General features: G+C 38.4%; 1 protein-coding gene across 2 annotated transcripts; it reads right to left on the minus strand.

Annotated features, from left to right (window-relative positions):
* Positions 1–2,778: 2,778 nt before the first annotated feature.
* Positions 2,779–118,636, minus strand: COL12A1 (collagen type XII alpha 1 chain). 2 transcript variants are annotated; one of them, XM_030315852.1, is made up of 66 exons: positions 118,575–118,636; positions 115,427–115,534; positions 108,267–108,383; positions 106,109–106,252; positions 105,388–105,447; positions 102,895–103,158; positions 102,554–102,718; positions 101,691–101,864; positions 99,143–99,433; positions 98,097–98,699; positions 96,413–96,685; positions 92,903–93,175; positions 90,937–91,209; positions 82,275–82,547; positions 75,866–76,132; positions 75,233–75,425; positions 74,235–74,356; positions 72,349–72,498; positions 72,146–72,265; positions 71,882–72,046; positions 71,177–71,323; positions 69,490–69,629; positions 68,812–68,941; positions 61,461–61,603; positions 61,020–61,149; positions 58,978–59,114; positions 57,760–57,889; positions 54,293–54,432; positions 53,892–54,024; positions 53,732–53,758; positions 53,249–53,391; positions 50,440–50,569; positions 49,875–50,014; positions 49,313–49,442; positions 47,920–48,062; positions 46,469–46,598; positions 45,752–45,894; positions 43,926–44,055; positions 41,432–41,551; positions 39,992–40,138; positions 39,105–39,221; positions 38,767–38,913; positions 38,151–38,225; positions 36,099–36,238; positions 34,648–34,771; positions 34,330–34,473; positions 32,464–32,628; positions 31,100–31,138; positions 30,865–31,003; positions 28,632–28,774; positions 28,246–28,355; positions 24,454–24,603; positions 22,514–22,591; positions 21,117–21,203; positions 19,661–19,714; positions 18,473–18,568; positions 17,222–17,275; positions 16,811–16,864; positions 13,757–13,810; positions 12,271–12,342; positions 9,028–9,063; positions 8,852–8,918; positions 7,563–7,751; positions 6,525–6,593; positions 5,338–5,508; positions 2,779–3,140 (listed from the first exon to the last, which is right to left on the minus strand). In XM_030315852.1, exons 2-66 carry the CDS (start codon positions 115,497–115,499, stop codon positions 2,965–2,967), a joined length of 9,363 nt encoding a protein of 3,120 aa, XP_030171712.1. In that variant the 5' UTR covers positions 115,500–115,534; positions 118,575–118,636; the 3' UTR covers positions 2,779–2,964. The 2 variants fall into 2 exon arrangements, with proteins under 2 accessions (XP_030171712.1, XP_030171713.1); XM_030315853.1 differs by lacking the exon at positions 2,779–3,140 and adding an exon at positions 4,257–4,323.
* Positions 118,637–144,179: the final 25,543 nt, after the last annotated feature.

The following is a 144,179-nucleotide window of genomic DNA, read 5'->3' on the forward strand; positions in this document are numbered from 1 at the left end:
TTGGGCTCCACCCTGGGCATTGAGCCTGCTTAAGATTCTCTCCCTCCCTCTGCCTCTCCCTCAAGCACATGCTCTTTCTCTCTCTCAAAGAAAAAAATAAACGTAAGCGTAAGCAACTGCCTAGGTAGCATAATTCTTTACAAACTCAAAACAGACGCTCACAAATCCGAGAAAATATACATGCTGCCACCTGTTAAACTTACTAAAAACAATGTTAATCGCTTGTACAAAGTATTCGAATAAAAATAATCAGAAATTATTATCTATTTATGTGCTATTTTTAAAATTTTGAACAATTTCCCACTGTAGACCTCATTAGAAGCTATAATCCCTTCCCACTTTTCACGTGAGTTTCTTAAAAACAAGAGTCATAGCTTCACATATAAATTATAGAAAATGAAAAAAATAAATTTTAGAAAATGAATTTTTTTAATGTTTATTTGGGAGACAGAGAGAGAGAGAGAGAGAGAGAGAAACACAGTGCAAGCAAGGGAGGGAGGGCAGAGAGGCAGGGAGACAGAGAATCTGAAACAGGCCCCAGGCTCTGAGCTGTCAGCAGAACCCTATGTGGGGCTGGATCTCACAAACAGTGAGATCATGACCTGAGCCAAAGTCGGACGCTTAACTGAGTGAGCCACCCAGGCGTCCCCAGAAGATGAATTTCTTATAACACTTTAAAATTTAAAGAGGTAGAATAAGTGTTTCAGGATGTTCTGTGTTTCCCCCAAAGAAAGACTAAATAAATAAACTAGCACTCATGTGTTGGATTTTGTGGGGTTTTACCATTAGTTTTAAAACCCAGTCTACCTCTGGCATCTTCTCCCTATCGCTTGTCAGTATGCACTCAATCAGATATTAGAAAAATAATTTGAACATAAGATTGACCAAACTTGAGGAGAAATATACTATGAAAATAAAAATCAATACATACATCTCAGCTAGATATTAATTTGGTGCTTTTGCCCTGGTTAGAACTGCCTCGGCCCCTCAGCCCCTCTCCCAGCACAGACTAAAAAGGTAGTTAAATCAGTGCAGAGCCAACATCAAGAATCACACCCACATCTAGCCAGTGAGAAAAGATGGAATTCCTTTGTGCCTCAAATTCATGTGGTATTGGGACTCAGCTGAGTCCCAAGGTACTGAGCCTGTCTTCAATCTCCTGATACAGAGGCTCTTCATTAAGGAGCATCAGAAACCCAAATGAATCAAAAAATTAATCAAAATAAATTTGTAGGACTGGAAGGTTCGGAAGCTCCTGCTAAAGAGTAAGCGTTTCCAGGAGGGGAGGGAGAGAATCTGGTAATAAAACTAGCTTAAGAACCACAAGACCTAGAGTCTTAGTCTTATTCTGTTACTAATTAGCTGAGTCTGTTTCCTTCTACATAAAGTGAAGAGAATTAAACTGGATGATCTCAGTGGTCTCTTCTAACATTAAAAATGTAGGTACAGGGCATTACCGGCCAATGACATGGCTTGAAACCTCTTGAATGCAATACTTTCATTTATTGTCGTTTCTTTCTAATATTGGTCCCCAGGAAGTGTTTAACTCAGATGTTTGGCTCCGCAGAAAATTTTATTACTACCTCTCTCTTTCAATTGATGTTGGTTCTTTCAAACCTACATTTACATTGTTTTCTTTGCGATTTAGAATGATGTTACTGAATTCGTAAAAGTGCAAAAGGAAATTTTTACATTTAGGAAATTTTAAAAACTAAATGCAAAAATTTCCATTAAGGGATTTTCCTTTTTGCATTAAACATGTTATTGGGTAAAATATGGTATAGGAAAGTGATTAAATCAGAATCATGTGGGTTGTTAAAGATTATTTGGTTGTTTGGGGTCTCCTAGGATACCTAGTTGTTTTTCCACCAACCCACACATCCTCTACATTCCTAATAAAGCCTTTGGAATCTGCTGAGCTTTTTAAGGCTCTCAACATTCTCTATGACTTCACCATATCATTAAAAATCTAAAGTTATTTAGCATAATTTAATAGTATTAGCAAGATGTGTGTCCGTATCCAAGGATATAAACTTGTTTGTTGTGACAACCGCCTAAACACTCCAAATGGCCACTCAAAGAAAAAAACATACCAGGTCAAATTTTCAGTAGTTTTATTGAAAAATGCCTCTTTTGTTTCAGAAATAAATAATATAAGGCAGTGAAATTCACAATCTGCAGTTAAAATATAAAAGCAGCAATTCTATGTTCATAGTCTTGCAAACATTTTCCAACTGCTTTTGATAACTAAGAAACATTATGTTCTGAAAAAAAAAGTTCATACTAAATATACAACACAAACATGCAATTCCGTCTCGGCAGAATAATCTGCAATTTGGCATAAATGTTAGTGTGTCTAAAACAAGGAGGTTTAAGGCAATATGGAACTGTATCCAGTTGATACAATAATTTCAGCTACATGGCTTAAGGTTTGTGGTTGTTAAAGGAGATGTATAAGAGCATCCTATGCCCTAATGTAGAACAGAAGAGAGAAGAGGAAGATAAATAATTGCAATGGAGTTGTTTTTTCCCTCCGTTTTGGTTTGAGGAGGGGAATTACTTGAATCGTGGTGTAATTGAATTGCAAAAAAAAGTTTTGTAAAAGATGAACTGCCTTCTCGAAATATACAGTAGTCCTGGGGTTCCAGGACTTACTGCTTAACCTAAGAGTTTCACTGAGGCTGCCCTTTGTGCTAACTAAAGGCGCAAGGCACGTTCTCTCCTTGCACCTTTGGGGCAATTTTGCAAGCATTTCAAGGGCAAAGGCAAAAATGTCTACAAGACTGCGTGCAGCGAGCTAGGTTTCCTGCAGAAACAAGGTTCTCTACAATCAGAAAGCGTACTCTTGGATGAAGCAACGCCGGAAGACACATCGCAGATAAGACGTACACCTCTCTGTCTGACCTGTAAATGAAAATCCCAACACCTCCCCCCAGCGTGGCTGCGCTGCGCGCGGTTTCAGGTTCACTGCCCAGGGCCGCGGGGCAGGGCGCGCCGCCAGCGCGCGTGGGGAGGATCCTCGTCGCCAGGCTCGTCGGCGCCGTAGTCCTCGTACTCGTCCGCCGTCCGCTCGGGCTCCACCGGCACGATGAAGGGCTCCCGCTCGGGCAGGTAGGCCCCGCCCTCGGGCACGTACGGCTCTGTCCGATTCAACATTACAGTTATGGCATGATTTGGAAGGCACACACACAGCAAAAGCTAAATCATCACCCGAGGTGATGGCAATCCAGTCTTATCTCATAGCTATAAATAGAGAAGTTACAATGTCCTGATTACGTCCATTTGCTGAGAGAATTTGCTGATGATCAAATAATGAAATGGCACTTTTTTTTTAACCTTCAAGGATCCAGCGGTAAATACAATCATTGCACAAATACCTGGGAAGGGTCAGAGGCTGGGCCAAATAACTGTAAACGCAGAAACCTAGGTAGGATTTTCGCAACTGTGCAGGAGTTCAAACTCCTCAATTCAAAGAACAATTTGGAAAGATGAGGAGATAAGGGAAGGTTTTATTGGCTCCTAGAACCTGAACGCTGGAGGTGAGAATCAACTATCACCAGGTAATATACAGTACATGACATTTTCTGTGGCTGTCTCTCCCACAGACTGAGTTACAGTCGGTGGGTGAGGAACACCAGTGACGACAGTTAAACAGGAAGAAGAAAAAGTGGCTACAAAACTTTGGTTTGAAAATTGCAATTACAAGACCCAAATGAGAGTACATGTACAAAAAATAATAATAGTAAGACACATGCCCTGAATCAGACACATCGCTAACAAGCAAGAGATGAGGAGATTCCATTCGGTGTTATTCCGGCATAGAGCAAGCAGCAGGCTTGGATGCAGAAGCTTATTGTAGAATTGTTAAGTGATTTTAGTGGACAGGATCACATACAAATCATTTACAAGCCACAATTAGTTTATTATTTACATAAGACATTTCCCTTTAACCAGGTTAATCGTTTTTCTCCAAATGGCATAATCTCCGCTGGTTAGTAGTTTTATTATGCGCCTCTTTCACAACTGAGGCTCCTCATGGTTGTGTGTTTGAACTTTTTTTTTTAATAATACTTTTCTATATTATTACTGAAATGCATCAGGCTTATAAACTAACACCACTGCTTTTGTCTCATTCAAGTTAGTATAAAGAGTCTCCACCCTCCTTTATGATGTCCACCCGGTTCTTTAACCATATATCTGTGGTGAAATTTCCATACAGACTCATTTCCTAATAAGCACGTGCGCAAACATCTCAGAAACAGGATTTTCATGTATTCAAACTGTAAGCAGCACTGGCGACTTAGAAAATTTGTTAGCCGGAACCTGAAACAGGTCAAAGATGATAGTTTTTAAAAGTTGAATTACTATGCAAAAAATATATATACACATCCATCTAAGTATGTAATGGTTAAAAAATATATATATATATCCATATATTTCCAGTTATTCACACATACCATAAGGCAGAGGTAATTAAAATTTATTTTATAAGGAATTAAATTATAATTTTGTGAATGAGCTGCATGAGAAATTTATATTAAAATTACTACTTTTGGTCATATATAAGTATGCACATAAATATATAGATATATAGATATTTAGATATCAACTACTCATGCACTATTTGCTAGTAGCCAACCATATCAAACAGCAGTATCATTTTTAAAACTTGCAAGATGCTTGAGGGTGCGCTGATGAAAAGGTCACCTCTGACCACAGCATGAGTTTCTTATTCCCAGATCAGCATATCTCCCTTGTCTCCACACTCCCCAAAATCAGGCGTAAGACACCTGGCCTCTGTAATTGTCAGACACTAGATATGCACTACCAACTCTTTAAAAGAAAAAAATTAAGTCCCAGATTTTAGGAACATTAATTCTATGGACAGGATGAGACAGTGTATTATTTTCAGTTGTCTGCACCATGTCAGCAAAAAGTCTGCCTCAACATCAGATTCCCAAAACAATTTTTTAGTATGTATTCTTGATATTCTATAATTATATTCACAAATCTCTCTTCCCAATCTTTAGGTTTAAAAAAAAAAGTCATGTTATAGCATTCTTTGAACTCCCAGAAGAAATAAGGAGAGATTTATGATGTGATTGGGCAAATGTAGAAATATAGGAAGGAAGAGCAAATAACCATTTGACCCCTAACAGTGAAGTCATGTTTTATGCTTTGAGAGAGAACATTACTGCATAATCAAAACACACAACTGAAAGAGTTTATATCTTCAAAAAATCCTCAAATCAACCTTCCTTCAATCCTAGGGAACTTCATTTCCATAAAGGTTCTAAATTCAGGTGAATTTGGGTTCCTACAATGGCAACAACATACCTGGATAGCCTTGCCCATTGTATGGGATGCTGGCACACTGGGATGAATCACAGTATCCAGGAGGACCTGGGGGGCCTCGGATACCTGAGTTTCCAGGACGACCTGGGGGGCCAGGAGGACCTCTTGAACCTGTGGACCCTGGTGGACCCGTTCTGGATTCTCCTTGTGGACCTAGTATGGGGTTAAAACAGAGATTTCCCCTCTTGTCAAATACATCTCCTGAGGCAGTCCACAATTCTTCCACACCACCACTGCCTCAAGACGACATGATGCACTAGTATATGGTAAGAAAATATTTCCTTAAGAAATCACCAGTATGAACCAAAGTGTGAAACTTTCTTACCAGTGATCCATCAAGAATTAGTGACAGAAACACAACTACTTTAACGATTGTATCCAAAGAAAACTGACTTACCAAGAATTAAGCCAAACTAAAGATCCCAGTGAGTTCCCTGGATGGTTCCCACTCTTACAGAGATAAAACTATCTGAAGGAAATGGTTATATTAGCCGTGTTAGACTGGCAGGAGAACATGGGAGTGCCTGCCCCACACCTCCAGACTATGTAAAGTAATGTTATTTCTGGATCAAGTTATACGTATTTATGGTTAACACAAATGTAAAGATTTAACCACTAGGGCTGACCTTGGTTACAGGGTCTCATGGACCTTATAATGAAGAAAAACAAGAAGTCATTTTCAATCTAGTAAATGAAATGCATAAAACAACTGGACAACTATTCTTTCTTTCTAAAACATCAATAAAGAAACTGTGAATGAAATCTTGCAATGTGTCAGGATTTTTAGTGAGAATATATTTTCTCAGCCGCTAGCAACATCTTGAAGAATACTAGAAGAAACAGGAAATAACACCATCCTTAAAGGCTATGTGGCCAAACAAAACAAATGGGAATTCCATAAAAAAGAAAACAGTAACCCTCTGTGTCATTAAAACCCATACCCTCATATATTAAAGTTACAGTGAGTGCTTAATAGAACACATTCAAACATTTTTTTTGAACAAAGAGAACATAAAAATGAGCAGGTTTATACAGGTTGAACTTCTTGCTAAAATATATTCACAATGACAGGCCTGCCTGAAGCTAACAGGATGAGATTGTGAATCTCTTAGGGTTGTATACTCTCAGTATTTATGCTGTTTACTTATTTGATTTACTACCAAACGTACCTGGGGGGCCAGGCAGCCCTCGAGGTCCCGGAGATCCAATACCCCTTTCACCCTTCTCTCCCGGCAAACCTGAGGGAGGACAGAAAGAGAACAGGGAGAAAATTATCTGGAAACATGTAGTTTTCATCTTAACTGATAATACTTAATTCAAGTAATTCACTTCTTTTAGTGAAAGCAGAAACTAATTTTTCACAGAAGTTCACTCTTTAAGCCAAATTCTTTCTAGACATTTGGGTAATTCCAGATTCATGGCCAAGAAACAAATCTGGCTACAAGTCAGGGGGAAAATTATTTGAAGAAAACAAACATGTCTATTATATTTTTTTTAGAAATAGTAATTAAGAACAGGAATCTTGACTACATAGTTACAACTCATTCAGACACATCTTAAAGGTAGCTCTTTAATAGCTCTATTGCATAGCATCCAAACCGTTAGAATTATAGAAGTATCTAAATTTTCCCCAGAATATTAACTGCTGCTTTGACAAAAGGGAACACCCAGCATCCCGAAACATCTGGAATTAAATAATTCTATTTTTCTTCTTTTCCTTCAATGACACTTATCTACCATGAAATTAAAGCCAAACAAACACGTAAGACCAGTGCCAAGCCCTGAACAAAGGAACTAAAAGAATTTGGATCTAAAACTGTAAGGCTGCTTAAGTACATTCTAAGTACATTCAATGTACATTAAGCACATTGCTAGTCACAATAATTAATAATATTTTAGTGTCTGAGTGAGTTTGCCAAAATACAGTTTTTGCCATCAACAATAACAACAAACAATCAGAACATAGCATTATCTTTACTGAGATCTCCTGACAAAATCTTCCCATGTTCTAAGATACGGATCTCTATGGCCTGCGGCTGCCTAAAGAAAATAACGGGTTCATGGACACAGTTTTTCTGGGGCTGTCTAGACAAGAATAATGAAAGCAGTTTGCCAGGTTCAGCCTTCCACGTGCTTTTCAACCTGACCCAGATCCCCCACTTGCAAATTCCTTTCTTTAGCCCTGCACAGCGGCCAGAGATGCCCACCTCGTTCACCCGGGGGCCCCTGCATCCCTGGTGTGCCAGGGAAGCCTGGTCGCCCCCCAGGTCCCGGTTCTCCTCTGGCTCCCGCACTGCCAGGAGGGCCTGGGGGACCCGGTGGGCCTGGTTGGTTGCGATTGGAGTGATAATCATTTGGAATCTGATTCAGCATCTGATTGAATCTGCTCATCTGACCTACAAACAGAAATAAGACTTGTTAGTAAGAAACCCAGTAGGGAAGGGATGAGATGGTGAAACTCTTCTCTTAGTGTCTAGTGAAATCCATCTCTATTCCTCCCCCTCCAGGACACATTCTAATTAGAAGCCTAAAAATAAAATAAAACACTCCAGTCATCTAGGACAAAATGATTCCTGATAAACATGTGTCTCCACAAAAATACTGACCAGTAAGCCACAGCATTACTATAAACATAAAAGAACTGTAAAAGTTTGATATGGCTCTGATATAAAGCCCTGTGGTTTGCCAGATGATGTCATTCAAAAGAGAACCTTTCTTGAATTAAGCAATTTTTTGTGTGCATGTACCTAGAATGATAATCAGGCTTTAGTGTAAATTGAATCGTGTATAGGATACATTGAAAAATACAGATCTCTGGGCCTCATCTCCAAAGACAATAAGTCACTATGTTTAGGGTGTGGCCCAGGAACACTCATTGTTAACGAGCAATATAGGTGATTTATGCAAGTTTCCCTCAGGATCACACTTCAAGAAACACTGTTAAGACTTCTGAAATAGGAAACCCTGAGTTTAAAGCCATGCTGTTTGTAGGCACTGAGCTTTATTACTTAATAGGCTTCATAAAATAAGAAGAAAGAGTCTGTGAAAAATAAGGAGGCAATAAAAAGGTCACCACCAATATGTACTTTCTATGATCAAATTAATCTTGATGGGCCCCTTCCTTAAAGTCATAGAATAATTTAAAGTTTATAACTTTAAAAATCCAGTGTTTGCTGCTACTACATGTATCCTGGTGAAGATCAGTAAAAATCCTAACGAGGAAATTGAAAAGCCCTTTCAAAATATGATTCTGTATCAGATTAAGTATAGGATAACAGGCTATTATTTTACTTTGGGTTCTTGTTTTATCTTAATGACAGTCATTAACATATGACTAGTTTTATCCGACCAGATACAAAACCAAGAATGTATAAAAATAAGAGATCATCACAATGAAATAGGAACATATATCTTAGAAACTTTGTGACTCAAACTCTGCATTTTCCTGCAACAAATTTAAAAAGCATTCATACATTAAAAATAAAAGAAATTTTACCACTTATCAATTGTTCACAGACTTGTCTTGCAACTGCTCGCATCATGTTCTGGGAAGCAATGTCTCCCTTGTTGATCAAATCAATGAGAATCATTAGCATATTATTTCTATAGTTTCAGACTTCAATGTTTAACACACAAAATAAAAAAGTAAATCAGATTTTAAGAAATACATACTCTATCGCCCTTCTCTCCTTTCAATCCAGATGGACCCTGAAATACAGGAATTTCGTAGATTAGAAACTGACAAACATGATCTAAAATGATTCACGAACAGACATGATGATGAAAGAGAGCAAGGTCTGCTTTCTAACAGATTAGCAAAATGACACTTCATATTTATATCCATCTTACTTGCATTTTGCTTGTCTGTAAAAAGGAATCTTTCTGTCCTTGTCTCTCACAGAAGCACGTATCCTCCAAATTAGTGCTGAGATGTGAATTTTATGATTACGCATTTAGAAATTATGTAGTCTGCATGCATTTATGATGCCATTCGCAATATAAGCCTGGAACTAAAATAGAGATGAAAAATTGCCCTTGGTACCATTATTCTTTCCTTTACATCACCATGGCTGGGTAGCTCAGATTGTTTCTGTAGATTGTCCATGAGGTTAATCTTGGTTCAGTTCTAGTAAGAACCAGTGGGAATTGAGTCAATTTCCTAACTAAATATATATCTCTAACTTCTTGCAATTATTTTGTGTGTGTGTGTGCACTGAGTATAAAAGGAACCATGTGTCTCTCTTACTAAAGTGGTCCCACATCTAAACGCAGCCACAGAAATTTGTCCCTACTCTGTCAAGCCTCTCACTGGCCATGAGAGGATCTTGAAAAAAGTTTTCTATAGTGTCAGAAGGTTTTATTTTTCCATAATGTGTTTCTAGGCTGCCAATTGCTATCATGAAAGGAACATCTAAACCATTGACAAACCCACTGCTCACGTAATGTCCCAAACCGAACCACCTCTTACAGTCCCTAAGAATTTTGCCTAAAGAACTCCAATATCTTCCTCACTGCTCTTCCTGTTTTTCCATTCTTCCTCTCTAGAGTCTATTTTCCACACAGAAGCCAGAGTGATATCTTTAAAAGGAAAATAAGATTAGGTCACTCTTTTAGCTCTAAGCGCCCATCATACTTAGCATGAAATAAGAATTACATGTCATGGGCTAGATGGTCCACACAATCACCTTGTCCAGCTCTCTGGTCTTGCCTGCTACTCTTCTTCCCCTCAACTCCCTTCAGTTCAGGTACACAGGCCTCTCTGTGGTTCCTTTCATATTGCCAGACTCATTCTTCAATCATTCTTCACTTGAGGCTTTTGTTCATACCTGGATCTTCTTCCCACAGATTTTCAAACAGCTCTCCCTCCATCCACTCCAGTGTCACCTCCTACGACAGGCTCCCTGACAACTATATCTAAAATAGCCACCTTCTCACTATCACAATTACTCCCTTGGCCCTCACTCTGCTTCTTTTTCTTCACATCACTCAACACTGCTAGAAACTATATTGTTTACGTACACGTTTTGGTCTATATCCCCCACTAGAATCCCCATGAGGGCCAGGACTTTGTCTTGTTTACTGTTGTATCCCCAGACCCCAGAACACAAGAACATGTACTAGCACATTTAGTCACTAAACAAAAAGGTTTTGAGTCAATGATAAAAAATATTCCACAAGAAGTTCCTTGAAACATCCGCCCTACAACATCATGTGTTACAAGTTAGCGAGAAGATACCAACTGCTTACAAGAGCTAATGATATAAGCCAACAGCCAAGCTCTCTGCTAAGACCTTTCTATACTCATCTGCTAGTTTTAGTTTTAGAAATTAAAGGTAAGTTAGAAAAGAGAAGAAAAGGAGGAACAATTTTCTACTTTAGAAGGATGAGGAAAATAAAGGGGAAAAAGAAGGTAGGGAAGGTCCAAAAAATGTTACCAAATGATAAGAAGAAACTGGAGTTTGGTTCTCCCTTTGCCAAAATTCTAGACTCTTACAGAAACGCTACTGTTACTTAGTTTGGAGCCTTCTGTAAATTGCAAGGAATTTCTGTGTTGTTTTGTTTAACATTTACTGCTACTTTAAGATTGTTCCTGGTGTGTGTGTGTTTTTTTTAATTTACTGCCACTGTGAGATTGTTCTAGTATATATGATTTGTAGAAATCATCTTTATTGCCAGTATCTAGAGATCAAATTTCAAGTAAAGGAAGCAGAAATTTCTTTTAGGTTTCTAGTTCCAGCCATCAATTACATCTGGTATATTCTTATGTAAGACTCCATTTCAGTAATACTCAAATGAAATAGAATTGTGAATGGGTAGAAAAGTTCCATGTGCTTTTAACTGCTCTTGTGAAGTTCCTGCTATGATTCACTGAGGAAAAGAGAGTAATAAATTCATGTGCTAGGGTATACACAGATTGTAAAATATATCAGGGGTCCTTTCATCTTAATGCTGCTTGCTTAATTTTATGTAAACGTAGAAGGCAGGCCATGTCACATAAAGATTCTACCCTAAGTTTCTTTGACATTAGACAGTTTTTAAACTTGGGTTTATATAATTCGGACAATACTTAAAAAAAGAGTTCCGTCCCGAGAACAGCCCTGATAGATTAGTGTCATTGCTAACAGTTAGACTTACTTATCTTGGAGATAAATTTTTATGTTTTAAAATTCATTTCAGACAAATAAACTGCTTAAAATAAATTCACACTTCACACATACAAATAAGAAAAAGGTTGTAAAGAAGAATATGATGCTCAATGGTCATTATGAATACTTTTGGATTGGCAATTTTAGAACTTCAAATTCAGTTTTGGAGGTACCAACGTGGAAATGCCAGATATGCATAATGCCATTATTTTAACCAGGCCATCTGACCAAAAGGAAGTTAAACTGTATGTGAATTGCAACAGGACAGTATAAAAAAGTAAAATAGCGGATCAGAGAAATCCTTTTAATCCTAGGACTACCGTCTAGCAGCCTTGATGAAAGAGAAATGACTAAATGCATGGCTGGCTGACACTCACCAAGGGTTAACATCTATAAACTACGAATGAAGGCACCACGCACCATCATGTATTTTTTCTATCTTAAGCAGCATACCGCTCCTAAATAAAAGAATCGTTCTGCTGACCCAGCTTTGAGTGTTTATACAGTGCAGAAATATGTGTCTTGGCTCAAAATCCCATTCTCCTTTTAAAGAAACCCTATGACCACAATTTTCATCCCAGAATATTATAACTCAGAGAGAGAAACTTTAGAACTGGTACCAAGTTAAATCCATGGGTTTCGCATAGTTTCAACAAATGCTTCAAACACATTACAGCAGAGATAACATAAATACGCCAAAGCCTTGGCAACATCCTCATTATTTATGGCCGCAGAGAAATGACTCCAGACATGCAATCTGTCCACTTACTGGTCTGCCATGGTCTCCAGGTTTTCCTGGTTTCCCACTAGGTCCTGTGACTCCTGGAGAGCCTGGGCTTCCCTGAAATACACAGGCCGAGAAAGGGAATGATGCGATGAAAGAAAAAGCCCATCTAAAGTAAACTAACAAATGTGGCCAGCTCTAAAAGCCTGTAACAGAAACAGCATACAATAGAGAGAGTAAAACCAAATTTTAAGATAGCACGAAAGAAAAAATTTTGAAAATTCTCAATATTTATGGTGTGTATAGTTCTAAAATATATTTTAAGACCACTTGAAAAATATATAGATACATATAATCAGTTTCACAATTCATAGACTGTGATTCTCATAAATTGGTTACAAAATGAATTTGCAGAAAGCAATCCCTATTTTTTTAGTTCATTTCTATTACAAAACCGGAAAGCCCCTCAAAAGACAGTAGTGAAAACTTTGGTTGGGGAAGAAATTAAGAAAGTAGCTGTTTCTATGCTAAATCAGGTACCACTGTGGCACAGTCTTCCCTTGTTCCTGGGAGTCTTGGTCTCAGCCTAGAAATCCACTATTTCGTTGGTGCCTTCTCTAAACTTCCACTTTTTTCTATCATCTCAGCACCCTTCACCTCCTCCAAACCATAGCTCTTAACACAGTTTCAAAAATCTTAGCCATATTTTAGTAGAATATATATAATATCTACTAACCAATACTTTATGTTCTAAAGCCTAAAATTTCCTTAAAATTGATCATCAAATTCTGTAAAACAAATAATCCTTTACTTCATCAATTATGCAAATATTAAGCTCTGTAGTAAATATTTAAAATGCAAGTTTACTATACATTTAAACTCTCCTTTACCTGAGAACATATATAATGTTGAATGTTCATTAAACATCAATAATTAACATTTTTTAACATATGCCCTCATGTCTTCATATCCTGACATAAGACATGAAGATCATCCATCACTTCAGACAAGTTAATTATGATGTCACCTGGATGCAGGCATCTAGATGCCACTCTCAAAATCACTGGCTTTGGTGTTTTCCCCAAAAGATCTTAATTAGAATATCTAGGGTAAATTTACTTCCTTAGAATGACTGATAGTGTTCAATAATAAATGCCCTTAAAACTGAAATGTCACACACCACAGCTTATCAAAGTTTTAGAATAGTAAGTAACCAGTAAGGTCTTAAAACCCCACCACTCGATGTGGGGCTGGAAGGAACTGGGGCACTAGCCAACTAGTGGTCAAGTCACTTAGGAGTATTTTTCTATTCTTCAAATGTAACTTGATTAAACAGACTCTATATTTTAACACATCTGTTTTCTCCAGCCCATTTTGATTTAGGAAAATAAAACAAACAGCTCCCTTGACAGTGCACCCCATAGTACAGATAGAATGTGCCTCAAAAGCCAGGTTACTGGGCTTTTCCCTAGCAAATGGGGGTAGGGATTTTGGGGTGGGGAGACAACAATGTAACCCATTCAGTTCTTACCGGTGGCCCAGGGGGTCCCCTGGGTCCCATTGCACCATCTTTTCCAGTAAAGCCCTATTGTAAACATAAAATTAATTATGAATTAGTGAAATAACGACCAAGTGAAAAGGAAAGATGCTAAAGAGACTGTAAGAGTGAAGGGTGAAGTATTTAACCCAGCTGCAAGTAATCTTTCAGTACAAAAACAAATACACCCCCAAAATGCTTCCCAATTTAAGCTATGCCTTTGCTGATCATTTTAAGAGTCAAACTAGTCTTCTCCAAAGAAGGAGACTCCTTTCATAAAGATGCTAACTTTTGCTTTTGTGAGACTGTAAGGAAGCCAAAAGGAAGACTAACCTCTCTACTGAAAAAGTCAGTGTCCACAAACTGGTCCAGAAAGAATCAAAGTGGGATGAAAAGAAATGTTGCTGAGAAGAGCAACATAAAAGCTGAAGGAGAGGCCAACCACCTGATTCAAAACTGTCCCGTTTCCTAAGCAATGGCCAGCCAGTCAGGGAAGGACTTCCCATGTCCCCACTGCTGGTGAACTTCTCTCCCCCACCCCAGAAAAGAGTGAAGTTGTCTTGACTGCCTTCCACGTGAAAGAAAGGAAATCCTCAGTCTTCAGCTAATTTTTTAGTGGTTTGCTGCTCCTCATCTTGCATGAAAGACCAGATCCGCAAAAGTGTCAGGGTGACTGGGAAGAGAGATGTGCCCCAGGAGCACCGCGCGTTGCTGCGCAGGCTTGCTCGTTGGCTCTCACGACCTGCCTCCATGCGGTGCCAAATGACCTCTGCCTCGCATGAGTCACTCTGCTACCCAGTTAGCATTCATCCCAACAGAGAGATCCCTGAAATTCAGCAGAGGATTTCTGAGTCAGGTCTTTTTTATAGCTCTTGCATTCCTCTGTCAAAGGAGATTTTTGTCTCATTTTCTGCAGGGAGTAAGAGTGATAATTTCATCCATATTCTTGGATTCTAACAAAAATCAAGAGCCTTTGGATAACTGCCTGGTCTAAGTATCCATGCCTCCATTGGTTTTATAACAGAGGAAGTTTAAATTATTTCCTTAAAATTGTGTTAAAAATATTCCACCACCACTACTCTCCGATTTTTTTCTCCAGAAACTTACACAGATAAAGATTTCAGAATGTTTTCTGGGAGCCCCAGGTCTGCTTCACAAAAAACAGACTCCAAGTTCACCTGATGTAACATCAACATTGCTTCTGAGAGCCACTTAAGAAACAAAAATGCTCTGGTGGTATTGCTTAGACAGTTTGAATTGCACGTCTTCCATCTAAATTTCTCCAGCGTCTAAGACACTCTTTTGTTTATTTGTTTAGGTGAGTATTATATTTCTGAATAATTCTCCTTCCTAAGAACTTCCTGATCAACCATTTTCTCTTTTTTCCCCCAGCTTTACTGAAGTATAATTGACAAATAAAAGTTGTACATATTTACGATGTACCTGTTTTGATATGCATGTACATGGTGAAATGATTACTGCAACCAAGATAATTGACATACACATCACCTCACATAGTTCTCATTTTTTGAGTGTGGTGAGAACATTTAAAGATCTACTCTATTTGCAAATTTCAGGTACGCTATATACTATTATGAACTATAGTCACCATGCTGTACATTAGATCTCCAAAGATCATTCATCCTGCATAACAACTCCAACATAGCCTTTTTGTAGCCTTTTTGTACCCTTTTTCCAACATCTCTCCTTATCCCCCTCACCCCTTACCCTTGGCAACCACCATTCTACTAGTTGCCTCCATGAGTTCAACTTTTTTTTAGATCCCATACATAAGTGAGATCATGCAGTATTTACCTTTCTGTGTTTGGCTTATTTCACTTACACTAAGGTCCCCCAGGTTCAAGTTTCATTCATGTTGTTGCAAATGACAGGATTTCCTTCTTTCTTAAGGCTGAGCATTTTATACATATAAAGCGTCCATCCATGAACACTTAGATCTGATCAACCATTTTCTTTTAGAAGAGACATATATCTAAGTTGGGGTGAAGAAGAGCTTATCCTAATGTCCTCAGGTCTAACTGAGCCATCTGCATAACTTTGTGATAAATTTTATTTTTTTTCTCCATTCTCAAAGTGGCAGTGACTTTCAAAGCTGCTTCCCTCTAGGTGAGGTTGGATGAGAAGACCTATGGTTGTTTTCATAGGTGCACATGTATTAGATACCTATTCATGTGGTTCTTCTGTTTCTCTCTATTGGTCCCCAAAGCTGTGCCTCATTTTGAAAATCATCTATGCTGAAGACAACCCATGTATCCAATTCCTACCAACTCCATCTTGGTAACAAGTCTTCCTTTCTCACTGTGGTCCTTGGGCTTGCTCTTCTGACCTTTCCTCTCTTCCAACACAGAATTCAGGTTTCTTTCCCTTCCTTCCTTTCCTTCCTTCCTTCCTTCCTTCCTTCCTTCCTTCCTTCCTTCTCTTTCTTTCCAGCCCAGATGCCTATACCAAAGTCTATCTAACTTTACAAAGTTTATGTTCTATCAGCTGTGCACCCTGTTTTCAGCGTTAGTGGTAGGGAACTAGGGAGTAGGTAGGTGAACAAGGCTGAGCGTAAAGAGGGGAATGATTTCCTGAGAAGCTTCCTCACTCTCAAGCTGGGAGATCTGGGTGGCCTCACCACAAAGTTGGAATCACAGATTAGAGTTTGAAAGTGAAAAAGCAAAAAAAGCATAGAATCTTCCCACTCCCTCGTTTTTCTTGAAATAGTGATGGTGTCAATGGCTACCTGTCCCCGGTTCAGGAAGAGCCTTTTGATGGGACATCCCTGGCAACCCACCATGTCTGCATGAAGCCCACACTGGGTGGCCATGATGGGCCCAACAAGGCTTTCGTAACAACAGCACCAAGTGAGTCAGTCCATCATCACTTCTTGATTGCAGTGTCTTTGGTTTTGCTTTCTAATTGAATACACTGACTTGTCACCTCTGCAATCTCACTATTGTCCTTTATTGTAAAATAATTCTTCATTAATAGGCAACAATGTGATATCATTTCCAACATCATCATAGCCTGCCTGAGAAAACTTACTCTATCTCCTGGAGGTCCCATTGGTCCCGGTGGGCCAGGTAATCCTGGGGTTCCCTACACAAAAGAAAGCAAACAAGTGAAATGCTATAATATACTTCCTATATGGGAAAACATACTTTTTGTCCTTCAAAATGCTTGAAAAAAATTCAGGGGGCTCTGAAAAGAAGCAGAAAACCAGAACCAAGCCCAGTGCCAGCCATATAGTGGATGATCATCAGGATGCCCACACTTGAACTGAACAGCACAAATTTGACAACTAAGACTAGGGTATGAAATGGAAATAATGCGATGCACATAGCCTGGCTTCTGCTTTGCTGCCTCCTCTGGGTTCACCTTTTGAGGCACTACAAGGGCAACTTTTCAAACAGCACCTGACAAGTAAAAAAAGAGGTAGCTTCAAGAACAACTCACGGTCCGGCCGGGAAGTCCTGGCTCTCCAGCATCACCTTTCATCCCTTGGCGACCCTACAGCAGCAATGGGAAAACAGTTCTCAGGCATTTTACAGAGATGAAGTGAAAAGGGGAGACAGGAGTCACTTCTGAAATCTCCATCACTTCATAAATACAATGTAAACACATTTGGAAGGTAGACAAATAAATCATTTTTCGGATTGATGCTCACTTTTTAAGCTATAAATGCTGTGTTCTGATTTCCATTTGTAATATTAAAGGATAATTTTATATAATTATGGGATGATATACCTACTTTAAAAGAACATAGTTTAACATAAGGTATTTTCATAGGAAGAAAATTTGAAGAGAGAAAAACTATTTTTTATTTAATATATTTAATTAGTTGCTAATTTTAATAGATATTCAACGAAGTGTTATAATTTTGGTCTTTATAACTACATGCTAGAAAACACTTGTCATAAAGGCAAAGTAGAATTAATTAAAACTGAAATATTTAATTTAATAATAGTAGTAAGAAAGGTAAAAGCCCCAAAAGTCCCTTTTGGACACAAGAAGCTAAAAGTAGATTCAGGCAACCCTTTTGAGTGAGAAAGCCCTATCCCTCCACATGTCTCATTTCCAGCTTTATCTGGTATCAATTGTTTTTCCTCTAAGTGCCAAGAAAATGTATCTGTCCTATATTAAGGCATCTTAAAAGGGAGTTTAGACTTGAATTTAAAACTATGCAGTTATCATATTCTTATTCATATGCTGTATTCTTTTGTTTATTTTAAGGTATAGAAAAAAATGTTAGCAGCTAAATAAAATATGAGTCTTAAAAGGTAAAAACACCTTTTGTAACTTCAGATGAGCTTCTGGAACAAAAGGTAAACATTTCATTAAAAAGTTTTTTAAAGAAGTAGCGACCTAGATAGATAATGCAAGCTTGCCTTGAGGTCATAAATATTAGCAAAGGGTTGCCACACGCTGAAAGTAATTTCAAAGCCTTCAGGATGTTGAAGTATATATGCATTACTTATTCATTTTTAAAGGTCAAATTAGTAGCAATAATTTTATCTACACATTTAAATATTATTACATGCACTATTTGCATATCTGAAATCATAATCATAGGAAGTTATCTCAATGGCCGACCTTGTTGAGTTCTCAGGAAACATTTGAGTTTGGCAAAATACAGTAAAAAATATTCTAGTTCACTTAATGTTAATCTACCATCCTCACTGAAATACAGAAAGCCTTTGTGCTTACTTGTTCTCCCGGAATGGAGAGTCCGTTGGGTCCCTGGGGGCCTGGGGGACCCTGGGGGCCTGGAGGACCTGTATCTCCACGAGGGCCAGGGGGCCCCTAAAGCATACAAGAGAGAAACAACCACAAAGTCACATAATGACCTTCCAGTGCTAACATCCAATCAGAAGTCTGTCGGTGTGTCTTAAGACATCAGTCATATAATGTTTGCAAACATTTTAGAAATCTACACACCTATAAAAGCATTTATTAATGCCATTCCTTTCTTCCCTTTACTATTCATTAAAGAACAATTCAAGTGCAATAAATTCATAAGAGCACTTATATTTCCAAAAGTCCCATTAGAAGCAGATTTTTAAAAGAGGTAAAACACACTGGATATGATATATTCATAAATTTACACTCAAGAATTCATATGAGATCAAACCTTGAATTTCAGTGGATTTTCTTAGTTTAGGCTGGTCCTGATTTCTCTTAGACTTGGCCTTATTTCTGGAACTAATGTGTATATAAAACAAGCAAGGAAAGAACAGATATCCACTAAGAAGATGCTCTATGCTGGAGCTTCTTTGCAACATGCCCAGGTAGAAAAGGTACAAACTCGGAGTCAGGGAACTGGGTTATCATCCCAGCCTCACCCTTTCCTAACTGGGTTAGCTTATCATTAGTAATATCATGACTAAAAGCACACATCATCTTCATAATATATTGCCCTAATAAGCTTGAGTTATCTTATGGAAGACAAGTATGGACCTGGTAGAAAAGGGCCGGTGACCCCCCACTGAACATATACATGGCTGCTCAGCTCTTTCTCTGAGACAGGGTGAAAAAAAGAGCCGCAGAACTGCTCCCAACTCCCTCCAGCTTTCTGGTGGGGCTCTGCTCCCTGTGGGTCTCCCAATGATTGGATTACCTGCTCTATTTCTCCATGTTGTAGCAGAACCCTTAGGTTCTTCTGCAGATTTCCTATGTGTAATTCCTATAGCAGTGAGATGCCTTGGACATTTCTTTCTCTGGCTAGTCTAATCCATCATCTTGACATCCAGAGACAAGACTGAGGTAATTATATTACCTAAGGCACACTAAACTTGAACTAACTTGCTCAAGGTCACATATCCCCTTAGTGGAAATTTTAACAATCAGACTTCAACATATACACGAAAACTTAAATGCACCATAAAATATACTTACAACTGCCCCACTGATACCTCTTTCACCTCTGGGACCTTTAGCACCAGGTCCTCCCTAAAATACATAGTAAGAACACATTTTAGGGTAAATATAAGGAAAGGAGGGAGAAGCCGATATACAGAAATTACATCAAGAAGCAGCATTCTCCAGGCAATTGATACTTCTATGGTTACTTACAAATATTGAAGAGAATTTTACATATCATACAAATACGTGGGGAAAGAGAATTTCATAACTTTGTACATTTTAAGTGTCTCACTTTTACATTCTGAACTTTTCTTAATCGTTAGCAAATTTTGAAATTTATTTGAAAATTTGAAGCTTACTAGAAAAAACAAGCATTACTTAAATACAGCAAGGAGAAGATTCTGTTTGGAGTTATATGAGTGCACATTCTTCAGTGAAAATAATATGCAAAGAGAAGAATATCTTGAATCTTTCAGAATCTCAGAACATGTAGTTTAGTAACTGGAAATCAGAGTTCACTGAATAAAGAGGAAATAAATATGATAATGACATCCAATAATGTTACCTTATTAAAAAATCCTTACTTCTCAAAAACATCTACGTTACATCAGGATATAGTTTTATGATTACAGATATAAATCAGGTAAGTCACTGCTAATAAAAAAATAAATCAATAAATGGTCAATACTTCCAGTGACATTTTATTCTGTATGAGAGAAGCTGGTTTGTAATTAACCTAAAATCAATCTACACTATTTGCTCTGACCTAAGTACAATAAAATTTGTTGTTCTGAGAATCTCTGAGTGATTCCTACGTTAATTAACCATTTTCTTAAAAGAGACCACTAGGGCTTAGAGGTATCACTTCCATTCCACAAAACCAGCCCAGATCACATGCTGGATTAACTGAAGCAAGGGGTTCCACATTGATTAGTGAAATCTATCACTGTAATCTTCAGTGTTGTGCCCCTCCCCCACAAATAGACCTGGTCATAGACTTTCTTACCCAAGTTATTCCAAACCCCAATACTTTCACCCAGAGTTTATGGTATCATCACATATGTAAATTTCCCTACTTATTGTCATGATGTATCTGCTACATAAGGTATACATATCCTAGGTTCCAAACAAGGTGTTCAGCCTCTCATCCATGGCTCCATAGCATGAATACAAGAAGCTTTCGGGAAATGTTTAGAAATTTTCAAAATCATGGGATTACAGATGGAAACCCAGATTCACATCTCTAAGGGGATAGCTCTTGAATACTAGCCAATCATTCATTCCTGCATGACTAGACAAAATGTGTTCAATGTGTTCAAACTTTCTTCTTGATTTATTCCATTTCAGATCTCAAAACATACCACAAAAAAATGGCCTGTCCCAGAAAAGACAGATGGCTGGAAGCATTTTATGCACTACATACTGGCAAAAAGATGATCACTCCAAAGATTTAAGAGGAAGGCTAGAAGGACTATTGCAGTTTCCTTACCGCAGGGCCTGGTGGACCTGGAGGTCCAACACTGTCCTGTGTACATGTACAAGCATTGGGAAGAGCAGGGCATTTTGCTTCATCTCTCTGAAATTTTGAAAAAGAATATTCACCTATGAATTGAGAGTGAAATGTCTTCCAATCCTCCACCCCCATCTGTCTTACATACACAAGGAAATTCGGTTCTCAAGTTGAAGAAATAATTTGTATTTATCAGTAAAAATAGTCTTATGTTGAATCTTGCTTTGGTCTTTTATGTCTTTACGTTTTACTTTAGGAAACCTTATGTAACGAAGAAATGCTTATAAAACCACCACATAGTCCACTGGTAATTTAATGTGGTTTTCTCTAATCCAGTATTAGAGAAATGCTGAGTATCTCAGATATCAATGCCCATTTTGTTCAGAGTAAGATCTAAAATCCTTTCCATGGCCTAGAAGGCCTTACACATTCTGCAAACCAGCGTCACCTTGCCCATCTCATTGCCTACCACTGCCCTTCCCGTTCACTTTACTCCAGCCCCACTGATCTACTTAATATTTCTCAGATATTTAGGGCACTTTGTGGTCTTAGGACCTTTGCATATGCAGTCTCCCCTGATTGGAATGCAGTCCCCGTCATCCACATTGTACATTCCCTTACTTCACCAGGTCTCTGCTTAAACCCCACCTCATCACTGAGGGCTGATAGTGCTCGCCTGACTCTCTATCCCTTCACCATGATTTGTTTTTTCATCATAAGACTTTCTACTTTGTAATGTAGCATGTATCTACTTGTTAATTCTTTCTCTGTCCTTTCCTTCCACTAGAATATTCACTTTCACTGCTGTAATCCACGCACATAAAATTGTGCCTGGCTTATAATAAATAGGTGCTCAATAAGCATTTGTGGAATAAATAACACATGTTGATCCTGTGGTATCAACTGCTTGCCAAAAGCATCCACTCCATCATCACATTCAACTTTGTAGCCACAATGAGGGAAAACCATCATCTCATAAAGTAATATGGTTATGTCTACCCTAAGCCTTAGATGTCCACAAAGGTGATGTTTTTTATTCTGTAAAATGCTAATATTTTACAAGCAATAGGAGGGCTTTGTAATTAATAGATATATCAAACGCCCTGATCCAGCGGACTTTTCTAACTACGCATAACCACCCTGGCTGTTAGGGAGAATTTCAGATGTGGTCTTGTGTATTCCTGGATTTTAAAGGAGGAGGTCACTGGCCTCAGCTGTGGTAGCTGATGAGCATGCACATCGTGCACATCCCTTGGCTCCGTCTTGGAGATTCAGTTGCTGAGTGCTACTTCCTCTCCCAGACCATCTGCATCCGCATCCCTTATTCCAGGAGGGCTTTTAAGACCACGACAACGGTTCCATTCCATCTTACTTACCCTAGAGGGAATATCACAGCATCTGTCTCTACTGGTCCACACCGGACTGCATACAATATCAAAACTCTGGATTTGGAACTGCAAACAACCAACAGAAACATCAGCTAAAGATGCATGAAAAACATTTCATATTAACAACTCCACATTTTAACCTTTGCCAATTTCTCACAAAGACTCTCTCAAGAGTGCAAACCCTTGAGGGCAATGTGATCCTTACTTCATACAGGAAGAACATAAAAACCTGTGCCTAAGAGAAGGAGATGTTAAAACAAAATGCATATGTGAAATTCCCACATCTGATTCACTTCCCCGGCTAAAATAAAATGCTTGATTGAGTTTTGTTTTTTTTAAGAAAACATTAATTTCTTTAATTAAGAATTAGGAATGTACTTAAGAATTGGAAGACTACATCCATTTAAATCAACTTTTAAAAGTCCACTCTTGTAGAAAAATAACATTAAAAATAACATTCTTCATTTATTCTAAAATTGATGTTTTCTTTTCATAAATTCTTACCTGGGACTGACTAATAACTTTGATGATTCAGTTTAATTATTTCAACATAGCATATACTTTCTATCTTTCCACATTTAAAAAATAAAGTTATTTTGATAAAAAGGAAAAGGCTGCTTAGATGTAGCCATCCTTTTATAAACCTGTTATAATTGTTCTATTTAAAGAAAAAGACAATATTCACTAAAAAGTCTACGTACAAACTTGTTGAATCACTGTTGTACATCTGAAAGTAATATAACATTATGTGTCGCCTATATTTTAATTAAAAAAAATAAAAAGGTACAAGCTAAGTGCTTGATAAATCTTAGTTATCATTATTACCATCGTTATTGATTTATAAGATTAGGCATATTAAGTATTCTATTAATCCTAAAAAATGTTTAAATTTAATTAAATTAAAAGTCCAGATGTTTATCACAATATATTAAGTTTGCACTAATGGTTTCTACATTTCAGAATAAAAATTTCACTTGTGAATCTAAGAGAACAAAATCCTGTGTGTGGAAGAAAGCTAAATTAATAAATTTAATATTTATAAGTAAATTTTTTTAAAAAGCCAAAAATGTTAACCTTTCTTTTATTTATTTTTTTAGACCAGAGAGGGGCAGAGAGAGGGAGAGAGAATCTTAAGCAGGTTCCACGCTCAGCACAGAGCCTGACTCAGGGCTTGATCCCATGACCCTGAGATCATGACCCGAGCCAAAATCAAGAGTTGGACACTTAACCAACTGAGCCACCCAGGTGCCCCTAACCTTGCTTATGGATCAATATTATTATTGATTGACATTTAATATAAACTTAATTGGCCTGATACAGTGAAAACTCTAGATTTAAATTTTTACTAATAAACAGCATTATAAATATGGTTGGCATGCTCCCGCCTCAAACTTGAGCCAGTGCAAATTGTGAGTAATGCAGTCAGCTGGCCGCCCTCCTACACTGATCTTCCTTCTGAGACAGACAGATGATGACTCTTCTCAGAGAGAGCACAGGCTCTATGACAGTCACTGTTTGTGTCTGTGTTATCAAGCTACAAATGCTTAATGTCTTGATTGCAGAAATTTGTATTAACAATTGCTACCTTTGAAGAACAAAAAATGAGTTATTTTAGATTTCGCTGATTATCCTGGCAACTATTTGTGTTCTACTCTCCAATTTGGTACTGTTTCAAGATGACTACATGATGTTCTCTGGTGTCTTGACATCTTATTTTGTTTCTAGCAGTAAACCACATTATTATGTTCTGTCAGCAGTATATTTCCTCAATGTAACTTTTTCGATGTTTCAGTCTGACCAAGGAATTTGACAATTTAAAACCCACTGAGAAAACAAAAACAAAAACAAAAACAACCCACTGATTATTTTTAAAATGTTATTTCAATCTTAATGAAAAGTACCTAGAAAAATAAAAATGTGTGACTTACTGTAGCTGATTTCCTCTCCCCTTTAAGAAGTTTTCCAAGAATTTCATAACCATCAGTTGTGATATTTCCAGCTTCCTTGATGTCTTTTTCTATAATTTCATAGCAGTCGATGTAAATCTTAACACTTTTTGAGGTCACTACAATATGAACCTAAAAAGATCATTTGTTTCCATTATAAAGTTTCTACCCCAAAAAACTTGGGTGATTTCTGCATATTTCAGATCACAGGTTGACAAATATGTTCTTTATATTATTGTTATCCCAAATCAAGTCTTGGACTAAAATCCCAACAGTCAGATTACAATGTCAATGTCATTTATTAAAAACATCAAATTAAATGAGCCTTCATCCACACATACATGCATAATTGCCCATTTTCCCATATGTACTCCTTCTGAGATGACCAGAGATAATGTAGTAGATGAGATGATCCCATTAACTATAAAGAACTATTCAAATACAAGTTAATAAATTATTAATGTATTGTTATACTCAGTAAACAGGATCCTCAAATGTCTTCCATTGATTTTGCTAAACTCAATTTTTAACTTGTTATTCCCTAATCTCAGCCAAAAAGAATTTGCATACCATATAGACATTTAACATAGTAAAGAATTAGCCCACGTCTTCTACAGAGATTCGGTTCTGGAAATTGATAGATAGAAGATTCAATTTCCTTTTAAGGAAAGAATCTTATGTTGATTTACTTCTTATCTGATATTCAGGACACTCAGAATTTAAATCTATTAGTGCAGATAATTAATAAAACATTTGTATTTCAACAGTGTAAAGAATGGCTGCAGGTAATCTTTGAGTTTATAGTTATACTCATAGTTTCCACTTATCACAGCACAAAAACTCAAGTAAGCACTCGATAATTACTTTGAAAAGTTGGCTCCAAGTTAAAAGGAAAAGAAATTCCCTTAAGTTCTTTGAGTCAGTAAGCATAAGGACAATCTCTGGCAATGTTTTTAAATAGTGAATATTTTTCCCACACAGAATCACCACCAAAACATTAATTTAGTGCATCTGTTAAGTTCTAAGTGTGAACTGCATATTGATTGCTTTTATATAAAAGTGATACATAGCTTACTAAAAATTAACTTTAAATGTCCCCAGAACAATCATCTAATATTGAATTCAAGAAGAATACCATATAAGCATTCCCAAGATATTTATTATCTAATAAGAACTAAAACTTATTTTTGGTTCTTATATGAACAATCTCAGAGGCAAAAAATCACAAAATATTTTGAAAAAACCATAGTACCCCCAAAATTATTTCAAAATCAAAACTTTTAATTTGTAACAAAATTATTCCAATTGCCAGTCAATACTAGCCATTAAGAAACTTATAATAAAAACATATTTTCCTACAATCTCTTCAATGCTTTTCATCACATTTTAAATACAGGCATAATAACATTTCAGAGTGGGTTCTTCATCTGTAGACCACTGTCCCAAGTATTTAGGGACTATTTCCCAGCTGTGAATCCTTTTTGGTCACAGTAAAGTAGGAAGAAATAGGAACACTCTTATCAATTCATCTCCCTTCCCAAGTTCTACTGGTCCCTAAATCTTTTATTTTTCATCTATTCCACTGTTTTTCTTATGACAAACTTCTCACTTGGAACAGAGACACAAAACGTGTCAAGAGAATCCTTAAAAAGCAATAGCTGTCTGCCATTCCTTACTTAAGCTCTTTTACCCTATGCTCCTTTTCTCCCAAGAGTCCCCTGCATGTCATTTTCATTAATTTCCTACTATCAGAGTACCACTCATTCACATCCTAAAGACTGAAGAACTTCAATTCCCAAATTAAATGGAAAATGAGAGAAAAGTGTTTGAATCTTTGAATGAGTAAAGAATGTAAACAGACAATAGTGACTGAACTTAGTACTTGAATTGATGAGATAAATGAGAATAGGTTAAAAGAATGGGGTGGAGGAGTAGAGGAGGAAAAAGAGTATAGTGAAAACATAGAGGAGAAACTAAAAAAAAGAAAAGTCTGATGAGAAAAAAAGGTAGAGATTTGAGGAGACAAGAGAGCTTGTCAGAAGGAAAAAGAAGAGGCATTACATAAAACCTAAGAACACAAATGCCTCTCCATAAAAGCAAGCAAAGAAAGAAATGTCAAAAAAAATTATCTTGATTTGTAATTAATGACTGTCATTATAGACCTCTGCACAAAATACTGCTTTTTTTTTAAGTAGAATGAAGTATTTGATGAGGGTTGGAAATTTAAACATAATAGTGTTTAAGTGGTTATCAGTTGGTTCATAAATTTCTAATATCTTCAGTGGTATGGAAGGAAAAATAAAATAGTTCTTTTTAGCAACTACTGAAATGTGAGTTTAATAGGTGTATTAATGAGCCAAAAAAGTTCATAAGAACTTGGCCAAATTCAACATCTATTATCAGATAAGGAGCAGTTGAAGCTAATAATATTTGTCAAGCTAGAATTTTCTTTCCCAGTGAGGCATTTATTTTACTGTACTTCATCATGGCAGTAGATATGCCATTATACTCAGAGATCTTTGTTTTTCCTTCATTGTTGTTTTGCTTCTCACCAATGTGTACATTGAAGTGACTTTGAGCTTCATGAGGAGAGTCCCTTGCTATCCTTTGCAAGAATGATTCATCAATAAGAAAAAAACATTCTGGAAAGAAACGAAGACTCTCAGGAAGGGAATTTTCAAAAAATCTAGCTAAACTACTCAAGTACAGGAAAGTTCAATTTTTACTTGAGAATCAGACTGAACTGGAAATATTTGTCTCCTATGCACAGGGACTAATTTTCCGAGTGCCTTGCTGTTGCACAAGTGCTATTCCTCCTGTTAACTCAATCCAATGAATGACGGAATACCATTAAAAAGCCCACTCTAACCTAGATGGCTCTTTTCATTTCTAATGCTCCCAACTGTAGTACTTATTTGTCAATTAATCGTCCTTTAGAAATTTGATAGAACTTGTGTATTATCCTCTAATGTTGACATACAAAAAATTTTAATGAAGATCAACAAGAATAGACAATCCCCTAAGAATGCATCTTAGAACTTTTAATAATATTTTTTAGAGAATTCATAATGTGTTCATGTAAGATAAATATTTCTCATAAATATTTTAATTACTTTAGTAAATAATCATAACTTTTGGACTAGCATGCTTGTAACTCTTTGGTAAACAAGCAGAAGCAGCTTACTGTGCTCTATGAAAGAATTATTTTTATCAATTAAAATACTATCCACAAAAATTAAGCTTTTGAAATGAAATGACATAAAGGTTCACAATAAAATGGTAGGTAGAAAAAATAGGCATACAGAACTATACCTACTACATGATTCAAATTTTGAAGATGTTAGCATTGAAAACATATCAGCATGTTAGTAATAATTATCTCCTTGTTAGTAGAATTACTGTTTTATTTAAAATTTTTAAAATATTTATTCATTTTTGAGAGACAGAGAGACAGAGTGTGAGCAGGGGAGGGGCAGAGAGGGAAACACAGCATCTGAAGCAGTCTCCAGGCTCTGAGCTGTCAGCACAGAGCCCGATGAGATCATGACCTGAGCCAAAGTCGGGCGCTTAACTGACTGAGCCACCCAGGCGCCCCTTACTGTTTTATTTTAAATATTCTCAAATTAATCAAATTCTTTAAAAGAAGATTTTGGTTTTAAAAGACATAGCTATGTTTCTACCAATTTAACATGACCTTTTAATAAATAATAAATTAGTTTGAATTTTTAAATCATATCCTTTTTCTATACATAATCAGATATTTTATGTTTTTACCTTGTGAAAACTGCCATAAAATAATGTCTTCACTTCATCTGTGTCAAATGTAACAGTTTGCACTTCACCTCTTGTATCCTTGTTAAAGAACGATAATGTCTTGCTAGAAGCTGTAACCAACACATAATTGTTATTAAATCACATGCATGGTATACTTTATGTGGAAAATATTAACTAATGATTCTTGTTGGAGAGATTTCTAAAATATTCAATAATTTCAGTTGAGATTAAATAAAATTAGAATATTTACCAATACGTTGTATTTTTAAACATAAAATCATATATCAAGTAATTATATATATTCAGTAGGTTTTTAAAGAAAAGGAAAGAGGATTCATAATCAAAAGTAGTATGCATGTGCCTTAAAATAAGATAAAAATCCTTACGATCTGCAATTACTCCAACTTGTGGTTTATAGTCTCTATCTGTGATTTGCCAAATTGCAAAAGGATCACTGGGAGTTTCTGGGAGAAGTCTGAACAATAATATAATTGTATATGAAGAAGGAAGTCCATTTGGGTGTAGATCTCTGTTGGATAAAACATAACTGATTAGTTAATTAACAAAGATTTCTCACCAGAAATAGAGAATATTTTAAATCTTTGTACAATAAACTCATTACCAGCAGTATTAGAAGCTAGTCATAATAATCTGGCGACATATTAGAAAAGGAAAAATTTAGGAAACACATCAAAAGAGCAAACACTAAAGATCTATTATGTAAGTAGTGAATAGATTATTTACAATTGGCTAAATTTGCAAAAGTCTGGGAAATTGCCCAATGGTCTTTTATCCTACCGTTAATAACTGTTAATATCCTACTGTTGATTGTTTCTAGACACAAATATGATTATAAAATTACATAATGATTTTAGAGTGATAGACACTGTATCTATGGATGTAATTTTAAGAAAATGAATCTTACTAAATATGCTTAATTTCCAATGTCAGGGGAATGAGATCATGAGTAATACAGCTTAAGGTTTTAATTTCTCCTTGCCTATCTCTAATAGTTTTTACACTTCCAAATTCCTCCCTTGAAATCAAATAAATCACATAATCTCCAGAAGCTCACATGTTCCCAAAAATAAAACCAGTAATAAACGTTAAGCCCATGTACATGTGCAAACGTTTAGTGAAGATAAAGGATGTGATTCAATTAAAAGGAAATGCTTCTTGGCTCTAAAGCCATTAGACAAAAAATGTGGTCCCATGTGCTCTTCCAGAGTTGAGTCAGTCATTGTTCCGGGGGAATCTCTGAAGCAGGATTGATGGTTTTCTGTGTGAGACCATTTAATAATGCTTTCTTCCTGAAGGTAGCGAAAAGGCTTTAATTATCAACTCTTGGACAGAAAAGAAGCTGTTCCTCCACAAATTTTGACGGAGGGCACAGAATGTCTCTGAAGGTTTCATGTCCTAGTACCACACCACTGGTACTTCTGGAACACAATGCCGCCCTGCTTCTTAAAACGTATGTTCTCAGCATGCTGACATGATGCCTTTCATATATGCAAAAACCTGCTATCTCCATAATATTCCATGTTAAAAATAATATCTTCTCCATATTAATTCATCTCTCACCCAGTGCATGTTTCTCCATTAGTTAATGAGTGCTTATGAAAAAAGTGTAATTGCATTCATGCTTCTGTCTTTCAGCCACAGTTCTGACTCTTGAGAACACAGTAGACTGTCACAAATTAAATGTAGGAATCATACCTTGTGGTGACTGAAGTTAAACACCGGGTATTAAGATTCACTGACAAACCTAAAACTGTGAACCATCATGGTTAACCATAAAAGAGTTAGGAACTTACAGTGTGGTCAAACTACAACAATATGATCTGTGCTTTCTTAAAAGAAATTAGCTTTGGTTTTATTCTGAACTTTCCATCAGCTTTCCCAGAGCATTTCAAATTTCAGACATCATTTTCTGACCCTGTCCTAAGTTTCTAAAGGCTTTATTTCTTCTTGTTCTTTTCTTCCCATAAGCTGCCAAACACATATTAAAGTGTTTTAATTCTAATGAATAAAAAATACATATTTTAGTTATGATTCCCAGGTGCCAACTTTCATGAAGTAAAATAACAACAGCTAGCGCTACCCAACAGATTGCCAGAGCATTGGCCAATAAAAACTAACCGCTGCCTGTCTGATCTTGGACAAGCAAAAGTGCCACAATACTTCATCTTCTGCAGATCTGAAACATTAAAAAGAATGCTGGCTCTCATTCGGCATTTATTCCATTCAGTCCCTCTGCACCACAGGAAGAAATGTTCAAAATAATTAGTTGCCTTCCTGCTTAAACAGCCTCCCTTAGAAGAAGCCTTAAATCTACAATCCTAGCCTTAAATCCTAAAAGGTCCATTATCCATAATATTTCAGAACCAGGATGAGATTCTTGGGTCTGAGAATAGTAAGGCTGGAGTCTTAGTCTCCTGTGTGACCCGATGGGGAAGACACTTAAACCGACTGTATTTAAGGAAACTAAGCTAAGTCATCCATGAGGAGACTTCTGACAATTCTAAAGTTTCTAGATTTTAAGAAGTCAGCAAAAATTCTAAGAGCTGCAAAAAAGTGTCAGGCCCATGATAAGAGAAAGAAACTCCTCGTCACACTTACTCTGTAGGCTGATTCACAAACGCATTCTTCTGAAGTTTGTATGCTGAGTAGCTGGGGAAAGACCCAGACTCCAAAGAGACTCCTGGTACGGAAGCAAAATTCTTTTCTGTCAGGTTGTATGCTTCAAGCATCTTAAAACCTTTACACCAGAAAAGAAAAGATCAAAATTAGGTCCTTTTAATTATTTTGTTGCTTAAATCTGGAAATAAGTTAGTCCAAGGGTATAAATGCTTACCGGGTGAGGTGTAGCCGTCCAAATAAATGAGAGGACAACCTGCAACATACAATGTTCTCTGAGTTCGATTCAGCCACATGATACACAAACATTACACATGCACACGAAGCAGCTATGTACATATACCAAGTCATGGGAGTGTACGTTCATTTACAAAAATAACATCCATCTAACCCTTTATAAGTGATTTCTTGTAGACTTCCTTTGTGTAGGAGAAATTATAGTGCTAACTGGTATAATCAATGTTTTCTGAAAATCCTCCAGTCCCAATGGGAATTTTACAGTATTCTTACAAATAGCAAAAACAGAATTGAAGGGGGAAATTTTCAGATGTTTTTCAATAGATTAAAGAACTCTTCTCCCCGTGGATTTTAGATTTAAGCAAAGGCAGAAGCTTGTCCCTATTCAGCTGTCTGCCAACCCCTCCCACCCCCCAAGCCCCATGTCAGCTATTGGACGTCACACAGCGGTGACAAGCGTGTGACAGTTTTCACCCTGGGCCCCCAGACCCAGGGATCCTAGAGGGTGGCTTTCAGGACCCCAGAACCGCAAGGGAGGCAATGGTACCTCCAGACCCACTACCTCCCTCCCCTGCGCAATTCCATTCTGAGCTTTGGCATGAGTTCTGAGAGTAAACCCCAGATTATTGTTCACTGCTGCCACCTCTAAGCACATCTCTGAGATTTTAGTAATGTGTGAGAAGGCAAGATATAACACCTGTGAAGCGTAGCCCTCCCTAGGACCAGGGGTCTAATACTAGCCACATAAGTGTCTCCATAACACCCCAAGAATCAGTGCTTACAGGTGGGAAAGAGGATAAATTGACTTAAATAATTGATCTTTGGTCCTTCGCTGTATTTGAAAAGCTTGGCATTGAAGTCTTGGCAAAAACAAGAAAAATCTACACCCAAAAAACCAAAAGGGGACCAAGTGAATTTCTATGGAGTGCACACGCAAAAGTCAGTGTTTTCCTTGCTCCCTTGAAGCACGGATGTTGACAGAACAAATACCAATTGATTACTAATAGGGAAAACCTTCATCTCACAGAAATGTTTCTATAAATGCATTTCTAAGCTGAAGATTAATTTACTCAAACGTCACAGCATTGGGACGGTGGGAAAAGGATATGTTAAAACACTTCATTTCCATACAAGGAATATTACATCCTCAAGGCTAAAAGCGGACCTCTGACAAACACACATTTAGCATGATCTCAATAGGAACAATGATTCATCAGGTTCCCAAGTGATTTCCCCGAATCTATTTACTCACGGACCTGATCCCATACAGGACAGGCCATTGTCTACTAAGTCGTTTTCTTCCAAAACAGGTGAGATTGTGGATCCATCTGGACCATGACTTACTTGAAGTGGCAGTCTCACAGACAAACGTGATAAGGTTGTCCTCAATCTTCTCAAAAGATTCAAAGTCATCCACAATGAACACGTGCCGTTCACTCGGTTTGCTGGCAATGTTAGCGAGCTCATTGTAGTCAACGTCAGCCACACCGACTACAAAGACACTGAACCCTGCAGAGCAGTGTTTATAGAGTGAATTACATGTCCCCTTTTCCATACTTTACTCAGCAGTTCAAAATAAAACCTTTTCAGAAATGACACTGCATTTTTCTCAGTATAGGCAGTAAGTCCTTTTAATGGACATAAACTCTCTTGGACTTTTCCAGGTCTTCCTGTTTTCTGGCTTAGAAAACTCAATTATTTGGGTTTCCTAAAATAAAATCCTAACAAAAGGCGCACATCTTAACAGCAGAAAGACTTGATGTGGTGCACATTTCCTTCCAGAGATCCATAGTCCTAACAGACCCATCCATTCGACAGCTCTCTTAGGCACCATTAACACTTTAAGCTTACGTAATTCAGAAACCAAGAATGGGCTCATTTTAAACTTTGAGTTCTTGAAACTGATTTTCTCAACAACTCAGGCTCAAAGGCAGCACTTTGGCCACTCTTGAAATGGAATCTATAATTCCCAGTGGAAATAAACTTTCATTTATTTAGGCTAACACAAATAAACAAAGACTTCACTCCAAAAGCTTAGTCTGAAAGTAGAAAAAAGTAGACTATATAAGAAATTAGTTCTCTAATGAGATATAAATAAGGTAACTTGAGCAAGCATGCATCACCCCAAACTTAAATCAACCAAAAGCCCAAAATATGTAGATATCTGTTCTAAGTGCATGACATTGCACTCATGCAATGAGTGGGTGGCTCAGTCAGTTAAGCGTTCGACTCTTTATTTAGGCTCAGGTCATAATCTCACAGTTGTAGGTTTGAGTCCCATGTCAGGCTCTGCACTGACAGTGTGGAACCTGCTTGGGATTCTGTCTCTCCCTCTCTCTCTGCTCCTCCCCACGCTCGCTTGCTCTCTCTCAAATAAATAAACTTAAAAAAATAAAGGCAATAACTTATTTAAAAAGAAAAGTCAGTACAAAGAACAATCTGTATTGAAAGAAGACAGTATGACTTAGCACTAATCATGACTCATGCTTTTAGCCAAAGAATTATGTATGTGCCGATGAAAAATTCCATATAACAAAGTACTTTCTAAATTTACTACAGTCAATCATGCACAAAATAGAATTCTCTCTAAAATATGTTAACCTTGGACTCTACCCGGGAGTTGGGATTTGGGGGTGTGGAGGGCATTAACGCAAGTGCTGGTGAGACCTAATTTCATCTCTAGTAATCCTAAATAATGAATCCAAATCCGTGTTGCCAGGAGGCTCTCAGGATATTTGATTGTCAAGGTCCACTTCAAAGATATCTTCCTCCTCCTCCTTTCAGCAATCTGCATTGGGACTGTATCTGCAAGGATGTGCTAAAGCTAAAGGCTTCCCTATGTTTCTCCTGGCACAGGGAACCAGCATCAAAATTCACTTCTGCTATGGTAGGAAGTCTGCTCTGGGACCATCCCATTACTGCATTCTGTAGCCTTCTAGCCATGATGGGGAAATTAGGTTTGCTCTTTTACATACCCCAAGTCACATCTTACACACATATATATATATACACACCATGTCATTTCTCAGCACTTACTAAACCATCCACAAATTAAATATAAACTAACATTTCAAGGGTATGGACTCCAGAGTAAAACAGGAAAAATAAAGTAAAATCAGCAGTTTCATCTTTCGCAATCATTCCTGAACATGTAAAACTGTTAAGATAATGAGTGCGCTCACTAGACATCAAATTCATGCCTGTGCTTACCCGACTGCTGGATGACCAAAGCTGCCTTCTTGACCTCATCCTGTGACCGACCATCTGTGACCACAACCAGCACCTTGGGGACATTCTTCCTCATGCCGCTCTCCCAGGTCAAGACCTTCTCCTTGATAAACGTGAGAGCTTTGCCTATAGAGTGTTGCAGGGAACATTGTACTGTCACCTCAGTGAAAACTATCCAAATGCCAATAGACACACTCAACTGAGAAGAATATGAATATCAGAATGTGGTAGTACACTCAGTTCTACCACTCCAAATGCTTTGGAGAGTGAAGGTCTACATTCACAGTTGATTAACTGTACCTGTTCTTGTGTTTCCTCCTCTGTACCTAATATTCTGGAGGGCCCCAAGGGCTTGGGCCTTGTCATTGTACGTGTTCAACTTGAACTCAGACTTGACCTCGTCACTGTACTGCACAAATGAGACCTGAAAGGGAATGTAGTTGGTGGTGAGGTTAAGACACCTCTTTCTATAGTTCAATTTTCCAGTGGCTCCTCCTGCTGTTGAATGGGGAAAATAAATATCCTAGATTTGACAGACTATTATAAGCTCTTTATAGCTAATACTATAACACTGACTACTATTGTCTCATTAAATTTACTAATTTCTAATCTTCAATGAAACCACCAATAATTGATATTAACATTGTAAATATGCTGTATTCATATAGTATTCACATCTTTTCTCTAGGATGTAGGAAGAGATGGGCAAGGCTAGGGAAGAGTGAGGTCCCAGGATTAGAAATGAGAACACACCATCTTGAACTCAAATGTTGGCTAAGCAATTTGGTCCTTAGCCAACTGCTTCTTCTCACTAACTGCATTCATTCTTCATCGTAAGATTAAAATGTTATATGTGTGCTAATAATCAGCACTCACCACAAACTTAGTGTAATTTACTAGACAGAGTACAGGCTTTGTAGTCAGAATTCAATGGGCTCAAATCCTAGCTCTGCCTCTTAGTAGCTGTGTGACATAGGGGAAGTTCTGCACCTCTCTGGGCTTTCATTTCCATATCAGTAAAATGGAGATAACTATCCTTACTTTCCAGAGTCATGTTAAGGACTGACAATCACATATATAAAGTAGATGACACAGTAGTTATTTTTTACTCTTTATTAGAAATCTCAGTGTCTGAATGGATGAAAAAAATGGCTTAATTGCTAAAACATTAATTTAAGACTATAACTAGCTTGAATTTTTTACTCTTCTTGGGTTGGAAAAATGTTCACAGGATTATTTGGGGATTTTAAATGTAGTATATTCCATAAAAGGATACATGATTTGTTTATGAACTTACGTGTGGCTTATGTCAAAATCTCTTATTTTTATAATCAAAGATGCCACAGTGATGAAGTATGAAACGCCACACACCCACGCCAGTCACTGCTCATCACTGTGTCCTCTATCTTAATAGGGATTGACAATCACAATGCATTTAATTTCCAGAACATTAGATGACCTTTTATGGAAATGTATCATTGTCGGAAGTCTTAGGCAGGAAGTCAGAGTCAGAATGCCCTAAATTCTCCAAAAGCAGTATCATCTAGCCAAGAGAATATCTACGGAAGGATTTCTTTTTCTATTTGTCATTTATATCCAACTCCTTCCCAAAAATACATGTGTAAAGAAAAATAGTAAATAACAAAAGTCAAAACATAGTTTATACAGAAAAGCCTTTCTACTTAAAAAGAGAAATTCAAAGGAAATAGCAAGACCTTACAAATGAATAGCCACTATGAAACAGCACCCACCTGAATTCCAGCAGGACTGATTTCATCAAAGGCTCCCACAGTATTGAAGATGAATTTTACAACTTTGTTAAAATTGTCATCCCCGATACTCCAGGAGGCATCAGTCAAGAATACAATATCTGCCTTGGCCCCTTTGCATACTGGGGGGAAAAAACAGAGAAACCCCAATTCTCATGAATTCTTTTACTCAAATGAAGTTACAAAGCTGAGAAGTGTAGCCCAACACCCCCTACCCCAATTCTCATGAATTCTTTTACTCAAATGAAGTCACAAAGCTGAGAAGTGTAGCCCAACACCCCCTACCCAAAGTAGTCTTCAGCAGCAGCAGCAATTCCAGGGAGCTTCTTAGAAATGCAGAATCTGGGCCCTACCCAAGACCTCCTGAATCAGATTAGCAATGACAAGGTATCCTGACGATTCACATGCACAATAAAGTTTGAGAAGCACTAGTCTAATTGTCCCTTAATTTCTGGTCTGGAATTACTCCACCTGCTTAGATCCATTATGCAAATATATGCTCTTTCCTTGTGGAACTTCTCAAGTGGTTTCAAACAATAGATGAGGAGGAAATAAAATGAAAAGCAACAATGTCTAGAATTTAAGAATACCCATCAGTGGGTCTGGAGGTTTTGTACATAATTGTCAAAGATTTGGTGCAAATTAGGTGTCTTTTCATTTTAAATTAGGCCACTAGAATCATACAGAGTAAGGGAAGGGAAGGAATAAATTATCTTTGATTTGAATTTTCAGACCTGGAGGGTTAAAAAAATTAAAATTTTAGTATATAAAAACATGTAGAATATACAGCACCAAGAATGAACCTCACATAAACTGTGGACTATGGATGAAAATGATGTGTCAGTGTAGGCCCATGGTAACAAATGCACCACTGTGGTGTTCAGTGTTGATACTGAGGGAGGCTATGTGTGAGAGGGGCAGGTTGTATGTGGGAACTCTATGTACTTTCAGCTCAATTTTGCTAAGACTGCTTTAAAAAGTAAAGTCTAGGGCACCTGAGTGGCTCAGTCCATCGAGCCTCCAACTCTTGATTTCGGCTCAGGTCATGATCTCACAGTCATAGGATCTGGCCCTGTGTTGGGCTCCATGCTTAGCATGGAGCCTTTCTGGGATTCTCTCTCCCTCTCCTTCTGCCCCTTCCCTGCTCATACTCTCTCTCAAAAAAAAAAAAAAAAAAAAAAGTCTATTAAGAAAAATTTAATATATTTTAGGACAAGGTTTTTTACTGAATTTCTTTCAACAGTCTAAAGAAACCCATTATTATTTTACCCTATAATACAATTTACCCTATATAGTATTATTTTATCATATAAGAATACATTTTTAATTTTTTTATTTTATTTATTTAGTAGGTTTAATAAAGTTGTAGCATTCTAGAGCCCTCTAAGACAAAAGAAAAATACTTATAAAATCTGAAATTCTTTCAGTTGAGTGCCAGAAACAGAAACTTGGGGAAAGAATAAAGCAGTAGTTAATTAGCTTAAACTTGATCTGATAAAACACTGAGAAGTGCCCCAAAGTACTGAGAGACCAGTTCTGTTAGCTCACTATGTCTTTTTGCCAGTTCCCTGCAAGTGACAATTATGTCTCAAAACTGCATTGAATGAACATTTTTTAACTTTGTGCAATCCAGGGCAGAAGCCAGGAATTCCAAAGCCGAAGGCCCCAGGTGTAGGTTGAAGATACAGCCAAAAAGGTTCACAATGCCTATTGATGTCAGCATCCAGGAAAAAGAAATGCCCACCATGGGGCTATGGACAATGCAAAGTATCACTAGACATTAATCTGCAAAATTGAGGAAAGAGAGTTCCAACTGAAGAGCTATAGCTTATGACTGAGTTCATTCACACTCCCGCCTGAGCGGGAGAAAAACAATTACTGGTAATCTTTTTATTTTTTTAATCTAAAAACTCTTCAGCAAAGATGATAAATCAGAAATAGCCTATATCAGTCGGAAGTAGCGTCTAGGCTACATAAATAAGAAGGCTATAAATCCCTATCAGCTGAATGTACTGCCTAACATGCTGTACTTACCTTCCCGGGCTGGTGGAATTGTGGGAGGGGGAGGAGGTGTGGGAGGCTCCGTAGGGGCTTCTGTTGGCTTCACAGCTGGAATTAAAAAATAATAATTAGAAGAATATAACCTGTGCAAATTTCATATCACAGGAAGCGCATGTTAAGAGCAATTTAAGTCCTAGATAACAAATCAAGTCTCATTGGCACTGATATACTGGAAATTCTATTGTATCCAAATATGATATCATTGGTAGTCTTTCAAACATTGACAACAGCTGCAGAAAGCAAAACGACAATTCAAAGGGTGGATGAAAGGCCTTCAAATAGGGTCAAATGAGTAAAGGTCACTAATACGAGTGCATATTCACCTTCTCACTGCCAGCAAAAGCCGTATCTCCCTCCTGTAGCCCTTCCCTTAAAATAACACCAACTCTGTAACAGGGACAACATGGATTTGCTGTAGATAAAAGTCCTGAACCAGCCACAGGTTCCTTCTTCATGAATCTGCCATCATTCCAATCATTACTATTGCCCAAAGGGAGAAGTGTCTACACCGGAGCCACTAAAGTCTCCCACACGTAGAACATTCTATTCTGACACCTTACAGAGACTTTCAGATTACTCAAAAACTTACTGGTGTGTTCTTTGACAGAGACTCCAGGTCCCTCAAGATTTGGTGTCTGCACAAAAACAGTGACACCATAATCAGTTTCTGGTGACAGACCAGTGAAGCAGTGACTGGTTTCCGATCCACGCACTGTAATTTCTTGTCCTCTGGTTCCTGATTATGACAACAAAGGAAAATGCCAGTGTCACCATCAAATATATGTAAAGACATTTTTATACATAATTTTGTAGACAAAATAGCATCTCCATTACTGAAGTTTAAAATGTTGCTACTCTGTGCCCAGTCCTTTTTTTTTTTTTTAATTTTTTTGTTTGTTTGTTTGTTTGTTGTTGTTACACACATACCATCTGCAGGGCTTAGTTTTAGCCTGTAGGAGGTGGCTGCCCGGTGAGGTGACCATCTAACACAGAACGTATCCCACCCGACCTGGTAAGTTTTCAGATCTGTCACATTTAAATACACTACGAGAAAAAAAAAAAAGAAAGAAACAAAGAAAGAAAGGAGAAACAGATTTACTTCACGAATAAAGACAAAAATGCATACTTTTAATCAAAACACAATTTTAAAACTTCCACTGTAGCTGAAAAACAAATGCCTATGTTCTTAGTATGTTTCCTTGTAAGAAGCATACAAGAAACATACAGGAAAATGTGGTACAGCTAAAACAGACCTCCTGTTCTATCACTAGTTCTCAAGGGAAAGAAATTCTACATACTCCCTCTGGACACTACAAAGAACCAAGACATCTCATGTAAAATAATAATAAGAAATTTTTCTAAAAGGCTATCTTCTAAGTCCTTAAATAGTTATTAACTACTTGGTGACCACAAAATCTATCTTTGGGCCAAGTCATTAATCATGGCATTTCTGTGAAAATTTTCAATTGAATCAATCATTTAAGTAATACATGTTTTAACATCACATATGTCAAAAAAAAACTACATGGCATTCCAAATCTAATTTTACAGATAATTCATGGATAAAATCATAATTTCTATACTTTTTATCTTTCAAAATTCAAAACATATTTTACAAGAAATAAAAAAATATCACATACATTTTTGTATACTCAATTATATTACTTATATATTTGTGTGGCTAGACAACAAAGGGCCAACTCCTTAATGCCGAGGAAACATGCATATGTTAAGAAGAAATGAAATTAGAACAGGCTGACCTGGCAATCTGCACCACACTCTTTCTTACAACCATGAGAAGATATGTCACTCACATGTAGTGCCTTGATCCGTCAGGGGGACACTGAGTCCAGAATCATACTGAGCATAAACATCCACATCATAGGTGGTGCTGGGATTGAGATTGTGTAACGTGTATGATGTCATTTCTCCAACAAAAACTTCCATGGGCTCATTGGAACCTTTAAGAACAATCACAAAAATACATAGAAATATGCCACCACTAGTCTCAAATTTTCCTTAAAATCAAATAACTTATACTCAAATGATGGTAGGAACACCATTAATTCCACAGCCCCTTCTGCACCTGCTCACTGTAGCACATGTTTCATTATATGGTGAATACAAAACTATAAGCAGAGACTGAATTCTTCACCCTCTTATAATCAAAGCATACATAGCACAGTACCTAGAATGTAGTAGGTTTGTAATCAATGCTCCTTTAATGATAGTAACTACCCTAGACCCCTCAAGCCTCTTCTCTAAGCCCCAATTTGGCAGCATAGTGCTTTGTGCATAGTAGGTGCTCAGTTAACATTTTTCCAATTTGTTATAGAGATGATTTAAGAAATTCTATCTTGGGGTGTGCCTGGTTGTCTCAGGTAGCCGAGCGTCCGACTTTTGCTCAGGTCACGACCTCACAGCTTGTGAGTTTGAGCCCCATCTATATAGGGGTCTCTGCTGTTAGCACAGAGTCCACTTTGGATCTTCTGTCCCCCTCTCTCTCTGCACCTCCCCTGCTCACTCTCTTTCTCTCAAAAATAAACATTAAAAAAAAAGAAAAGAAATTCTATTTTGGTTCTTATTCCATGAGTTTGGTTCCTGAAGGTCCTCAATTAGCAACACCTTCTCCTCCTTTAAGCTCTCTCTCTCGAAGCTCACATTTCCTTTCTCTTGCCCTCTCTCCTTTATTTTTCATAGCTCACACCCTTTCTGGGTGCATAAACGATACCCTCGCAAATTTGGTGCAAAGAGCACTTTTCTTCCATTTTGCTAAGCATACAGGCAGAACATAGAAACAGAGATAGCAGATCACTTAATCAAGGTGATATCCACTTAGGTGTAAATGTTAATGGGAAGTTGAAAGCAAGCCTGTCAGGAATAAACTAAAATGCATATGCCCTTGACATAATGGGAAAACACAGAAGTTTATATTGATTAAATATGCATTATTTCACAATCATAATAACATATAGAATATCTGAACACAGATTCCATTTGTGTCATTTTATGAACCAGACCAAACTTTATAATCATGCAATATAAGGAGAGTCTCATCTACACCCATAGTAACAATGACACTTCAGACCATAGGCTTAGAACATTATTTCCAAAAATATTGCCTCTAGTGGGAGAGGGCTTGATGTGACAACCAAACTCTCAAGAGAATCTAATCACCGAGGATGCGGTAAAGACTCCCTCATAAACAATAAACTCTTTAATGCATTTGTATGGCAATAAAGGTATTTCCTTACCCACTGGCTTATACACAATTTTATATCCAAGAACCGGAGAGGGTGAAGGGTCCCAGGATACTCTGAATCTCGTATACCATTCATCAGATATGTGTATGTTTTGAGGTGGAAGCAGTCCCACTGCAAACAAATATTGGCACACATTACTGACCTCTCATTGACAAGCAAGGATGGAACTGGAGAGTGTTATGCTAAGTGAAATAAGCCATACAGAGAGCATAGGACATTATGAGTATTGACTGCGCAGTCCCATGACAATAATTTAATAAGATGCCCTCATCCAGAAAACAATTTCAAAGCTGTGAAACGTTCAACGGGAAACTTAGTAGTTTTCCAAATTCAAACAGTAACTCAAATGGCCCCAGCAACTGATGATTCCCAGAGCTATTAGGCTATATAATGCAGATTAACAGAAAATACAAGAGATCTCATACTATTTGTAGCATGTTATACATTACAGATTGTTAGAGCCAAAAAGCAATTTAGAAACTGTCTAGTCCAACCACCTTATCACATAAATAAGATTTGATTTGCCCAAGACCACACAGCTCGCTGGTGACCAAAATGACGTTCTTTCCCAGCACCCTTCTATCCTCCCCCATCATAACCTAGAGCAAATCAAGTCTCCAGGGGTACTGCCTCCAACTCCACACCCTGTAAAACCAATGCTGTTAGGTAGCATGCTGAGTAGTTACTGCATTATTATTTTTATTTATATTATTAGATACATAACATATATTATAAAGGATTCAACTTAAACACTTTTTTTTTTTTTTGCAAGAGAAACTGGAAATGGCTTTGGCACTTCCTTGAAAATTTAAGTCTGGTAAAGATTTTTTTTTTATATTTTGATAAGCACAAAATTCTAAAATATGCCATTTCCCAAGAAAAGTACCAGAGAGTATTCTAAAACCTAAGGGAAAGTGAAAAGTGAAAAGTTGTTCAATTTAAATCGTCAAGTCGCTGAACTGAGACTCCATTGACTCAGTCCTGCAGACAATAAGTATCAATAAATATATAAATTCTTGGCCTTGAGAGGCTGAGATAAAACAACTCTATAGGTATTTATTTTTCTCTTGGGAGCTTTCAAATGTCACCTCCCCCAAATTTTGTAATGTCAAGATTGTTTAAGCACTGAAAGTGTTTGGGCAACTGAGTGTAGCAAGGAACCTGAAATCATTTACTTTAGTGGGTTTTTGTGGAATGAAGTGGAAAGAGGAACACTGATATTTACCGGTAACAGAACTCAGACCTATATAGCCCAGCCTGCCTTTATGCTAAACCAATGACTTTCAATCTCGGCTGTGCGCTAGAACATAAGCGGATCCAGGTTACAGTTCAAACCAGTTCCAGTAGTATCTCTGGGGGTTTTAAGGCTCTTCAGGTAATTTCAGGGAGCAACCAACTTGGAGGACCTTTGCTCTAAACAATAAGAAATTGACACCAGTGTAAGCTGTAAAAGGGGCCCACCGTGGAGCCCAGGTGGCTCAGTTGGTTAAGCTTCAGATTCTTGATTTCGGCTCAGGTCAGGAGCCCCGCATCAGCTATGCACTAACAGTGAGGAGGCTGCTTGGAATTCTCTCTCTCTGCCCCTCCCCTGCATGCTCTCTCTCTTTCTCTCTCTCTCAAAACAAATAAACTTTATTTTTAAAAAAGAAAAAAATAAAGAAAAGGGATCCGAGCAATGAGAAAGAATGAAATATGGCCCTTTGTAGCAACATGGATGGAACTGGAGAGTTCACTTATGCTAAGTGAAATAAGCCATACAGAGAAAGACAGATACCATATGTGTTCTCTTATGTGGATCCTGAGAAACTTAACAGAAACCCATGGGGGAGGGCAAAGAAAAAAAAAAAAAAGAGGTTAGAGTGGGAGAGAGCCAAAGCATAACAGACTCTTAAAAACTGAGAACAAACTGAGGGTTGATGGGGGGTGGGAGGGAAGGGAGGGTGGGTGATGGGCATTGAAGAGGGCATCTTTTGGGATGAGCACTGGGTGTTGTATGGACACCATTTTAACAATAAATTTCATATATTAAAAAAAGGGGGATCCGAACACTAATAATTTTCTGTAAATTACTTGGTACAACAGAAAAAAAAGCTAAATTTGCAAAGACAGAGATGAGTACCAATCATCTTGCTTCTTTATTTGAGACTTAACATTTTATCATGATAGAGTGTTTTTTGCTGATACTAAATTGACTGAGTTAACAGCTACATCCTTTACTGATACCACACAAACTAAACCATTATTCGGAGAAACAATGGTTTTCCAAAGGAGAAACAAAACTATCTCAAGCAAAGCAAAATATGCAGATTTTGTCTCTTTTTCTTCTTTTAGGGGACTTTTAAAAAGTTAAAATACAAATTCTATTTCCATATCATTTTGACAAAATTCAATGTTTAATATAAATGTTAATGCAGTATTAATGTAATATCTGGGATGTACTGGTAAAGGAAAAACTTAAAGATTATAAAAGGATGAAGACAGTTACCAGTTCTTCCATTTCCTGTTAGATGGCCACCGTCTCCATCTTCATAAACAGCAATAACAGTAATTTTATATGGAGTATCAGACTGCAGGGGCTGCAACATTACATTATTTCTTCTGCCTGGGACTGTGGTCTATAAGAAGTTAAATGACAAATTATCAGCTAGAGAGCTTCCAGATCAAAAGGCAACATTGTTTTATGTATTTCTATAAACAGTAACAGTTTCTTCATCCTTTGTTTTTGTTGCACAATGCTCAATCAAGGTCTACACTGCCTCTGTGCAGCGGCAGGAGAGTGGTTCTAGAGTCAGAGAGATCTGGGCTCAAATCCCAGATCAGCCATTTATCAGCCTTGTGACTAAGCAGAAAAATCGTGGAGGAAATGGTGAGGATGAAAGGTAAGAACACATACAACACCTCGGTGCACATTACTGGGTACTGCGGCAGTCAGCAGCATGCAGCAAGGTTTGTCTCCACCTCTCATCCATGTGTGTTACATTTTCATGTACTCCCACAGCAAATTCCCACCACGCAGCCACTGTGGGAATGGCAATAGCTGCTGGGAATGCTTTGGTGAACAAAAATGGACTCCTTGTCTGCCCTCAGGGATATCAGTTTGGCTGATACTAATTAGGCGGAAAAGACGAAAAACAGGAAATGGAAAATACATTCAACTACCCCCGTGAAGAGGAAATGAACCAGATATATCTATCTCTCTTCCAACCCTATGCTTTACCTCTACAAACAATGTGCACTGCTTATGCCAGTGGTTCCCAGCATGGAGTCCCCTGAATTGTGAATTGGGTGAAGAAATTATATTTTCAGAAAGTAGGGGGGAAGTTGACCATTTGTCCAATGCAAGGCTGAATAAATGCTAAAGCATGAGCTTCTCTGCTTTGGCAAACTAAGTGTGGTAATACTGCGTATCTCATTTTGATCGGAAACTCTAAATGACAATTGCATGTGTTTCTGATAAATAAAAATGGGTGTCTGAATTAAAGCTTAAGATATCAAGTTCAAAAGATGAAATAGAACATGACGATAACCAAGGGCGGGGGGGGTGATCAAAGAAGGTCTATGGCAGAATGATTGCAAACCACAGACCTAGCTGCTTTATAATCAACATTTTGTGTAATCTTCAATTGACCTATCACTTCAATTAACCACTAAACTTTTTAAAAAGTGGTAAGTTTTTCCATCCATAGCTAATGGATATGCCTGGTGAGGGCTGTGAGGAAGTTACAAGAAACCTAAATCTGGTTCAAGAGAGACACTGTGACACATAAAAAGTTTTCAGGTAATCTGACAGCATATTATATTCCAAAACCAGTGCAACAAAAAATGTTAAATTTAAAGAAAAGAGGCATCAGTTAGCACTGGAATACTGAAGGGGCATCTTATAGAGAAATCAGATTTAAAGAAAGGATAGGCTTTGCAGGGTCGTATCATTTGGACATTAATTTAGGTAGCTCAGAATAGTAGGTATCATGTTTCACTAGACTCAGTTCTGAACAAAATTAGGTGGCTAGAAATATGTATTTCATGCAATAAGACAATTTTTCAGTCTGTCTTTAGAACAAAATGAGCCCAAAGGCATTGACTCTCCCTAACGTGGGAGACACATTAGACGTATTTGGGTCAGAGAAAGTATTGTGTCAGTATTGTGTCAGAGAAACTCATAACAAATGTGACTGTCACCCAAGAGTCAAGGACTCAGCTGTAATCACAGTACACTCTCAAAGGAAAAAAAAAAAAAAAAACCAACTTAATTTCACGCCCCTGCCAGGTGAGAGATTATAAAATGCTCAAATAAATGAGAACTGAACTTACATATTCATCAATTGGATCTCCAACAGTGGGAGAATAAATGATCCTGTATTGCTGAACCGGCCCATCAGCATGATCCCAGGCTACAGAGAGGCTATTGGTTGTCTCCCCAAAGACTCTCATATTTCTTGGTCCACTTCGTGGTACTAAATAAATAAAAATAGAATACAGTTAGTTGCCCACTTGTGAGCATGGCAGACATGGGGGTGGCAGAAGGGGCATAGGATAATTTTACAAAGGTATAAAGGAGTTACTTGGGGAAGCCTCACATTCGTTAGGATATTTACTCCCTTATGTTTGAAACTAAATATACAGACTGGGAGAGAAAGGGATTATTTCAACTACTAGAAACCACCTCCTGTTTAATGAAACATAGAAGCCAAGCCCTCACATCTCTCAAGTGCCCACTTGGTGAGAAGATCCACTGCAAGGCAGAAGAAGAGAAAAACTCCTCTTTAACTTAGGTCCCAGATGAGAAAATGGCAGAATGAAGTTCCCTCAGCACAGACAGCAGTCATGGGCCCAGAGCTTTAGCCTGGAATTTGAACGTGAGGATGCCCAGGCAGAACCACATACCCAGGCCTACTCTCGTCTGTGCAAAGGTGGAGACAGTGCTCACCACTTCTCACTCAGCACCCACCTCCCACTTCTCACTCACTCGGAGAAGCCCCGCCAACCTAGTTAGAAGGGAAGGGGGTGGAGAAAGGATTTCTGCCTCACGCGTTCGGCCCTGGCCAGGGCTGGGATTTCCCTCTCCATCGGAGTAGAGAGCTACAATGTTCACAGAATAGGGTGTGTCCGGAATCAGCCGCTCCAGGTGCACCGTGTGGGTATTCCCTGGCACCACCATCTGGAGGGGAGGAAATGCCAAATTCTGCTTGACAACAGCTCAAATGCTTATCGAGTTTTTTATTAGTCAACACAATAACATTTACAATTAAAAGCTGAGCCCAGGCACGTCAGAAGCCAACCACTATGCTTCCTCATGAGATCTGGCAAAGCCACACTATCAGATACAATTTATCCTCAGAAATTCCCCCTCCAAAAAAAAAAAAAAAAAAATTTAGTTCATACTAAACTACTGAATATGCTAAACTACCCTTAGTAGCTTCAGTTGTCTGTCATTTATGTTTACTATAAAGATTCTCAAATCCAGGGCTCATGCTAGTTACCCACAGAGCATCCTGATTGTTAGACACACATAAGAGAAGGGACCCCCCCCCACACACACACACTAGTAGGGGAGAGATTTTGCATTAAAATCGAGAGCTACTCCATAAAATGGACAAGGACAATGTTGCCTGAGTAAGTCCCACCATACACAGAGACATGCAAATCATTTGTCTATCTTTGTTCACCGCCATTGTCCATTTTTATAAAGACGTAAATTAGTCCATAAATTTACTTTTCCCTAGGTGTTCTGATACTATTTCTATTCAAATTACTAATTTCAGATTTCCACATCATCAATCTACTTATAAAACTGAATAGGGGACACCTAGGTGGCTCAGTCAGTTAAGCATCTGATTCTTGAATTTGGGTCAGGTCATGATCTCACAGTCGTGAGATCAAGCCCTGAGTCAGGCTCTGTGCTGAGCGTGGAGTTTGCTTAAGATTCTCTCTGTCCTGCCCCTTCCCCATTTGTGCGTGTATGTGCACATCCACTCCCTCTCATCTCTCTCTCAAAAACAAAAACAAAAAAAAACTAAATAGCATTGTGAATTGAAACAGACTGGGCAACTTGTAAGAGCCAGTGAAGGCAAACTTTAAGATATTTTCATAACACAGACATTTCTACGTTACAACAAAAGCCCATACTGACAAGGTCTGTTAATGATTTGCATTTATTACTGGGGTACTTAACTCATATAGCTGACTTGTATTTTCCCAAAATCCATCTTTGCTAAGTAACCCTAAATTTAGTACACCGCCTTAAATCGTTAGGTGCAATCATTTAAGCATTATTCATGGTCATGTTTGTGGTTGGCATTCACACAGGCTACCAAACAAGACACAAACACAAGACTAAGCTCATCAGGAAATGAAGTTTGCATGAGACTCGCTGCCACTCCAGTAACTGGCTTATCCGTCTGGCCCAGCAGCCACAGCAGGAGGTGCAGTAGAGTCCACACAGCTCTTTTACTGAGCTCGAAGAGGACCAGATTGCTTACAGACTCGGACGGTCTTGTGCCAGCCACAGGAGAATACACGATGCGATACTGCTGCACGGGCCCCGGCGCAGGGTCCCAGCGGACGTCTAGGCTGTTTGGCGTGGGATTGTACACTTGGACATTCCTTGCCAGCCCTCTCACCACTGAGGAAAGAAAAGCCAACACATATTTCGTAAGTCTGTTTATGTAGGTCAAGCTTTTGTTATCGCTTCTTCGGGAGTTATACTCTGTAACAGGATAAAATACTGTCCTCCTTAAATTTCTAATTATCTACCCACAAAAGCAGATTAAAACCCTCCAAATCCAAATTGAGTCTAAGTTAGCCAATTATGGCCTTTTTCTATATGGAAGCAAAACTGTTGCCAATAAAAACAAGCTAGTACAAGTAGTAGTACTGGGCTGGCCATAAAAGGACAAGGGACAAGGGAGGCAAAACTGGAAAAGAAACTTTGGTTTTCCAACATAGATAATGGAGATACAGAAAAGGAATTTTGTAGTGTCTGCCTTCTCAGTACAAACTGACAACAGCTATGAAGCCTATCTAATTCAGCTGGCTGGTTTCAATCATTCATTCTTTCATCCAACCCTTCTTCATTCAAGAAATAGCTACTGAGGTGCTCTGTGATTAAGAGAAGAGTCAAAAAGAGGGAGAAATAGAAGATACACTCAGTTCTCAATTAACTTCCCCAACAGGGCCTTAGAAAAACATACAAATTAAATCCATGTATTAACCCCAAACTCTACTTTAGCTAATCACATCATCTTTCCAGAGCACAAATCTCTCACCGTAAGAAGCCATCTATACTTGCTTCCTTTTAGCCATCAGCAAGTATATTTTTAAGGCCAAAGAAATTATTTATTAGTATACGCAAAAGCCTGTAAGCAATACTACAAAGCACAGTAAAACCACTTTAAACTGGTTTCACAAGATGTTAACAGCAAATGAAAGCACACAGATTTCTGACGACCAAAAGCACTTCATCAGCAAACCAGAGAAGCATGCAATCAAGTAATGTGATAAACACATTTCAACAATTCACACTATGAAAGCCAATTACAAAACACTGTTTCATACAGATTTATAAAGCACAAAGCAAAGCAAAATCAATTTTTGTCGGTGAAAGAGAATGACGAAAATAGCATACTAATGATCATATTCACATTTATAAGTCCTGAAATTACCATCCCAGAAGAATGCCATTATAAATTTGTTATTTCATATGCAAAAATGTTAGCAGTTGCTGGTGTTTGGAAGACAAATAGCAGGTACCTGTTATGTAGTTATTCTATCATTCTGAATTTTCCAAAAATTTTAACAGGCCTATGCGGCCTTTATAATGAAAAGCAAAATTTATAATGAAAAACCTAGAATTTTCCTTCCTTCTCAACTTACATGTCCTTCCGGTGTCTGATGTGCGTCCTCCATCTCCTTCAGTATAAACAGGAACTACTGTAACAGTATATGGGGTATCTGGCTGCAGATTCCTAAGAATGGCATAATTCGTATTCCCAGGGATTGGTACCTAAAGATTTTAATAAAACGTAAAGCACTTGACTTGAAAAACTTATAAAAGAAACAATGCCTCAAACAATATAATACTCAAAATACTAACTCAAGATCAAGTCAAGAAGCAAGTTCTGTAATATCGGAATATAAAGATGTGCCCATATGAACTGTTACAAGAGGTTATAAAGACTTTTTTAGACCCTGACACTCACCCTAGGATCCCCCTTTAGAACTTCCTGGAATAATTATTTCCCCCAGCTCAACCTCCCAGAATCCTCCTATCACCCTGGCACTAAGGCAGCAATCTATTACCCTCTACTGAATTCTATTAAATGAATATGAACTTCCTCAGCCCTAAAGCAAACTGGTTAACATTTTTAGCTTGACTTTGAATTCATTCAGCTACAGTTTAAATAAACATGCATTTTTCGCTACAGGATGTAATTACCAGTTCCTCTGGACCACCTGCTGTTGGTGCGTAGAAGAGCTTGTACTGACGAGGGTTTCCCTCTGCGTGGTCCCAGCGAACATTCAAGGTGCTGGTAGAAGGGTCATACACTCTGAGGTTCCTCACGGTATTCAGAGGTTCTGCAATGCACAGAAATCACATGACAGTATGATCCCAACTACGAAGCACACTCAAAATGCACATTCGTTGATATTTCCCAGGCACCTTGAATACAGCAGAGACCCCATAATGGGCACCCCACAAATATCTGTTGAAGTAGTGAATAAATAAAAGAATTTCTTTGGTAATCCGGTACACATGTCTCCTCTCCACAAAATATTTTGGCCCCAAAGTGGTTTCTTTTTCAGTCCTAGAAAGTAATAAATGTCTTTCTCCATAAACAGAGACAGATAACTCCAAGCAAGGATAAGCAATTAATATCATTTTGTCAATGCATTTTAAAATTTGATTAGCAAAACTGTGTCACTCGCTGTTTCCAGATAAAGATGTGATTCTGTTCCGGTGGTAGCTACTAAAGAAAATACAGGAGTCTGGATTTACTTACTGGTCTTGCCTCTTCCTGTCATCCGACCTCCTTCACCGTCAGGATACAGGGAGGACACAGTGATCGTGTAAGGAGTGTCAGGCTTCAGTTTCTGCAGGACCACACTGTTCTGCCGTCCCCCTATTGTGGTCTTAAGCAAAACAGGGATAAGTGTTAGTCACGTCCTCTCCATCTCACTGATCTGTCAGAGAAAGCTCTTTCTACAGGGGAGCTATTTGAGACCCTTGCCAAGATCTGGAAACACATACCACAGTGAAGGTTTAAAATATATCTTATGGCGTAATTTGAAGTGTAAACGATGCACCTTAAATCATAACGAACATTCTAAGCCTTAAACTGGTGACCTCAAAAAGATATTTCAACTTGCCGCCAGCACAGCAAAATTTCGTCCAAGGCACATTTCATAGCTCTTTCCCCAAAAAGGCTTTGATCATAAGTGAGCTACAAAGGAATTTTCAGATAGAAAGAACTGCCTAATATTAGAAGCTCCACACCATTCACTAGTATTTTTACTTTTTTACAGATGTTTTTTATTTGCTTTAGAAAACACATTAAAATGATTCAGCAAAAGATCTAAAGCACTGGAATTTCTCCTCCCCGCCCTCCCCCTACCCCCCGCCCCAAAAGTGCCATTCTAACAGCATTAGCTGTGTAAACTACGTGACTGGACCCTTTGCCAGGTCACTCTCAGGCCAGGGTTCCCAGCCAGCTCTGTGATACCAGGCTTGAGGTATGAAGCTTTCCCAATTTCCTCCAATTACAGAGTTTGAAGTTTTTTACTCATTGCTTAAGGCCATCTAGCTATCTTGTTGAAAGAAAATTTGTATGATTTGTTAACAGTCTACCGAATTCAAATACTTATGTGATACTAATTAAAATCACATGAAAATGGCATGCTGCCCACAAAGAGTGTACATCTGGATGGCTGGATGCTCTAGTATGGTCCAGATGTTTCCCACTTAACCACCCACCAACTCTTTGAATTCCAGAAAAAACCTCAATGAAACACGAGTCATCCTCAATATGAGCAAATTGAATGAGGTGGCTAATTTTAGTAAATTGGATATTTGAGGTTATGAGAAAAGAAGTATCAATATCCATACAGACCATCTGATATTGAACAAGTATGAAGGCATTCACTTAGTAGAACAAGCCTGATGGGTAAGCAGAGGCATGACCTACTTCTCCCGTCCAACTCTACAAAATATTTCCAGTATCAGTGATTCATTACTTTATTTCATGGACTAGCAGTGAAATGCAAATATTCCTAAGAATAACAAACCTTGAGGGATTATCATTTAATACTTTCCAGAGGGTGAGTTTATGAGACTCCTTCAAGTTGTATCAAACCTCTGAGACACAGTAGAAATGGGGAGGGAAATGCTGAAGACAAGCTTCACCTGCTTTTAAGTTTTACCTAAATCTGGCCTGACATAGACAAAAGAAGTTCTGGCGTTTTTTTAAGTTTATTTATTTTGAGAGAGACAGCACAAGTGGGAGACGGATACAGAGAGAAAGAGAGAGAGAGGGAGGGAGACAGCGAGAATTCCAAGCAGCCTTCATGATGCCAGAACACAGTCCGATGCTCAATGTGGGGCTTGAACCCATGAAGCCATAACCAAAACCAACTGAGCCACTCAAGCACCCCAAGAAGTCCTGTTTCAGACATCAAATTATCAGTTCATCAAATGTGTCTTTTCTTATTTTCTATAAAAGCCAGTTGATTACAGTTGGTATTTAGTTTATTATTGAAAACTTATTTAATGAAAGTAGACAAAATTTCTATCCAAAAATACTGCCTAAGACTAGTTGTATGGAAACCTCAAAAGACTGACTCAAAAGTCACGCCAGGGATGGGAAGAGTTCCAGTTCAGATAAACCCACTTAATATGCAGTATCAGAAAACTTTACCCATACACCTTTAACCACTGCCAGCATCCACCTCTGGCATCTATCTAACATCTCTACTGGTAAGGGGTAAGACCCATTTGCTGGATCTCGGCAAGTCAGGTGACTTACTGTTAATAACTCCTATCTCTCTATAGGGCTATGTGAGGAAACGTTATAGCCAAAATTATGTCAACAAAATGCTGGACCATATACAGCAAAAGAGACATTTGAAATAAATCAGAAAGCATCTCCCTGCTGGTATAAAAAATCATGGTGCCTTCTGACCTACGTGCAGTTCTAGTCACATATTTCACAAAGCAAAGGTGGAGAAGGTTCAAAAAAAGACAAAGTGAATGGACAAGGACTTTGTTAAATCAAGGAAGACCAGAAAGATAAAGAAGATGAAGGTTGTTTACAGTAATATCATCTTTCTCAGAAACCTCTATTTGGATAAATATAAAAATAATAAATAATATGAATTAGGTGAACAGAAGCCTAGATCTGGAAACTCCAGATATAGGAAATATCTATCACATGCAAAAACAAGAAAATTACAATAACAGAAATTTGGCAAACTTTCAGTATTTGATTAAGTTGGAGAAATATGGATTAAAAATCTAAATAGACTTTAAAAATCTATAAATCTTCATAGATAACCCAGCGCTAAGAGTTTTTAAGGGAAATGTGCATGCATGAGGCACATGTCTGATGCTGTGAGGCTGCCTACCATGAAAAGCAACTTTCGCTTCTCATGAGAATGTCCAGAGTTCCCATCGCAAATGGAGTCAAATAAGTCCATTCAATACAATAAATTTTGCATCCCTCAAAGTAGTAAGTATGACTAAACACTGGAGGCGAAAAGAGTTTGAGGAGAAAAGGTAGAATTTTCCCAGTTATATTTTTTTTTCAAAAATATTACCGTTTGCTCATTGCCTTCTCCTGTTGAAGGCTGGTAAGTAATTCTGTATTTCTGCACACGACCACTAGCGGGATCCCACTTAACAGTCAAGCTGTTAGATGTTGCATTGTACACTTGAAGGTTTCGTGGGCCACTTTTTGGAGCTGAAAAAAGATTGTTGAGAGACAGAGTAAGCTCACAGAACGAGGCCTCCTCCCCAAATAATCACTATTCACAAGGAAATCAGTATACTTTTAACTTTAGGACTAAATTTGACCCCAGTAAAGGATGGCCATTGAATCTTAAATGACTTCTTAACAAATGGCAATAAAGCAGTTTTTTAAGAAACGTTTAAAAATAGGTCTCAATCGATGCCTTGCAATTTAAAAGCAGAAAATCTCTTTGCAGTGGATTTTATGGTATTTTTCATTCATTCATTTGTTCATCATTTATTCATTCATTCATTATTTGTCATTCATATGGCTCAGCAAATTAAACTCTTACCTTGTGTTGTTAAGGGTATCAAACGTGCTGAAATTAAAAAAAAAAAAAAACAAAAAAAAAACAAAACAGAATTTGGGGAAATATTACTAATATAGCCATAGCTCTATTTTTTAAATTAACTTTAAAATAACAAGGTCCTATTTCAAAGCTGAACACCTACGTGTGCGCTCACTGCCAGTCAGGTCATCGCTTTCTGACTCATCAGGATATATGGCAGTAACAGAAACTTCATAAAGAGTGTTCGGGTTCAGGTTTTCAAACACCAAAGTATTTTCATCTCCATTTAAGATGGTCTTAGTGAAAGAGGAAAAAAAAAAAACAAACCCACACAAAATTAAGTCACCATGTACATCATACACTCAATGGAAGTTGGTTGACATTATTTAGCCACTACAAAGCCATTCTGGCTTTGTTGCATCCCAAGAGTTCAAATGTCACTAATAAGAAAGGATGCTTTTCTGGCAATAGAGGTAATACATGCTTCAAACAAGATTCCTTATAATGAAATAAGATGTTTTTCAAAAACGGAAGGGAGAAAGGAAGGAAGAGAGCTAACACTACCTCCATCTTGTCTGAGCTTCCAAAAGGTGCCCAGGTTATTCTGTACAGGGACACATCTGAAGCTCCATGATCCCAAGTCCCTCGGAAACTCTCCGGTGTTACTTCAGTAATCTTTAGGTTTGTTGGTGCTGGCACAGTACCTATCATGAGATAAAGCAGGACCAAGTCTATGAATGTGATCCACAAACAATATAATAAAACTGCTTTGTTTTACCTTCATGGACATGGGGACACTGGCTGAAAGCATTGTTTAGAACCAAGTATCTTACCAGTTCAGTTCATTTGAAAGATAGTGTAAGAGAAAGCTCTGAAAACTGCAAACACTACATGGATGTAATAGGTTACTATTTGTATTCTGTTAAAATGGTGATATTTTTTAAAGTACCTTTTAGTAATACTCTTCTAATTCACTGGTTCTCGATCATTCTGCATCTCAAGTATTTTTTTTCAATGTCCTATTTGAAAGCTGAACATCTACATGTGAAAACCATGGACCTGTTCACACAGCAATACACATTAACCTAAACTTTGGTAGATAATTATCTGAGAGCGCATGGGCCATCATGGCCTATGAAATGTAATGATCTAAGTAATCCATGCGTGAGGTTTTCTGATAAACACTCGTCTATCTTAAGGATAAGTGAAGCAGACTGTACTCACTCTGTCCAGAGACAGGAATAACCCCAGAGTGCTAATGACTGCTGAAACCCCAATTAAAAGCCTCTCCATTGACCAGGCACAAGGAATCTGGAATGTCTGCCTCCAGTTACGAGCTTTCATTTTCAATTATTTCTCTACCCCCTACTAACCAAAGCCAACTACACAAAATCCAGACCCATCAAAAATTTATTTCTAATAATTACAGTGAAAAGGCCCAATAAGATACTGAGTGGCACCACTTTCATAAGCACATCTGCAAAGCAAACCACATGTTAAGGATGTACTTTCAATATATCTAAAAGGTATTAGGAAGTCTTAAGGATTAAAAACACATTGAAAGTATTGATTTAGTAATTACTAAATTACCTCCTTCCACTAGTCTTTTTTTCCTGACTTTTTTCTTTACTACACCTGTTATGTTTATGCAGAGCTGTCTGTCTACTCGCATGCACTGATATTCCCATCCAGGCACTACCCTTTCCAGGTAAGAAGCATGCCAAGAAGACAGCTGAGATTGCTAGCAGCAATCACATGATAAGAAAAGCAGAAGTCGATACTGTCTGATGTTAAGGAGTAGGCTGTAACATTTGACCAGACTCCCTGATCCTATATAGACAGTTAGGTATGAAAGGAGAAGCTTTGGGGCCTCTAGTGAGGGAGTTACAGGGCAGGAAGCAAATGTTCCAGATTTGTATTGATCCCAGCAGTACCTTGCTGGATGAGGTGGGGCAAGTCATTTAAATTCTCTAGACCTGCGGTGTCTCCTGTCAAAGCTACTAGCCATACAGTAGTAGCTACTGAGTACTTGAAATATGTCTAGTCCCAATTGAGAAATACTGTAAGTATAAAGTTAATATGTACTGGATTTCAAATAATTATTATAGGAAAAAATTATGAGAAGTATTAATATAATTATTTTACTGATACATATTAAAATGACAACACTTTTTATATATTGGGTTAAATAGAACACATTGAAATTAGTTTCCTCTGTCTCCTTTTACTTTTTCAATTTTTTTTTTAAACGTTTATTTATTTTTGAGACAGAGAGAGACAGAGCATGAACGGGGGAGGGTCAGAGAGAGGGAGACACAGAATCTGAAACAGGCTCCAGGCTCCGAGCTGTCAGCAGAGAGCCCGACGCGGGGCTCGAACTCACGGACTGCGAGATCATGACCTGAGCCAAAGTCAGCCGCTCAACCGACTGAGCCACCCAGGCACCCCTCCTTTTACTTTTTCAAATGTGGCTACTAGAAAACTTTGAATTTCATAAGTAGCTCCCATTATATTTCTTTGGAACTAGACCGGCTCTAGACCTCAACTTTTTTTTTAAATTTTGTTTAGTGTTTATTTATTTTTGAGAGAGAGAGAGAGAAAGAGAAAGAGTGGGGTAGGGGCAGAGAGGGAGGGAGACACAGAATCCAAAGCAGGCTCCAGGATCCAGGCTGTCAGCACAGAGCCTGAAATGGGGCTCAAACTCACAAACCATGAGATCATGACCTGAGAAGAAGCTGAATGCTCAACCAATCCACACGCCCCCCCTAGACCTCAACTTTTTAAGCGCTATTTGATTAGGAAATTATGTGCTAAGCACGGTGCCAGGCACTGGAGATGCAAAGTTGTATAAAGTAAGTATGTCTCTGCCTTCACTGGTGGGGAGGAGGGGTAAGCAGAATAGATAGAAAAAGATTAACGAGCAACAATAATTGGGTTAAATACTATGCAAGTACCATGACAGAGGAAGAAACGGACATCCCTGGAAGCAGCAACAAAATGGAGCAGGTGAGACGGGACCAGGGCAGGTTGCCCTGCGTCTCCCCTGCCTTTCCACTGTGCAAGCCTCCCCTTCCTCTGAAACCTGACAGTGCGCAACCTGAGTCCCGCTTACCTCACCTTCCTTATGTGAGCCCCTACATTGTCAATTACTTTTTCTTATCTCCACAATGAAATCATGAACTACTGAAGGCAAAGATTTTATATTTTGTTACTGCTGATAGCACTTTATATATAGTAAGATTTCAAAAAATATTTGATAACTAACACAACTTTCCCAGAGAAAATGGCCAACTTACATCAAGAATATACTTCCTCCCCACCCCCCCACACACACATGCACACACGCACGCACACACACACACACACACACACGTACACACACCAGTTGAGTATCTGGAAGATGAATTAATGACAGTGGCTGATAGAAGAATAGTAAGATAAACGTATCATAGAAGGAATGGACATGTTAAATCACTATATTGCACACCTGAAACATAACACTGTATGTTAACTATACTAGAATTAAAATTTAAAACTTAGATAATAAATAAAAACATTTTTAAAATTTTTAAATAGAGTGCCTGGGTGGCTCAATTGGTTAAGCGTCCAACTCTTGATTTCAGCTCAGGTCATGATCTCAAGGTCTGTGACTTAGAGCCCCACGTAGGCCTCTGTGCTACCACATGGAGACTGCTTAGGATTCTCTCCCTCTCTCTCTCTGCCCCTTCCCTGTTCTTCCTCTTTCTCTCTCTCTGTCTCTCTCTCTCTCAAAATAAATAAAAACATTAATTTTTTTTTAATTTTTCAAAAATTAAAAACTTAATGGAAAAAATAAAATAACACAATAAATTTGAAAATAAAAGGAATGGACATGAAGGTTGAAGATGGGCAGAAAATAAATAAAAAGCAATCTGGAAATCCACAAATATTCAAAAAAAATTGTACTAAGAAACAAAATGAGCCAATAAGTTCAGTTACACAGTCATGTAATGCTGTTTCTCAATTATCAAGGAAGCATGATCACAACTTACGGGTAGTTTCTTGAGCGGTCACCGGGGGAGACTCCCCTTCATCATATACTGCAGAAACCCCTACTGTGTACAGGGTTTGTGAGAGCAGGTCTTTGAGAGGGGTGCTGGTCCTTGACCTGTCTACTTCTACCTGTAATAGAGCAGTGGAACTATTTTTACGAAGAGTATAGTTTTAACATCTCTGTTGTTTACTGTACCTCTTAGCAAAAGAGCATAAGAATTGTGCTACAAAAAATAGCAATGGTTTCTAATATGCAAAAGAGTCCAGGAACCAGGGACAGTTTAAATGCTTCCAATGTGGAAAAATATATTGACACTAGGGTTTGGTAAATAATGACTCTCTACAGGTTCAAGCAACCTAACCATTTTGCAACGACAGTTTCTCTGTTTCCTTTTGTATCACTGCCTTACTTCTTTCAGAAATGTTCTCCTGTGCATTACCTCATTTGTTATGCACAAGAATCCTGTGAGGCCCACTGGTCATTGTGCCTCTTTTGAAATTGAAACCTAGAATGAAATGAATGTGTGCACATGTATAAATTAGCTTTAGTATAATCCAAATGACCAGCACAGTCAACAAGTGAGTGCTTACGGAAACTATTTCTATCTACCAAAAATGTCATTAATGTGCCCCCAAGCACACATAAGTTTTAAGCCCATTCTCTAGTGAAGGCCCTCAGTTTGCTCCCACCTTGAGTCAGGTTGTCATCGAAACAGATCTCTGCCCCAACATCATTTCAAAAACACTCACCACCAAAGGGACCCTCCTCTAAGAATACATTTACCCTTTCTCTCAGTCCTGCTGCATTGCCCTATCTTCCTACTATCTGATGAACTCCCCTCTTCTTTCCTGCATCCTTTGCTAGCTTTTATTTTTAGAAACATTATTATGATATTTTTAGTAATTTATAGAATGCAGAGTACCATAAAAGGCATCTTAATGAGAAGGAAGTACCATCTACATTCTACGACTCTATCCATTAAGGGATAATGATTTTGAGATCAATATCACACAACAAAACATTTCCAAACTAAATGCAACACAGTCCAATATATCATCAAGTATTCAAAAAATGCCTTATTAATATAACAAATTTTCAATACTGTATTAATAAGGTTACAAGTATTCAAACATGCTATTCTCTATACTAATTTGGGTTCTTTTATTAAACCTACAGAAAACAAATATTTCCAAATCCATTCCAGTCTTCAACTTACCTCTTTGACATCCTCTTCTGGTGTTTTGTAGCGAACGATATATTTACGCACTTTTCCAGGCACGGGTTCCCAAAACACATTCATGGTGCTGTGAGTCACATCTCTGAGTCTCAGATCTCGAGGTTTGGGTAAAGGCACTGGAGACGCATGAGAAATGAGGTTTTGATGTGGCTCTCACCACAGAGTTCTAATGCATTTACACATGTTTTCAAGTTGTTTGCAGAAAACTTAACAGTGTGCAGCAAAATAACTTTAAAAAATAGCTATGCGGACAAACATACTATGATTCTACTAGGTAGAGCTCAATTTTTCTTAGTAAGGATCTTTAAAAATATGATAAATTTAAATTTTTATTATAATTATAATTTCTCTTTTATATGCAGACTTCCTTCCATACTATTTTAATAAGATCTTACTTGCTATTCAGCTATAATATATCATAATTCAGCATAAATGTGCAGCTTGTGTTTATCAGATATTTAAATCAGTTAGGATAGAAAACAAAATCGAAAGAGTTATGGTCCCTTAAAAGAAAATGATAGAAAAACAAATGGTTATGAGAATGAAGAATGAAGATGGGCCAAAATTAAGCACCCGGTAAGCTGGTAAGAAAATCCACAGAAGCATAAATGGTTATAAGAAAATCCAAATGACAAACTTTTTGCCAAGTCAAACAAAACCTTACCTTAAAAAGAACATGGCTAAGGATAACCAACAAAGAATATATTAGACAGATCTCACTTTCTAGCTGCCCGTTGACCAATTTCCTTTGTCTCTCATTTCAACTCTGTACATCCTTCCTCCTGAACATCACCCTCCACTTCCATGTTTCTGCACCTTTTTCCCTTCAATGTTTTTGTCTCTCTGCATCTCTGTGTCCTCCCTTCCTCCACTGTTGTATTCCAGCTTCATATCAAATCTATGACCACACTCGCCTTTCATGCCATTATGACTCTTGCATCTTCTCTCCAGACACTCTGAGAACACCTATCTCCCTATCTGGCTTCCCACTAGCTGGCTTCCCTAGCTGGCTTCCCACTCTTTCCATCTGCCACTACCTCATTTCTACAAAACCACCACCAGCTCTAAACAGGGTCTAATATATAAAAAATGATTATTTGTTGTCAATGAATTTATACTGTCACACCCTTCAAGGGCTCTTTCTCTTTTCTGCCTTATCATGCTTCTGTACCACTTCCCCTCCCCCTTGAAGTTTCCTTCTAACTTCTTAATTTCCTTAGAAATGTGGGCTGAGACTCAAATTTAAACCTAGTCATCTATTCCAACATGACCACCTCAACAAGCATGAAACAAAAGTTCTAGCCAGGAAAAGCAAGGGTCCTAAGTGCAATCATTGTCCTTTTCAAGAAAAAGCACCTGAATGCCAATGAAACAAACCAAAAACACAAAAGGGACTGATCAATTACTCAAGAAAAGTGCAAACCACAAAGGAGTCCACATGCTTTACACTACCTTGTATTATCTATTGGTGCATTCCCAATACCCAGCAAAGTGACTGAAGTACAACAGATGATCAATAATAGGTTTTTGGATTGAGTAAACTGATTAGCTCACTTAATTGAAACAGACTTATCTACATGTGCCATAAAGTTTCTACTTCAGCAAGAACTTGGAACATCTTAATCTTAAGTCTAGAATCTTCCTCCAAAATTACACTCACCCGACATTCCCTTCTCACCAGTGCTATATATCATACTTAAATATACCATTATTTTATATTCTATGCCCTCATTGACACTTGGCCAAAAGTACTTGTAAGACACCCACCACTGATTGTTAAGAAACATCCTCAGTATCAACTACGTTAAATGTGAAAAAAAAGTACATCCTAGAATCAATTTAAGATGCTGCCATAAGTCTAGAATTAACTTTAATTCTCAATTGTGATTCCCATAGGGAATAACCCTGTAATTTATGCACAAATTATTCAAGTATTGATAGTATCACTGGGTGGAAGAAAAATCCTAATGAACATTACATCAACAGCAATAAAGAAAGAATAAAAACTGGTAATATCTTACAGGTGACTTCCCGAGCAGTGACAGGTTCGCTAGTGAGGTCGTGCAAGGCAGCCTGCACTGTGACTGCATACTCAGTGTTGGGAAAAAGATCAGTCAGCTGCACGTCGTTCACTGTTGGCCCCACACGCATCTGCATATGGACATGCCAAAGGGAAATAAGACATTCAAATCAAACATTTCCATTTACTGGGTGTAGCCAATTATGGCCTATTTGTAACCACTAGATTATATAACACAACGTTTATTTTTCATTTCTCTGAACAGAATTTCCTTTCATGCCAATGTTTTTTAAAAATGTGTCAAAGGTCACAAATCTAATTTTCTATTTTTCCATTTTGCATGTAGTTATAAATGAGTTCATAAGCAACTGCAGTTTAATGCAGTCTCTAAAACTAGAAAGTCTCAAGAAGACCCAATGATAAAGAAACAAATGTCTCCCACCTCTTTTGGCTTTGCTGGTTCTGTGGCATTGGTGGGTTCGTATGTCACGGTGTAGCCAGTAGCCCCTCCCACTGGCTGCCACTGCACATGCATGCTGGTAGGGCTAATATCATAAATATTCATGCTGACCACGGGGACTGGTACTGTTGGAATGTAAAGGCAGACATCAGTCTAATTCCTGTCAATCTACTCATTTTTAATTGTTGACTCCTATTTAATAATTGGTATTATATATGCTAAATAGAGAATGGGTTGCTGCAAGAAGTCAATGAGAGTCAGTATAATTCTTTCCTCTCTCCTGAAAAACCTAATCTCATTGTTCATTGCCACCTCACACTCAGGACAGCAAGTTACAACTATTTTATAAAAAAAGAAAGTTTAAATTTCAACTGGCATTCCAATGAGTCCATATGGAAGTGAAAATAGATACCAACTTCCTGAAATGTCAATCTCTTTTTCTGAAATATCTTTAAGTTGTCTCTTTTCAGACTTCAATCATAAAATTTCATACATAAGTAACAAGTACAGTATTTTATTTCATCATTAATTAAAGAAAAATTAAGTGAGAGTGCCATACATTAATAACTGAAACTTAGGGGATTCGTGGACTTCTGGAAACCAGGCCCATGAGGCACAATAAAAGATTTTCAGTTTCCTCTTCATTTAATACCCATATAGCTTTCTATATACTGTCCAAAGATTGAGTTTAAAGTTTCAAGAAAATATCAGATTAATCCTGCCCATTATGAAATACATTATTTCCCAGTTCCTATGATCTAATATGAAGGATAGTAAGAGAAGAGATGGAGGACAGGTTCAAGATGGTAACAAAAGAAGACTCTGAAATCACCTCTTCCCATGGATGCGAAAAATTTATAGCCACATATGAAATAATTTCCTCTGAAACAGAAAGACCTGAGAACTAGAGGAATAGTACCTTCCACAACAAAGAGAAAAGAGCCATATCAGGGCAGGTAGGAGAGGTGGGAGAAATATGAAAGTAATAATTTCACTGGAAAAAGTAAATATATAGCAAAGATAGTAGATCAATCACCAATAAGGCAAGTATGAAGGTCAAAAGACAAAAGTAGTAAAGTTAACTAGAATTATAATAATTAGCTAAAGGATGCATAAAATAAAAGATGTAAAATGTATCATCAAAAATATAAAACGTGGAGTGCCAGGGTGGCTCAGCATCCGACTTCAGGTCATGATCTCATGGTTTGTGAATTCAAGCCCCACATCCAGCTCTCTGCTGTCAGCACAAAGCCCACTTTGGATCCTCTGTCCCCCTGTCTCTCTCTCTCTACCCCTCCTCCACCCACACTCTCTCTTTGTCTCTCTCAAAAATAAATATTTAAAAAAATCTTCTTACATAAAACATCATTTCTTTAAAAATATGAAAAATGGGGGATAAAAATGTAAAATTTGGGAATGTGTTCAAATTTAAGTTGCTATCAACTTAAGAGACTCTCATATGCATAGGATGCTACATATGAATCTCACAGTAATCACAAAGAAAAACTAATACTAAATATATAAAAGAAAATAGGAAAGAAATCTAAACATAACACTAAAGAAAGCCAGAAAACCACAAGAGGAGAGAAAAAGAGAAGAAAAAGGACAAAGAAGAACTTCAAAAACAACGAGAAAACAACAAAATGGAAATAAGTACATACCTATTGATTATTTCTTCAAATATAAATGGACTAAATTTACCAATCAAAAGACAGAGTGGATAAATAAATTTAAAAAAAAAAAAAGAACTGTCTATATGCTACCTACAAAAGACTCATTTCAGAAATAAGGACACATGCAGACTGAATGTGAAGGGATGCCAAACAATATTCTATGCAAATGGAAATGAAAAGAAAGCTGATGTAGCTATACTCATATCAGACAAAACAGACTTTAAAATAAATACTGTACTAAAAGACAAAGGGGGCACCACATAATGATAAAAAGATCAACCCAGCCAGAAGATACAACATTAAAAATAAAAGTTTATTTATAAATACCCAACACAGGAGCACCAAAGTATATAAAACAAATATTTAAAAACCTAAAAGGGGAGATTGAAACCAAAAAAATAATAGTAGGAGACTTTAAAACCCTACTTACAGCAATGAATAGGTCATGAGACAGAACATCAATAAGGCAATATTGGTCTTAAATGACACATTAGGTCACATGGCCATAATAGATATATGCAGAACATTCTATCCAAAAGCAGTAGAATGCATATGCTTCTAAAGTGCACATGGAACATTCTCCAAGATAGATCACATGTTGGGTCACAAAATAAGTCTCAATAAATTTAAGAAGACTAAAATTGTATCAAGCATCTTCTCTGACAAAAATGGTAAGAAACTAAAATCAATTACAATGACAAAACTGGAAAAAACACAAAAACATGAAAACAAATAACATGTAACTGAACAACCATGAGGTCATCAAAGAAAGCAAAGGAGATATCAGAAAATACTTAGAAAAAAATAAAACAGAAATAGCATACCAAAAGCTATGAGATTCAGCAAAAGCAGTTCTCAGAGGGAAGTTCATAGCAATATAGGTTTATGTCAAGAAACAAGAAAAATCTCAAATAAACAATCTAACTTTACACCTAAAGAAACTAGAAAAAGAAAAATAAATTGAGCCCAAAGTTAGAAGGAAGGAAGTAATAAACATCAGAGACAGAAATAAATTAAATAGAGACTAAGGAAATAGAAAAGATCAATGAAACTAAGAGCTGGTTCTTTGAAAAAGATAAACAAAATAAAAAAAAACCCTTAGTTAAACAAACAAAGAAAAAAAAGGACTCAAATAAAATCAGAAATGAAAGAAAAGTTACAACTGATGTCATGGTGGGGAGGGGGGGAAGATCATAAGACACTACATAGGAGTGCCTGGGTGGCTCAGTCAGTTAAGTGTCTGACCCTTGATTTCAGCTCAGGTCATGATCTCACGGTTGTGAAATCAAGCCCCATGAATGGCTCTGTACTCAGCATGGAGTCTACTTGGGATTCTCTTTCTCTCCCCCTCTCTCTCTCCCTCTCTCTCTCTCTCTCTGTCGGCCCCTCCCCCACTTGTTTTCTCCCTCTCTCTCTCTCAAAATAAATAAACATTTTTTTAAAAGACCTACTACAAAAAACAATATGCCAACAAACTAGACAGCCTAGAAGAAAAGGATAAATTCTTAGAAACATACAATCTCCCAAGACTGAATCAGGAAGAAATAGAAAACCTGAGTAAAGTGATTACTAGCAAGAAGATTGAATCAGAAATCAAAAACTCCCAGCAAACAAAAGTTCAAGACCAAACAGCTTCACTGGGGAAATCTTCCAAACAGTCAAGGAGATTTAATACGTAACCTTGTCAAACTCTTCCAAAAATTAAAGAGGAGGGAATGCTTCCAAACACATTTTATGAGGCCAACATTACCCTGACATAAAAACCAGACAAGGATGCCACACAAAAAGAGATAAAATTATGGGTCAATATCCTTGACAAACATAGATGTAAAAATCCTCAACAACATATTAGCAAACCAGATTCAACAATACATTAAAAGCATTATACATTATGATCAAGTGGGATTTATTCCAGGGATGAAGAATGGTTCAAATTCACAAACCAATCAATGTTATATACAACATTAACAAAATGAAGGATAAAAATCATATGATCATCTCAACAGATGCAGAAAAAGCATTCAATAAAATTGAACACCCATTTATGATTTAAAAAAAACTCTCAACAAAGTGGCAATAGAGGAAATTTACCTCAATATAATAAAGTCCGTATATGACAAACCCACAGCCAACATCACATTCAATGGGAAAAAGCTGAAAGCTTTTCCTCCAAGTTCAAGAACAAGACAAGCATGCCCACTCTCACCACTAATTCGACATAGTATTGGAAGTCCTAAATATAGCAACTAGGCAAGGAGGAAAAAAGGTATTCAAATCAGAAAGGAAGAAGTAAAACTATCACTATTTGCAAATGACATGTTACTATATATAGAAAACCCTAAAGATGCCACCAAAAACTGTTAGACCTAATAAATGAATTCACAGGACATAAAATCAATATACAGATATCCATGGTATTTCCATACACTAATAACAAACTATCAAAAAGACAAATTAAGAAAATAACCTCATTTGTAATTGCATAAAAAAGAATAAAATATCTAGTAATAAATTTAACCAAAGAGGTGAAAGACCTATTCACTGAAAACTAATAAAACCTAATAAAAGAAACTGAAGATACACAAAGACATGGAAAGACATACTGTGCTCATAGATTGGAAGAATTTATACTGTCAAAATGTCCAGACTATCCATAAAAATCTACAGATTCAATGCAATCCCTATCAAAGTTACAATGGCATATTTCACAAAACTAGAACAAGTAATTCTAAAATGTATGTGAAACCGCAAAAGGTGCTGAATAGCCAAAGGAATCACAGGGAAAGAAGAACAAAGTTGTGGGGTGCCTGGGTGGCTCAGTCGGTTAAGCGTCCGACTTCAGCTCAAGTCACGATCTCGCGACTTGTGTGTTCAGGCCCCGTATCGGGCTCTGTGCTGACAGCTCGGAGCCTGGAGCCTGCTTCAGATTCTGTGTCTCTCCATCTCTCGGCCCCTCCCCCACTCATGCTCTGTGTCTCTCTGTCTCTCAGTAATAAATAAATGTTAAAAAATTTAAAAAAAAAGAACAAAGTTGAAAGTATCACAGTCCCTGATTTCAAACTATATTACAAAGTTATAGTAATTAAAACAGTATGGTATGGGCAAAAAAACCCACACATATCAATAGAACAGAATTGACAGTCCAGAAATTAACCTGCACATATATGGACAATTAATTTATGACAGAGGAACCATTGTATGTACAATGGAATAAAAACAGTATCTTCAATAAATGGTGCTGGGAAACTGGTCAGCCATATACAAAAGAATGAAACTTAGACCACTCTCATACACCATACACAAAAGTTAGCTCAAAATTGATTAAAGACTTGAATGTAAAACCTGAAACTATAAAAATCCTAGAACCAAAACATAGATGGTAAGCTCCTTGACATCAGTCTTGTTAATGTTCTTTTTATTTTAATTTTTTTAACGTTTATTTATTTTTTTTTTAAATTTTTTTTTTCAATGTTTATTTATTTTTGGGACAGAGAGAGACAGAGCATGAACGGGGGAGGGGCAGAGAGAGAGGGAGACACAGAATCGGAAACAGGCTCCAGGCTCTGAGCCATCAGCCCAGAGCCCGACGCGGGGCTCGAACTCACGGAGCGCAAGATCGTGACCTGGCTGAAGTCGGACGCTTAACCGACTGCGCCACCCAGGCGCCCCTAACGTTTATTTATTTTTGAGAAAGAGACAGAGTGTGAGCAGGGGAGGGGCAGAGAGAGAGGGAGACATAGAATCTGAAGCAGGCTCCAGGCTCTGAGCTGTCAGCACAGAGCCCAATGTGGGGCTCAAACTCATGAACTGTGAAATCATGACCTGAGCTGAAGTCAGACACTTAACCAACTGAGCCACGCAGCTGCCCCAGTCATGGTAATGCTTTTGTGGCTGAGACTCCAAAGGCAAGGGAAACAAAAATAAAAATAGACAAATGAGACCACATCAAACTAAAAAGCTTCTGCACAGCAAAGGAAAATGTCATCAAAACAAAAAGCAACCCACTGGATAGAAGAAGATATTTGCAAATCAAAACTCCAATAAGGAGTTAATATCCAAAATGTATAAAAAACTCATACAACACAACAACAACAAGAACAACAAAACAAAGAACCCAATTAAAAAATGAGCAGAGGATGTGAATAGACATTTTTCCAAAGAAGACATACAGATGGCTAACAGGCACATGCAAAGATGTTCAACATCACTGATTATTAGAAAAACACAATTCAAAACTACAATGAGAGGTATCACTTCATATGTGTTAGAATCATTATTATCAAAAAGATATGAAATAACAAGTGCTGGCAAGGATGTGGAGTAAAGGGAACCCTGATACACTATTGGTGGGATTGCAAATTGGTGTGGTCACTATGGAGAACAGTATGGAGATTCTGCAAAAAAATTAAGAATAGATACCATAAGATTCAGCTATTCCACTACTGGCTATTTATTCAAAGAGTACAAACCACTAATTCAAAAGATATATGCAACTTTATGTTCACTGAAGCATTATATAATGCTTATATTATATAATGTCATATTATAATGACCAAGATATAGAAACAACCTCTCTGTGTGCTGGTGGATAAATGGGTAAAGAAGAAGTGATATATAATGAAATATATAGAAGTATATATAAAGTGGAATACTGCTCAGCCATAAAAAAGAATTAAATCTTGCCATTAGTGACAACAAGAATGGGCCTTGAGGGTATTATGCTAAGTGAAATAGGTTAAGAGAAAGAGAAATACCACATGACTTCACTCATACGTGGAGTCTAAAAACAAACAAAATCCAAACAAACAAAACCAAATCCATATACGGAGAACATATCACTAGTTACCAGAGGGGAACAGGGTTGGAGGGTAGGTGAAAGGGATAAAGAGGATCAAGTGTAGAGTGATGGATGGTAATAGACTTTTGAGGGTGATCACTTTGTAGTGTATACAGATGTCAGCTTACAATGTTGTACACCTAAACCTTATACAATAAAGAGAGGGGGAAGAGATAAAGACTTAAGGAACTGAACAGTAAGTAGAGTCAATTCTTGTCTTAGAGAGAGTGATGCCCACTCCTTCATCTTATTACTGGCCTCCCTTCCCCTGGAGTCCAGCCAAGAAGGTGGGAAAAGGAAAGAGTTCTTTCATATGGCCTCAGAAACCTTACCAGGAATAGGAGCAAGGAACAACTCTGCCAGAAGCTCTACTCAAAGTCAAAGCCATTAGAACTTCTCTAATAAAGGCCAGGATGAAAAGGCCAGGAAAAAGGGGTTGATGTCATTGACAGCAGGAAGATCTGGCTACATGCAAAACTGAAATAGGTCATCTCTGCACAGCTCCTCTTCCTAATCTTTGTCCCACTCCCCACATGACACCTTTCTTAAGTGAATAACTATATGAAAGGTAAGTGAACCCTCTCCGTTATCTATGGCCACGACTACCCATTCTACCAGTGGAGTCCCATGATTGCAAGAACAGCCAGTAAGCACAGATGAGTATTTATTGAGCACCAGTACAAAGAACACACTTAGTAAATATTTGTTGAATGGATATTGAACAATGGAATGATATGTAAGGCTGCCAAAAATCCCACATAGACTGCCACCTATTCATCTTAAAAAACAAAATAATGAGAAGATTTTTTTTAATCTGACTTACAAGTTTTTTCTGTGCCCTTCAGAGGCTCACTATATTCATCTTCTACCACAGAATACACATTAACAACATACTCCGTTTCAGGCTTCAGATCTTTCAGTACTGTGCTACTTTCCAGTCGGCTCACATAAAACTAGGGGAAAAAATTTAAAAAATAATAGCAACTTATGCTGTAATCACTTCCTTCTTTTCTACGACCATTACAAAGTAAGTTAACTGCAATGAGCTTAGAAATTATATTTCGATGAAACCATTGTCTTTTGCTTTTGGAAATTACCAGATTACAATGAGATCTTAGACAATTCATATCATTTATTCTCCCAGCTGTTGTTTCCTTATTTATTTGTAAAATGAGTGGGTAAAACTAGATCATCTTTAGTGTTTCCTTCCACCTCAAGGATTCTACTATAAACTCACAAATAAATCAAGCATCCTTTGATTAAAAATCATATTGATATTCTGCAATTCTTAGAAACCATGAGAATTTAAGCAAAGCTCTTTTCCTTTAATTAAGCCCAAATGGAAGTGTTTGCCTAGCAAGGAATAGAAAGCACCACTGTTGATTCAGTTCTGCCGCTCTCTACATCTTTCTTGCTCCACACCCAACATTTTTTGAACCTTAATGTGAAGGACTCAATCTCAATATCAGGAAGGAGTGGGCTGTAGATGTTGTCTACTCACTTCTTGACGTTTCCCTCCAGAAACGGGATAGTATTCCACCTTATACCTGTCCACGCTGTCAGCAGGAGGTGTCCAGCTCACTCTAAGAGAACGATGGGTTCGCTCAGAAATAACTAGGTTAGAAGGTGCTTCCAGGTCACCTACACATGGAAGTAAAATGCATACGCTTTTATCATTTTTATAGCAAGGTGATGAAATCTGAAATTAGATCGAAACAGTATTACTCCCGGTATTTCAAATTTGTACACACATCCTGATATAAAGTAAATCAGTCTAGAGTCTCATTGCCCGTAAGACCTCCCTGGGTGGGCAAAGGACTTTTCAGTCCCTGAAGATTCAAGCCTGGGTTCATCTTTCATTAAAACCTGATCCCACTCTTTCTTGTGGCGCTACCTGTTTACCAATCACCTAGACTCTAAAACCTCTGAATCGTCCTTGAATACTTCCTCCTTTCCCTAACCTTATACATATAACTGACGAATAAGGATTTGGGTCCTGACAATTCCACTGTCTCTATCATTGTTGGACCACCCACATTCACCACCCTCATTATCATTTGATTATTTATATTCATGTCTTAATCTCCTTAACAATAAGTTATACTCTGTGTGGACAGAATTGGTTTCTCATTTATGTTTAGTTCTCCTATAGGACCTAGTTCAGTGGCAAGAGAAGCTACCCACTTTTTTTCTCAAGAGAGAAGAAAAACAACCAAGTCTTTTAAAATTTGGGAATATCCTACTGCCTGTGATTGTGCTCTCTCTGGTTAAGGAAAGTGAAATGACCAATGAACAACAGAATGACTACAGACCAATATCTAGACGTAACATCAATGAAAATAGAAATACTAAGTTCACAGTGATCATTAGAAAGATGTCCCAAATAATAATTTAAGGAGAATTAATTCAATGACTTCATTAGCATAGCAATCATTCTCCTATAAACTCTTTCAACTTTCTTTGTAAAGCTGGGGAAAGCATTTCCATTCTTAGTACTCTAACCTTTATTATAGTTGGGTCATAATCAAGCCTACAAAATTATCAAGCAATTTTACAGTCTGGGAAACTAGAATGAATGCAACTATTACACAGCTGATAAAAAATGAATAAAGGAAAACTGATAAAAGATGTTTTCATCCCCACTCAAAGTTCTCTCCAACTAAATAAAACTACAACTCCCTCAGCTAACCCAGAGCCAGAAGCCTAAAAATTCTGGCTTCCTGGCTGGTCTATTTCTCCAGGGAAAAGGTCAGTCTGTTGTTCAAAATCCAAAAGGAAAATCTGCAAATGTTTGGAGAGAGAAACTCAAGGAAAAAAGTCAAATACATGTATTCTCAATACCCAAAGCATATGAACCATTTCTACCATATTAGTTGCTTATCTTCAAATAAGCTAGAAGTCATTTCTAATTCGTTGCCATCAGAAACAAATCCGAGAAAAAAATCACAGACTAAACTAATGATTCTCAACTGAGGGCATTATTCTTCCCATCAGATATTTGGCAACATTCAAAGATATTTTTAGTTGTCACAACTCAGGGAATGCTACTGACATCCAGTAGGCAGAGCCAAGGGACGCTGCTAAACATTTCACAATACACAAAAGAGTCCCCTTTCCCCATCCAAAAAATAATTATCTCTCCCAAATATCAACAGTGCTGAGGGCGAGAAGCCCTAGGCTAATCTTACCTGGACCTTTGACACTGTTACACAAGTTAATGGTGAGGTCATCTACAATCCTAGAGAGTGACTCAAAATCAGCCACGTTGTATGCATGAATATCATCAGGATCTGTCGCAATCATCTTTAACTCATCTTCATCAGCATTTTTAATACCTTGCAAAAAAAAAAAGGATACATCAAATTAAAAGCATTTGGATTTTCAATGTTAACTAGAACATACATATGATTTTCCTCAATAATAAAATGACTATCTCTGTCACAAAATAGAAACAAATAAAAAAATAATGTGAACTAAAGGCTGTTCTGAATTGGCTTCTTCTAAATGCTTCTAGCACCAATTTCCCACCAAAAAGTGTCTCTTGAGTGTTTTCTCTGGAAAATAAAATAATGGATATCAAAAATAAACATGGTGCCACAGAAAACCAAACAGGGATTTTCCTGCATCCTACTAATAGTACATTTGTCCTCCTGACCCATTACTTTCTTCCAAGAAGCCATGTAGTTGCATCCCATTACAAGGGGAAAAGAAGAAAATGAGTTGACTTCTTGGCATATCTTTTTGATAAATTATGTGATAGGGAAAATATGTTTAATAAATTATGTGATAGGGAAAATATGTTTATGTGTTTATGCTTCAAAAATATTTTAACTACAAAAATATCCTCAGCTTTTGTAACCCCAGGGGCACTGCTAAGCCTTTCGAGTGCTTACCAATAGCAAACAACTCCACGCCTTCATCCTTGAGTTTCTTTGAAGGTGCCTCAACATCATCTTGTGATTTTCCGTCAGTGATGAGAACACCAATTTTTCGAGCTCGAGGCCTCATGCCAGCTTGGGTCTTGAAGCTCTGTTGACGAATGAAATTCAAAGCCATGCCTAGTGGGATTTTTAAAAGAGAATCAGTCGCATCATTACTCAGCCACAAGTTCTGACCAAAAGCAAGACCTAAAAGTGCACCAGGCTGTCCTTACTCACCTGTGAGAGTATTGCCTCCTTTGTATGGTAAGTTTGCCACTGCTTGCAACAAGCTCTTCTTGTCTCTGTGAGCATTTAACTGCCACTCTGTTCTGGGATCCCCACTGTACTGAGCAAGGGCTAAAATAACACCACTGGCATTAGCATATATAAAAAAAGAAAGACAAAAATGTTTAAAGGTCTTCAATATTGCCAGACCTTACCAATTTGTACTCTTTTGGGACCAATTTCAAAGACTTCCACAATGCGAGAAATGAAACTCCTCACGGTTCTAAAATTTGCCCGGCCAATGCTCCATGATCCATCCACCAGCAACACAATGTCTGCTTCCGCTCTGGTGAGACACTCCATTCCTGACATGGCAATCATGAGACAGGACAGAGTAAGGAGCAAATTCTTAGTAGAATGACTTCCTAGCCATGCCTCTGCCATCCCTGGATGCTCAGTGTTGCCTAGCTGCTTCAGTTCTGTAGCTTAGCTTGGTGATTTGGAGGTCAGGACTCCAAAAATATGTCAATATGATTCATTAACCTCAAATAACATTCATAAGGATCACCAATTCCTCCAATGATATTTCAATGGCAAATCTTTCCTTCATCTTTGACTCTTTCCTGGCTACAGTCATAGATGCTGGAGACTTAAGTTAAACCATCATTGTATTTGAAAGGGCTTACAAACCCAAGAGCTGAAATAATTGAATGAGAATGTATAGCCATCTGGCGACAAGGCATTAATAATTTTAATAAAATTTTAATGTGATCTAAAAATTAGATGCAGCATTTTTTGGTAATATGTAATGGTCATTGGCAGACAAATACGAAATGAACTGATAAAATGTGTGAGCTAAAAAAGGTTTTAGTGAGCTTAAAACATCTTCTAAAATAATTAAGCTTTGGGTAATTATTACATATATTATGAAGGATTAGACACATGAATCTTTATTAGACCTTTTGGAAGTAAAGATACCTTGTTCTAAAACCTGATAGCTACTATATTATTGAGTTGCTAGCTGTTTAACTTTATCATGTACTATGTAAAACAATCAGGTAAATACAGATGGTGAAGTCTGCACATTTAAAAAATCAAGAAAGAAGGAAGACAATTTAGAAAAGTATGCAAACAAATATACAAATTGAGAGCTTTAGAGACAACAAGCACAAACACTGATACAAAGCTAGGGTGCTTTGGAAAGAGAAAAATCCCAATATCCTCAGTGCACAAGCTACAAAATAAAAATATAAGTCAGTTAATATCATCATAACAGAAACAACAGAACATTCATACAAAACAGGATTTGACACTTTGACTTATTTTGTCCACATCCACATTTTTTTAAATCCCCTCTTTTCTGGAAGCTTACATTACCAGCTATGACTTTTCCAACTTCTTGCCGTGGTAGCATCCGAGAAAATTAAATGATGCTCATCACACTACAACGGCATCCTTTGCATATAGTACCTCCCATCAGGACTGAAGACTCCCAAATACCACTCCAAACACCTAAGCCTTTGCAAGCCTGCCCCTACTCTGCCCAGGTCTACTCCTTTTTATCAAATGATGGAAAACATTTAGAGGTAAATTCTATCCACTACTTCCACCTCTAAGGACGTTCAAAGCTAGCTTCATGCACATCAAAGCAATAACTGTGGCAGGAGCAGAAAAATCCAGAGAGCTTATGCTTCCATGTTGCTTACCAAGCCATGGCTGTCCACCTATTTATGTAACCGAACTCTGCTTGCTCAGCCCAAATAAATCATTTCTGCAACTACTTTAACAAAATAACATTGCATTTTAGTTATTAAAAAGAGAGAAAGTGTATGTAACCTACCCATTGCAAAACCTCAGCTTTAAATAATACAGTACTATGTAACCAATGCAAATGCTGACAAGATAGGCCTTAAAAAATACTGTCAAAGGTATGTTTAGCTAGCTGTTTGAAGATATGTTTTTAAGTGTGCAAATTATTTAAGCATATTGTAGTATAAAGTGTTTATATTTGCTTTTCACTGTGTGACTAACCTAACAGTTCACATTTGAAATAGCATCATAATATTAAGTTTTCCTGGGGAAATGTAACTCAGTTTCTTACCAGAGGATAAAATTGGCATGACAGTTGTATCAGAAAGGGTTGTCATTTCTTGTCCAACAAGGGGTGAACTCTCTCCTCCATCGAACATTCCAAAAACATTTACTTTATACGTGGTACCTGCCCTGAAATGTTAAAATATATAGTTCGTATGTAGAACTGGCTCAAGGGGTAGCACATTTTGCTTTGTTAAACACGTTCATCTTGATTTTACAAACGTTCACTTACAGCATGTTAAAAGGTACTGCTTCTAAGCAATGGGCTTTAAGAAAATAATTTAAATGCTGTATATTGCAAGGTAACATAAAGTACCTAGCACAATGCCTGGCACATAGCAACCTCAATAAATTTCATCCTCTCTAATCTGCTAAAAGTAAACAATGAGTATTTATATAGATTTCAATACCGTTGAATGAATGATTGAGACAAACAAACTTTCCAAAAGGCAATGCACAGTAGTCCATTCTTCCTACTGTGATGAATGTAGGGTGCTGTTCAAACTCAGACTTCCTTGTTTTCCACTGCACAGCCTGAAGCGAGACCTTTAATCAGCCCACCCTTTCCCGTTCCTGCCAGCTGGCACCAAGCACAAAGTCCTGCTTCTCTCTCCCATGGCCCACCCTGGAAGAGGATTCATATTCAGCATCTCAGTGTGAGTCACCTGGGCCTTTCCAGAAGGCACAAGAACCCCCACATTTCAACAGGCCTGGCTAGGGACAAGCTGCTTTTGGTGACATCGTGAAATATGAAAGTTAATTTTTAAAAACGCAGGATGTTATTGAAAAGATGCCATTCCGAACCATTAAAATGTCACAAAAAACTCAGCTTGGCCTCTGAATCCTAACCTCATCTTCCGTAAGAACAAGACTAAGAAAGCAACTTCAGCTGATTTTAAGCACTCTGCTGGCAATCAGACACATAAGTGATTATCTGTGTAAGTCCTACTAATTTACATAAACTATTCGATCTTTTAACCATAACTGAATATAGTTCATTCCTACCTAAGTTCCTCCAAAACAACTGTATTGTCATATGGTCCAACCACTAACTCCCCCAGTCTTCTGTCATCCCCCGTAGGGTGGAAAGTGACTTTATAACCCTTTACTTCCCCAGGGGCAGGCTCCCAAGTCACTCGGAAGCTTGACATGGTTGGGTCAGATGTTTTGAGGTTTCTGGGTGATTTAAACCGAGAAGCTGTAAAGATAAAAATGTTTTAAAATATTATCCATAAGACTAGGTTTGGGGTTTTTTATTACCCCCTGCAATAAGAAATCAGATTAGCGATATCTAAGTGATGTACATGGGAATCATCGCAAACACAACACTTCAAATTGTATATTTATAAAATGTGGTAGCACCAGACATAACATCCAATAAAAATCCTGATAACGAAGTGCTACCCAAATGGATATATAAATAATTCTCACCATTCATAAGATCATATTAGCATTAGAACATTAATATGAAGAATCATTTTACCAGGATTAGTATGCTAATCAGGATCCCATCTGATTATTATAATCTAATTTACTATGGAATTAATTTTAGGCACTAACAAATAAAGTAGATGTATTAAAGTCTTCCTTTAATATATTATACTCTTGCCCCCCCTCCAAAAAAAAATTATTTTATACCTGTCGTTCCTGATCCTTGCCTAAGCTTTCCTTCTCCAGTCTTGTATATTGGGAGAACTGTAATGTCATATGTGGTCTGGGGCTGAAGTCGTTTTAACACTGTTGAGGTGACTGTGGGTGGCACTTTAGCAACCATTTGTCTCCCTCCCCCACGGGGGCGATACACAACACGGTAGTTGATGACTTTCCCAGGTGCTGCTTTCCAGGTAACTCTCATTGTGTTTTCTGTTTCTTCATCCACTTTCAAGGTTTTTGAATCTGGGGATACTGTGGGATAAAAGGAGATTACGATGTATACCGTGTTGAAAGAAAATATACATGTCTTCTTTCCCATTTATGTGAAAAGAAACTGTGGTTTCTTAAATATGTACAGTACTCTTTTGCTTAGCAATGTGATCTCTCATAAATTCATGATGGCGTGTGAGCCTAATCTCAGTGAGATCACGGTAAGATGTTTTCTCTTTATCTAGCTAATAACTGAAAAATGGAAATTCATATTGCACGGATTTCCTTTTGCATTCTAGAGACTTTAGTAAAGAAAACATCCATTTCCGGAGATAAGCTTTAGAATTTTTATTATATTTCCATCCGTAAAGAATTCCAGTAGCAATCATGCTGTGGAGAATACTAAAAATCATAAATGCAGGGTCAGAAATATTATTTGGGTCTTTTCAGTAAAAAGTATGGTCCATAAATGATTAGCCAGAGTTGACTATAGTTAACCCCATTTTTGTGACTGCCACTGACATGAACACAAAAAGAATAGGAAACTCTAACACATAAAAATATCTCCAGGTTCTAAAAACAAACTGGTATACACTGAGTGTTTTAGGGAACACTATGTAAAAAGTGTTTGATAAATATATAATCAATGTTTTTTATTAAATTATCTTTTACTAATATTTCACAATTATTAATAACTATATCAGTATCAGAAACAGATCACTAAACATCCACAAAAAGCCAACACACATCCCTTTTCTTTTACAAAGTTAAAGCATATAAGCAAGATCATTTCACTCAGTTCAATAATCTTAGCATTCAAAGATCATAAGCAACTTCTACACGAAGACACTAAACTGAAGGAAACAGTGCAAAGAATCTTTCTTGATCCTAAGAGAAATTTTCATGTAAAGAATCTTTCTTGATCCTATGAGAAATTTTTGTGTTCAAACAGGCAAGGGCCACTTGTAACAACTAAAAAATCTAAATAAACTAAATATGTATATTGAACAAAATTTTTCAAACACTGGATATCAGGCAAGGTAGGACAGTGATCCCTGAGAGATAAAAACAAACAGGAGTGAGCTTTATGATTATCCTGGCTTATTGCTTAGACAGAATTTCCAGCCCCAGCTCAGGAAGAGGGAAAGCAGATGGAGCCTGATGATCTCACTTAGATCTCACTTAGAGGAGATGGTTTTGTGCGTTAGGGGAGGCCAAGGCATCTAGAATTGCAGAGCAGAGTACTGAAGAGGAGATGGTGTAACAGAGGGAAAAGCTCCAGAAATCTGCAAGCGGTCCTCCTGGAATCTTCAGCCCAGTGCTAATCAGTGCATATGTATGAGGAAACCACCCAAAGCTAGGGAAAGAACTACTCAAAAGCAGCAGAAGGAACAATTATTTCCTAGAGTTCATGCAGTTCCCCAGTGATGCCCCATTAATGGGGCAAAATTATCCCTAAACTAAGGGATTCTCTGGTCTGGTTGTAACAGAACTTAAATGGAAGCTTGAGAAAGATTAAACTACTCCAAATAACTTAACTGAATCCCAGAGCAAAGCTTAAAGATATTTATAAGAATGTAAAAATATCTGGCACCCAACAAAGTAAAATTCACAAAGTCTGGCATCTCATAAAAATTACCAGACATGCAAAGAAGGAAAAAATATGACTTATGTTATAGACTGAGTGACTGTGTCTCCTTAAAATTCATTTGTTAAAGCCTTCACCTCTAATGTGATGGTATTTGGAGTTGGGACCTTGGAGAGGTAATCAGGATTAAATAAAGTAGTAAGATTAGGGTCCTAATCTGATGGGACTGAAATCCTTATAAGAGGAAGAGGAGACATCAGAGCATGATCTCTCTCTCTCTCTCTCTCTCTCTCCCCCCACCTCCATGCGGAGACTGGGGAAAGGCCACGTGAGGACATAGTGAGAAGATGGCCATCTGTGAGTCATGAACTGACTTCTCAATAGAAATCAAATCGTGCCAGAATTTTGATCTTGGACTTCTAGCCTCTAGAAGTATGAGAAAATAAATTTCTGTTGTTTAAGCCACCATTTAATGGTATTTTGTTGTGGCAGTTAGAGCTAAGACAACCCATAAGAAGAAGAAAAATCAACCAATAGAAACAGCATCAGAAATGACATATATGACATAATTATTCAAAAGGGACAGTAAAACAGCTATTACAACTATATCCCACATGTTAATAATGTGAGAAAAAGTATTAGGCATGTTAAGTAAAGATATAGAACATATAAAAGAGACTCAAACCAAACTTCGAGATGAAAACTACAATGTCTAAGATTAAACATTTGGATATTGTGGAAAGAAAATTAGTGAACCTGTTGACATGGTAATAGAAACTATCTGAAATCAAACACAAGGGGAAAAAAGATTGAAAGGCTGAACAGCACAATACTAAGATGTGTGATAACCTCAAACAAATTAATACATGTATAATTGGAGTACCTAAAGAGAATGGGGTGTAATAAAGTATTTTTAAAAAATAATGGTCTAAATATTTTCAAATTTTGTAAAAGTATAAACTCGCAGATCCAAGAAACTCAATAAGCCCCAAGCACAAGTATGAAAAAAACTTCAAGGCCCATCAGAAACAAATTGCTTCAAATCGGTGATAAAAAGAAAATTTTTAAAGCAGCTATGTAAGCAAAAGATACATTACATAGAAAGGACAAATAATGACAAAATAGCTAAAGAAATTCAATATATGGTGGGGCGCCTGGTGGGTGGGTCAGTCGTTGAGTGTCCGACTTCAGCTCAGGCCATGATCTCGGGATTCGTGGGTTCAAGCTCTGCATCGGGCTTTGTGCTGACAGCTCAGAGCCTGCAGCCTGCTTTGGTTTCTGTTGTCTCTCTCTTTGGATTCTCTCTCTCTCTCTCTCTCTCTCTCTGTGCCCCTCCCCCGCTCACACTCTGTCTCTCTGTTTCTCTCTCAAAAGTAAATAAACATTAAAAAAAAAGAAATTCAATATATGGTTATGGATTGTTTCTGGGAGATGCAAAAGTATACATTAAACTTAGAGTAAACTGGTTGCAATTTTTTATTTTAGGGTTTAAAGACACTAGGAATTCTCAGCGAAGCCCATTACTTTCTATAAATACTAACATTTATTCAGATTAATCCTCAATTCTCTATTACTATTCTCTAGGTAAGTAAACTATTATTTATATATACATATGATATTTATATTTATTATATTTTTTTCAAAGGAAAAAATGTAAAGTCCTTACAAAAACTTTTGGAAATAGTATAGGAAAGAGCACTATATAGAATAACAATCTATTTGGATTAGTATCATTTCCAATTGTCACAAATATTGAGTAAGTTGATGTGTGTCTAACACTTTTCTAGAAAAGATTGTGCTAATGTTTCTGACCTCTTGTTTCTATGCCTAAATTTTTATTCAGTGGAACAAAGTGTATCTCTCTTGCACAAAATTTCTAGACCAACTTCTCACAACTCAGAATTGAGAAAAATTAACAGTTAATTCTTACAAGTGTTGGTCTTGTAAGACACCTATATCCCCCAAAATATGAGATCCCAAACCTCAAAACAGTCCCAAATTTAAATGTTAGTAACAGTCAAATTTTTTAAATCATACTTTGAAATGCTTCAAGGAACGCAATTATATTCCTGCCTTTTAATTAATTCTTTAAAATAAAAGAATCGAGGTGAAATAAGGTACAACATATCTTACCCTAGTCTTCATGGAAAACTTTGAAGTTTAGGGCAAAAAAAAAAAAAAAAAAAAAGCCTCGCTGGCTTCCCATGAGCAAGAAGCAAAAATTTTCACTTCATTGATAGGTATGCCACGTGCTATAAAAGGGTGCAACATTCACATCTGTAAGTGCTTTTCATGTTTTAGAAGCTCTCACAAGATGCTTTCCAACACCCACTGTACTTCTGCTAACCCAGCTGCCATAAACTCGAGCGCCAATAGAAAGGTTCCCATCTGCTGGCTTTCTAGCCACAATCCATGGTTTTCATTGTGTCAGCAGTTTGCACACCATGTTGCCGAGTTTCAGGTGAAAGCACTCCCGAAAATATTTCCACAATGTCCCCTTGGAAGTTTATGAGAAACTCTGAGAGCATGACCTAGTGACTCTGCCCATTTATCCATACTTTAGGATTCATCCACCACCCAAGTACCACATCTGACTCCGATTTCTCAAGTACTTTCTAAACTGCTTTACTTTCCACAGAGAGGGCAAAATAAAATACAACAACAAAACAGAAGTAGAACAAAGAAAGTTTCTTGTCTTCTCTATCATTTGCTTAGATGTTTGAGCAGTTTGTGTACAAATGAAACTCTGAAAACTGTACGTTTCATTCCTGCCTACTCTGCTCCTAGTTCAAAAGAGGCCTTTCTGTTCACTTACCTTTAACTCAATCAATTAGTCAAAAAAATATTGAAAATTTCTTAGAGGCTCAGCTTCTTAGAGATGAAGGTTTATTTAGGGTTTCTGTTAACATATTTGCTTTTGGCTAAAACATATCCCCTGTGGAGATTTTCAGTCCCAAATAAATATTTGAAGACTTAGTCTTTTTGGAAGAAGACACAAATGAGAAGATTTTTGAAAAAGCTCCCCTCTAAATACAGATACTTTTGTAACTGCTCAATCACATGAATTGTATCTTCACTCCTACAAATAAAGTTGGCTATATGTGTAATATCTGGCCTGGTTTATGAAATGATTTCTCTTTACAACAAATAAAGTTCTGCCAGATGAACTTCTGCCAAATTTTTAAACTACATCAGCCAATATATTCAGACACAAGAGTTCATTTACTACCATGGAAACCAATCATGTGAATATCTGAGCAATGTGCCTTTTCACATATTTAAATTTCCAATAGGGAGTTTGTTTTAAATCTGGTTAATTTTGCACAAATTTGAACTTGGACACATTCTTCTGAGTTTTCCAGTGATTAAAAAAAGAGAGAGATGAGTTCTTCAGACAACTCTGACCAAAAGACTTCAAGACAACTTAAAATCAGGATATAGGACTTATCTAAAATTGCTCATGACACTTCCCTCTCTTCTCTTTTACCCAAAAAAATTCCCCACTTCTTCCACTTCTTTCTAATGAAAGGAAATTCAAGAAGGTCCCATTCTTTTCCCTTTTCCTCAAATCTTCCCAAAACAAAAGGAATAAAATCTTCTCCTACAAATTCTTAGAAATGCCTATACTTGGTGGTGCCTGGGTGGCTCAGCTGGTTAAGTGTCCAACTCCTGATTTCGGTTCAGGCCATGATCTCATGGTTCCTGGGATCAAGCACCACATCAGGCTCTGTGCTGACAGCAGCAAGCCCGCTTGAGATTCTTTCTCTCCCTCTCTCTCGGTCCCTCCCAGGCTCGTGCTTGCACTTGCTCTATCTCTCTCTTAAAATAAATAAATAAAGTTAAAAAAAAATTCCTATTGTTAACAAGGTTTTTTAGGAAAGAGAATTATGAAATGCTGGCACATCTTTCACCAACCAGCTGATAATAAATGATGATAGGTCATTCAAAACTATTCACAGGAAGGAATATTAATGATATTAAGGTAAACCTAAGCCATCAAAAAACACTGAGTGGACTTTTGATTTAACCTTACCAAATAAAAAAGGAATAAAATAAAGACTCTAGGAATCTAGCATTAGTCTTGGGTATATAATAATCATAGCTTCAATAGCCACTATCATTTATCAATCAACTCTAAGCGGCTCGGCACTATGCTTAGCACTTTGCACACTGTCATTTCATTTAATCTCAAGTCAACTCTTAGAGGCTTCAATCTACAGATAAGCAAACTGAAACTCAAGGGAAATTAAGTAATTTGCCCAAAGTCACATAGCTATAAACATGCCTGCATTCTCTTTGTCTCCATAGCTCCTGATCTAACTAGCTGACCACTCTATCAGGAAAAAAGACAAAGAGACAAATATAGGTAGTTGGATAGGATTCAATATTTCAAAATTTGATATAATTTTTATACTAAATGAACCAAGCAAACTTGAATTTAAACCACATTCTTTAAAAGATGCTAATTTTTCAGACCCCATTTGTCACATAAAAAGAAAGAAATAAAGGCAAGTGGTTAAACTGTCACTTGAGCTGATAGCTATTAGGTAGCACCAACACAAACACAAACACAAACACCCTCGTGCTGTTACCTACATTCAGTCGTGGCTTCTCCATTCAAAGGTTCTCCTTCACCACTGCTGTAAACTGCAAATACTGAAACTTTGTATTTGGTCTCTGGCTGCAGATTTTCTATCACAGTATGAATTGCATCTCTGGGAAGACTTTTCTCTCCAGTCTCAATATCGTCATAAAGCGATTTCCATGAAACCCTGTAACCTCGCACCATTCCTGGAGCAGATGTCCAATAAGCCCCAATTGATGTGTCGGTGATATCTTTAGTAACTAAATCCTTAGGTGAACCACGTTCTAGAATAGAAATGAAAGGGAAATCATTTTTCTGTTATCTACTAGATACGTAAATATTCCTTCGTCCTAGTGCACATCCTAACTTGCTGAATTCAGACTCAGTTTGTCTAAGGTTGCCCACTCCTTCTTTCTGAGCCACCTGTCCTTTCCTGTCAGTGCAGCAGACTGATGCACTCAAACTTTAGAATCGTATCTGATTCCTACCTATCACCCTGGTCCCTGTACGTCCAGTCAGATAGTAAAGCCCTTGAGGACAAGGATGACATCCATACATGAAGGGGTACGTGCCTAAAAACGTTTTCTCTTCAAAGGGAAAATTGCATCTAAATCCCAAAATTTTACATTTCATTCCGGTTTACAACATAGTCAGCCATCGTTCACGAAGATCTTTACATCTTTAGCATCACCTTTTTCTCTCTGATGTAACTTAAATAAGCTCATTTCAATGGATGACTTATAATAACTTCAACGACTTCATATCACTTGCAAATATTAATTCCAGCAATCGTTTTTTCATGAAAACTCTACTTGTTCATGCTATTTAAAAGTATAAGTGCAACCTTCCAATAGAGCTGAACTCTAATGAAACTAAAAACCGCCAATTCCTCTGGAAAACTTAAAAGCCATCAGTCATCAAAATAAAACACACCACTTGTTCTAGCTGATCGAAAATGTCTGCTACTAAATTTTGGCTCTTTCAATTCAAAAAAAAAAAATACAACCCAAATGGAAAAATATGGAAACCTCAACTTAATAGGAGGCACAGATGTCTTCCAATAAAACCCTCACTTTCCATAATTTAAATGTAAAATAAATATACAGGTCACTTTATATTGGCTACCTTTACTAGGGTTTATGCCACAGCATGACATAAATATAAAACTATCTGTCTCTACAGCATACATTTCATCAGTAATTGTTTTATATTCAAGCAAATGATATATAATGTTGTTACAAGAATTTTGAAGACTATTATTTTACTTGAAGAGTAAAAATGAGTATCTTAAAAAATACTCATGACGAAACAACTACATTTCAGCTCAAAAAGTAAAGGTAAGAATAAATTTAAAAAAAAAAAGAAATCTGGTATAGACAGAAACCTATCATACTGTAGAATTTAGAGGGAAAAATAAATAAAACAGGAGCTGGGCATCTTACCAGAGCCCAAGCACAAATGGAAAATTCTAACTCCATTAAAAATAACTTTAACTGCTGACAGGACATCTCATCTCTGGAGGGAAATTAGTTACATATTTCACTGAAACCCAGAATACTTATTTTCAAGAACACATTGACTTTTTTTCCCCCACAGTGCTTGAGGCTAATACTCATTTGAAGGCCTTCTTGAACTCTATTTCCTACTTAAATGGCCACATATTTTTATATTTTCTCTACTTGGGGGAATATAAACAAACTGTTTCTGATTCGGTTTGGTTGTTGCTTTTTAAGTTTTATTTTGTTTTGATCATTGACACCCCAGCAACTGGTCTCTAGATTTTCAATGTGCAGCACATGTTTCCTTTGCTTGATACACACCTTGTTTTCATATGTGCCTCTGAATTTCATAAACTGCAGCTAGGCATAGCCATTGTAAAATAGTTGTACTTGAAAGTGACTGAACTTAAATGAGCCAAAAGCTGCATTAATGGCACTCCAAAAAAAAAGTATAAGATAAATAGATAGAATAAGGGAATATCTTCCAAATTAATACTGAAGTAACTTACAAATAATAGTTTCAGCATCTTTTCCATTCCAAGGTTGTGTTTCTCAGCCTGTTTTCCTCCCTACTTTGTACAGCACTGAGTTTGTGACACTATTTATTTCCATGACAACAGACACCAATCTCACAAACACAGGCTGATGATTTCTTTGTGAGAAAATAATAGTTAGACAATTATGGCTGAAGCAATCATACATTCACAAAGATATTTCTGGGCTACAAACAAAAGGAGCCTAGTTCACTAGACAAGCATTCCCATAGACTTTAATCAACTGTTTTAACACTCTCAGGACCTGGAAAGTTGGAACAAAATACTAGTAAAATTTCAGTAAATATCTTTGCAAGGTTTATCAATGTCCAGAAAAGAGTCTATAAAAGCACTTTTTGAAATACAAATGAAGCATTAACTAAAAAACATTCTTAAGTTATAATTAATGACATGACAACACTAAATCCAATGAGCACTGAGTAAATTCTCAATTACAGAAAACAATCCTCAAAAAATTATATTATCTGCCAGCGACACCCAAAGGCATTATATACAGGCAGTGGCATTGCAACATTCCTTATTAGTAACAAAGAAAATGAAATCCAAAGAAGGAAGAAAGGCACCTCAATCCAAAAGCCAAGACTGACAAGACAAACTGCTTCAACAGGCTTCAGTCGGTGTGATAAGAATATTCTTAAATATTAAGCTTATGCTCTTGTCAAACACATTGGTAAACTTTTTTTTCTCCCAAAAAAACGGGAGGGTTGAGTATTCTAGCTGCTGCATTACACCCAAGAATTTTGAGAATATGATGTCCTTATGACAAGTAAATTTTATCAGACCTATAACCCTTTAAAAATATTATTTAAATGGAATCTTAGCTTGGACAAATATTGGTTTGCAAAAAAAAAAAAAAAAATGAAGCAATTGAATTGTATCCTGTGATACAATTAGCAGACTCTCAAGTGGCCAAGCTGGTCTTAAGACCTGGTGTGCAACCAGATGAGCAAGCCACCAGCAGGCTATGTCGCCCCCTGGGGCCCTGGGAAAAAATAAATGGACTGGACTTGATAAGATACATAGAATCACCTGGGGTGCCAAAGAGTAGGCCATGCCCAAATCAATTAAATTGAAATATGTGGAGATATGCCTAAGCACTGATACTTCCTAAAAAAATCTTTTAAATCTCTATTATTCTCATTCCCCTACAATTCTTTATTCTTTTCTCATTTCTTTCTTTTTCCTTATGCTCCTCTCTAAGGCCATTATTTGTTAGATGTGCTTGGTCAGTACAGGAAGAAACCCTCACACTTGCTTTCACTCTGAAGACAGGTATGGGATGCCTGGGTGGCTCAATTGGTAAAGTGTTCAACTTTGGCCCAGGTCATGATCTCACAGTCCATGGGTTCAAGCCCTGTGTCAGGCTCTGTGCTGACAGCTCAGAGCCTGGAGCCTGCTTCGGATTCTGTGTCTCCCTATCTGCCCCTCCCCCGCTCACCCTCTGTCTCTTTCTCTCTATCTCATGGCTGACCCTCAGAGAACTGAGAAGTGTGTTGGATCTTCTCATCACATCCTTTCTCCCCCATAACACACGTGTGATGTTCACTGCTCTCTCCTCCCCTTCATCCTGTTTCAAAAGGAAGTGGCTCTCAACCCATGCTTCTTATTCAAGAGTTGATCACATTTTCTTGTGAATGAGGTTCAACTGAAGTGTTACCTAGCTAGGCATTTGCTTTGGTTTAAAATACGAATTGCACATTTTGTCCTTGACCTGAGGAACTTCAGACATCAATAACTACAGAAAGAGCATTTGGCTTGGTTTGGTTAGATTGGGTTTGGGAGTCTCTTTTTAGAAAACCTGGGAAGGAAAAGGAAAGGAAGAGGAATAAGAAAGGAAAGATGTCAGAAGACCAGCGTGTAGCCTTTCTTTCGGCAGGAGAGATTACTGTTTCTTAAAAGGGGAAGCTATAGAAATGGTCCAGTGAACAGGAACCAATGCCAGTAGTCTTTTTGCCCCTTTGTCACTATGCTTCCCAGAACCTGGACCCACTTCCACTTTAGCAAAGGCTTCCTACCTCCTCGAGTCCCTCTTTTCGCTCTGCCTCAAGACTTATAAATGTTTGTTTTATGATGTTTTAGTTTGTTCAGGATTTCACATAAGCAATATTGTTCTCAATAATATTTAATTTCATGGTACCTGTTTTCTGCTGTTCTGGGGTATATGCCTATGCTTTGAATATTACTTTTATTTCTGGTAATAGAATTTCTGGCAATCGTTTCAAACAAGTCCTCTTCTATAATGATGGCATGCCTTTATCTTCATCCTTCTCAATAGTTTTCCCAGCTACCTTATCCTCCCCAGTACAGTAACAGTATATTTATAAGAAATAACATGCTTTTCTGTCATAAATTTAAACACACAAAATTTATCAGTTTTTGAGATTCTGATACTCAATATCTCTTCTCTGATTATCAAACATATTTAGATATACTCAAAAGTCATTTTTCTTATGCCTGCTCACATGCATCTCTGAGCTACCGTTGTGGGAAGTAATTTAGACAGGTGCATTTCTCATGATCTGAACATCCACAAGGGGTTGATTTCTGCTTTTTCCACATATGAAGCCAAAGAACTAATGCCTCATTTAAGTAACTTTCCTACGTTTCCTTAGCCCTTTTCCATTTGCTTTCTGAAAAGCAAATCATCATCCAATTCAAATATAATTATAACGCAAATTAGCCAATGATGATAACTGAAAAATTAATCATAATGAAATGAAACTGTATAAATTGTTCCAGTCAGCTTTCATTGAGTTTCACATACCACTTTCAAAAATAGAAATTAAATTGAAAATGTAATGTAAATCCTCTTCTAAATCAATTTGTCTTTTCCGTTAAAGCTCAGTTCAAAAGTCATCCAACTTTCCACAGCAGAATACAGAAAACCTGCTTCCGCGTTTATGTGGAAACATACTTGATTTACAGCCAATGAATTAGATCCACCACTCCAAAGGACAAAGTTCACTATTGATAAGCTAACAAGTACGTTAAGCAGTATGTAGTTCTTAAAAACCGCTTAACAAGTCACCCTTCAACCTCAAAGCCTGAAGATTTCTTCCATAACTGTTATGTCTCCAACATGATTTAGATATTTCTCTGATGAGCCATTAACGTGCAGGAAAGGAAATATGAATTGCTGCTTGGTAATTGTGCTAAAGTTCCCAGGAAACCTCAGAGTTGTTATACTCAGAACATATAATTTTTCAAATTATGAGATAGCAATAAATCTAGGGAAACATAGAGACCTTATTTAGTCTGTCTTGGAGAGGCCCCACGCTACTCAACATCATGCAGAGGAATCCCTATGATGTGCTAAAAACCTCATTGTAACAAAATGTCAGCTGAGTTAGCTTGGTTTGATGTACAGGAAGTTCTTCTGTCTAGGAAGTTGGCAGGTTGCTATAGCAACTGCAACAAAGGAAATGTTGAAAAGTCATCTTTTCCATAGCCAAAAAACAACACTCAGAAACAAAACGAACCATATTATTCCCAAACTGAAATTTTCATTCATTTGTGGTCAATCTTTGCATTAAAAATGGCCATTATTCATTTCAGGGTTTCTATGAACAGGTTTTCCTTTCTCTAAATACTAACAGTGACAATTAAAAGTTCCATCAGGACCTAAAGTACTTTTACATTACAACAATGCTTTAGTAATTTACATTAAATCTACTTTAACAACAACAATGGGGGGGGGGGGATCATGTAAATCAAACCCAAGAGTTTGTGCTCAGATTCCTCTGAAGTTTGGATCTGAAATAGTAATAAACACTGCCTTTGTGATTCTATTTCATACAGTCCTAGAGCAAACCATGAACTTCCCCAATGCCAATGCTAATAAATCTCTCTTCCAGGGACAGGGGAATTTTCTGATCATTGGCTACATTTCAACAAACTAGGAAATGGATTCAAGTTAGGGATGGTTGTAGACCATACTAAATATTTTTTTTAATATTTTTTGAATTGAATAGAATGCACTTCAGACAATCCATAATATTTCAACCTACAGAATGCTCTTGCCGGCTGGACCATGCCTCTGGATGGAAGAAACATTCCTTCAAGGTCTGCTCTTACCACCTTCTCTCCCAAGAGAAAAACAGATTAGAAAAACAGCGGCCCTCAAAAGCAGTTGCCTGGCTCTGTTTCTGGCTTTCCACTCCCTGCATTTACCATCATATCCTATTCCTGTATATGGTATGTGGATTTGGCTAAGTTAATACAATAAAATGAAATGGAATAACCAGGGGCAAAAATCTACAATTTTAATTTAGTCACAACTATGCTTTCACATATTTGTCAAGTTTACCACACATAATGCAATGGGATAAATATGTTAATAAAATCAGGCTGGCAGCATTTTATATAATCCTTCATGTAGTAAAGAGCTTTGGTATAAATGGGAAAAAAAGTATTATTACAATTCAATTATCAGTTAACTATAGTTAATCATCTCACTTCCCTCCTTCTCAGGAAATTGAAAACAGTAATTTCTAAGATCTATTTTACTACTCATGTATCTCCCTTAGAGGTAATTTCTGATCAAATATGTGTGTTTGCGGGGGGGGGGGGGAGAGGGGGCACATGTATAGAAGTTGGTAGATTTTCTATACTACTTGTACAAAACTATAAAATTATAAACAATTTAGCTATACACTTGGCTTAGAAAAATCACAGCTTAATAGAATATGTTTGCTATTAAATTAAAATGTGTATTTTGTTTTCTAAAGATTGTTAATATATTATTAACAAAAATGCCCTAATTTTTAGCTTTAAGAGATTTGGACTGAGTATGAATATGGTTTGTTTTAAAGTAAGAAAATGCAGAAAAATATCAGAAGGTTAAAAGGTATAAGAAGTAAAACTATTAAATCATTTCCAAGATATTCCTTATGAGAAATTTTCACAAACATCAATAACCTACAATTATTCTGTAAAAAAACAGAAGCTCAAAAGTTTATCCTTAAAAAATCCTATAAACAACCTATGTTGAAAGCCTATGGGAAGCACATGAGAAAGAGAACTTCAAAAGGTCAAAACAAAAAAACAAACTTTTCAGAAATTCTGGACGTTGCTCCAGATAGAAAGATCACATGCTTTACTGATTGGATTATGTCTCTGTAATTAAGGCAAATTCCATTTCTAGTTCTTATTATTTTCAAAACTTTAGGGTAGCTAATCAATATCTCCAAAATACTTACAAAAGCTTTATTTTTAGATATCAATCTTAAAGTGAATATTATTTCTCCTCATGAATTTTATATACATATAGTATTTTACCATTCACAAAGAGTTTCGCTTAGAGTCTCCCATTCGATCTCCACGATAAATCTGGGATGAAGGCCGAGCAATGATCATCCCCTCTTATAGATGGGAAAACTAAGACTCAAGGGGTTAAGGAAACATGTCAAGGTCACATGGCTAACTAGTCAAACCAGGACTCTTCTAGTAATCAGTATTGTACACACTGGTATTTAATCTTTCATTTAAATCCTCTTTTAAAAGTAGATTTCAGGGACTATTGGAATTAAACTCTTGGTCACCATTAGAGATAGGATTGATTAGAATATTTGTTTTTGTTTTAACTATTGACAAAGTCTTGAAGTTTTAATCAAAACTGTATGTTGTGGGCCTTGTCCCTGTTAATTATAATATCTACAATCCTCCAAGCTCCCAGATCCACCAAATTAGACAGATATTTTACCTAAGGTCACTGTGACTTCACATCACAAAAGGTACTTCAGATTTGTTTTCTTCCTATAACTATTTTCAGTAAGTCATATAAAAGATGGTGATAACAAAAAGGAATCAATGCCTGATTTCCATTTAGGCTTCCAGCTATGGTACCAACTCATTATTGTAATCATCCACTGATATTTCTTTTTAATATCACAACATTCTTATTGTAGTTAGGCCAAATTTGTATTTTCTCCCTCTTACACAACTTACTTTGTAGTTGTGGTGAGTTAAATGTAAGCTGCCATTATATTTCAAAAGATTCTAAGAAATATGAAGCCCTCTGGCAATTAACTCTGCAGAACCAAGGACATAGCTCCAGTCTTGTTGGTGGTTCTTGCTAAGTACCGCATTAACTTCAAACTTCTAACACAGAGCTGAATTTTAGAGGTCATTCAGAAAACAAACAAAGCAAAAACCTGGATTCTCATATTTCTCAAGCTGAATGCTTTTATGCATGGTGAATGAAATGAGACTCAGAGTCAGAAAAGGGTTTCTGTCTGCTCGTGAGTGATGGAAGCAGTCGCATTACCTTGGGCAACCCAAATCCTTTTCACCCACAGATGTTCCCCAAGGCCCTTTCCCACCCTGAATGTCACACACCTCTTCTCCACTCAACCAACCCATGGCATTAAGAACACATTTCTATGGCCTTATGATGCACTCAGCTTCCCGGTACACCTCTTCCTGATCACACGTGATTTTTTACAGTTGCTTGCATTCTATGTCTCTGAATCACAGGCGGTTTCATAGTTACTTTTCAATCCAAATTCCTTTTAAGAGAAAGGATAGCACATTTCTAGATTTTGTTCTCCGGAAACATTTTCAGCTTCCTAAACAAATCACCAACAAACTCAGGAATTTCTATAAAACATGACGGTAATTACCTTCAAGCGTTGCTCCTTCACCAAACAGGGCATCTCCAGCCCCGGATGCATACAGGGCTGTCACGGATAAGGCGTATTGTGTCCCTTCGTTTAATCCTCTCAGCACAGTTCTGTCTGTGTCTCCCGTCACAGTAACCTCTTGAGTTTCACCCCCTGCCGCTGGGGTGTATGTGATGAGATACTGTTTCACTTTCCCTGGTGCTCTAGTCCAAGACAATTTCATAGTTGATGTTGTGGGGTCAGAAACTCTTAAGTCTCTTGGGTTCCCTCTAACTTCATTAAAAAACAAAAACAACATCAAAACTCATTATTGAATAAAATGACTTGAAAAACATTTTGTTGCTTTGCGTGTGGGGGTGCGTGTTGCGGGGGGGGGGGGGGTGTCTGTGTTTGTGTGTGGGCGGCACGCGCACCACATCAAATTTATATCCTGAGTGGTATTACAGCAATCGTAACTCTTGATTGGCCAACAGAGCCTAAGCATTTCTAAACTGGGCCTTATTTGTCAGTAGAAACAAATCAAAAGGCATCCCATTCCTCTTCAGTGTTTACATAGGTTAATATCTTTCATGTTACTCTCTTTGATGTTAAAAACTACAATCTTTTTCTCTAAAAGTGGAACAAAGCCCTACAAATTGTAAATACGTTGATTAGTATCACAATGTAGGCTTTAACTCCTCCAAGAAATTCTCAATAAAAAGGATTTTATTGGTATCATGCTATGAACTTCTAAATGTAATAACCAGGAAATACACTGATGTGATAAAAATGATAAATGATCAAATGCTATCCTAGAAAAAGTCTTAAGGTAAGAAACAGCCCAAGTGAGGCCTTGCCTTGGGTAAAACTCAGGGGCTGTCCATCCCTTTGGAACTATGATGTTTGGCATTTCATGACTTTTCTGGTAGAGTGGTAATGTCATCTCTGAAGGGTCACAAGGCACCAATCCTATGACACTCTCCACTGGGCACACAACAGCTAACCACTTTCACTCCAAAAACAGAAAGATGAAGAGCCACTGGATCTTTTTACAGTACCCAGCACAAAGGGCCCTAGATCCCCAACTAGAAAGAGAAAAAAGGAAGTGGTGACTTTCTGAAGGGCAGAGAGGAGGAAGAAATCAAATGGAAAGAGAAGGGGACTCCATAGGACAGGCTATTTAGCTGCTTACACTGGGAGGGAAGTGGTGACGCAGGCCATGCTGGGGTGGGTATTCCTTACGAGTGTCTGACTCAGATTCACTGCTTATCGGCAACATGACTCTGAGCTATTATTTAGTATCCTCAGCCTTGACTTCCTTATAAAAAGGGATAATAATACTAACAATTCCATTGACTCTATGCATGGATCAAATAAGAAAATATATGAAAAGCTCTTTGCACAGAACCTGACACAAACAAGTCCTCAACAACTGTTCATTGTTGCGAATATGTTGTTATTGCTATTATTTTAAATGTTAAAGAATAAAATGAAATAAATAAAATGAAATGAATAAATGAATAAAATGAAAATTATGAATGCCTTAATTTTTCTCAGTAAAACAAATATTTAACATTAATAATTTGCAGCAAATATCAGAATCTATCCTGGGGGCCTAACCATTTAGGTAAAAAACAGGTTATTATTTTAAAATCTTCCTGAAGAAGTAATATATAATCTGTTTCAATGGTGCAGAGCAGTTTGATTTTTAATCCCTAGTCATCCTTCAATTTATATCAGAATATGTAATCATGCTATTTTTAAAAGAATATGTAGATCATAAATAGTATTTGAGTTCTATCGACACAAGTAAATGTTGTCATAAGTCAGTCAAAAATTTGGGTAACTCCAGTCTAAAAGGACTACAGTCTAAAATACTCAGATAATCGAGATAAAGTAGTATCCTGTAGTGTCCTGATAGTTGCCTACAGCTTCCCCTGCAGTCAAGAGTTTGGTTGTTACCACACAGTTGGTATATTTCCTCTACCTTCTTCAGTGGCTGCATTTCCAGTCAGCGGAGACCCAGGTCCTGAGAAATATTCCGGAATTACAGATACTTCATATTTTGTGTCTGGAGTCAGGTTCTCGAGTGTTATCCTCCTCTGATTGGCAGGGGTGGTCACTTCTTTGCTCTCTCCGCCAGCAACTGGTTTATATATAATTCGGTACCTTAACACTCTCCCTGGAGCTTGAGTCCAGGTAATTTTGAAGCTGTCTGTAGTTTCGTCTGTCACCTTTAGGTTTCGAGGCGCTCCTTTTACTGAAATATTTTTTTAAAAAGTTTATTTTACACAAAAAAATGCAAAACTAGCTTTTGATCAATAAATTATAGCATTCCTCTAAACAAATCCAAAAGCAGCATTTTATCAAACATCCTGGTTACAGCATTCATTTAGCCAGATATTAGCTAGGTGATGAAACAATAATACTCAATATACAGAAAGAAAGTAAGTACTGTTAATTTTTTAATCAAATAAAGAGGTATATAATAGTAAACTTTTAAAATCATAAATATGTACTCTATTAAATAGTAAATTCATATTGACATAAAATTCAAAAATAAAAATAACTCATGTCTTCAAATATAAGTAGCCAACCTTTTTCCTCTAACTAGATTTTCTCAGAAACATAGGAAAATAATACCTAATACCCAGTTCTACCATATTTACCCACTTGAATGAACTGTCTTACCCAGCCAGTCCCACAGCTAACTTTTTTTATCTGCAGAGTCCTTTGACTTGGAGAATAATTAGACCATACATGTGTTGGACCAAACACACTGTAGACACTTAATGAATGCTACCTGGATCTAAATCTTGAGGTCAAATTGCAATGTGTGTAATGTCCATAGACTAACAGTCTTAAATAGATTTCCATTAAGCCTAAATGAGAACATCATTCAGCTTTATAGTTAGTAAACATGTTTAAATTATTTAAGGAGAAAATTGTTCATTTGGACCACACGTTCAGGGAAGATGGACTAAAGGTTATTGTCTTTTCAATCCACTGGAGTGAAAGCACAGTGCAAAACAACTGCATTTATCTCGCATATAATGAGAAGTTTACCTAAACAGCCAATACGTCAGTAGATCACTTCAGGGAGAAAAGAAGTGTATCCCTTAAGAAAAGCAATGGCAGTTGGCAGAGTTACAGCCATGATTCATTTTACATGGCAAGGAAAAAGACTAAATTAGCCAGAACAAATGAGACAGATAAACTGATGAGTTTGAATATAGTAGTTTCCCCCACCACTTATCTGCAAGGGTGACATTCCAAGACTTCCCAGAGGATGTTTGAAACCACGAATAGTACTGAACCTTATATACGCTATGTTTTTCCTATAGAAGCATACCTATAGTGAAGTTTAATTTATAAATCAGGCACATTAAGAGATTAACAACAACTATAATAAAATAGAATAATTATAACAATATACTATAATAAAAGTTAAGTGAATGTGGTCTCTCCCTCTCTCAAAATATCTTATTGTGCTGTACTCACCCTTCCTGTGATAATGTGAGATGATGAAATGCCTACATGATGAGATGAAGTGAGGTGAATGATGTAGGCACTGGGATGTAGCATTAGACTACTATTGACCTTCTAACAATAGCCAGAAGGAAAATCATCTGCTTCTGGACTGTGGTTGACAGTGGGCAACTGAAACCACGGAAAGTGAAGCCACAGATTAAGGGGAACTACTGTACTAGTTTTGAAGCTGAATGTGTAATTTTGAGCTTCAGATTACCCAGAAGGAAAAAACACGACTACTTATAGGTTTACTGAAGTTGTTAAATGAGATAATCCATGAAAAACAATTATCACAGTACCTGACACATAAGTTGGAGCTCAATAATTAGTAGCTTAACGAAGGTACTGAAATCAGAAACTTCCTTATTGACTAAAGAAAGTTTAAACTTCAGATTTCACTACAGACAATAGAATTAGAAATGTATTACCAAATTGTATCATTGGAGCCCAATGAGCAAAAACTAGAGCATATATGAATGTAGTTGGCTCTACTCAAATACCCTCTGGATTTAAATTTCTTCTTATCCATATTCCCATCCCCATCCCAAAATGCTGAAGGAAAAGGGCCAGGCTCATCAAGCAACAATATGGGCATTATAGAGAAATTATCAGAAAATCAGAAATATCTAAGTATGGATTTCAGGGTTACTCAACACAAAAAAATCATAAGAAAAGAATTAAACTTTGGCCATTATTTTATTTGCTGGATTTCATATAGAAATTTCCCTAAACCATGCACAAAAAGAAAACATCAATCTTATTTGAAAAATCCTTCAGAGAAAAAAGATTCTCTAGCTTTTATCAGCAAGGTATACCAACATGTGCCTTTCCTGTTAGCAAATACTTCTTTGTAACCATCTTAATTTCCTCATGTATCTGTTTATGCTTTTTTGCTCATCCCTAGTAAAAAATGGAGAACAACTGACATATCTTTTAATATTTGCGATATTTATCTTAAAGAGTTATTGCCTAGTCTTAGTCTTCTCATGGCCAGGTTCCTTGGTACCCTTTGAATATTCAATGTAGTGAAATGTATCAGAAAGTACTCAACTCTATCCAGTGAAAAGGATATACCTAAACAAACACTGCTTGAAACATTTGGTAAAATGTGTACACCCATGTTCTTAGCAGCATTATTTACAATAGCTAAAAGGTGGAAGCAACCCATGGGTGAGTGGACAATCAAAAAGTGGTATATACATACAATGGAATTTCTTTCAGCCATAAGAAGAAAGGATATTCTGACACAAGCTACAACATGAATGAACCTTGGGGACATTATGCTAAGTGAAATAAGCCAAACACAAAAGGTCAAATACTGTATGATTCCACCCCTATGAGGTAACTAGAGTAGTCAAATTCATAGAAACAGAAAAATAGAATGGTGGTTGTCAGGGGCAGTGGGGAGAGGAATGGAGAGTTATTTTTTAATGAATACAGAGTTTCAGTTTTGCAAGATAAAAAAAAGTTCTAGAGACACATGGTGGTAATAATAATATGAGTGTACTAACTGCCACCGAAATGTGCATTTAAAATGGTTAAAATGGTAATTTTATGTTATGTGTATTTTACCACAATTTTTACAAAGAAAAAACATTTGGTAATATATTTGCCATCACATCCATAGATAAAGCAAACAAAATTCATAAGTATTTGAACATAACACTGCTGAAACATGGGACAGAAAAATCTGGAAAAGTAGTATTTTGAGAGTTAATTCCATAATTATTAATAGTTCTCTGTATCTCTACCTCAAATTCATCAAAATAAATCTAGGGATTTTTTTACATAAATTTTTTTTCCACTTTCTAAAAGGGTGTATGAATAGCTGTACTTTATAGAGGCTGAATCTTACAAAGACATTCACCATTCTAAACTATAGTTGCAGATGATTATTTCAAACTGTAACCTGGTTCTACAATAAATTGCTAGTTTTTGGAAAACAGGGTCTGAAACCCCATCTCACCTTCCGCAGTGGTCTCTTCTCCAGCTAAGGGAATGCTGAAGCCATCCTCATACTCTGCAGTTACGTTGACTAAGTACAGAGTCTCTGGCTTCAAGTTGTTGAGAATGACACTGGTGCTCGATGCTGGCTCCACCACTGTGACCTCATCATCCCCGGTAGCTTCCTTGTAGGTGATGTGGTATGAAAAAACATTTTCTCCAGCGGGAGACCAGTTCGTTTTGAAACTGTAAGAAGTCACCTCAGAAAAACTAAGATCCTTTGGAGGTACATAAGCTATTAAAAAAAAAAGAAAAAAAAAGGCCAGAGTTTGAAATTTTTAAATCTATAAAGCTAAATTGGAGCTAATGATTATTTTTCCGAAAGGGCTTATATTCATTGGAAGAATAGTCATTGAGACAAATACATTGAGTAAATATGCCACACATGACCATTGAGAGAGGGCCTCTCACTTACAGCCTTACAAGAAGATCCTGATCATTTGTCTCGACCATTCATAATACTAAGTTACACTGTTTAAAGGACTAATTAAAATTGAACTTGGGGGCACCAGGGTGGCTCAGTCATTTAAGTGACCGATTCTTGATTTCAGCTCAGGTCATGGTGTCACAGTTCATGGGATCAAGCCCCACATCAGGCTCTGTGCTGACAGCTTGGAGCCTGCATGAGATTGTCTCTCCCCTTCTCTCTCTCTGCCCCTCCTGCACTCACGTGTGCACTCTCTCTCTCTCTCAAAATAACTAAACTTTAAAAATAAAAAATAAAAATACATAAATGAATAAAATTGAATTTGAATTGAGTTTCTAAACACAAAGCAGTAATGGAATGGTCCTGCCCACAACTGGAATAGTTAAACAGTAACAAACCTAAAATGAACCATCAGTATTTTCCCATTCATCCTCGGCAATAGGATATTAACTTCTGGTGATAGACAGATATTTTAAGATTATAATTAAGGGACTTTTCCTAACAAAAGAGTATTCATTAAACTGAGTCATAGGAAGAGCCAACATTTAAGGCACACTGCTGTTCTCAGGGAACAAACAATCGAATTGGAAAGAAGGAGAGTGTGACGTTATTAACAAAACAGAGCAGTACCTATGAACGCCAAATGACCGGAAGTGATACTAAGTGTTCCAGCACCAGAGCAGTTAAGGAAGCCTTGATGAAAGAGATGGGACTTTTAACTGAATGTTCAAAAACAGAATTTGAACAAATGAAGAAAAGAGGGTAGGGAATTCCTGCTTGAGGAATAATGCCTAAAAGTGTCCCAGGAAAGGGAATGCGTAAGAAGAATTCAAACATCCAGGACTCTGTTCTAGTCGCCTTTGATTCAAAAGACTTGGTTCACCATCTAGCACATATTAGACACTCAACTAGCGGTTGTTGAACTGAATATGACAAATAAGTGTCACAAAGCTGGTAACTAGCCATGCTTAAGGATCTAGGATCGAAAATATCTCGTAACTCATGGTAAACAGCTTTTTCATCAATAAATACATGATCCATACCCAAAATAAAGTCCTATCTCAGAGCTAAATAAACTAAGCTCAAAAGATTTCTATAAGGCAGCAAAATTCCTTTTTCTAGCTCATGAAAAGAACAATCCACAATTATATATCCTCAATTTTATAACCAAATGCTTTGTTCATGAACAGATAACCTCGACTCTACAAAGTCTACTAACCTTTTTTCTTTATAGCTGCCAACTCTTGCTCAATTCTAAGGCAAATAGACTGTGTGAGTTCAAAAGATATTCTCTGAAAAGCATCAAAATCTTCCACTGTGAACACGTGGGTCTCAGCAGGAGGAGAGGCAATAGCTTCTAATTCTGAGCGAACAGCATCCTTCACACCAACTGCAAAGATTTCCACATCGGAATTCCTTAGTTTTATAGCAGGATCTCTGAAAGCATCTGAAGATTTCCCATCAGTGATAAGAATCATGACCTTTGGTACGTTGCCTCTTGAACCCTTGCTAGGCACAAATATTTTCTCTCTGACATAAGTCATTGCTTTCCCAGTGTTTGTAGATCCTCCTCTGTAGGGGAAGGTGTTTATTGCTTCGATTATATCTTCAACTTTGTTGAATTTTTTCAAAGTGAACTCAGTATGAGGATCCCGGCTGTACTGGACAAGACTTATCTGTACCCTATTTGGTGAAATCTCGAAACTTTTTACAAGAACTTCCAGAAAGGCTCTAACTTTAACAAAGTTTGCAATCCCAATGCTATAAGAACCATCAACCAAAAACACAATATCGGCTTTTATATCCACACCACGTGAGCATTCTGTAAGAAGAAAGAAAGTCCATTAAAGTTCAACAAATACAAATCAGTCATTAAAATATAGATATCTGGTTTTCTCAGTATGCACGCTTATTTAAAAGAAAACTATTGCAGGGTGCCTGGGTGGCTCAGTCGGTTGAGCATCCAACTTCCGCCCAGGTCATGATCTCATGGTTCATGAGTTCAAGCCCCACGTCAGGCTCTGTGTTGACAGCTCAGAGACTGGAGCCTGCTTCAAATTCTGTGCCTCCTTCTCCCTCTGCCCCAACCCACTTGCTTTCTGTCTTTGTCTCTCTCAAAAATAAATAAACATTAAAAAATTTTTTTTAATTTTTTAAAGAAAACTATTGTAAATATTTTGTTTAAAATTAAACCCGATGCAGGAAGGCATACTGTCAAATGAACCATCACCTATTCCAAACTCAATGATATACCCATGAACTTACCCACTTGAACTTTCATGGGCTGAGTCTTCTCCATTATTGAAACGGGTTCACTGGATGTCAGTCCCTTCATGGCAGAAACACTGATCTGGTATTCTGTGTCTGCTGAAAGGTCACGAACACTGAGTGCGGTGGTCTGAGGCCCCACACTCAGTGCGTGCTGTCGGCTTCCGACGGTCATTGGTGTAAGGAGGACTTTATAGCCAGTCACTGGGCTAGGAGATGGACTCCAAGTTAGTTTAATGTATTTTGATGACACTTCCGTGGCAATCAAATTTGAAGGAGGTTCAATAACTAAAAAGTAACAAGTAGAACAGTGATTAAAAACAGTGAAATGCAACCCATAGGTTTGAACATTTGAGCCTCCCAAGTCAAACTAATCATGAAGGCATCAAGAAGAGTTGCCCAATCCCAAGTCTTCACTTTCACCTGTACACATCCAAACCAAAAAAGACTCAGTGCCTGATTTTTAATCAGGGAACTGAGAAAATTAGGGGGAAAGAAAGTCATTGGAAGAAATCAATAAAAAGATGTCTGATGCCTAATTCTTCTCCGGGACCAAGGTTTCCATTCTAATTTTGGTATTTTACTCATCATCTTTATTCTTAGGTACCAAAGTGGGCACTCAATAAATATTTGCTCAACCAATGACTTGCTCAATTCTTTTTCTGTTTTCATGATATTATAAAGATTAAAATGTAATCTTTAAAAGATACTTTATAATATGCAAAGAAAGATAAAGGATTCAGCAGTTCTTAAATGACAGTTCTTATAATCTTAGACAATTTTATTCCCACTTGTTTCAAGCTAAGAAAAAATGTTCAACTCTATTCATAATGCCACCAGGAGTGACACATTTTACAACATGTATATTGACAAAGAAATATCAATCATCTAAAACATTTCTATCCTTATACAGTCATGTATGTAACAGACAACAAAGTATTTGAAGACATTTCACATCAAATTTTCACACTTTTACATTTGTCAATGTAATCAACTTCCCAGAATGTACAGTTCCAATTTTTATTTTAATCTCAGCCTGCAAGAAATGGATGATAAAACAGGTACCAGTTTACTCGTGGCCTCCTCAAAAAGGCAATCATATCTCCATATGTATACATATGTATAAAAATGATGTCTAAAAAGTGAGTAGTGGGGGGTATGGAGAAGCAACAGATGTGCCATCTGGATGTTTGGCCAAAACTTTTGAGTGATGCAGAGACAGAATAGGGAAAAGAAGTCACGGGCTAAGCCAGCAAGAGTGAGAGGCCCTGAAGAACAGTGTGAACACCTGGAATACAGCCCCGCGCATCATACAAGCAGAGTTCAAACAGTGGCAGGACAGAAATTTGGTCTACCCTCACACATGCAGTGTGGACAGTGTACTACAGGTAAGAAATAGAGTATTTAAGAGGTGCATGGGTGGCTCAGACAGTTAAGCGTCAAACTTTGGCTCAGGTCAAAGTGTGTGAGTTCTAGCCCCACATGGAGCTCACTGCTGTCAGCCTGTCAGTGCAGAAGCCTCTTCAGATCCTCTGTTCTCCTCTCTCTGCCCCTCCCCGTCTTTTGCTCTCCCAAAAATAAATAACAGATATTTCAAAAAATAGAGTATTGAAAAGACTACATAAAGAGAGGGTAATCAGGGAAAAGTGGGGTGAGGGGATTGATTTTGTAATAGCACAGATCAAAAGAATCAGACATTAGGCAGTAAAATGAAGAAGATTTGGAGCCCATGAAGTAATGAGAAGGGGTTCTGAAATAGAATTGGGGCCAGTGAACATTGCCAAAACACTTGGGGTTTGGAGATTAAAGAGTTTACATGACTGAAGATGTAGCTATTCTAAACTTATCTTTAATCACTTGTCAATTCTCAGGCTAAGAGGACAACAATCATGGAAATTGTGACTTTCTAATGACCAAAAGGATGTTTATGAAATGTCTTCTGAAATGTCTTTTCCTTCTCCCATGTATTTAGAAACAATAACTGATAAAAATGGGAAATTTTTCCAGATGTGGAAGGATCAAACTGACTGATCTTTGATATATTCTTAAAAGTTTTGAAAACATGCAGAGAATGATGATAGAAAACCCTTTTTTTCACCACTTAACACGAACATTTAACAGTGTTCTTATTAGTTGATGTTGCCAAATGCTAAGATACATGTCTTCCCAGCCTGCCAATGTTTAAATCAGAGTGTAAGACAATGAAAGCAAGTACCTGAATAGCGTAATTATGGGCAGACGCTCAACATGCACAAAATGGTCTTAGACAAAAAGAGCAAGTCAAACTTGTTCAAATAAGATTTTTTAAGAACTTGATAATGATATAAATATTTTTATTTAATGCTCCACTGGGGGAGGGGGACCAATACAAATAATATCAAGAAGTTGAGTTACTGAAAAACCATACACATGGAGTATACAACTGGAGAATCACTAGAAGATATGTTTGAGTAAAAATGTCTACCTTTAGAATTCCTATAAAGCTACAAATGCCATCAAATAATGGAAAAGGCTAACACATGGGAACAGTGAACAATTCACTCACCTTCCTCTCCACTAACCAATTCACCAAGCTGTTCATCAACACCTGAGCACACCTGAGAGATGATCTCATTCTGAATATCCACAATTGCATCAAAGTTGGCCACATTGAAAACATGGTTTAATGAAGGCGTGGAGGCGATTTGTTTGAGTTCTTTTGCATCTGCAGCTTTAATGCCTTAAAAACAAAAGGACAAGGATATATTGAAGAGAAAAATGTGCTGAATTCGGGGAGTTCTTTGCTTTCTCAGTCCTTCACAAGTAAAGACATTTTTAAATCCTTATTTAGTCATAAACCAGAATTGGTTTGCTTCATAACGAATGTGCAACTGTTCAAATGACAAAGGCATTTTATAATTTCACATAAAGTGGCCAGCCAAAGAGGAAAATGAATGGTTAGTGAAACAGAGTGGGCTCTCATCCCAACCATGCCATCATTTGTCCCTGCCATCTGTAAAGATAATACTTTCTTCTTCCAGAGTCCTGAATGAGCTGGAACCCTCTGAATTCCACAAGTATTACATAATATAGGAAACACATAAAAAAAAAAAAGAAACACTTAATGATAATACAAGGAGGATCTTTATTAGAATCAGTGGCCCAGCGTTCTTTGAAAAACAGAGGGCTGGCAAAAATATATATATGTATATATGAATACCACCTCACAATGCATAGGCTGAGGGAGTTCTAGGAGAGAAATACATAAGCAGAATTTTTACCGAAAGATAACCTGACTTAACACTACACTATAAAATGCAGTGAACACTTGTAATAGCATCCTTCCTTCAGGAATCAACCTTTCCTCTTCCTAAGCAGGCAGTATTGAAGTAGTTCTAAAGTGAAAATAATCAGCCAAACGTGACCTACCCAAAGAGAAAACTTCAACCCCAATACTCCGAAGCTCTCTTGCTGGAATTTCCACTTCATCCTGGGACTTGCCATCCGTAATAATAATTGCCACTTTAGGAAAGCCAACTCTCGCTCCAGCAGATTCCGTGAAAGTATTTTTAATTAAGTAATCAATGGCATCCCCTGAAGCGAAAAAGAAACATATTTGTTCCCTTCTTACTACACAATTTTGCCAAGGTCAAAAACTATGTGGTTAACTTCAAACTTATTTAAGCTATGATAACTGTGTGATGCTTAATTTCTTTCCCAAACAGGTGTTCCACTTATTTTCAAACAATAATGAACTTTGTAAAACATACCTGTCATTGTGTTGCCACCTTTGTATGGAATTTTTTTAATTGCAGCAAGAAGCTCATCCCTTTGGTAGTATTGACTTAAGTTAAATTCAGTCCTGGTATCAGAGCTGTACTGAACAACTCCAACCCTTGTCTTCTCTTCTCCGATGTCAAAAGCGGACACAAGAGCAGCAATAAAGTCTAAAATGTACTTAAAATTATTTCTTCCCACACTCCATGAGCCATCCACGAGGAACACCAGATCAGTCCAGGCACTGACAGAGCATTCTGAAATGCATTGGATATATTTTTAATTGATGTATTATTAACTTGCTTCATAGTCAAAGACTACAAGCTAACATTGAAAAACTGTTGTCTCCTTAAATCATTTTGTTGATCAGAATGAATTCACATTGTTCTTCACCCACAACCGACATGCACAAAAGAATAAACTGTTTTAACTGCGTATACAGAAGCATTTTCAGTGCTTTCAATTAACACGCATTTATGAAACTACATGGCTCTAAATTACTATATAAGACATCGTGCAAGAAAAGATAAATAGAAAAATGACCTACTCTCCAAGAGCATGTGACGGAAGTATTTATGCTATCAACTTATCTATTTTTATAAATGATATCCTTCCTCTTTTCTCCAAGTAAAAATTACACAAAACATCTGGGAGACATACAAAACGAGTGTAAGCAGTGTCTTCATTCCTTGGTATTTAGCAATAAATACAAAACAACTGCTGTCCAATTCAAACAGATGCAGTTAAGTTGAAGAAAAGAGAAAAACTTTTAAAATTCTTCTGCATTTTATAATGTAATTGTCTGAAGTTTGCAGTGGGTTCGTCTAGAGGGTTAACAGAGTCTAACACAAGTCAAAACAAGCATAAATATGATGCAAGGTAGTCAAAATATCTTATTGTCCTAATTTTCCGTGCATCTAAATTGGAAGCCTAAAACCTACTTTTACAAAACAAAGAGTAGAAAAACACATTTCAATTCAGAAGTAAAAATTCACATTACATCCTTAAATTACTGAAATGCAATGATTGGCTTTTATAACTAAACATCCTATCTTTCTTTTCTTTGTGGTCAGAAGGGAAACAAACTGATTCTTATGAAAATCTGTATTTTTAAGGCAACACTAAGTGAATTTTCTGAAGATGTTTTCGTCCTTGCAGTCAGTTGGTGGATAATAAAAGAAATATTTGGCTAGGAAGAGAAGGAAAGGGTCCTGGAAAATTTTGCAAGCTAAATACAAGTTGCATGCCTAAATAATTTTTGCACACCATTTAATGGGCCCATTTAAGTCTACTGAATAGTCAATATTTGGTATAATGCTTTGATTTAGAATAAATATTGATGGCTCGGAGAAAATATTAGCATTATAACTACATACTACAAACTTCACTTCGGATTATTAGGCATCAGAAGGAATGATAAACAATTATTTGTAGGGAAAAATTACAGATAAAGGGGACTTTGTATCCATAATCCTTTTATTATCATCCTGGGTCATAAATCCATCTTTTATAAGGTGGTAAATCAGGAGTCCAAGAAACTCCTTAAAGGTCCACCCCAGTAAGTCAAAGCAATAGAAGACAAAGGAAGCTAGGAACTGCAAAAACAAGACTAAATAAAATTTCTTTTGTTTGATTACAAACGCACCAAGGATCACTGTGTACCTTATTTTGTTTGGGGTTGGGCTCCTAATTGTATATTATAAAGAAAATTGTAAACAATGTTTTTCATGCCTTTTTCTTCTCTAACTTGCCTCCTGCATTCTTTGTGGGGGCGAATAATAATAGAGCTAGTAGTGAAAGAATGTATCAGAATGACCTGGGAAGTTGTTTCAAACTGCTTAAGACTCCATTCCAATTTCTCACCCCACTGATTCCCAGACACCACCTCCCCAACATCATCTCTGGAAAATGTGTAATTATTCTTTAGATATGTCAAGACCCACATGTTACCAAAGATGTTGTGCACAGACACTGGAAATAGCTACACTGCCATCAATTAAAGTCATCTAAATGCCCTAGAGATGAACATAACATATACATAGATTGAGAAGTATATTTTCATGGCAACTGAATTTCTTCAAACACAGTGAAGGCATCTCTCTTGTGTTCCAGCCTTATATTTCTCCTATATCCCTATTTCAATCAGTTTCTCTTTGAGAAATGAGTTAAGTTCAGTGATGAGCTTTGTTTTTCACCTACTGCCAAAATCCTGCAAAAAAAAAAAAAAGTGGACACGCACCAGTTCAAAACACTCCCAGTAAAATGAATATTTAGTAACTAGAATGAAAAATTGACTAGAAACCCAGAATGTGAGGTAATATAACTAGTCATATATTACTATTATGTTGTCTGTATTTGTTCTAGATAACACCAATAGAAATTAACACAGGAATAAAATCAAACTATGTATATAATTTGGAACATCTCCTTTATATTACAGTATGACTTCTATAAATCCAAGCAAAAACATTAAGGGAAATACTTACTTTGTATCTCTGGTTTTCCAGGTTTCTTCTCCCCTGGTTTTGTTGGGCCACCTGTTTGAACTGAATCAAAACCTGATTATTACAAAAAGAAATGAACCCCTACAAATAGTTCTTTTAAAAAATAAATATGTTGTTTTCTACCACTGTCTTTCAATGTTTATTTATTTATTTTTGAGAAAAAGAGATAGTGGAGGAGGGGCAGAGAGAGAGAGAGAGAGAGAGAGAGAGAATCCCAAGCTGACTCCACACTGTCAGCACAGAGCCTGAGAGAGGGTTCAATCTCATCAACTGAGAGAGATCATGACCTGAGCAGAAATCAAGAGTGGGACACGCAGCCAACTGAGCCACCCACACGCCCCTACACCACTGTCTCTCAAATGTACGGTCCATGCCCAGCTGCTCAAAGAATACTGCCAAATAAGCAATGCCTTGCAAATAAACTATTTTTAGCGAGATTTTAGATGTACTTCAAAAAGACATTAACATTGTTGCCTGGCAAAGTTTAATGTTTTTAACAGTTTTCATTCATAACACTCCTGCTGCTTCCAGAGACCAGGGTTATAAACCAGGAATGGATTATTAACATCCACTAATGACTAAGATCATAGAAAGAACTGCTAATACTGATACAAAGTAACTCTGCATAACAGATTGAATCTGAAAGTGGGAGAAGTCTTCTGCATAATAAAAAAGGATAGAAGTACTTTATATGTGTGCTTACTTGTTAATTGTCCTATAACTGGTACACTCTCTTCTACTTCATCATATGAAGTGATTGTCACCACATACTCTATTTCAGGTATAAGGTCTTTTAATAAAGTTTCAGTGGTACTAGCTGCAAGGGTAAATTCTTTACTAGGCCCATCTGGAAATATAGAAAGGAAAATATGAATGCAATAAAATATCTTTCACATATAACATGACACAATATAATATAATTCCCAGATACACTCAAAATCTAAAAAATTAAATATATATGCATTTTTTTTTCAGAACACCCACACATCATCTTCTTCTGTCTTCTAAAACCAGAACTTTGAAATGTAATAAATGGGCTGGCATTGACCTTACTTATTATAATCATATTCAATATTTGTTTGAGGACTCAAGGATTCCTCTGGAATAAAGATATACCAGAATATCAAGCCAAACCCCCCCCCATTGTTTTTTAGGGCTAATGGCAGATAACAAAATTATTTCATAAATGAGACAAAAAAATTAATTTTAATTTTAAATTATGTGTTGGAGGAGAATGAAGAAAGGCAAGTAGGGGATGAAAATCAACTCAAAGACGACATTATAGGTTAAAATTAAACTGTAGTAGGAAGCAGTCTGTGTGGAAGCAATGCATTCTCCGGACTCAAATGGGTGCATACATTAATGGGTAACCATAGTCTTCTGAATTGACTTAACCAGGTATCAAACATTTCAAAATACAGTGTACTGGATATACACTCGTATATAGATTATGTTCACTCTTTTTTTTTTAATATTTATTTATTTTTGAGACAGGAAGAGACAGCATGAATGGGGGAGGGTTAGAGAGAGAGGGAGACACAGAATCTGAAACAGGCTCCAGGCTCTGGGCTGTCAGCACAGAGCCTGACGCGGGGCTCGAACTCACGGACGGCGAGATCATGACCTGAGCCGAAGTCGGACGCTTAACCGACTGAGCCACCCAGGCACCCCGATTATGTTCATTCTTTATTCAATCAGGAACGATGGTTCCTAGGCACTAAGTGCCTGGTAGGATTTTTTATTATATTAAATTTTCATCAAAAGATAAATAATCAATAAAGGCAACAGGTATACCAGAACCCTTAGAAACATTCCTGGTTTTTGTGTGTAACGTGCAGAACCGACCAGGGCCCCCACAGGACAAGCCAGCAGGGCTCTGTTGGGTTCGGTGGTCTCAGTGCCAGTTTGGGGAGTACAGGAGTCAGTAACTTCCAACATATGGAAACTGATAGCACTGTTTTTCAACGGACTTTTTGCCTTGGAATGAGTGAATTAGTTAACTGCAAGTATATTTGGGGAGAAAGATTCAAAATGGAAAAAGTAAATTCTTGACCCCTTAAGTTCTCACATCATATTTTTTTTAAAAATTCCAATTCCTTGATAAATTAGCATTTAAAATCACTAGTAGTTTCAGAAAACTTAAATTATAGCAACATCATTCATCTTTACTGTCGGCCAGACAAGACTTCTTCCCACCACCTGGCCAGTGCAAATGGCAATGGTTATTTTTCCATGCCATGTTAAAACTAAAAGTTAATCAATAGAGATTAGTTCTCCACAGTTGGGCAACATCATGAACACTAAAGATAACTCTTGACAACAACCCACACAAGATTTTTTGTTTGTTTTTTAAAGACTCTGAGTCTAGGATCTATGGAATCCACCTAGCCAAAGTAAATTCTTATCTTCCATCATGGTAGCTCAACATTATTCCAGAAGAATGTTTCCTGTGTACTGAAATGTATAAGACACTGGGTAAGGCAAGAACTCACTTCATCACTTGATAATTTAAATGTTAAAAATACTAATTCAAGAAAAATATCAAGAAATGAGAATTCTACTTTATAAAATCAAAGATTAGCAGCAATACTATGGTCAGGTAAAAAAAAAAAAGTAACTCTTTTAATAACAACAGCTTAGCACAGCAAACCATATAATAAAGCTCAACACTACAAAAATATAACAGTGGGTACTAAGCTGGAAATTTGGAGACCTGAGTCCACTAAATATCTGGTGACATTAGCTAAATCCTTAAGGTTCTCTAAATTTCAGCTTTCTTATAATGAAATGGAAGGAGGAGAGAAGACTGGATTATATCACCTTTAGTCTCTATTTTAAAACCCCAACATTTCAAAACTTACCTGTTGTAGAGTCCACTGTTATTCTGTAACCCACAATTGGATCAGCTGGTTTTGCCCATGACATATGAACAGTATTTTCATCTTTTATTTTAAAATTCAAGTCTGAAGGTGGGTCAACTGCAAAAGAGAGAGTTGATATCAATTACATTTTCCAATGTCACAAATGGTCAACTTAATCAATAAAGAATTGTGTCGAGCAAAGCTTACTAAAATTGTCTTTGCATAAATTTGTTTCCAACAAATATAGAAGATATCTTGTTGGATAAGAATAAAATTAAAAGCTGACAAGATATGACAAAACATCAGAAAGTATACATATTACAGAAGACAGCACAAAACACTTTTGATTCTTGAGTTGCTAGGTCATCCAAGAATGGCCAGCAAAATCAAGCAAAATAGAAACATATCTGGATACAAGTACATACAAGTACAATGAAATCACATATAATAACCACATATGCAAACAATTCACATAACAATTAAAGGAATCTAATACATGCTGAGTGCATTTTGAATAAGCATGCCAAATCACAACCTGCTTGTAACCATAGAAGTTAATTTAGAACAGTGACATAGTACTTTTTTTCCATAATGTGGAAAAGAATCAATTATGTTTTTTGTTCATTCTCTGCATCATTGTCTTGTTATTAATTTTTGTTGATACATCTCAATCTGTGCAGAGATGAAATATGTATTTTAATGAAAGGGAGAGATCATGGGAAATTTAGCACTGTTATGTTGCACAAGGAAATATACATTTAAATGTATATTCATGTTCTCATAGACAAGTAATCAAAAGTAGTAATAGGGATGTTAATAATGTTTAAATGTATAAAAAGTAATATACAGACGTCTATAAAACTAATATTCTGCCTGTTTACACCACTACGCTGTATGTTTGCAAGGTGTAAACCAACACTGTTATTTTCCTTTGCAGCAGGTATACTCCATACTAGAAGTGGCATTTTAGGTTAAAATGCCAGTATGGTCCTTTACAAAACAATGGTTAATCATGAAAAGACAACATCAATGTATACTTATGGACATTTATTTATAGAACTTAAAGAAAACAGTGAAGAAGGATCAGCAATCTGAAGACATGACTGTGCATAAAAACTTGGAGAAGTCAATGACAGGAATAATTGAAAAGTACAGAAAGAAATAGTTTACATACAGAACTATATAGCTTCATGCATGTGTCAATGAAATGTTGACTTGCTTTTAGTTTCCCACAATAAACGAAAGCCTCCATGTACAATAGTCATTACACAAAGACGTTTCAGAAATATTTTATAATGATATTCTCTCTGCCATGTTCATGCCTCATCATGCAGCATTGTACTGACTCACTGTCAGTGCATGGTCAATGCATTATAAATTACTACTCTTGAGGGAGGTCAACAAAGTAAGATGACTTTCAGCCATACTCTTCTTAAAGTGTTTAAGTCTGAAAGTATTCCTTGTGAGTCAGAATTTTTGCATCTGTTTTGAAGGATTACAATCTCCTTTTAGGTTTTCATAGAGGTCAATTGAAATACAGTAGTAGCTTTGAGACATGAGTCATAGAATTTAACTGGGGTTAGGGATTTATGTAATATTAAAAGCACATTTTAATGGAAATAAAACAAAATAAGCAAACATTTGCTTTAATGAACTGCTGCTTCCAACTGTAGGTGATGGCTTTTTATTTTTATTGGATACTCTAGCAATGGAATAAATGTTATTTTCTTACTATCCATACACAGGCAGTGAGATTAGACTATTAATCTACATGCACGGTTTAATTATTCAACATTCTGCTGTCTGTAATCATACTGCAAGGTTTAGCTGTAGTCATCGCTTAGTATAACAAGCATGCAACAAATGTTAATACAACAAGAGGTATTAAGAATATCATTATAAAATATTGTTCCAGTAGCAATGGCTCAGGACAAATTTAATGCAAAGGCAGACGCAACTGGCCTGAGCATGCTTTAAAAAAAAAATCAGTACATGGAAAAACAGTACCACCAACCTTGCAGGGAAATTGACCTGAAGCAGCAGACATTAGGTTAAGACTGCTGAAGGGCAGCAGCGGCCCACCTTGTTGATTTCCAAATGACCAGGATTCCAGAAAAACTGAAAAATTGACTGTTGGGAAAAGTCTTTAACATTTCAGAGGTTTTTAAGGTGTTCATAGAAACTCAGATGTGGTACTTGGGAATCGAAAGAATGGCTGGCTAGCATGTGTACGACAGAGAGCCCACTCCACTCTTCTTCCTGCCACTTTTATCACACGTGAAACCTTTCAGCCTTGCCAGTCCATTTATACGTTTTTGTTTGTTTGTTTGTTTGTTTTGCAAAAAAAAGATAATAAAGCAGATGTGAGTATGGACCCACGTCAACTTGAATCAATGCAAAATGTATTTTCATTAATTTTGAAAATCTTTTATTTTGTACAAAAATAATTCACAACTGTCATTGCATTGTCACAAGCAGTGTCTATGTTCCCTAAAACAATGGAATGTTCCAGATGCTGGAATATTTCAGATATGAGCTACCTACATAGGGATTATGATGACAAAGAGTCATAGTTGCATACAATGAGAATCTGAACCAAGAGAAATAGAACTTAAATTATAAATAAATAATATAGCAATCAGATATATATTCAAAAAACCTGAACACTGATAATGAAAAGACTAAAATTTTAGGTATCCATGACTCTAGTAGTGTAATTTCCCATTTATGAATAATGTTTTCTGTTATCAATAAGCTGTGCTATGCAAACTGCATCCTGGTGATATTCTGGTTTCATGAATTGGCAGGATTTAGGACTTTTTAGGAATGATAATAATAGCTAGCATTCTCTGAGTGTCTGCTATGCAATAGGTAGAGTACAAGTCACTTTATACGTTGTCTCTTTTTTCTCCTGATAACAATCCAGCATAACGTGCCCTGTTAGCCCTGTTTCACAGATGAGTCAGTGAAATTTAGAGAGGTGAACACAACTAAAAAGCAGCAAACCTTTAATCCCATAGTCTGACTCCAGAGCACACAACTCTCTACAATACTGGGTTGAATGTAAAGATTAAGAAATATTTGAGTGAACGACTAACTTTAGAAAGCAATATTTGTACACAGGTGCTTATTAACATATATACCTCTACATTTTTCAATCTATAAAAAGCATTATTTGATGCCTGCTCAATAATAAATTTGTGGTATTCAGATATTTCCAATTCAGATATAGATAGAATTTGACAAATTAATTTTACACACTTTGTTTAAAACTAAAGAATCTAGCTTAACATATAATTTAAAAAACTTTTCATTATGGCAACCAAAAGGAAGATAGGTCCGAGAGTTTACCAACTCTACAGAGAGTAATGGATGGATGGAAAGATGGACAGGTAGGAGGAGAGAGTCTAGTAAGTTTTGCTAACACATAAAATATGTTAAAGATAAAGCAGAATTCGACAACATACTACTAAAATACCATCTTGACGAACTAGTAAGATTTTTAGTCTGGTCTTTGTGATAACAACACTGAAAAGGATACTGCCCTAATGGCAAAAACCTTTAGAAGTATGCCAAGAGTGGTTTTACTCTATGCAATTGGCATTAATTTATATCTTCCATCCAAGGCTAGTATAAGTTTAATGATCTTTGCCATGATATATTCATTTTATTTGTGTTTGTAAGATACCAAAAATAAACAGTTGAAAAGTTAGTATTTCAAACAAGTGATGGATTATTCCTTACACATTACAGAATATGTTCCTTCCTTTAACTGGGTTGACCAGTTTTTAAGCAAGAGAGAACAGTGTAGGCAAACCGGCACTAAACCAGGAGAAAATCTGTGTCTCATCTATACCTTATCTCGAAGTAACCACATTAGTTGACTGAGCTACTCAGCCTATCTTCCTCATTTGGAAAATGAGAGAATTAGAATAGATGATTAGAAAGTTCCTCTGTAGTCCAAAGTGTCTGTTTTATGACACGGGATTATCAGATAAACATAGACATACAATTATATGTGTATATATATATATATATATCAATTAGCCTCTTAACCTAGACACAAGACAGTTAAAGCTTATGGCCTCAACTCACTGCTAAATTGATAATATCCAGGTACTCCTCATAAATTATAAATATAAATCAAACTTACTAAAATTAAAACCCTGTTTTTCAAATCATTTTTTTTTTAATTTTTTTTTCAACGTTTATTTATTTTTGGGACAGAGAGAGACAGAGCATGAACGGGGGAGGGGCAGAGAGAGAGAGAGACACAGAATCGGAAACAGGCTCCAGGCTCTGAGCCATCAGCCCAGAGCCTGACGCGGGGCTCGAACTCACGGACAGCGAGATCGTGACCTGGCTGAAGTCGGACGCTTAACCGACTGCGCCACCCAGGCGCCCCTAAAACCCTGTTTTTCAAAAGATGTGTTCATCTTGAATTCTAGATTAATGAGAAAGGTGTCTAATTCTCATTAACCTTTAAATGTGAAATGTTAAATTTTCTAAATGGCAATTAATATACCATATGATACATGAACCAAAAATGATTCGTACATTATAGGTCATACAGAACACTGGCCACTATTAAAAAAAAAAAAAAAAAAGAAGATGCAAAAAGTATGTGCCAAACTTTTTAATTAATATGAAAAAGAGCACTGTTTTCAACGTATAAAAAATTAAGTAAGTAGAAATTGGTTGAAAAATAGTATGACTACAACAGTTCAAAGGGAAAGAAAAGCAATTATGGGCATTTCATAACTAAGATCAAAATGACAAAGCAGGAAATGGGGAGGTCAGTTGAAATTTTGAAACGTGCCCCAATATTTCCAAGAAATTCTCTTTCCAGCCATCATTCCCAGAAGGGTCTTGGCCACAAATTCTGTTAGCTCTTCACAGGCTCGATGGGACCACTTAGTTGGTAGTTAGCACCAAGCTGTGCTGTTCAACACAGGAGCCGTATGCATCCAGCCACATGTGGCTACCAAGCACTTGAAACATGCCCAGTTCAAAATGAAATGCACTGCAAGTGTAAAATGCACAGCCAATTTCAAAGACTTAGCACAAAATTGTAAAATATCTCACTAATAATCTTTAAATTGATTACATGTTAAAGTGATAATAGTGTGGATATATTAAGTTAAATATACTATAAGAAGTAGTTTCTCATGTTTCTTTTTCCTATTTTAGTGTAACAACCAGAAACTTTAAGTTACACATGTGGCTTGCATATGTGGCTTATAATATATTTCTATCTGACAGTACCAAATTAGAGAATAAGGCACAAAAAATGAATCCCATTAAAATATAATTACTAAATGCTGACCTAAGGAGTTGGGAGACAAGAAAGACACAGCTTAAGAAAGCAAAGGAAAGAGCTGCACCAAATTGAAAAGATAAAATGTGAGAAATATGGAAATCATCAGTAATGTAGATAGTAAAATGTTCTCCCTTTTGTTGTTGAGTACAGTTGACACACAATGTTAAAACGTTCTTTTTAACTGTACTTTGCTAACCAGCCATTATCCAATTGAGAATTGATTTTTTCCACTTACATCATTTCCAACTTAATTCTTTTCCTAAAAATTCTCAAATCTTTCTGATTTTCAAATAACTATTTTCTTAATGAGCAATAAATAGGCCACTTGAGTGAATTATCTAAAAATATCTTTAGTAGGGCTTCCAGAAGTTCCTCAAATAAAATTCCTTCCTAACAACGACATAGAAAGGAACATTAAAGGCAACCTCATCCGCGTACTACTTCACAGAAGCCACTCTGAAAAGCCTCTACATTGACACAGCATCAGTTAGATAAGAAGAACAGCAAGTTTCTGTCACTTTTCTAAGCAGGCCATCCATTTTGGAGCCTCTTTGTTTTCCTTAATCTTAATTTTTTTATACCTGCAGTCTTGAAGTCGAAAACCAAACACAATAGAAAGTTATTGAAAATGTCAGTGTTGTCAAGAAACAGCTCTACTTTCCCACAACCTCTAAAAAAGCACAACCCACTCTCAAACCCCCACAGCTGCCCCCATGCATGTCTTTTCTCCCTTAACCCCATCAGGGGGCATTTTTTATTGAAAAAAAAAAAAAAGATGTCTGTTATGGTATTACCCGATTTATCTTGCAGAGCAATAACTCTAGTTTGTCAGGTCTTGAATCATACTTGAGGGAACACAGAAGCTCTCATTGGGTTAATATAGAGAAATAACTTTTTCAATAAATACTGAGAAATTAGGGCATCAAGGGCACACAACAAAAAAGAATAAACTGAGGTTGAAATAAGCAAAGGTCCTTCATTTTCCACAAAGCAGGGCCACACGGAGCTGTTGTGACAGACCTTGGGGCCACGACACCCATCTCCCAGCCCCTGACAGACTCTGCTCAGGTCTGATGCTAGAGGGAAGAAGGGAGGGACCGAAGCTGGGCTCCTCTGGCTCCCACTTGCTTCCTGGGTTGGAAACCTTGGCACAGATCCAAGCTAACTGCGCGGGGCTGGGCCTGAGCCACGTTCCTCCAGAAAACCAAACAGGGACAGCAGTCACCCTGGGCCACGCCAACACATCCTGGGTCCGGATCTCGGCTTGCCACCCATCCCCTAGGCGGTGTGTGGCTGCCACCTCACTTTGCCTGCACCGTCAGCCTAACGACTGCGCTCCCCACAAAACACACAGAGACGCAGAGCCGGCACTGTTGGAGTCTTTTATTTCATGCTGTCACCGAGGTCGCAGCCCGGAGCCAGGTGGTAAACAGCCACGCGAGTAAGCGTGCCCGCGCTCCGGGGCTCCTGGGTACCACCAGGAGTCATCCTGTTCGTAGAGCTGGGTGCAGCTGTCGCCCCCTCCCGGACGGCCGGTCCTCTCGGAAGGCAGCACTGTAGGTGGCAGTGTGGACAGCACACCGCAGGGACAAGCGCAAGGAGACCACACAGCACTGTACGGAATGGATTAAACAGAATACGAAAGAGCTGGACCTGAGAGCCAGAAAATGGACAGACCTCAGGAGAAGGGGGCGTTTCTCTTAGAGGAGAGAAACCCCCGGAGAAAACACGAAGTACAGAAAAAAACAGAGCAAGCAATAGTGGCAAGATTGATTTGTTTTTTTTTCCTTTCTAGAATTCTGCATTGTCACTGACAGAAGGGGGAGGAAGAGCATTTTACCTTCTGCCTCAATGGAAGACAGCAGCAGGGCCGCGCCCAGGGCGGCAAGCGCTGGGGGAAGCCTGGTCCGCATGCTCGACCTCCGAGCTCACAGCCGCATGAAGGGATCTGCGGGAGGAAGCAGTGACCGTATCAGAACCGGGTCCGGGCAGGCCCGGAACCAGGTTAGAACTGGAGCCTGGACCTGGGCCAGGACCCGACCAGATCTGCCTTAATAACCGCAGGGCCCAGCCTCGAATATAATGGGCCTATTGTGGAGCAGTGTAAGTCAAGTTCATCTACTACAGTTTAATCATGGCACTAAGAGGGATTTCAAGTTTAAAGACGGTCCTGTTTTCCTGGAGGTTGGTCCTGCTTAGCATCCCCGGGTGACGGCCTTACCAGGCCCCACATGACTTCATCCTGCCTTGGTGATGGCTAATTCAGAGGTCATTTTATCCCTGACTCAACTAAATGTCTCTTCCAGCTGGGGATTTTATTTGGCCTGCAGCTTTTTCCTAGCTGCTGAACTCTTTAGGTAACTGTACTTTAGTGGTCTCAAGGTAATTTGGAAAAGTATAATAAACCTCTTTTACTCTCTTTTTTTCTTCATTTTGTTCTGCCTACCAATATGCAGCTCTTTAAGGTCTGAAATGGATTATACAGAAATATGTAAGGCCCAACTGAAACCTGACCCTACTGCTAGCTGTGTTCTCTTCACATCTGATAAATCCTTTACCCAAAATGAGGAGATAACAATTCTAAGATATATAATTTTAAAAAACAGGCAATAGAAGAGACAAAACACTCTCATCTGTTTTCCCAAGAGATTTTTAATAAAAATTCCCAATAATAATTAATATTTTCATTTAACTGTCCACTTAATCCAGAAGATTATGAGAACATATCCTCCACAGGAGAATACGTTCTATTCTGATTTTTCCTGATTCTGTAACTAGGTTATTAATTTCTTAAACACAAAGAGTCTTATTCATCTTTCCTGATTCCCAGCACATAGTAGGTGCTTAACTATGTTGGCAGAAGGGAATCTTCTAAAATATTCTAAGGTCCAATCCACAGACAAAAGCTACTAGCAATGAGCTGAATTGGGAAGTTGCCAGAGGCAAGACATAAAAAGAGAGTTGACTGGGAAGTAACATAAGTTATTGTAAGGCAACAGGCAAGGCTGCTTGAAAAACGAAGTCCTGCTTGGGAATCCAAAAATGAGCCAAAGGTCAAGCCCTCTTTGAGAAAAGAAACTGACAAGCTCCAACCATGCCCTTCCAAATTATTGGCACAATGTATTAGGGCATCTTTCCTCGGCCTGAGTGTAAATTGCGTTTTAAATGTCTGATGAGCAGGCGTGCCAAATTGCCCAGAGCTCCTTTTTATGAGGCCAAGATTAAAATGTTGGCGCTGCTCAGAAGATTCAAGGACTCCAGCGATTTCTTTCTCCCTAATTAACAGCTGTTTGACATTTCTAACCCTCTTCAACCATCAGTGAAAAGCAGGAGGTGAGGCTAGCCCATTGTTCCCATCAGCTGGCCTTAACTTTGCTACAATAATTTCCAATTCAGTTGGCAGTCGTGCTCGCGAAGAGTTAAAGGCTGACTGACAATCCAACCATCAAAAAGCTGCGTTCAGAATTTTTTTTTTTTAATTCCTGAACTCTTCACACACACACACAAAAAAAACCCTGAGAAGTGGAAGCGCTTTTGTCTGGGTCGAGAGCGCCACCTATTGGCTGCCTGACTCAGCGGCAAGAATGAATCACGTCGCGTCGGGATATCGGAACGTACAGTCAGTTCTACCAGCCCGGCAGGCATTCCGTCCATATGTTTTAAAAAAAAAAGTTTTCTCTCCTTTTAGCCAAAACATTTACGTGAACGCTAAGGTCGGTGCTTCATTGAGCGTTCTCAGACATAAAGGTCTGAAAGCGGCCGCCCCTACGTGTCCGCAAGGATTCCCTCACTTCACCCTCATGAATGAAAATGAGTCAGTTGCGGAGGAGCGGGTGCGGGGAGAGGGGAGGGGGAGGGGGTAGGTCTTAAGAAACTGGTCTCCTTCCACCCACTGCCCCCCTCCCACCCTCCTGGAAAAGACCAATTCTTTAACTCCTGAGTGCAGTTAAAAAAGAAAATTACACCTCCCCTCACCCACGGGGTTCCTCCAGATCCGTGCGCGTCACCTACCTCCTCTTTGACCCACTGCGACCTTGACATTAGTTAGCCAAGGGCGAGTTTAGCGCTCCTTTCCTTTCTTCCTCCATCCTTCCCCAGTACTCCTGCATACTTTAGGTTACGTAGTCCACGCTGCGGCGGGAGGGGGACAGAAAGGGGGTCCTGGAACGCCCCGAAAGGGTCACCCGAAGGTGCCCAAGGACCCTCGATTTGGGATACCTCTTTTGCTCCCTGTCGTCGCGTCTCCGCTCCATAAATGAACCCGGCGCCCCACGCTCTCTGATCTTTATACACTATCTAGGATTTGCGATGGAAACTACTTCGAAGGTTCCACGGACCCCTCGACCAAGGCACTCGGGAAGAGGTCGGGAAGGGCGAGCTTTCTCGAGAAGTTGAGGAAGTCGGCCAAGGCTGCGTATTAACCCACCATCATCGCAGATGCTTTGAAAAGCCGAGGAGCCAAAACACTCGACGAGGAATCTGTCTCAAGATGCCACACACGCCCGCGCAGCTTCGACGAGCTGCAGAGCACTCAGCCGGCCCGCCAAAGAATTCCGCGCCGTGCGTCACTAAAATACCTTCCCAGCGGCGCGGCTGCACCACCGCACCCCGGGAAAGCTCCGACCAAGAGGCAGCGAGCGGCCGGTGGCCCCAGAACCTGGGCCGCCCTTCCTGGAAGTCGACAGCATCTATAGATGAAATCCCTCTACGAGCAGAAACGCGGAACAGGGTGCTTCACGCACACACGGCCGCCCTGCATCAACTCGTAGGAGAAGCTACAACTCTTTGTCCCGCAAAGATAAAATGAATCACAGAACCCCAGGACACCCGGCAAATCCCAGGCACTGCTCCACTCTGACCAGTCCAAACGGGTCTCGCGCGCGGTCCCTAGGGACTTAGGGCAGCGCAAGGAACGGGCTAGAAACAAGGTTCCCTAGTTATCTTTGTGAGGGACGGGGTAAGGGGAAAGGGCTAGAAGCCGGACTAACCTGGGGCGGTGGTGTCCGAGGTAGCGGCGGCGACAGCGGCTTCCCGGCGTCGTAGAAGGCTGCGCTCGGCGTGACCCTCCGCACGCCCAGGCAATTGGCGCCGCGCTCCAGGAGCACCTGGCGGCTGCCGGGAGGCGGGCAGCGGCAAGGCCACCAAGGTTGTGAAGTGTTGGAGTGTCCCGGCGGGAGCCGCAGGCGCCGCCGGACGGGCGGAGACTGCCCGGGACCGCAGCTGCCCGCGCGCGGACGCGTCTGCGACGGCTCGCCTTGGTCGAGTGGGAAGAGGCTCCGCGCCGCGGGCTACTTAATAGAGGGCTGTTCCCGGCTCTCAGTTTACTCGGTTACGAAACGCCTGAGAAGGTGGACGGCTGCCACGGGGTGATGTATGCTCCTCCGGCGGTGAAGGAGGTCTACTTTTGGGAACGTGTGCATACTTCCAGCATTCCTTCGGCGTGAGGTGGCGATCCCCGTAGTAGCAATGCCCCGCCGGGAAGGGGGGGGGGGGGGAATGCAGGGGGGGGGGGAAGAGGGAGGAAGCGGGGAGGGGGACAGCCGCAGCCGGGTTCCCTGCCAAGGGAAGCCGCGCACTCTTCTGCTTGGGGCGGGCTGGGGAGCTCGGGTTTCCCTATCCTTGCGATTTTCTTTAATGAATTTATTTTCCTAAATTAAGAACAATGGGAGGGAGGGAAGCGACTCTTAGTTTCAGAACTGCAAGAATGTGTGACCGACCCCACCCCACCCTAGTCCCATCCCCCATCATCACCACCTACACTTCCCTCCCCCTCCGTCCTGGGTGCACTTAAAACCGATTTACAGGGTTTCCATTAACTAACTGTCTGTGCACGCGGCGCGCCTTCTGTCTTTTTCAATCTCTGAGCGGCCGATTGGAAACCCGTACAGCCGCCCTCGCGGGGCTCAGCGACGGGATGGCTTTCCCAGTCCTGTCTTACTTCGCTAATGCTTCGGGACGGAACTAAGAGGCTTAATTTGAGCCAAGACAGAGGGCAAGGGACGCAATGAAACCTTGGGGTCTTCAGCACAAGAAGCCGCTAGGGAACAAGTTGCAATCACGTTGGAAATTTGGCATCCGGACCACAGCATAACCTGGCCCCCAGCGGAGGCTTTGGACCAGAAACTCTGCCTTCCAACCCCGCCGGGTCGAGACGAATGAAAGTAAATTTCCCCCAACTACCAAAGAGATGGACGCCAAATGAGAGCTGACATTCTGCCAGCATCTTCCCCTTTTTACCGCCCCCTCCCCCCAATCGGCTCCACCCCCTTGGCCTAGAGCAGGAAACCTGGCACTCAGGGTTGCCAAATTGTACTAGATGCACGGGAGGAAGCGCGGGGCTCTAACACTGTAGCATCAGAAAAACGCTCCAGGAGAGGTTCAGATTACACACGTCTGTGCCCTGGTCACAAGCTCTGCACTTTTGGCCTTTTGAAGCCCAGAGGTTAACCCTGAAAGGGTGACCGGATGGGGGAGGGGGCCCCGAGGGGAACGCGGGAGCTATGCCCCTGGAATTGACCGCCAGCAATAGTAAAAGGGGAGGTCTTGTCGCCAATGTAAACCTCTCTTCCCTATTTGACTGACGTTTGCAAATCTGGCCTTCCCTCCAACAGGCGTGATAGCCTCTGAACTTGCCTTTAGAATGACAAGAACTTGCAGAGCGCCCCCCTCCATTCCGCCCCACTCACAGCTGCCTCCAGCTAAAGCCAGAGGAAGCCAGAGAAAAGGTTGGAGGGAAAGAATGGAGAAAAATGGGAATCTCCACCTCTGCACATTCTCTGAGTACACACGGCCCACTCGAAAACCCGCTGGGCAGCTGTCACAAAGAGCCCACACACGCGCACAGTGCCCAGGCGTTTTCCCCCTTCAAACTCTCACAACCCGGGTGTCCGGCACAAACCCCTAGGGCAGAAGCGCGTCCTGGACGTGAATGACCCGACGTGCACTACGCGGAACGGGGTCATCAGCTGAGTACCAGTGAGCTCTTATACCCAACCGGTGGAGAGCGGTCCTTCGCTCGCTGGCCAGCCCTCTACCCGCACCCTCACTCAAATTCCTTCTTACAGACGCAAGTGGGCTGGTGGCAGACACAAGGACAGAGCCAAGAGGCAGATAAGTCCCGGCAGCCGCAGGCCGGTCATCCAGTCGCGCTGCGCTGCTCGCAGCGGACACCCTGGCCCGCACAGGGACTTAGAACCGCCAGGGACGCCCCTTGGGAAACCGACACCCACTGTCTAGAAAAGGAAAGCTGCCGCCTCGCTGGCCAGCCAAGGCTGGCTGGGGTTTGCATTTCGCTCAGGTGTGTGTGTGTGTGTGTGTGTGTGTGTGTGTGTGTAGGTGCGCTTTTCTTTCTTTATGTACTTTTTGTTGTTTTTAATTTGTGATGGCAAAGTTGTACACCGGGGAGCAGTGTAACTCTGGTTTTACTGATTTTATTTTTTTTAATTGTTATTTAAATGTTAGTTAAATACAGTGCAATATTGGTTTCAAGAGTAGAATTCAGTGATTCATCATTTACATACAACACCCAGGGCTCATCCCAACAAGGGTCCTCCTTAATACCCATCACCCATCTAGCCCATCCCTCACCCACCTCCCTCCATCAGCCCTCAGTTTGTTCTCTATTATTAATAGTCTCTTATGGTTTGTTTCTCTCTCTTAAAAGAGTTCTTCCCAGTTGATTTGGCTCAGAGCTGCAAATGCAGAGTTGAACAGTCAGTCACCTGCTGGGGAGCCAAGGGCTGCCTTTTCCAGAGGCGGGAGCACGCCCCTCCTCTCCCCCCCCCCCCCGCAAAAGCACTCACATTGCACTGCTCTCCAACCCAAAGTGACATCCTGGGGACCCCTGTGGCCATCCTCTCTTGCTTAAGGCATTCTCATTAACAGACTTAGATTTAATGCATTTGAAAATAGTTACTGCAAAGGTCTGTCAGTAACAAACCACTGGCCGCAAACACCCTTGGTCCCTCAGAAAAAAGAATCTCTACGAAATACTTCCAAAATAGGTTGAGAGGAAAAAGAAGGAAGGAACACTGGTTCGGGGAGTACACAGACATACATCCACAAGCTAATCCAAAAACACCCATTTTCACGAGACAGGAGTGCAACTCAAGGTTATGCAAAGAGGCACCTCGGGAGGGACTTCCAGCAAGACACCTGCACGGTTTGGCCTCTGGGGGCCCTTCTGCAAGCTAGATTCCCAGTATGGTAAGGGGACAAATCGGTAAAAAAAAAAAAAAAACGTGTAAACCCTCTTCCAATCTGCCCCCTTTTGCAGAGCGTCCAGTTCTTGATGCCCCTTGGAATCCCTTAATGTTTGCAACAAATTGACATTTATCGAGTGAGGCAGAGATGGTTCAATTTATTCACTTTAGATGCTTTGTGTGTCTTTTATTCCTCAGGTTATACCCTGGGCTCACCCTTCCTCACTCTATCATCTGCTCGCCCACCTCTTCTCCCTTCGACTCCTGGGCTCCCAGAGGTTCCAGAGCTTCAGATTCCTTGTCCGACAGCGCGATCTAGCGGTGAGCACGAGCACTGGCGTCGGAGGTCAAAGTTCCAGAATGGAGAGCCAGAAGTTGAGTTGCAGGTGAGTTTTTGAAAAATGTGTCATTCATCCATCTGATTCTCAGAAATGTCTGAGAGGCGACAACATGGGAGAACAAGTGAGGAGGTGACATAAACTCTCTTTGTGTCCATTAACTAACCGCCTATAGAAATTCTTGCCCCAAGGCTGCTGCAAGGTTCTGGTCAGGGATAAACTTAAAATGTGTGAATTTCAGGAAGGAGTTCAGATTACAGGGTCGTCCCTAATTTATAAACAGGCAAAAGCAGCCTCCTCATTGATTTTCTTGGCGTTAACCTAACCAGCACTCCTGCTATAGGTGAAGGTGTTTCCACTGCAAGTTCTTGCTGATGTACCTCTAGGGGAAGGAAAGAAAAACCCAGGCTGAATGTGCACAGTTGGTCCAGTTCTTGGGGCTGTGTGTGGGCTGTACCCAGAGTGGACTTCAAGGGTCTTGGGAGAAGAAGCCCTTGGAGATAAGAGTGTGGAGAGAGGAGGTAGTATTCTGCCTACACTGATTCTCAGAGGCAGAGAGGCCTTGTATCTGAACAGTCAAGAAGTCACATAAAAAACAGTGTGTCTGAATCCTCTCCTTTAGAACCCTGTGCACGAAGTCAAAATACAGTTGATGAGCACCTTCCATGTGTGTGCACAGTGACAAGCTCAGAGCAGTGGATACAAAGACAATTCAGATGAGGCCTTGCCCTCAAAACTCTGTCAAGGAACACCCAGGACACCTGAAGGGATTTCACTGGCCCACTTACATCTCTTAAGAGATTATGGCTTCAAAATGTTTTAAAATTAAAAATGAGAAGCAGTAAGCAACTACCCTCTCTGTACTAGCAAAGCTAAAGAATCCAGGGACCAAAGACATCCCTACAGGAAGGGAGAAGGGATGTATTGTGTTCCTGCCTTCTTGACTTCTTCATAAAGAACTATTCCAGAGAGGTCGCCAGGCTTGTGCGCACCTCATCCAGACCTCTCACTTGCCCTGAAACGATCTCTCCCTTTTGGCGTGTGAGCAGCTGTGGAGCAGAAAACAGTAATTGCATCACATTTATCCTCCCACCCAAGGTGGCAAGTTCAACTTCTTGTGACCTCAAAAAATGTGGTTGCCTGGAAGGCTATGAAGCTTAAAACAAAAAATTTGCATCCAAATACAACATCTTCCTAGGATGAACCATTCAGATTTGATAAAAGTCAAATGCTGATGGGAGTCGATTATTCAGTTAGCTCTGACCTCCTTGAGCAACTATGAAAGATAAAAGGAAACACATTCACTTAAGAGTTAAGAAAGCAGCCCTTTGTGACTTCATTTCTATAAGATTCAATACTGTTTCAGTCATCCTTACCACCTCGGGACTCAGAATCTATTTATTTGGTAACTATCAAAGTAGCAGCAGGTCCAGAATTCCTAATCAGAACACCGCTCTGTGTGTGGACAGTTGGTAAGTGTATACTGACATAAATTTGAAGGTTGCTGGAAAATGTGAAAAGTCATTAGGAACTCATTTTTCAGGATTTGGTCATGGCCTTCAAACTGATTACGTAGTACACTGAAATGCAGTAGTGATGAAATCATAGTCAGAAGAGGTTTTATTGGTCCCAGTTGGAGCTCCTGTGTAGGATAAGTGTAACCAGACCAAGGTTTCATTTGATAAAGCATTTTTATACACTTACTACTTCATTCAGCTACATTTAAGAAGCACAGATACCCAGGTATTCAAGGCAGACAGAATTCCAGACTTTGAAATGTTCCTAAATCCAATATGGAGTGGAATGCACCCTCTGGTGGAAAAGAGGGAAAGGATGGCCATTATGTGAGTAGACTCCTTTAATCGTTTTGATCTGGATCATTCATTCAGCAAACATTCATGATGTTCACTAGAAACTGTGAGGAATTTTTTTAAAAAAGCAAATCAAAAGAGGTCCTGTCCATAAAAAGCATAAATGTAGTAACAAAGACCAAAGTCAAAAGACTCAAGAGAAGTCTGGAGACAGTATATAATTGGAAACTGACAGACCAGTATAAAAAATAATTGGGGGGCGGGGGGGAATCATGATATACAGAAACAAGACAAAAGACAGTGCAGGAAGCAATCAATTCAACCCACGATTCAGAACATTCTGCATAAAAAAAGCAATTTCTCCACAAACCGGTTTCTCCATAAATCAGTCTCTCCAAAACCCCATGACAAGAAAAAAGGGGGGAAAGAGTAGATTGTTATGAAAAAATATTTAAGAGCCATAGCAACCAAATAATAACAATAACAATAATAGTCGTCAAGAACTATTTTAGGATCTGAAATTGTATCCTACTTGCAAGCTAACAAGTTAACATACTGCAGATTCACAGGATGCTGGCAGAACACACGAGGAACCAGAGACAAAGGACTGTGTTACTGACAGCAATACCAGTAGCCAGAGTATCATTATTTGCCCTGGTTCTCCAGGCCCCAGTTCCCACGGGGTAATGCGAAGAAGACCCAGTGACCCTTGCAAACACAGTGGGTTGCACTGAGGGAACTGAACTGAGCTTGGGGAACCCATGTCTTTTCTAAGGGCAGTCAGCCTGCCTGACTTTTGCCCTGAAAGGAGGCATTATCTTTGTTACACTAGACAGTAAACAAACTTGCCCTTTGCTCTGGAGGGAGAAATTACCTTTGGTTCTTAGGCCTAGTATACAAACTCCCTGGAAACAATCCTCTAAAATAAAAGCATTTGGTGCCTCTGCAGAAACAGGAGAGATCCACTGGAGAGGTGTCTCCCAACAATAAGAATTGTTGCAAGTTTGTGCAAGGGAGAAAGCAGTGTATGCTGAAGTGGTCCCTAAAGAATTTCTGGAGGAGGAAGATTTTAAAGGACTAGCAGTTAACATTCCAAGCACAAGATTCAAAATGAGAAGTTGAAAAAAATAGCAAAGAGAAAAGAAATGTCCTGGGCAATAAATAAAGCAGAGTTGTTTCAGCAGAAACTTTGTGAACATGATGGAATAGTATTGGAGTTTGGAAGTAGCTGAGATTCTGGAATTTAATCCTTTAAATATAATCATTACTGAGCAAATAATTGACAGGGCGTATCCCAGTCATTGCGCAAAGCATTTTACATACATCAGTCCATGACATTTAATTCTTATCTCTATGCTAGAGAGAAGGAATTGAGGCTCAGAGACGTCAGGTGATTTACCTGTTAATTTTGGAACCCAGATCTGAGCTCGGCTTTCTGATATCTAAGCTCATGGTTTTTCTGGGATATTAAAACCACAGAAGAATGATAAAAATCTTGTTGCAAAAAGCTTAATCTGACAATCAGGCTCACAGTAACTTGCTAGGAAGACAGCCTACAAGCAAGGAGAAGGGGGGGGGGGGCGGTGCCTGGATGACTCAGTAGGTTAAGTGTCCAACTTCAGCTCAGGCCATGATCTCAAGGTCCATGAGTTCAAGCCCCGCTTTGGGCTCTGTGCTGACAGCTCAGAGCCTGGAGCCTGCTTTGGATTCTGTGTCTCTCTCTGTCCCTCCTCCATTTGTGCTTTCTGTCTCTCTCTAAGTAAGTAAATAAACTTTAAAAAATAAATAAAAATCAAGGGAGACGGGGTGAGGGGTGGGCCAGAATCCAGGTAAGAGACTCAGAGGGTCTATCTTGTGGCACTCACAACAGTGGCATGCAAAGAGGAAAATGACTGGTGTTAGGAAGTCATGATGGGAAAATATCTTACGATGATTGAGCAAAGTCAGATGACTGAATGACATGCCAGGGACACAGTGAGAGAGAGAGAGAGAGAGAGAGAATCCCAAGCAGGCTCTGAGCTGTCAGTGCAGAGCCCGATGCAGGGCTCAATCTCACAAACCGAACTGCGAGATCATGACCTGAGCCGAAATCAAGAATTGGTCACTTAACCATTGGAGCCACCCAGATGCCCCTCTATACAGATTTTTTAAGAGAAAGAGATGTATCCTTCCTCCCCACCCCCCCACCCCCCGAATTTTGCAAAGTGTGAAAAACTACTGAAGAGGTCACATTTGCACTGTGTGACAGGCAGTTATTCAAAGGGAAAAGGATGGCATTGTTGTTCCTTGGCTCTCCTGAAAGCTTGGTCATGGGTGGCTGAATACATAACACTGCATGTGATACAAAAAGCATCTGGGAAATGCTTAAACAATTTTCTCCATCCTCCCCCTTTCTATGCTGCCCGGGTGCTGGACTCATCAGGCTGAAAGTACATTAAATCCTCACTCAGTGTTTAAATTGAGAAAATCATTTCAAACTTTCACACATGGTCTAGTTTTTTTTTTTTTTAAGTGTAGTTTTATTTATTGAATGGCTTCTTTTCTTAGATTTTTGGTTTTTTCCTGGTAGCAATAGCTTTGAACAAAACCACTAACTGCCCCCAAAATAAAAGCTTCTGTTCTCTGATGTCAGGAACACTTAAGGCCATGCTCACCACACAAGTGTAAGAAACCAAGTATTGAGGTTATGTTTTTATTAACACTCTTTTGAAATGAAGTCTTGTGCCTTCACTATTTTTATTATTACCTATGAAAATGAAGTTGAAATGTCTGGTCTTGCATTTTCTAGCAGTGCCTGATGCTCATTCCCATTTCTACACTGGAACTAAGGTGAGGATTGCAGCAAATAAATAATGGGCTTTCACAATATGGCCATTGTCTGAGCTCTGTGATTGGCTCAGTGATATTCCTCCCACTTCTGTCCTACTGGAAAGCCACCATGTGCCTTGAGGTGACCTAAGCTTAGTAGACCTAAGCTAATGGGACTCAAGCCTACCTGCACAAAATAATCACTCAGGGAGCCTGGAAAACTTCTCTACTGATGTCTGAGCACCACCCTTAGACCAGTTATATCTGTTCTCCAAGGCAAGCCTGGGCATCTCTACATTTTTGAAGCTACCTTGATAATTCTGATGGTCTGTGAGGGTTGACCCGTGCTTATCTAAGCCAAGCCCCCTTTGCTATTCATGAAGTCTGTGCTGAGAAAAGCCGAGAACCCACCTGCCACCTGGAGGGCTAAGGGGAGCCATCTAGAACTGGCAGGTCAGGAGGACCAATCACCTGGAGAGCTGGTCCCCAAATCAGTGTGTTCCAAGGGAGTGTTTAAATTTGGGTTCGGTGTTGCCAGCCAGTTGTTAGAAAATTATTTTGAGGAAACCCCTAAACTGAATAAAGGTTGATTGGCCAGGGTCAGAGAGCTGGCAGTGGGGCAGCCAGACTCAGACCCGCCCGCACCTGCTTCCCAGGCTTCCACCGCCCCCACTCCCATGTTACACCTGGAAGGAGTCTGTTCATTGTTGTCATTGTCTTTAAAGTTTCAGTCAGAAAAAACATGGTCAAATTTCATTGCCAAAGGACACTCAAGATGCTATTTCTTGTTCTTACTAATGTTGACATTAAAATATATATCCAAAGATGAGGACAGAATTTGCTTTTATTTCTTCTAATGTAAATACTGTATTTTTTTTTTTTACTGTATGTACTTTCAGTAGATGAGTTGAATACTTTTTTTAAAAGGTTTATTTATTTATGAGAGAGAGAGAGAAAGCACAAGCAGGGGAGGGACAGCGAGAGAGAGACAGAGGATCTGAAGCAGGCTCCATGCATGGAGGAGTGCTGACAGCAGTGAGCTCAATGTGGGGCTCAAACTCATGAACCATGAGATCATGACCTGAGCCGAAGTTGGACACTCAACCAACTGAGTCACCCAGATGCCCCATGAACACTTTTAGAGATAGAAATGAGATTATATGGTAGCCTCATCTATCTAATGATGATAGAAATTATCACAGAATGATAATAGAACTCTGATGTTTCTATCATTATGGAAGAAAGAGAGAAAAGGAAATGGGGGACAACTAGCTGACTCTATGACCAAAAGGGATCTTAGAAATCATGTAACCCACTGCATCATTTCACATTTACAAAACCTGAGGACCAGAGCAGTTCAGGAGCTTGCTCAATAGTATATTTCTATCATTGGTGCCAGGACTAGAACCCAGGTGCCAACTGCTTAGATTGGTCTTCTTGCCATTATTCTGGGTACTGTATTCTTGAGCATGTCATTAATTTAGCAAAACATGTTGGGACTCATTGCCTCACTACCTCAAGAATGGGGTTGGACTAGAGCAGTGGAAGCTTGCTGCCTGTCACAACATACCTGTATCTGAAATCTTTTAAAGTTAAAGCAAAACAAAATTGCCACAAATAGGTAGTGATATACGCATCTAGATGTGCCTGGCCCACCCAGCACTTACCGGTACAGCTGACAGAGCTGCTAATAAGGAGACCAGATGTCTGGGAGCAGTTGCCATGTGTTCTGAGTGAAGGTGGAAGGACAGACCCAGCACAGCAGACTTGTGTCCTACGACAGGCAGTGACTGCTTCCTTCCTGAGACCATCTTTGGGAATCCATAAGAACAGTGCCACACCCACTTTAATCTCTCATCTCCTAAAAGTGCCCACAACTGGCACTCTACTGCATCGAAAAAGTTCTGCTGCTAGCAACAGGGAACAGAAGTAACAGGGATTAAAACACTCATGGAAGTCAGGAGGTAGGCAATCCACATCTGAGATGGTGGACTTGTTCCATGAAGTCCACCGAAGCCTAGGCTTCTATCATCTTATCAGTCACAGATGAGGCTTCTGTTTCAAGATACCACATGGTCTAAGATGGCTGTTTTGGCTTCAGTCATGACACAGAAATTTTAGCCAAAAGGAAAAAGCAAAGGACAAAAAAAAAAAAAAAAAGTGGGGGAAAGAGGTCAGACAGTAATCTTTGTCGTCTTCAGAGGAAGATTCCCACAGGCTGCTCTTAGATGATTGTGATTATATTTCTTTGGTCAGAACTTAGTCACATGGCCACATCTAGCTACAAAGGAGGCTTGACAATGTAGTTTATTCTGGCCACCCAGGCGCCCATGTTAAACTCTGAGGTTCCATTATGATGGAAGAAAGAGAGAAGTAATAATGGGGGGCGACCAGCAGACTGTACGACCAAAAGGGACCTTAGAATTCAGCAGACTCTACCACTGAGAAATAGTAATCCAGTGGCAAACATCCACCTTCTGTGGACATCTGGGCTGGACTGGGCACTTGGTAGCTAAAGAGTAAGCTAAGCCAATCCCTCTCCAAGGTGCCAAATAGTCCTGGTTACTGACATCAGATTTAATAAGACCTTAATCAGAATTTTGACTCATTCCACTCAGTCTGGAGAACTGGCTGCCAAGAACAGAGGAATCTCCTTTGTGCTATTGTCTTCAGAAATTCCTTAACTCCTATTAACTTCTGGCCCTCACACTTAGCATAATTTTGAGATTGGCTTCACTTGAAAGCAAAACCATCCTGTGAGCTAGACAGCGTATGGAAACAGCAGGTCCCCAGAGAACAAAGGGGCCATGGAATCATCAGTGATGACATCATTGCATAGACATGTGTTTTCCCTAGCGAGTCATTGACTCCGTTAAAACTTCATCTTTCCTATCGTAGAGGGCATTGCAAGGATTACATGACATCTTTTTTATAAATAAACATTATGCTGGAACACAAAAAAAGGCAAAAACAAGTGGAGTTATAAATAGAAAGGGAATATAGGAATATTTCCAGGAAAACGTAGGCGTTTTATAAATGACTATGACTGAACTTCTCCTGTGAAAAGATGCTTGTGTTAGAGACAACGGAAGAGTCACAGAAGGATGCTTTCACCTCCTCAGATATTAAGAAGGCTCCTAGCATCTCAGATCAATTTGATGTAATTTGAGTATTCTTTGTCATGTCACACTAGTTGAAACTGAAAGGCACATCTCAGTCACATCTAAAACCTCACAATTTTAGGGGTGCCTGAGTGGCTTAGTTGGTTAAGCATCAGACTTCAGTTCAGGTTATGATCTCACGGTTTGTGGTTCGAGCCCTGACTCGGGTTCTGTGCTAACAGCTTAGAGCCTCGAGCCTGCTTCGGATTCTATGTCTTCCTCTCTCTCTCTACGCCTCTCCCCTTGTCCTCTGTCTCTCTCTCACACTCGAAAATAAATAAACATTTAAAAAATCCCTCAAAACCTCACGATTTTGGGGGCGCCTGGGTGGCTCAGCCAGTTAAGCATCCGACTTCAGCTCAGGTCATGATCTTATGGTTCGTGGGTTCGAGCCCTCCATAGGTCTCTGTGCTGACAGCTCAGAGCCTGAAGCCTGCTTTGGATTCTGTGTCTCCCTCTCTCTCTCTGCCCCTCCCCAGCTCAAGCTCTGTCTGTCTCTCTCTTAAAAATAAAGAAACATTAAAAAATTTTTTAAAAACTCACAATTTTGTTCTCTGGGTCTGAGGTGGACTTAGTGCGAAGAAATTTATGAATGTGCCACCGACTACTACTGTAAAGCATGTGGGATGCTCTAAAGGGGCAGGACAAGAGGTTAAATGAATCGGAGAGAGGGGACCATTGATGTGGTAGTTATAGAATGAAAGTCAAAAGAAGGTTCAACAGAAGAGAATTCAGGGGGGAAAGCAGCTTTTAAAATTGGCCACTTAAAAGACATTGATGAAGTATATATTTGCACTTACCAGTACATCTCAATGCAATGCCCACAACAAGCACTTGAGGCAGATGGAGTTACTCGTATTTCCGCAGCATCTCAGATGGTAGAGGAAAAAAAAAAAAATCTGGTGTTTAAATCAAAGGTTACAGGATTTGCTTAAAGCCACGTGACTAGAAAGCGGCTCGGCTGGTCCTCAAACCCCAATCTGCTGCCATAGCTGGCAGAGAAATAAAATGGGTGTCTTGCTCCAGTCTCCTGTCAGCCTGGTTGTTGGCCATTTGCTGTGTGGCTCCCTCATCTCGGAACTCTGCTCTTCCCTGCCTGCGCTCACCCCTAGACTCAGATTCTCCATACTCGGCATGGCTCTCCCACCCCACTCAGAGCCAGGGCTTTGGAAACTGGTCCTGACAAATTTTGATGAAGTGATCCTATCAGATCAGCTTCCTGAGGACTTCGAGTTCTAACAAAGTATTGGGGGGACAATGACACTGCAAGGAAGGAGTTTCAAGTATCGCTAACTAAAACAGTGGAGGAATTATTTGGGAGGCATGGGCCTTATTCAATATCTTTCTACTCTGGCAACCAAAACCCCCCCCAGATCTCAGCACCTCTATCCATTTAGTTTTACATATTTTTTAAGTAACTTAGCAATATGTGACAACTATAAAACTAGAAATCTAGCGTACTTATTATATTCGTTGTAAAAGCACTGATGAACTGAAAACCACGTATGCTGCTGGTAGCAGTATATATTGGCACCATTGCTTTGCAGATGGTTAGTATTTTATTATAAGATTAAACACACGCTTACCATGCAGCCCAGAAATCTCAATCCTACGTACCTTCCCAAGAGAAATGAAAATCTGTGTCCACATAAAGATCTACATGTGAATCGTTTTAGCAGCATTCTCCCCAAGAGTTAAAAACTGGAAACAACCACAACTTCCACCAAGTGGATAAACTTATTTAGATCGTGCATAAGATGGGTACTGCTTAGACATGAAAAGGAATAATCTGCTGATGTATGCAACATGGGCAGATCTCAAACACATCATGTCCAGTGAAAAGAGTCAAACTCAAAAGAGTGTAAACAAATCTTGGAGATACCGTGGGTTTGGTTCCAGACGACCACAATAAAGTGAATATCATAATAAAGTGAGTCAAATGAAGTTTTTGGCTTTCCAACATGCATAAAAATTACCTTTACACTACACTGTAGTCTAATAAGTGTGCAATGGCATTATATATAAAAAAACAATGTGCATGCCCTAATTCAAAAATCCTCTGTTACTAAAAAAATGTTAACGATCATCTGAGCTTTCAGCGAGTCCTAATCCTTTCACTGATAGAAAGTCTTGCCTCAGTGTTGGTGGCCACTGACTGACCAAGATGGTGCTTCCTGAAGGTGGGGGCAGCTGGGGCAATTTCTTAAAATAAGGCAACAGTGAAAATTGCCACATCAAATGACTCTTCATTTGAAAACTTCAAGGCCACTATATGGTTATTAAGTGGCCTAATTTCAATATTGTGTCTCAGGGAATAGGAGGCCCACAGAGAGGTAGAGACAGGGGGTCAGTGGAGCAGTGAGAACACACAATTTGTCAAGTAGGCTCACTGTCTTACACAGGCACAATTTGTGGCACCCCAAAACAAATACGATAGTAATACCAAAGATCTTTGACCACGTAACAAATATAATAATAATGATAAAGTTTGAAATATTGCAGGAATTACCAAAATGTGACACAGGGTCAGGAGGTGAACAAATGCTATGGAAAAGCGATGCCGATAGACTTGTTAGATGCCGAACTGCCACCGACCCTCGATTTGTAAAAATACATTATTTGTGAAGTAGAATACATCAAAGTGTAATAAAATGAGGTATGCTTGCACATGATGCATAAGATTCCATTTGTACTGGCAGCATAGCACTAACAAAACTGTGGAGACAAAAATCAGAGCAGTGGTTTCCAGTGGCTGGACATGGGGTAAGGGAATGACTGCAGAGGAGCAAACAACTTTCAAGGGTGATGGAAACGTTCCACATCATAATCGTGGTATGCTTACAAGACTGTATACATTTGGCAAAGTTCATTGATCTGTACAATTTTAAAATGTTAATTGTATTGCATGTGAATTACTCCTCAGTAAATTTAACTTTAAAAGTATATGACAGATGTCTGGGTGGCTCAGTTGAGCATCGGACTTTGGCTCAGGGCATGATCTCTCAAGTTTGTGAGTTCGAGCCCTGCGTTGGGCTTGCTGCTGTCAGCGCATAAATAGCCCACTTCAGATTTTCTGTCCTGCCTCTCTCTGTCCTTCCCCTGCTGGTGCTCTCTCTCTCTCAAATATAAATTAAAAAAAATTTTTAAATATTTTAAAAAGTTTATAAATTTTTTTTAACATTTATTCATTTTTGAGACAGAGAGAGACAGAGCATGAATGGGGGAGGGTCAAAGAGAGGGGGACACAGAATCTGAAACAGGCTCCAGGCCCTGAGCTGTCAGCACAGAGCCCGACGCAGGGCTCAAACTCACGGACCGTGAGATCATGACCTGAGCCGAAGTCGGCCGCCCAACCGACTGAGCCACTAAGGCGCCCCTAAAAAGTTTATTAAAGAAAAATATGTTTGACATATTTTGAATCTCAGATACGAGAAAAAAAATGTTTAAGGAAGAACTTATTGCATATTTGCTATAAGACAGGCACTTTGCTGGGATCTGAGAATATAGAGATGAAAGACAGTCTGTGACTTTAAGGAGCTTATAGTCCAGTGGAGAAGAGACAGGAGCAAACAAAACCACAACATTGAGTGATAAGTGCATTAGTAGAGATACACACAGCAGGGCTGGAGCACACCATGGGGTACCTAGACCAGGTTTCTAGAAATGATGGACTCCCTAAAGAGAGATGATGCTTGAGTTTGAGTCAAGCTGCCATAGGGGTTAGTGAGCCAGATAACAGAAGGACATCCTTAACTAAGGAAGTATAAAGTACAAAAATAGAGGGAAAGAGAGAGAGATAAAGTTCTCGTGGATCAGCTCTAGTCTTGAAAATTGCCAAAAGGAATAAGGCAATGAATGAATAGGAGAAAAATTAGGCTTGTCAGAAAGTAAATTCCATGGCAGTGAGACATATTAAAATGTGAATGTTATTTCCCCAGGAAATGGTAGATGATCTTGAGAATCCAGAAAACCAAGTTCATAAGATAAACAAGACTGCTACATGTTAAGAACGAGCACTCCTTGCTTTAGCATAGTGGCCTATTAATTCTTCAATGGCTCAAGAATCAACACAGACTTTATTGATCTGTTCCATTTCTAATATTTACTACTTTCCTCCTGTATGCCCTATCTACTTCAATTCACTAATATAATAGTTTGGCTTCAACTTTCTTCTCCCTACATTTTCACCTTTATTTTTTTAATGTTTATTTATTTATTTTTGAGAGAGAGAGAGTGAGTGAGAGACAGAAGTGGGAAAGAGCGGAGAGAGAGAGAGAGAGAGGGAGAAAGAGAGAAAATCCCAAGCTGGCTGTGTGCTGTCAGTGCAGAGCCCGATGTGGGGCTCAAACCCATGAACCTGAGCCAAAACCAAGAGTTGGTCACTTAACCAGCTGGGGTACCCAGGCACCCCACATTTTCATCTTTAAAAAAAAGGTAAGCACACAAAAATATGGCTAGTTGTCGTGCTGTATCATTGTGAGACATATAAAATCGTTTACCTGATGTATTAACTTCATAGTACAAAAGTCCCTTCCCAAAGACGCAACAAAAACAGTACAATCTGATGATCCCTAAAGCATATACCTAGTCTCATAAAGCAGGTTCCTGCATGTTATCCCACAATACTTCTATTTCTGTTCTCCTGGCCAAAACTTAGTTGCATGGCCTCACCTAACTGGAAGGTAGGAAAGAACACAGTCTTTATTCCAGCAGTCACGTGCCAGCTGTTAGAAAAGGAAGAATGGGTAGTGTAGGATAAGCAGGAATCTCTGAATCAAAGAGGAGATTTCCCTTATCCCTCAGAATACTGGGACCATAGAGATAATGCAGTTTCTTGTTAAAATACAAACTCTAGAACTTCATTGCCAAAATTTTCCTTTGATTTGGAGCTGTTTGTTTTTTCATTCTGTATTCATTCCATTCATGACCCTGGAGCCTCACAGGTTCCTTTACAAAGCACTAAGGACAGTGCCTAACGTAGAGTAAGTGCTAGATAAATACTGGCTGTTATGGTGATTGTCTCTGTGTCATGAAGCCAAAGAATCTTATAGTTACAAAAGAGATAGTCCAATCTAATCTCTGCCACCGTCTCCCACCCCTTACCCAAGTAAGGGTGCTCATTTACAGTCTCGGTGCCTCACTAAAAATAAGGCGATGAATTTGGTAGATTAGTGCTATACAAAAGCAAATAGCACTTAATAATATATTTATAAAATGAGAAAAAAAGTCTTTTGCAGAATTGTGTCTCCATTTAAAAATACTTTTTATTGCATTCAATTCCATCTCTTTAGGACTTAAAGTTTCCATGACTGGTGGCTTGTCAAATATGCCTAGTTGTTTCTACCTCTATTAACTGCAACTTTTTATGTGAATTCTTTCCTCATTTGTGAAGATCAGAATTTCTGTTCTGTAGATGATAGTACCAAAACCTCCCAAATAAGAGGTTCCACATATATATGCTTATTTTTAATTATTGATTATTAGCTTATTATAAACAGGCACATTTTCTAACGAGCTAACTATATTCTTGGTAACAAAATTGAACAAAAATTACAGTTGCCTTTTCCAGTTTTTGTTTCGTAGCCATTGATAGTCTTTGTCATATTTGCATATTGCTTTCTTTTTATAATTCAGGCTCTTATTTCTAAGAACGTCACTGAAAACTTGGCAAGAAAATACTAAAAATTTTCAGCTTTCTGTGTATCTTTTGCTGTGAACCACAGTCCAAGAAATACCATTTTGTCATATATACTAATGTTATATTTTGATAGATAAGATATTTCCTGATGGCTAATTTTGCAAGACAGACCTGAGAAAACTCAGATAAGATTGTTGACCTATTATTTTTATTTTATTAGAAAGCATCCTGGGTAATTTCCATAGCATCAAAATGACATGGGGGAAAAAGAGTAATAATTACATATTTTCGTTAACTGCAGTGTAATAATAAATAAATACGAGAGAGGACATTTCCATTAGATTTTCTTGTTTTAGAAAATTAAGTAGAAAACAACATTGCAGTTTACTTAAGGACAAACTGTTTTGAGAACTGAATTTATAATTAGCCCAAAAAACGAATCACATGAATTATTATACAAAGGGAACAAATTTGCTTCCAAACAACTTTATGAAAAAGAGTCAATCCAACAGATCTTGGATCATACTCTTTAGGAGACTAATTCATCTCTTGGGAACTTTGATCAAAAATAAAATCTTTCAAGTGTTTCCTTATCCACTAAATCCAAATTATGAACAATGTTTCTAACATCTTCGTCTCATAGCTATCCACAGTCTAAAATCAAGAAGTCAAATTTTATCCCCTGTCTTCTAATTCACAAACACCTCATCATCACAAGAAGTGGCTCCAAGTCCCTCATTCTTTCTGAGGTTAGATTGAGACCTGTGAGCAAATTTGGCAGCCTGGTCATTTAATGCCACCTTTAAACCATTCTGTACCCATTTATTCAACATACGGTGCAGGTAGGATGAAACTGATTACCTGTTAATAAAAATTGTATACCCTTTCCAAAGAAGTGGCACTGGGTATAACTTTGTATTTTAACTTACTTGCAAACATCTCTTAATTTGCGGTTTTTTCACCCCTTTCTTTATGAGCAATGAAAGGAAGGAACAAAAAACTGTACCCTATGTCACCATAAGTCAAATGGCACAGATCTGCTGCATTCGTTTGCTAGGGCTTCCATAACAAAATACCACAGGCTGGGAAGTTTAAATAACAGAAATTTATTTTTTCATTGTCCTAGAGGCTGGAAGTCCAAGATCAAAGTATCGACAGGCTTGATTTCCCCTGAGGCCTTTCTCCTTGGCTGCAGACAGCTGCCTTCTCCCTGGGTGTTTCTGTTCTCAGAAGTACAGGGTGTGGCTTCTCCCTCTGCCTCCTAATCTCTTATTTTTTTTTTTTTAATTTAAATCCAAGTTAGTTAACATACAGTGTAATAATGATTTCAGGAGTAGAATTTAGTGATTCATCACTTACACATAACACCCTGTGCTCATCCCAACAAGTGCCCTGCTTAATGCCCATCACCTATTTAGCCCATCCCCCCCCCAACACCCCGCCAGCAACCCTCAGTTTGTTCTCTGTATTTAAGTCTCTTGTGGTTTGCCTCCCTCAAAATGATCTCCTCCTCTTATAAGGACACCAGGCGTATTGAATTAGGGCCCAGCCTAATGATCCCACTTTAACTTAATACCTCTTGAAGGCACTACTTCCAAAATAAGGTCACATTCGGAGATACTAGGAGGGTTTCAACATATGCATTTGGGGAAGATGTAATTCAGCCCGTAACATCTGGCCGTCCTAAAATGTTAAAATCAGACAGGAAAGGACCTTATTTCAGCCCTTGACAGCCTTCGATTACAAAATCCTAAAATGTGTCTATCTTACATGGCATTTCATATTTTACTTTGGGATTCCAAATCATTCTCTACACAAGGACATTTGCAGAAACTGAAGGAACAAACACAGATTCATTTCTTAATTTACTTCTACTTGCTAAGGTAGGATTAGTATCCTGAGAAGGATAAAAAAAAACAAAAAACAAAAAACAAACAGCAAAATAATCCCTGTTTTTACTAAGTGTGAGTCCTCTGTTCAGCTTACCTTTGTGACTTTTGAAACCAGGAAGCTTCTTGGAAGATACACTAAAGGATTTAAAATTTAGAACTTTTAAAAAAAAAATCACTCATTCACGGGGCGTCTGGGTGGCTCAGTCGGTTAAGTGTCTGACTTCACCTCAGGTCATGATCTCACCGTTCGTGAGTTTGATCCCCGCATCGGGCTCTGTGCTGAAGGCTCAGAGCCTGGAGCCTGCTTCGGATTCTCTGTCTCCCTCTCTCTGCCCCTCCCTTGCTCACACTCTTTCTCTCTCAAAAATAAATAAGCATTAAAAAAATTTTTTTTTTTTAAATCACTCATTCCTTGGAAGCCACATCATGGCAAATATATGTCATGTTTTGAACTACAAATAATAGGATACCTTCCTAACAGGCTTAACTGTGAAGGACAATTCTTATCTAACATGAAGCCCAGTAGCTAGCAGTTCCAGTTTGGTGAGTTCAGTACCAAAACGAAGGTGGAACTCAGGGCTTGTCGTCTCCCCTCTGAGGTATCAGAAGTTGGTTTCTGTCCTCTGCTGGTTGCCAGGTTGACACCAGTCATCACCTCCTTTCACAAGTGTGCTCAGAGCCTGGAAGGGAAGCCTTTATCCTCCTGAATCTCTTTTTATCAAGGAAGAAAGCTTTGCCCAGAATATGCTACCTCAAAATATGACTGTAGAAGTCCGGGACGTGTCACCCCAAATCTGCTACTTTGGTACATTGGTTGTTTTGAGTTATAAGCACTTGAAAAAGAGCAAATGCAGGGAGAGGCTTTCTCTGAACTCCCTTTTCAGTCTAAAGACACATGGTCCAAAAGGAACTCAATTGTTTTAAATTTCCTCCTTAGGAGTTTCAACAACCATGAAAAATTGGTAAAATTGGACACCACACCCAGACAGACTTTGTCACAAACTACCATACCTCCCATCTATTCTTCTAAATGTCCATTTGTCTTTCCTAAAAATGATTTACTTTCCCCTAAGAGGCCTACATTCCTCCTCTTTGCTGATTAAAATGGTATTTCAGCCTGAGTCTTAAGCCATCTCAGGGAGTTACTCATGTTCCCCTAGTTATTTTCCATGTATACATGAGGTATACATACTAATCAACACTTGTCTATCTTTCTATGTTGTTTATTACAGGGGTCTCAGCCAAGAACTCAGAAGGGTGGAAGGAAATTATTTTTCCTCCCCTGTAGTCCCAACCTCCCCTAAGGCATCCCTGGTACAGAGAAGTGGAATTTACTCCATTGCTTTTCACACAAATACACAACAGAGATGGTCATATGCCAGAGAGAAGTGCTTCCTAACTAATTTTCTTACAAGAGCAACATCTACTTCAGCAGGAGTGGAATTTATTTGCATTTCACCTGAATCTTTGAGAGAACTTGAGTTTATCAGCATTATTCTGTTTTAGTGCCTTGTTTCAATTATCTAGTGCTGAAAACATGGCTTAAAAATAGTATTCATTTCTTTTGCTGGCTGATCTTGGGCTGAGTGGACTCAGCTAAGCAGTCCTTACTTGGCTCTCTGTGCAGCTGCAGTCAGGCAGCAGGGGCAAGGGTCACCCTGAAGCTTTCACACGTAGCTGGCACTTGGGCTGAAGTCACTCAAACAGCTATGAGTAGAACAGCTGGGGCTCCTTGGTCATGTCTCCATGTTTCTCTCTGGGAGACCTCCCCACATGGTGACCTTAGGGGGACATTTTGCACAGCAGGGGAGGCTCCATATGCAAGTGTACCAAGAGGAACGATCAGAAGCTGCATAGACTTTTCTAACCTAGCTTTGGAAGTCACACAGTATCGCTTTGGCCACATTTATTCGTCAAGGCAGCCACAAGACCACCCAGATTCAAGAGGTGGTCTTGAAAGGAGAAGTCTCAAAGAATTGGTGGACATATTTTAAATACCACCACACACCCCTTCAAGATTGGCCCTCCCATCATCTATTCAGCTGGACCACCCTCAGTTTACCTGTGAGTCCACAGAACCTGCTTTCCATGGCCATCTGCACCTCTAGGCCCTCATCTCTCATCACTATCCTTGTGGACAGTTCCCACTTTCATTTCACACACCTCCCTTTGCAGGATGGACTGTTTAGAGAGTGAGGTCTTTGTGAAAAAGAACCAAGATTTCTGGTTATCCATAGCTAAGACAAAGACTCTCATAACCAGTGTTTCAAGTTAAATTTTAGTCCTTATTTCCTCTCATGCTTTTTGGTTTCCAAAGAAGGAAAATGCAGAGACAGCCAACTAGCAGTGGGGAAAGCTCTCCTATGCCAGCGAGGCCCAAGCCTACCAGCAGTCAATGGTTATAAACACAGAAACAAAAAGCAGTCGGGGCAGTGTGGAAGGAAATGGCTGCCTGTCCTCTAACCCTCTGAAGGTGGACTGCTTGTATATAGCTTTGCCCACCTGAGCAGAAAAGATGAGCATCTGGAATCTTAGCTTTCTCCCTTGAATGCCTCTCCACTCAGTATCAGTCAAGCTGACCAACTTTTCCTTGAATAAAAAATTCGAGTAAGAGCCTGAAGTAATGAGTATTCTTCAAAAACAATTTCACCAAGACATATTAAATGAAATTTCCAGTGGCAGCTTAACCATTTTAGGAAGAAAAGAACCTTATATAATTTACGCATGTTGGTAAAAGGAAAGGAAAGAAATTCCGTGATGCTCAATCTAGGACATAGAGTCCATTATGTGGAAATAAATTCCTCAAGACCCCAAATATCTTTGGTTCAGTCTTAATTTATATTAAAGTTACCTTGTTTGTTCATTTGTTTGTTTTGTTTTGTTTTAAGCAGGAAACATTGAGGGATGTGTTAGGAAGCTGTTTTGGTGAGCACATTTAAGAATGCAAACCACAAGATTTACAACTGGCTTTGTTTGGATAAAATAGAACTGAGCATATATACTTGTCAGTTACCATAAAATATAAGTAAAACTTACAGTTACTCTCTATTTTGTCATCACAAAATTGAGTTTCTGTGTAACTGACTATGAGGAGGAAAGAGTTTTCCTATAATCTTCAAAAAATTATCTTACTAGTTTTTAGGACTTCTACTTGTAACCTTTAGGTTATAAATATTTGTTTTGAGAAACTGCATTCGTTAAAGTGTTGTAGGGAACTGTTCATGGAGAGTTATAAACTCTGCCAAAAAGGTTGATTTTATCCACCAATCTTGAACTACTGGTTCACTACTTTTTGACCTTGTTCAGTAGTAAAACAAAAACACTATGAACAGTTTCTTAAAATTACGAACATTGCCAAAAGCATTCTTATTTACAAAAACCATATTGCAAAATAACTTTAATAGGCCAACTTTAAAACACGGTGTAGAATCCTGATTTGTCATAACCTGAGCATGGAGCCCTGGTGAGATGCCCTTTGATTTCCTGACATTCCACCTAATAGATGTCAAACTCTGAATAAGAAGCATATTTGGAGGATTTGGGGAGAATCAATGTCAAAAGAAAAAATGGGTATGGAAACCTCAGAAACATGGTATAAAGTGAAGAGATAAATATAGGGAATTAAATTGTGAAATGTCATGATCCTATTTTTTTTTTTTGACAGCATAAAACTCACATCAAGATTAAAACTGAAAACAAAGGAAATTCGTGTCTCATAGAAGGTTCCTAACCACCCTGTCAAAGGGTGCTCCCCAGTTCCAACCCCAAGCATTGTAGTTACACCGAAGTTTGAGTTTATGGGTGTTAAGAATATTTGATTAAAAAAAACGACCGGATTGACAAAAGAAAAATGGGGAGGAGGAACACTGTTTTAGCTTAATAACAGTGTTATTATATTAGCACATAACAAACAGATACAGGATACGGTCTTTGGTAACAGCCTGACTTGAAAAAACATATAAAAGCATTTTGGGGTCACTTGAGGCAATTGAAGATAGCCAGTATATTAGGAAATAATTAGGAGTGATAATGGCACCATGTGATATAGGATTATATGCTGACATATTTTGGAGTGAAACTTCATATAGTCTACAATTTAAAATGGTTTGGTGAAAAAATACATAGATGAAGTGTATGTGGTAAGACAACAATTGGGTATAAAAGTGTTGAGTATACTCTTTCTTCCCATTTTCTTTATGTATGAAAAATTTCAATTTAAAGTTTTTAAAGTACATGGATGTTACTCCTGTCCCCAGATTTTTTTAATTCTTAAAATAAGAAGGAAATGTGTGTTAAATTTGGCTTAAGAAGATGGGACCTGTAAGTTCAAAGAGCTAGCAAATATAGCCAAAGTGCTGTTGTTCAGATGTGAAGGTCCTCACCATTGAAACAAGTCTAGAAATGTTGCATCACCCTTTGATTTCTGTGGACAGTCTTATGCCAGCTATGCTTGAATTTCGGGCTAAAAGGTAAAGTGTAGTTACCCCAGGAGCCAACCAAGTCCACCAGAGATCAAAAGGGTGCACTCTCAACATGGATGGAGCTAGAGGCTAAGTGAAATAAATCGGTCAGAGAAAGACAAATACCATATGATTTCACTCATATGTGGAATTTAAGAAACAAAACAAACAAAAGAGGAAAAAAAGACAAGCCAAGAAATAAACTCTTAACTATAGAAAACAAAATGATGCTTACCAGAGGCAAGGTGGATGGGAGAATGGGTGAAATAGGTGAAAGGGATTAAGGGGCACGCTTGTCATGATGAACACTGAGTAATGTATAGAATTACTGGATCACTATATGGTACACCTAAAATGAATATAAGACTGTATGTTAACAACACTGGAATTAAAATTAAATAAACAAATAGATAATAAATAAATAAACAAACAAATAAATAAATAAAAGTGTTGGACTCTATTGGTTTCAGTGTTTCTGTCTCTCAAACTAAATGAAATAATTGGTCAGAATAAGCCTCTGTGTTATGATGTAACAATAATAACAATGAATAACACTATAAATAATAATAATAATAATAATAATGCCTAACATTTCTTAACCACTCAGGGAAAGGCACCATAAATTGGTTTGGACATTACAGATGATGCTTCAATATTATGATAGATAAAGCATGTTGCACACACTGAGCTATGTGGTCATTATGAATAGTCTTTCCTTAAGCCAGGTGTTCAACAGAAATTTATTAAAGTCTTTCATAGCATCTAAATGGGCAAACTCCCAAGGTTAAGCACTATTGTCCAACTGTATAGGGGTTATATGGGCAGCTGGGACACCCTTCCCTCCTCATACCTTTTTATCCTCTAACTCCTGCCTGTCCTGACTTCATCCTTCTGCCTTCCAGAAGGACTTCCTCCATTCCAAGCTGGCTGAGGCTGTCTACATACTCTCTTACTCCACTTGTAGCCCTTATTATACATCTAATCCTTTGAGCCACTCCACACAGGTCAAGACCAACATGTTCAGATCTCTATTAATTTTTTTTCATATCTCTACTGATTCATCAACTTATCCCTCCTGCCCTCACTAGCCAGAAATACTGTGTCTTCCTTCTGGGAACTTCCTTTATGCACAAATGCTCAGGAACAGAAGGAATTAACACAGTCTGAAGAAAGGAGTGGGGGTGTTCTTCAGTCTGGCCTCCCCATTCAGAAACCAGACTGAGTCAATCCCTGAGGGCTGTGGCTTCTCATAGACATCTGGAGCCACCAGCTCAGCTCCCAGGGTTATTAGGAGGATCAAATGACCCTAAAGTAGGTGGCAAAACTCCACAAAGAAATAACTATGGCTATGTGACTTGTTAAATAGCCCATGTTGGGTTCATTATGTCTTCCTTATTTAATACTTTCTACTCTACATCAAAACTTCAACATTTTATTTTTACAAAACTTTTTTCAACTGTTAAGAACCTGGCATGTATTCAGGAGGTGCTCATAAAATATTCACCTATTCAAAAAATATTCTATAATAGATTAAGGAAGCATAAGACAGTCATCTCCAAGGAACTTGCAATTGAATGGAGAAAATAATGGATGTAAGACATGCTTGCTGTTACATGGAAGTACATGTAAGCAGTGCCATCGGAGTACAGAGAAGAAGTAGACTTCTGACGGACAAGAGCCTCGTAGTGTAAATTGAGGTTTACTGAAATGTTATTTCAGTCTACAGTGATAGGAGGAAGAATGTGAAGTTTTCCTTTTTCTCCCTATCCAACACTGCCTCCTAGTGGTGCCATGGCCCCTTTGCAGTGCCTCTCAATTCCTCCCAAGGGGGTATAGGGAGGGAAATGGAAACATCGCATCAACAAGTGGTTATAGAATCTGAATCGATTTGTGAACATCACTTTTTTTTTTTCAACTTTTTTTTTTTTTTTTTGGGACAGAGAGAGACAGAGCATGAACGGGGGAGGGGCAGAGAGAGAGGGAGACACAGAATCGGAAACAGGCTCCAGGCTCCGAGCCATCAGCCCAGAGCCTGACGCGGGGCTCGAACTCACGGACCGCGAGATCGTGACCTGGCTGAAGTCGGACGCTTAACCGACTGCGCCACCCAGGCGCCCCATGAACATCACTTTTAAGTTGAGCCATTGTAAGTGAAGCCTTCATTTCTTTTGTTCTTCCCTTCCAGGAAAACTGTGTTCTACCATAGAAGTGTCACCTACTATGGGTCCTGGCATTTTTATCACAGGGTGCACTGGGAGAAGCAAAGCACCCTCAAAAAACGACA

The sequence above is a fragment of the Lynx canadensis genome, chromosome B2 (genome assembly GCF_007474595.2).
Source record: "Lynx canadensis isolate LIC74 chromosome B2, mLynCan4.pri.v2, whole genome shotgun sequence".
In the NCBI taxonomy this organism is placed as follows: Eukaryota; Metazoa; Chordata; class Mammalia; order Carnivora; family Felidae; genus Lynx; species Lynx canadensis.

Bases quoted from the DNA above. Each gene is read 5' to 3' on its own strand.
- COL12A1 (XM_030315852.1), bottom strand. From the start codon at position 115,499: ATGCGGACCAGGCTTCCCCCAGCGCTTGCCGCCCTGGGCGCGGCCCTG. The intron at 53,392-53,731 runs GTAAGAGTTTAA...ATCTTTTTTCAG, and splicing joins GATACCCTTAACAACACAAG to CTCCAAAAAGTGGCCCACGA. The intron at 16,865-17,221 runs GTGAGTTGTTCT...TCTTTTGTGTAG, and splicing joins CAGGACTTCCCGGCCGGACC to GGAACCCCAGGATTACCTGG.